The sequence below is a fragment of the Dipteris shenzhenensis genome, chromosome 23 (assembly GCF_047967505.1).
Source record: "Dipteris shenzhenensis isolate YYH24624 ecotype China chromosome 23, Dip_SZ_1.0, whole genome shotgun sequence".
NCBI classification, from domain to species: Eukaryota; Viridiplantae; Streptophyta; class Polypodiopsida; order Gleicheniales; family Dipteridaceae; genus Dipteris; species Dipteris shenzhenensis.
Genome location: NC_141618.1, coordinates 4,727,725 through 4,871,903, shown reverse-complemented (window position 1 = coordinate 4,871,903; position 144,179 = coordinate 4,727,725). Strand labels below are relative to the sequence as shown.

Sequence of the window (144,179 nt, the reverse complement as noted above, 5' to 3'; positions counted from 1 at the left end):
CATTCGCCTCCTTTCTTGTCTTCTTCTTTCCCACAAGTTTGGAACAGTTTAGGGATGTGGTTCTATCGGTTGTGTCAGATTTTGTGAAAAATAGTTGTCCTGACAATGGGTGGGTCTTGTATGTATGCAAGTCCACTTACACGATTTTCTCCTCATGCATAAATAGATGTTGTCGGTGTGCCAATCGTGTACTAATCTGGACATTTGCAAGACCTGAAGATGAGATGTCTCCCCTCTTCCTGCTTCTCTTTGCTGTTGAGAATCTTCTCCTCTAATACTCTTGTAACTCTACCTGCATGTACCACTTCATCTCACGTAGCCTTCGAACCCTCACCCTCCTTAAGCACCTCCATAGCAACTTCACCAATCCTCTCCCCTGCTTATGCCTAGCTCTCCTTCTAAGGCTTTTCCCCCATAACAAACTTTTCAAAGGCTGTAACCGCCTTACCTTTTTTACCCACCATCTTCCATACCTCTTCTTTCGCCCCTGCCATCGGGTTGAAAATTTTATCAGATTGACCAGTATCAATGTCCGGTCCAATCCCGGACTTTGATCATCTTTGGTTTCCTGCACCAAAGATTGCTTGAAGTCTCGACAACACCAGATTGCAACGACATAACCTCAACTAGATCTACTGGCTTATCACCGGTTTGCTCCATCTTATCACCTCGATTCTCATCCATTCATGGCTAAAGATTTTGATTCATCTATGGCTAAATAGCAAATCTCTCATTAGATAATAGTGAATCCTAGACTATTACATAGATTGCCTCCAAGTTAGTCGCAAAAGTTATTTAATGCTTATTATATTCCATTCTACGAATTGTATCACAAATCTTCATTTCAAAGATTAATCCATAAAGCCAAAGTTTTGGCCATATGGTCAAATCTTTTGCATAACATAGAGATTATGCAATCTAGTCAAAACTTTGGCTTACAATACAGTGGTAACACTTCCCAAATTCCCTCAAATTTTTTGGCTAGATGGAGAAAACTTTGGCCATATGGTCAAAGATTTGGACAGGTGTTGAAAAAATTGGCCATATGGTCAAAATTTCTAATTGCTCTTTCTCCCTTGGACACACAACTCAAAAAAATTTGGCCACAAGGACAAATCTTTGTGAGGGTGTCCTTGAGGAGATACCTGATGTGCATCTAGTCAAAAAGTTTGACCTTGTGGGCAAAACTTTTGAGGGGGAACTTTAAATTTCAAAAATTAAATTTAAATTTCAAGTCATTAAGGAGTGGGAATTTCGTATCATTCCACTTTGAATTTGAATTTCGGTTTCATTTCAGCTTGAATGTGTTACTGTGAGCAGGGAGGGAGGGAGGAACAGCGAGGGAGGTAGGGAGAGAGGGAGGGGGGGGGAGAGAGAGAGAGAGAGACCTTCAACAACGAGCTTAGGGGGAGAGAGAGAGAGAGAGAGAGAGATCGTTTCGACGAGCAAGGGGGAGAGAGACGGATTTGACGAAGGAGCGAGGGAGGGAGCTTGGAGTTCTTGCTTATGCAGTGGATCTGAGCTTTGAGGGTAGAGCTTTGACGTAGGAGGAGTCCAACTCGTTGATGTGAAACGAGATTTCACGAGGGGTGGCATTGATTTTCTATCTCCCCGTAGCGATGGCCCCGATGGGTCTATTCTGTTGGCTGACTCGAAAGGACGTTCGTCAAAATATCACTTGTCATCTTCACAAGAAAGCTTGAAGTTTGAACCACTACCGAAACACTTCCTGACAAGATCTTCAAAGCAGTTTTGGATTCTTTACAGTGAGAAGACAGCATGTGATGGATGAGCGCCTTGAGTGTCTCGGGAGCCTTTGAACGGTCCAGCCGCTGTTTGAGGTCGTTGGAGGGTTGACGACAGATAGGTATTCCGGATTCCGAAATCAGCACTCAGCAGAGGCCTCCGTGGATTCTCCTCGCAGGGATTTTTTCTCAGCAGGCTACTCGTAGGTGCGGCTCCAGCAACGGCTTGGGCAGGCAGACAGAAGAGCGGCACTGTGGCTTGGACGATTGAAAAGATCAGGGCAACTTTGATTGAGGGCACCCTCATTCGCTACTTTTTCCCAAAATAGAGAAAATTTCCCTATATCAAACAAAACCTTTTTGCCTTTATGTGTCAATGCAACAACTTAAATTATTTTTATATATGCCATCAACATGCAAAACGTTATCGGCTTCCTTCTTTATGCGTCCAAGATCTTCGATTGCTATAATTACCTTTGCCATATTGAGGGGAAATCTTCAAAATAATGTCAAAATAACTATCATCAAAATATCATGCTTAAAACGGATACTTATTGACACTATTTCTTATTTATAAATCACAAACAATTTGGAATAATAGTTCTTTTTGTATGTAAACAAATAGATATGAAAAGTGCCTAGAGAGGATTTGAAATACCTTATAGAATAGTTTGGGTGAATGGATGCTTCGAGGTGTCAAACTTGGACAGATATATATATATATATATATTTTTACAATTTCAAAAAAAGAAAATAAAAGGAAATTATATATATGAAAGACAAATACAAAAATCCCATAGACAAAGAGAACTTTCGGACTTCTAGTATATAAAGAAAGGAGCTATAGTCATATGATAGAGGGCAAGGAGAAGGAAGAAGAGAAGAAAAGAGCATGGTGCCCTCATGGTGCCAAAGAGTTTGCCACCTATTTGCACCTCAGACTCTTTTATTAAGGAGACATTAACCTTGAGAAGGGCCATTGCCATAGGTCAAAAGCACAACTACTACCTTTTTAGTCTATTGGATAGCTACATTGCTTGTCTCTATCAATGCCCTCCATTGCTTGTTATAACTATTGTGGCATAACACACTCACTTTTAGTTGAATATGTGTCCCATGTGCCATGCTATCATATCCTATAAACGTAAAACAAGAATTTGTACCTTTTGTTTGCACATTGCTCCTGTTTCACTAGTTTGCATTTTGCTACTCTAATGGAATCAGTATTTTCAACACTTCAAAATATAATGCTCTTTCATGCAATAAATTATTCAAGATCAATTTCATTGCATCATTGTCCAATTACAGGATAAATTTTTTCTATGAGTCACCTTTGGCTTCTTATATAAGTACCATGGTATCAGTCAAATAAAAATTTAGCCTTTAACTTTTCATAACAATCGACCATTTATCTTGATGCTTGGAGTGCGTGATTTGTTGAGATTTCATGACCAAGGACATCTTATCACATTATGGAATGTACGGATTATAGTGTTGTAGAAGTCTGCTTTTGTGGGGGAGTAGTATAGTATAGGTTGGTCAGTGAATGAATAGGACACACACACATGCACACACACATGTGACATGCACACCCACATGTGCATGTGCACGTGCACACACACTCTTTTTTAATTTTTAGTAATACTTTATAGTAATGTGTGGGAAACTGTAGAAGACGGGGAAACCCAATTGGAAGTACAAAAGATGAAAATCACAACAATGAGCTCCTAACAACAGGCCAACCTAAACATCAAACCTTAGGAAGAACAACATGAGGCACAAGGATTAATTCATCCAAGGTCAATCTTTAGTTTTTCAAAAAATTATGTAAATTTGTGTTTGGTTTTTGAGAGCTCATATTCATGGCATATGTTTTACCTTCAGACTTCAAGGAGTGGGAACCAATTGAATCATTCATAGGGAAGGTCACTGCGATTCATGAGGATTTAGGTAAGCAAATTCATGCAGGGGAGAAGTTGGCCTCCTTGTGAAAGAAGAATGTGTATTGGTATAATGCAACATACATCACTCCAACGACATCATCAGGCTATGGCCGTCTGCAAACCATTGCACCCACCACAACTTCAATACATGGATTATAGCATTGTGGACTTGAGGACATTGCAATCGTACAAGGAGAAGATTGAAAAGGATGTGGGCATGGCCATGAAGTTTAAATGTGGAGTAAAAAATAATTGTTTCTATTAGAAATATGCCTCATATCCTATCTCTCTTCTTTAATAACTCCAATACATTAAGAATATGGGGAATTTGAATCCCTGAGTAAGTTCCTAGATCTATCCTATATTTCTTCTTTAATAGCTCCAATACATCGAGAATAGGGGGCTTTGAATTCTTGCTATATGTTGCTAGGTCTAAGCTTAGTAGAAAAAGCACTAAAGCTATCCTCTTTTATAGCCAAGTTCATAATTGTTGCCATCAATTTTGCAATGAATATTGAAGGAAAATGAATTGATGGTGAGTGTTCATCTCTTGTTTGGCCATTGTGGACATTTAGACCTCATTAAGATCTTGACAATTCAAGAAGATTTGGCTTCATGAAGATTTGCATCCAAATGCTAAAGTGCTAAGCTAATATCATCAAAACATCAGGTACTCAAAGCTAGTGCTCTGCAAGCATATCTAGGCACCAAGGTGGCTCTCTGATTGGACATAAAGATGTCTCATTTCTATGTCTATCGAGTCATGTCTTGCTATGGGGCAGGGGCCGTGGCCTTTGTGATCTTGTATCTAGTGTGCCATATCAAGGGTGACACCTCAGTTCGGATAGTCTCCTCTGAGTAGACTAGGAATGAGTTGGGCCTATATCATGCCTACTCTAGTCAACCTCTACATTGTGTGTGGTCTCTCTGTCTATGCTCCATAACTCTGGACCATCTTTTCCCATTAACCCATGATGTCCTCATGTCAGCTATCTCCTCCTCCTCTATCTAACTATGTCCTAAGGCTGACTCGAAGGCATGTCGCTCTACATATAATTTCATTAGAGTTTTAGTATCACTATGAGAAATGGCTACTCGGGCTCCTATTTATATACATCTGGAACCTCGGGCCTCCCCTAGCCTTAGGGGATTTCAAGGCACCCCAAGGCACATAGTGCTACCTCCTCTTCTCTCCATCTTCCATCCATATAAAGACTCTAAAGAGCTTTTCAATTTCTAGCTAGTGAGTCTTATTAAACATCGAAGTATGTGGTAGAAGCCAACAAATTTATAACCAAAACTCTTGCTTTCCATTATAAATTCACCCCATTCCAATGTCTAATTTTTTGCTTAAATCTATCATGAAACCAATCAAGCCATTACCTTAATGTCACTCCAACCCCAAGGGGGCCACCTAGTTATCGCAAAATCACCCCTCTCCATGCAACTTTCAGAGAATTGCTTTAGCCATTCTTCCCTTACACCTACACTAGAATGCATAGCAAATGACTTATTCCAACTATTGCACTGAGCTAGAAACTGTACAAAATTTATCCAACACCTTAGTAAAATTCTGCTAAAATGGTAACCATGTTATCTGGAAAAGACTAAGAATAGAATATACTCCCCCAAAGGGCAACATCAATCCTTTGACATTCCCTACAACTACAATCTTCTTAATCACTAGATTAGTAGTACTATGCACACAACAAATAGAAGTGGGGCCAAGGGGAAACCCTGGTGTACTAATTTGTGGTTGTCGAATTGTACCCACGATTGAGGCATAGGACTACTGAAGCATTTTGAAACAAAGTATTGACTATCTTACAGATTTGTCTAAGACTATTAAGCTATAATCCCACCTTATCTAATCGTAAACCTTATCAAAATCAAACCCAAAAGGATATATTTTTCACAACATAATCCAAAGAAGCACAAACACATTTAAGATATTCTCATAAATGTCTCTTTCCCTAATGAGCCCCTTTTTCCTCCCTATCTACCACAGATTCCACACGCCATGGCTTTAGCAACAATCTTGTATGAATTGTTAGCATAGTAATAGCCCTCCAATCTCCAACCTTTGATCTATTTAGTCTCTTGGGAAAAAGTTTCATCATGCCTACATTCACATCCTGGAAAAATGAACCCTGTTGTAGTGAGGCATCAATCATAGACAAAAAGTCAAGCTTAATCACATCCCAGAAGGTAGCATACAATTCAACTATAAGGCCATCCGGCCTAGGAGTCTTCTCTTTATATAGTTTAGGGCCTCTTGAATATCCTCTTTGTAAAGCGCCTATCTAGGCTAGCCCTCTACACATTAGACACTCTAAAAACAATTCCCTACAAAAAGGTTTCCATTTGCATCTCCCAACAAGCATCCCTTAATCCCAGATTACCTACAATTGTAGACAATTCTATGTGGAAGATGTCTACAATATGCCAAAACTCCGTCTCCAATTTACACTTAGCATCCATCACTCTATCAATAGTTTCCATAGGTTGTTTCTTCTTGACTGACTAAAAGGAAAACATAGTAGGGCAGTCCATCAGAGATAGCCTACTTTGTACCCAAGCTTTTCTACCTTTCCAAGCTCCCTCATCTTTAATCAAAATAGTAGACAAACATGGGTAATTAGTATTGTCATCTATTGCGACCTTCAAGCATTGCCAACACATAGGAACCTATTGGTAACAAATTTTTCTATCGAAATTCCATTTGGCCTCCCAACTTCGGGAAAATACTAGGGCTGCCTTGATTAGCCCATCCCATTTGTCACATGGAACTTGAACGCCCTCAGTGGATTGCTTCCAAGTCCTTGTAATCTCATCACAAAACTAGACAGACTTTAGCAACTTGTGATCAAACATATAGGGAATCCAAAGATCTCCCAACTTCCCCTAATAAGAAGAAATACAATTCTACTAGGGTCTAATCTAAAACCACAGCCATTTCATCTCCCTCTCGTAGGGGCACAAAGCCACCAAGCATGCTTAGACATAAAATCAATCAAGATGACTGGCCCAAAAGTCCACTCCTCTTCTTTTATAGTTCCATGAGAACCCTCTTAGGCCCTGTGGGTCTATCTGAACACAATCTACAAGTCCTTTCTCAAGGCACAGAGAGTTCCACACTTCCACTTCCTCCCTAACCATTCCCTTACCACTCTACAATTCAGCCTCCACCCAAAATTTACTTCTCACCAACTACTTTTTCTAGCAAAAGTTTCCAACACTCATCCCTCTCTGAAGAGACATTCAAGGTATACACATTTGCTACCTTAAACTGAAAACCCCGTATGTTCACCTTTACTACAAGAACACTCCTCGAGGCATCCTTGAATAGCTCTAAGCAATGTGTATCATCTTACACAAACACACTTGCATAAGCACTCCCTATATCCTTTTGTACTCTGATAAGGCTTGATTCTAACAACCCCCCTCAAGTGTTATCCTAGTACACACTTCCATAGATTACTCTATGCCATTTTATAGGACTATCATGCCTATTTCCAAGTGTTAACCACCTAATCAATTACATGAGAAACAACCTCTGGGTTTTTGAGACTAGATCACCTCCTTACCCATCTCCACCCTACATACACTTTTGCACAATCTTCCCACTAGCTTGGGTTGTGTGCATCAAATCATGACTACTACTTTATTTCTTTCCCAGAGTGAATTAGAATGTACCTCGATTCCCTAGAAACCTCCTAGTCCAATTCTTATATGCAACCTCGGTGATTGAAGAATGCTCAAACAACTAAAGATGCACGATCACCCATAGCAAAGAGACCTTGTACAAAAACCATTTACTTCTCAACTAGCTCTTTGTCAAAATGAACTAAACAACCTCCTAGAAATACATGACCAAAGTCTAGAGCACTTATCTTTTTTATCTTCCTGTGTAAATAAAAGCTATTTGGATGAGGGGATAGCCATCCACTTGGTCCTCCACTTCTTTCTCTATGACTAGTTAGTCGCATTTCTTTAGACTCCATTTTTTCTCCTCCTTCCGTGTTTCTCTCACAAATCATTTTGGCTCCTTGTTAAATTTGAAAGAAGCATCCACAACAGCTGTGGATTCCATAGTTTTGCCTTCTCCATCAAGATTCTTAACAAACCCCACAATGGCATTATACTTGGGGTTTTTGCGTAGGTCGTGGCTAGGAAGATAGGGCCTTATGGCCATAGGTAGGACTAATGTGCTTGTTTATGTAGGGCCTCATCAATGTGATTTTACCAGCATGAAAGTTTAGTCCCCAGCCACAAGCCTCCCACTTCTAAGAAACATGGTGATAAAGTTGCGAGTGTCTGGACTAGAAGTGCACTAGGGACAACCCTTCATAGGCACTGACTAGTTGATAAGAAAAGCGATCCAAGCATGGTTAAAAAAGCATGCATGATGTACATGAAATGTGTCAACCCTTGGGTAAGGCTAACAAGATCAGGGGTCAAAGTGTAGTCACTGAGTGCTGACTTGCTCAAAAGCGGTGGAACATTTAGGATTGAGTACCATTTTGTAGTTAAGGTGTAGGACCTTGCAATAGATCCACTAATCATCACAAGTAGTAGTGTGATACACGGAGTGCTATTGCTCTTAGAAGGAGGTTTTGCTTAGTTAGAATAGATGCAGTTGTAACAGAGGGTAGAGAAGAGAATACTAGGAATCTATTGAGTGTTGATTGCAAGCCAAGACAGCTTGGTTGTAAGTAGTAGATCAATACAAGTTGATTCCTTTTGTTCATACTCTTGTCTCTTATGGTGAATTGCACTCAATATTATCTTTTAAGTGTATGTAACTTGGTATTCTCCTATCACATACAGTTCCCCTTATGAACAACTAGCTGCAAAATCTGAGTATTAATGTTGTCATCGTTTTTATCACACGAACATGTTGTACTTAAGATTGCTAGAGAGAGGATGTTTGCCAAGCATTGCACAGGATCAGGCTAATGCCACACACTTTTTGAGGTAGCCGTGGTTGAGTCAACCAAAGAGTCGACATTTTGGGTGATACTACTAGGGAAGGGTCAATTGAATTGTGAGTTGACAAGTTCTTAGCTTAGGAGATCCAGAGAACTGAGGTAGTAAGCTTAGTACTAAGGGCAATAAGGTTCATGTTGACCAGTGACAAAGTGAAATAGTTGTTGGGAAGTGTGGGCTATTATACAAAGTTTTCAGAGTGCAGGAAAATGGAGAGCTGTCACAGACTAGCCTTCCCAAAGTAAAGGTAATTCCTTATTTTATAAAAGTAATTGTTAAAAAATGGAATGAAAAGTAGGCTTTCTCATTAATAATATGGCTGCATCCCTCTTTTATTATTGTTACTTGGTACAAGTCAGGGTCTCTTTGATTGTCCTAGTTTATTTACCTGTCCTCTCATGACTGAAGATAGTATAAACTGATTGTGGGATAGTCAATAGCTACCTCATACACATGAAGGCAGGTATGAGAGGTGAAGAACCAGTGACCCAGTCCTTCAAATTGGAAGACCTTTTTGTTTTGGTTATGGGGAAAAAAAATAAAAGTCCCACATCAATATCTAGGTAAATTTTCAAAATTTCAAAGGCATTGATGATGAAGATCCATATAGTTACCTACACAATTTCTTGCGAGTTTGCCACATCAATGGTGCCATAATAGATGAGGAATACATGGAATATTTCTTGTGTACCTTAATAAAAATTCTAAGGGATTGTTCAACCAGTTCCCAATTGAATATTTTCCTAATTGGTATGCAATGTATGAAGCATTCTTGCGAAGGTTTAGGTAGGAAATCAACGAGGAAGGCGTTGAAGAAGCTAAGTGAGCTACATCAAAACAAAGGAGAGTATGCCCAAGACTTTATACTTAGGATGTGGGATCTTATCAATCAATTGATCACTATCCTAGATGAAAAGTCTATGCAAGCCTGGTTGATTACATGCTACACTGAGCTATCACTTTGGAGAAGAGTGAAGGCTTGAAGAACAAGGCAAAGAAGAAAGATGTTGATAGTAGCAACACCGAGGAGATGCCAGCAAAGAAAGATAAGCTAAAAATCAAGCTAAAGAACGCCTTAAAGAAATTGGGCATTCAAAGGAAACTAGGCAACAATGAGAAATGTTGTATTAAGTGTTGTAGGGGTGGACACTTAGAGGAAAATGCAAAACTAAGTATGGCAATACTTGTACCAAGTTTGGGCATGATGACTTGGAATGTTGGTTCAATGGTAAAAATCACCAAACCAAGTGACGATTGATGCTCAACCACCAAATGGTAAGCCACCAAATTCCAAGTAGAAGGACAAAGGTAAGAATGGTAAGGAGAAAATAGATCCATCTAAGACCAATTGCCTTTAGTGCGGAAAAATCATCTACGTTCTGATTCTCCAATATGGGCTGAACATTTGAAGTTTCTCAAAACTAAAATGAAAAGACAAGAATTGGATCCTAAATGGCAAGCAATTGTAGTTGAGCTGCCAAATGCAATTGATGCCCAAGTGGGTACTTAATCAAAAGGATAGTTACAACTACTAAAGACATAGATTCTTCAAGTAAGACATCAATTGCAAGGCTCAAAAGGAGTTAGCTACTAAAATTGCAAGACATTTAAAGGGTAAATCTCCAACAATGGAAATGCCTGAATGTCCAACAATGGAAATGCCTAAACAGATTCAACAATCCATTATTGAGTGTTAATAGCTACAGCCACAAAATGCACGGTAGAGTCACATAATGCATGGTAATGAGTGATTAGAGGTGATTAGGCTTCATGTTTTACTTTAATGGCTATAGCCATGGATGGAGCATAGTTACGGTCCTTATGGGTTTTGAGCTTCAAATGGCTCAAGATCAACCTCATCAATACAGGTTTTTAGCCTCACATTTGGGTTTTGAGTCGCAAATGGCTTAAGACCCAGAGGGGCGAGGTTAACATAAACGCTATTTGGGACCTAGGTAGGAGCACCTCCTAATTCCCAGATTGTCCCAAGTGCTATTATATGGTTAACACAAGGGCTATTTTCGACACACAAAGAAGTGTAACAATAGAGCTACAATAGAAAGAGGGAAGGAAAGAATAGAGAAGATGCCTTGGCACCCTATGGGCCCAAGAGCCTTGTGAATGTAAAGAGAGTGAGAGTGCAAAAATGAAAAGGATTAGCCCTCCATTCAAAAGGTGACTTGTATAAAAGGACAAATGTTTGACTTTGGTCTTCATTATTGTATGCACAAGTTTTGAATACAAGCTCCCTCTTCTCTTCCAAGGGTGTCTTTGGGTGTTCTCTTGTTTCTCTTGTAGTGCCTTTATGTTTGCCACTCCATCCCCCTTCACTCTCCTCTTCCCTCCTCCTTCTCCCTCCCTTCTCCCCTCTCTTCTCTCCCTTCTCCCCTTTCCCCCTTTCTCTCGTGGTGGGGAAACACATTGCAATAATCTAGGATCTACTTGAGTGACACATGCAAATGGCATGTGCTTTGTATTGTGGAGTAGCTTGGAGTGGAGGCTCCATCAGAATTCCTTCAAGATCCCCACGACACGTGAGTCACCATTGAGACTGCACATCTTTGGTGCCGCTGCTAGGGCTACACATCTTTGGCACCGTTGATGGGGAGTTCAAGGTAGGATTTTGCATTGCATTTGTCTTCTTTCATCATCTACCCATTGCTCATTGTTTCAAACTTAACTTGGAGCTTTGTTAGTGGAGTTGTAGGAGTGGAATGAGTGAAGAAGTGTGTGTTTGGATGGAAAAAATGTGACAAATTATCATTTTCTGTTGGAAAGCATTTTTTATCATGGGAAGATTTTTTATATGTTTAATGGTGTTTTGAAGTGATAAAGGTAGTTTAGAATATTGCTAAGGTGTGTGTGATATCAAACTCTAACAAAAACACCTAAAAATAGAGATGGAAGCTTAATTTCAAAATGTTTCTTGAGGGTGAAGAGTCCAACTTGTAGAAATTTCTCTTTCATGCACCAAAAGTTGATGTTTTTTGCTTCTTTTTATTTAGTATAGGTAGTTTATGTAGTGCATAGCATCCACAAACACTTAGAGCTGGAATAAAAACTCAAAAATCACCAAACAAAAGTCGGCAAAATTCATGTTCTTAGACATTTCCTATCCCCACGGATCATCACCATAGTGCTATCCCGCCGACCCATCGCCATAGTGTTATCCCCATGGTCATACCTTCCTTGACTCATTCGCTTAGCCCCTATCCTCCCAACCTAACTATTGACCGCCATCTAACCCGTCGCCCTAATTAATACGTATCAAAATATGCTATCTCGATGGTCTGATAGGCATTGACTCATGGTCTTGAGCCTATGCCCATGACCCATTGGCCTACAGTCAACCCCATGCCTGTCGCCATACTTACATTCTGTCGAGATAGATAGCCTTTCGACCATCGCTCACGGTCTATCCCTACGCCCATTGTCTTATTACTAACCCCACATCTGTCACCATAATAATATCCCACTGACCTGGCATCTCGCCATTCGTAGCCTTAGTGCTAATCCCACGATCGTGGGTATACCATCTACATACCATCCCGCCAACACATGTCAACTTCCTATCCCTATGCCCATTGCCTTAGTTCTATCCCTATGCTCGTCACTTTAGTTCTATCCCTACGCCTGTCGAGATATCTCTAGGACAGTCAAAAAATATAGAATTAAATCTGAGCGAGAGTGTACCACCTTGGAGATCTTATACATGAACTTGAGGTTTGGAAGAATTTTGTCCAAGGAACCTAAGCCTGAGGACAATTTTTCAAGATACGCTCAACCTGCTTTTTACCCTATCGGCCCGAATCAGAAGCTCTGTTCCTAGCTCTCACTCAATGTTAGGGCCTCAACGGGAGGACCCCTCCAGCTCCAATGAGACGGAGATCTCGAATGAGGAAATGCATGACCTTGCAGGTCTGAGGGCTTCTGAAGCTCCCTACACTAGCTTGGCTCCACCTAACTCTCTTGCTCCTCCTTCCATAGCCTTTAGGTTAAGAGGTACGATATCCAACATGTTTGGATGGTTGGGCCAAATAGATTCAATAGACATGAAGAACCCCTTTGCTAGTATGTCCGTGGAAATGAGAGGCTAGCAACACAACAACCAGCTCTTGAGCCGCAGATAGGGATTGAGACCACCTTTGTGGACTCATGGCCCACAACCTTCGCAAGCCATCCTGACTTAGAACACATGGAGGACAAAGACCCATGGATAAGCAACTTTGCAGGGAAAAACCCTAGCAGAGGATACACTCGAGACTCTCAAGGGGGGAACTCTTATGAACTTTCGACCTTCCAGGTGCCCCCAACATTCTCTAGCTACGTAGCTCCACAAGTTCCACCTTACCATCCAATGCAAGGAATCTCCATGCAGATGCGCTCCCTCCTGGAGTTCGACAGTTCACTCCCACAATAACTGCTACTCCAATGTATGGGGGAGTAGGATTTTTAGCCCCAACACCATCACATAGACAACTTAGTAGATCCCGCCATGAGGTCCAGGCTTTAAACCACCTCTACAACCCATTAGGCCCATGACGACGTCGCCTCCACCAGCTTCTCAAACAATGTTATCAGATGAGTCGATGCGTATCTTGGTGAATGCACTAGGAAGGGGGGCCGCACCACCCTCGGTTACACTCGTATTTCTTGCAGGGATCACCAATCCCTCTAGGAGTTGACCCATAGCCATCTCTAGGTTGATGAATAAATTCCTTGGGAAAGGAGATTCAGTCTCCCACGTGGAGCAATTCAAGCAAATATGCGAAGCCTTTGGAGCTCTTGAAGATCTAGAAATGGTTAATGCATTTGGCCTTATTCTGGATGGCAAGGTAGGCCAATGGTATAGGGCCCTCAACCCAAAAGAGAAAGTCAAGTGGGAGGCATTATGGAAAGCATTCATTGTAGGGTTTTCCCCCAGTGGACATAAGAGGTTCTTGATTAACCAACTATATGAGGTGAAACAAAATGACAAGGAATCCCTCCGGGATTACATTGCCAAGATCAAGCACCCCAATTCTCATTGTAAACCATATGAAAGTATAAGCGACGAATGATTGCTGCCATGCTTCCTCATCAGTTTGGCAGACCCGAAGCTACATGACCACTTAATGGTTATGAATCCCACTTCCTTCAAACTTTTCAGCAAGGTGGCTATTCGTATAAGCAATAATATGATGTGGATAAGGTTTTCCAAGACAAAACTACAACTCCATCAGAGGTATCGCAATCAGTAAGGTCTTCCAATGTGGAGCCTACCAAGGAGATGGGAGCACATGAGTTCAACATAGGGATAATGAATGCTACGATTTCTGTCCTCAAGTTGAAAAGAATTAGAATATTTTTCATGCCTATCACCGATCTATTATGTGATTTACTATGTAGTAGCCCCAAATTTGGCAGAGTAGGTGCATTTATGATGAGGAGGAGAGGGATTACAATTATCAAGAGGCTAAGGATAACCCACAAATGAAGAAAAGTATGATTAAATATTACAATAGCTTAATGAGACGATTCCAAACACCTTGATTGGGCTTTAATTCAAAAGCTCCTAGCAAGAATTAGGCTAGTTTTATCTTGTGCATGTGAACAAGACCTAAAGAGATAGAAAAATCAGGGAAATTAGCAAATTAGGAAAATTCATGTGTGTGTGTGTGTGTGTGTGTGCACACCGAGAGAGAGAGAGAGAGAGAGAGAGAGAGAGAGAGAGTTATGGGTTATTTACATTGTTTCCATTACATTCCGAGCAAATATAGCAGGTGCGCCTTTGTTTGAAAAACCAAGTATATGAGGCAATTTGCAAGATAGTGACAAGAGTGTTTCAAACGGTCAAGAAGTCACAGACGATCAAGACATCAATAAGAATCTAAGACATATGTGTGCATCTATGGGTTTGAATGAAAAATTTAGATTCATGTGCATTAGAGCTAAGAGTCAAACAAGGCCACACACAAGTGCCTTTTGGTGAAATTGCATTGCAAAAAGGCCATAGTGCATACAAAGCAACATATTCTAACAATATGGGTCCATAGCCATAGATGCTTTGTTGATTTGAGGGGATCACGATAGCAGAGCATTACCACACAATTGAATTTGTCTCCAAGACAATCAATCTTTTAAAATGTAGGTGGAGGAAGAAACCCACCCACTTGATCAAAGGGGGCAGTGCAAGCAACCATGAAGGGGAGCAATACCTTCTCATATCATAGAGTGCTAAGGAACATTGTCAAAAGGGTAGATGTCATGTGAGGAAAGAGGAGAGGTAACCAGCAAAAAGTTTGCTTGGCTTCATCTATGAGGGAGTGACAGGGGACAAGAATTGAGAGGACCAAGGGGGAGGAGGATAGATCAGACATATGGAGGAGGAAAGTAAGCTAGAGAAGAAGTAAGAGGGAGGCATAGGTTGCCTAAGGGGGGATGAGGAGGTTGCAAGCTTGCAAGGCAGAGGGGTGGGAAGATTTAAAGGTGGAGAGGATTTTTTAAGAGCCAATAAGAGAGAAGAGAGAGGTTTTATGGAAGCATCAGGTGATGGAATCCAATGCTTGTCTTCCATCATTTTCACCTTGGGATTGTTCCATTCCAAGATAGGGGTCACGAGAACCACGATTCTTCATGTCTAGGGAATCATCCAGAGTTTTTTTTGACATTTCTGAGGTCATATCAAAGTTCTTTGAAATCCTATGGGCATATCTAGGTTGAAAGAGATGGATTGGTAAAGGGATTGCCAAATATCATGTAAGGGGAAAAGTTTATGTGACCCATGTCAAATCACCAAGGAATCCCTTCAACAAGGAAAGACCTTATTCTCAAAAGCCTTTTGCACTTGTACAAACAAATTTGTGGGGATCTGTAGCATTAGAGGAGTAGGATATTACATTACCCTTATTGAAGAAAAGTATGGGCATACTTCTTGAAGACCAAGAAAGAATATTTTGATAATTTTTAACAATGCAAAGTAGAAGTGTCAAAAAGCAAAGTAGACATAGGATCAAGATCTTCATGATTGATAGTGAAGATAAATACATGTCTTGGTAGTTTGAAAAGTTCTTGGATCATCAAGTCATCACGAGGGAGTTGACTCAAGATACACCCAACAAAATAATGGAGTTCTAAAGAGGACAAACTGAGGTGTTGCAAAGATAGCAAGAACCATTCTTTATGAGAACAACAAGCTAGATTATTATTGGGTAAAAGTCCTTATGACATTGTGGTACTCTTGTGGGAAATGGAAAATTTTATGCCAAGGTGGTAGGTGGTCCCCTACCTTTTGTCCCCATTTTGTTCCACAAAATCAGTGTTCACTTGAGCTCAATGGTTTTGTTGGAAAAAGATTTAACAAAGCATTTAAGGACTAGTGGGATTTTGGGTAGGGGCTGTACTTGATGCATAGGCTGCTTGCTGGCCGTAGTGACCATAGTAGATGTTGCAATGAGTCTTGACATCGATCGAGACCATCAATGTGTGGCTACTGTTTGTTAGGGTAGCCGTTTATTCTTACCAATCAATTTGGTAGTTGACCATGCCACCCACAACCCAGTAATACTTGTTTGTCCATGGCACCTACGTGTTTGTCCATGGCACCTAGTAATACCTATTTGTCAATGGTACCATGTCCAACCCAGTAATACCTGTTTGTCCATGGCACCTGCTAGCATAACATAAAATTGACTTGCCATGCAATGGTTGTTAATAGACAATGGAATTTCAACATAACCACCAATAGCGGGGGAAATCTTGCCATTTATAGTACAAACCATAACAAGTGTGGGTTTCGAGGTTACCTTGAAGGTCAGGAGCTATGAGTACACATGTCGTAGGAGAGTAGATTTTGGCTGGCACGTGGAGCAAATGAATGCATTGGCTAAACAAATGGTTTCCTTGCACAATTCAAAATCAGCTCTTATACCCTTGCAGGAGCAACTATCAGGTCTTCCATGGGGTGTAACCCTTCCACGAATGCTTTGTAAATAGATATGAGTCCTAAATTCTTTGCCTTAGCTTGATGTGCTCTAGCTTCTTGTATGGCCTGCCACTTCATATGAGTGACCTCCAATTTCAACTCCTTTTCCCAATGGATGGCCATTAAGGTTTGCAAAGTTAAAGGAACGTAGTAGCATTTGAGCTTACTACCATTGATGTAGCCATCCATCTCCGTGCCATTAAGGTTGCAATTCTGTAGGACCCTTGTGGCGTGATCTCAACCACCTAATAGGGACCCAGTTCTTATTGTGCAAGTTACGATTAGACCATTATTTCTAGTATATCTTTTCCACTTTTATGCCGTAGGCAGCCATTAACCTCGTCTCATCAAGCTTTTCAAGCTCGATTAATCACTTGGGAATGGATTCATCAAATATGCATCCCAAACTACCACTCTAAGGCTGGGCACAATAAATCCATGGCATTACCACTTCCACCCCAAACACAAGGCTAAAGGGTGTATAGTTTGTCACTACCTTGTAGGCCGTTCATTAGGACCATAGTGCGATAGTGATTTTATGCTCTCAATCATTGCGGCTGGCCTCAACTGTGCATGTCATGATTCGACACAAAAACTTGTATGAGCTTTTGGCCTGACTGTTTGCTCAGGGGTAGTAAGGAGTTTGAATGCACTATAAGAAACTCACTCATTGATATGCTAATTGTATTGTTCATGAAGTGTGTCCCTCTATCGCTCACAGTCTCGAGTGGGAGGCCAAAGAGGGATATGTTTTCATACAGGAACTTTGCGGTATCCCTCGCATCCACTTTCCTTGGTGGCCTTGGCCTCTACCCATTTAGTGAAATAATCCTTGGCCATGATAATATAATGGGCATGGGTCCCTTTCGCAGAGTAGGTGGGACTAACAGGACCAACAAAATAAATTCCCCACTTTTCAAAGGGATGATCAACAGTGAGGACTCCAGTCATTGGCATATAGTCCTATCTATGAGGTATGGAGACGCGTTGGCAAGGATCACAATGCTTGACAAACTTGGGGGCATCTGCAAAGAGTGTTGGGCACCATAACCCGGCTTGTAATACTTTACAGGCTATAAGTTCTCCAGCGAAGTGGCCACCATTGATGCCAGAATGAACTTCCTCTAGGACTTCCACAAATTCATCTTCCTAGATGCATCAACACATAATACCATCTTGTCCCATCCGATAGAGTTGTTCGGCTATCAATTGAAATGGGGTTGCATCCTTGTTTAGTTTTCTAGCCCTACCCTTATTGAGTGTTTTGTCTTAAGTAAACCCATTTGTTAAGAAGTGTCTGATTTCTTATGCCCATTCAAGAACTAGGTCAACTAAGAATAGTGGGGCATCTAGGAGATTTTCTTCCACTCTTATAGCAAGTTCACCATTAGGGATTTAAATCATGTCATCCACCATGAAGTGCGTACATCCCTTTCTAACTGCTATCGTAAAATTGAATTCCAAAAGGATAAGCATCCATCAATTGATGTGACCTATCATGCATGGTTTATTGACTAAGTAAAGGAGGTCCTGGTGATCAATCAAGAAGACAAACTTGTTTGCTAACAAGTAATTCCTAAACTTTTTAATTGCATATACCATGGCCAATCCTTCATGTTCAGTGGTGGTATAGTTCATCTCGGCATCATTCAATTGGCGACTAGAGAAGTATATTGGATAATCCAAATTAAACTCACCTAACTGTGCCAGTAGGCACCCTATTGCAAATTTTGAGGCATCAATGTGGACAGGAGATTCTAAGTCCCAATCGAGTGCTTGTAAAATAGGGGTTGATGCCAAGACCCCAACTTAAGGGTCTCATAGGATAATTGACACTCTTTTGTCCAATGGAACATAATCAACAATTTGTAGAGGGAATGGGGGCAATCTCTACATAATTGTAAATAAATTGCTAGTAGTAGCCCATATGCCCAATGAGCTACTGTACACCCTTTGCATTTGTGGGTGGGGGCAATTCTAAAATTATTTTGATTTTGTTGTAATCAGTGGAGATCCCACTCTTGGACATCACATGTCCGAGTATTACACCATGTTTCACCCATAACTAACATTCAGGGGATTGAGGGAGATTCTATAGAGACAATATCTTTCAAATACCAATCTAAAATACTTAAGATGATCATCCCAATAAAAGTGAGCACAGAGATCATCTAGGAAGACTTCTAAAAAATCTCTCAATTAATCCTTGAATGCAGTGATTATTAGCCACCACTAGAATGTTGCAGGTGCATTGGTGAGCCCAAAGATCATCACTTTTAAAGCATAGACTCCCCATTCCATAGTGAAGGTAGTTTTATGTTGATCTTGGGGTGCTATGGACACCTGGTTATACCCTAAGAACCCATCCAAGAAGCTATAAGCTTCTTTGTATGGGACACTCAGAGGACATGCTCTGTAAATGAAAGTGGGTAATGATTCTTATAGGTCATGGAATTTACCTTCTTGAGATCAATGCATACTCTAACCTTGCCATTCCTTTTTAGCACTATAATGATGGACAAGACCTAGTCTGTATGCTTGATCTCATAGATGAACCCTGCATCGATCTGCTTTTGTATTTCCTCTTGGACGATCATCGCATATTTTGGGTTCATGGGATAGGGTCGCTACCATACCGGTCTAATGTCATCCATCATAGGGATGGTATGTTGCACTACTTCTAGAGGCACACCCTCCATGTCTGTGTACTTCTATACAAAACAATCTTGAAATTCATGCAACAAGGCAAGCAAGGCATGTTCTTGCTTGGAATTTAGGTTGTCAACTATATTGAAATTCAATTATTTCCTTGCAGTCATAAAGACACTGGCTACAATATTAGTGGCAATTGTTCTTTGTAGTAATTTCTATGTTGGAGTTGGTAGCATTAACCTTGCCAGCTTAGATTTTGCCTCTTGCACCTCTTGGCTATGTAGGGAATTATCAGAGGAACTTGTCCCACTAGGGATATAATTAGGGTCGTGAAAGATATCCTCTGGATCATTTGTTTGGAAAGTAGCCTCTACCCGAGCTCTATTTCTTGTAAAATATACAATATTAGTATGGTGAGATGATGTTTCCTCTCCAAAGCTATCTGACATGGGCTAGTCATGCCATGAAAGGGAAGGAGAGAGGTGTGATTATAGTAGCTTACTGGGTGGTCAGAATGCGTTACTATCAGCTAAGCTTTATATGCTGCTCTCACAATGAAATTGTGATGTCGATGCTGTGATCTTCTTCATTGACCTTGATGTACTGTGTTTGTTTTGGTGTCTTGTTGATGTTGCTGTCGTACGTCACTATTCTAATAGGATTCTGACTGTCAACTATCTTTGCTTGTTAATGCTTTTGTCGAGGTCTTTTATTGTGAGTTGCAGCTTGAAGCTTTGAGCCTTGTTGGATTGAAATGATTGCTTCTGCAGTTGATGCTTAATGAAAACTATATTGAGCCTCATCAAAGCTCACTTTGGTAGAGTATTGCTTTACAATATGGATGTGCACATATTGCTGAATTGTCTCATTGTGAGGTCTTCCTCTACTAGTGTATTCACTAGGCTAGAGTTTTGGGCGACGTGTGAGTTGCTTAAAGATTTCCTTCCTAGCGTTTGAGTGTTGCTCAAGTACTATTGCTTTTCAACACTGGCTATCGTATGCAGTTTACGATGTCGTTTGTAATTATTAGCATATTTGCCAGCTTTGTGCATGCAAGTGTGATCCAATGACACCATTGGAAGCTTTGATGTTTTCAAAGTTGCAGTTTGTATGTTTCTCTATTGTTGTATCATGTCATAATCGACAGTGTCGCTTGTTTTGTTGTGAGCAAAAATTAGCAATTCTAAGTAGGAACATTGATAGGATCGCCCCCAATAGTGTTCAGAGTGTCTTCAGATAAGTGAAAAACACAAACACGTCTCCACTCCTAACAACAAAGAGATGCCAGCAATCGGAGTATAATCCAAAAGTAATCGGACTACAAAGCTATCACGAGATGTATAAAAAGAATGGCGAGGAAACCTTGCAAAGGTAGTATGTTTCTTGTATATTATGTTTTAGCAGAGAATACATCAACTCAACAACTCTCTCTTCATCAACAGGAGTTGATACAAGGTTTATATAGCCATCTGAGATCAGTCCGACTATTGTAAGGCAATAGTAAGTTTCAAAATGTAATAGTCATATTCCAAAACATTATGTGGTAGATGAGGCCATTAAGGAGTGCTCGTAGGGACAGTTACAACTGTCCCTATAGTTATAAAATGATCCCACTACTTTGTTCTAGTAACTTCCTCTTACCAGAGGTGTATTTATCCTATCCCATGATAAGTGTCCACGTGGATGGAGGCTATGCCTTCAATACACACTTTTTTTTTTGTGAACTCTTACACACACGTGCACATGCACGAGATGGTGCACCATCAAAAACTTCAAACTCCAGACCTACAAAATGTGGCATTTGCTTCCTTGATTACTTCCTTCACCCACATATGAATTTGATTGACTCTTGACATGTGGGTTGTCTCAAGAGGAAGAATTCCACTCTCCCCCTTGTCTCCTGCACCCAACAAGATGTACTACTTCTTTGTTGGCTAATAGTTGTCCTAGAAGAAGGGACCATTGCCGTACCTAATCCACAATCTAATAGGAATAATCTTGCACCCTCTATTGCCAAGGACAAGATGGGTTGCCTTGTTTTGAATATTGGAAGGGACAAGAGGTATTGCTTCTTTGCTAGCTAATAGTTGTCCTGAAAGAAGGGATTGATGTCGCACCTAATCGTCAATTTAGTGGGAACAATCTTACTCTCTTTGTTGCCAGGACGGATCTCTCTACAAAATTTGGGCTGCAATATGGTGCAAAGAGTTAAGATTAGGGAGAAGTTATAGCGAAGGACACACCATATTAGGAATATTGGAAGGAACAAGAAGCTAGAACTGGCAAGCTGATTGCATCTACAAGTATGGGCCAACTCATTCCCTATAATGCATGTGAGCTTTCAAGTCTTAATAGATGCAAGTATAATTAATATACAACTGCCATTCTAAATTGTCATTCCAATTCATGGCATCAAATGCTTCTAAATCATCATTCCAATTTGTGGCTTCACCATTGGCTAGGATGGTTCTCGTGGGATTAAATACATGCATTGGAATGAAGGGGATTTTTTTGAGTTTTCCAACTCAAAGTACAAATTAAGGACAACTTTTCTATACACGAGATACATGAATCTTCTCATGAAAAAAAATCTTGAAAATCTTAAAAGAAGTATATCGTATAACAGAGAGGGAGATAGAGAGGTAGCTAAACATGCATTCGAGTTTTTGGACCACTAGGGCCTTATAAACTCAAGATCCTAAGTGGGGACAAAGTATAAGTCTTCAATCTAGCAACCCATTCCAATGGGCAATGAAACAACATTGGTTTTTTTTCAAGAAACAATTGTATCGCTTTGACTCACCTTCAACATCTTCCACATCGAAGCCTGCTATATCTACAAAGGCCGTAGCAACTGCAACTATCACAAAAACAATGATAGTGGAACTACAACATGTAGTTGAATACTTCTACAATTTTTGCTCAGCAACTACTCAAAGAGACACTTTCATTGCCAAAAGCAGGTTTGTGTTAGCTAGATGAGCAATGTGAATTATTTACTTTTATGCAAATAGCCAATTATGTTATTCTTCTTTGATGGGTTTTTTGGTCGGGGAGGGAAATATGCGGTAGGTTTTGAGGTAAGGCATCCATTCTACTTTTCCAATATAGTCTTGAGCATCTAGATATAGATATTACCTCTATAACCCCAATTAGTTCCATGAGGTAGGCCCTTGCATAACTCAATTCTTTTGCTTTTTGCTAATTGAGCATAGATGCTTACAATCTCAAACAGTCTTGAGTAAAAAATTGAATCCTAGGGATCCACACCACAAAGACAAAAATGAATGGAGTTGGTGTAGCAATGGGTGGAAATGTTGGTGGAACAAGAATGCTATGAAAACGTTTTGATTTGAGTTGGCAATATTTTTTTAGTTTCACTGAAAGGAACCTAGCATTTTCTTTTTTGTTGGTAAAGGAAATGCATGTAGCTCTTTAGCTCATCCTCTAACTCTATTAACTAGGGCATCCCCAAGAAGAAACCTTCAGTTGTAAGATCTAGTTTCCATACCTTTCAAAAAAATTGGTTGCTTAGTGATTCTTGGATATAGGTAGAGCCTTTTCTTTGCTAACTTGGGGTCTTATCATCTTGAATACTGCTGCTAATCCTATTGCTCATGTACTCTATACTTGGCATTCTATAATTTTTATAGGGTCAATTTTTCCTGCACCGCCCCAACCCTCATCCTACCCTCAACCCCTCCCACACATGCATCACTCCCGAACCCCAACGATGGCCCCCCGAGCTGTCGCATTGGTCCCAACTCCATCGCACACCTGTATTGCCCCCAATTGGTGCATTCTAGAGTGTGGGTAGCAATGTCACGGCCTCCTTCCATAGTAACTAAGCCAGAACCATATCCTCATGGGATGAAGGAAAAGTTATCATAACCAGGGATATCTCTCAAGAAGTAACTTTTAGGCAAGGGTTGAACTCCTCTCCCACCATAGGATTTAGAACAAAACAAAGTGAGGGACTAAAGAGAGGGGTTCCCAATAGAATATTTATACAAAACTGCCTTCAGTTCACACCACTTGCTTGGTCATGGAGAAAAAGTGAAGAGAAGGGTTGCCATCCTACTTGGCTCAATAGGAAGCATGGCCCAGCCACTCACACAAAAGAAAGGTGTCCACCATATGATGGCCACCCATGGAGTGTTGGTTAAAGAAAATTTATAACTAACTGCTCTCAATGGGAATTGAGCCCATGCCATGGGACCCAATCTATCTCTTCATTCACTACGCCAATTAGACTTTGGTGTAACTAATATGTAGCTTGCTTGTAAAAGTTAACCATCTAGTGGCATGAACCACAAAATCCGATGCATATCGTCCTTTGTTTCTCACACCATCCTATCCACATGGGTAGTGTGAACCAGGCCTTGATGTTGGAGGTGCTAGTTCTCACCTCTAGGCTACTTGTGACATAGTCTTCCTCGTTGGAGCCACTGCTTGATCCTAACCTCGTACTACCTTAGATAATCCTCTAGTCACCGATTCTAGCTCCATGGAGTCATTGAAGTGAGAATTATTCCTTGGGTGTTCATATTGGCAATTTGACAGGCATACTCAATCAAATCTATAACTTGGTGATGACTAACTAGGATTTCTTGGCCAATTCAAACTGTAGATTTACTATAATGCATCACGCTCATAGAGAACCAACTAAGGCACATTGGGGAAATTCATTGAATGCATTTAGCTCAGCTTCAAGCTAGTGGATTCTTTTAGAAACTACCATCTAACATCTCCTTTTGAGACATTAGATGGCCCCTGACACTAGCAAGGAGCCCTTTGTAGATTATCTAACTAGTTGGGGTCCTAGTCTCCAAGCCGATCAAAATTGCATGACTTACTTGTTGTGGCATTTCCAAATTAAGTCATGAACAACTAGAATTTTGTAGTTGACCATGTTTTCTCGGTGTCCATCTAGTGACGTCATAAACTCGTGACATTTGAATAGATGACCATTCAACTATTCCCCTTTAAAGATTTTGGAACATGATAGGTACCACACATAGAGGGTCTATTTCAACCCATCCACCATCTGGCACAATTCGCAAACTCCATCCGTAAAGAGATTCATATGCCTACTCCACAGATTTCCTCCATTAGGATCCTTTGGGAAACTCTGAACCTGCATCCAACTATCTCAAGAACCAAGATCTTGATGAACTTATCTCAAGAACTACCCATGCGTTATCCAAGGTCACAACAATACCATCATCTACTAGTGGCTCCCCAACCTTTGGCACTATCTCGAGCATGTGTCCCTCCAATGCACAATAATTGGGCCTCCATGAAATGGGCTTCCTAACACCTACTATTGTCAACAATTTAGTCTCTATCATCAGGAAGCATCACAAATCAACTATCACAATTATCATGCAAGAGGCACCAAGTGTCTCCTAATTGAAACCACCATGTTATCTATCTAAAATAGAGATCCCTATGGCTACTCCATAGACGTCCTCCATGAGGATCCTTTGGGAAACTTGAACGTGCATCCAACTATCTCAAGAACCAAGCTCCTGATGAGCTTATCTCAAGAACCATGAGTCATCCAAGGTCACCACCGCAATACTCTCATTTGCTAACCCCCTCCATGGTATGGATAAAGTATCTTGGATGCATCTTAGATATACTTGAAAACTCAATCATGGTTGCACATGCTTAGCCATGTTGGATATAGCAACCTATGATAGTACAAGGAGAGGAGAATCACGTGACAAAAGGTACCAAGTGTAAACCTTACTGAAAAGTTTCAAGCTTTGGTCACAATAGAGCCTTCATGAAGAGAGGTGTTAAGTTATCCTTCATTGGAATGTAGAACAACTTTTGTTGTTAACCCATAAATGGGGTTCACAGGAGAACAATGGGTCCTGCCTACATTTTGTGAAATTGTTTTGTACATATGCAAAAACACATTATTGTTTGTAAATATGCGGTATCCATTTCATTGAAAGAGTGAGGAAAATAGAGAGCCTTGTATTATCCTCTCGATGCTACTAGGAAGAGGCCAAGCCAATCAGATCTCAGTTTGGAAATATAATGGCCAAATGGGAGAATTAGGTCTAGTACTGGAATTAAGGTTGGACCTCCCTTTGGAAAAGCGTGAAACATCAGCTGATTAGTTGTTATAGATTTTTGGATTGTGTGCAAGATTTTGGTTTCTTGCAAACTTTTACTTTAATGGAGGTTTATCCTTCTCATCACTAAAACCACCATCTAGAATTTGGAAGTCATCCTCATCACTTGCAAATTATTTTGAAATGTCTAATATGAAGTAGGGATATTCGAGAACTCTTCTTGGGTCTTCTGACTCCCTTGGTTCTTCCATATATCCTCATATTTTAGCCTCTACATCCCAACATAGTGGCAAGAATGTTCGTGATCATCCCCATACTTATTTGAATATAGACTTAATCAACATAGGAACTTGAAATGGCAAATCAACTTGAATCTGCATTTAATATAAAATTCAAATCTACATGTATATCCACCGTATAGAAACGAATGTCCTCATTTGTATAAGAATGTATCAAAAAATCATCAACATCAAACTCATGAAAAATATCAAAGAACACATCTTAGATATCATTAATCAAGTCTAAAAAATATATTCCTAGAACCATCTATTTTTCAAAATACCATACATTTTTCAAGGAGTCTTCACAAATACTCTCCATGAACATGTTTAATCTCCTTTATTTTTCAACTTCTTTTAATAGATTCTTGGTCTCTCATCAATGTCTTGGGATCAATCAGGTATCTTACCCTCATGCACATCATCCTCAAGAGAAATATTACAATACATGATCAAATTCTCCTGATCTAATCATCAAGCATAATGGATTATCAACTTGAACATCAACATCATATCATGCACATCATCCTCAAGGGAAATAATAAAATCCATGATTACATTGTCCTCATCTACTCATTAGGCATAATGGATCACCAACTTGAACATCAACATCATAAACATCAACATGAGGAATACTACTATGCCCCAAATCAAACCTATCAAACCACACAAAGTAATAGGCATTGTTTCACTTCTAGCTTTTGTGGTTGATTTGTTAAATGTATGTAGCTGCTTAGCAACAATCGAATCTGAATGGAAATTGAGATTTCCTAAAAAATACTTATAGCTTGCTCAAACCTTTAATTCAATACACATTTATGGATTGATTAGCTTCAACATTTGGTTCAATAGCACTCCAATAAAGTTACATGATTTGTAGTCACATGATTAGTTTCTATCTTCAAAAAAATGTTTCCATGATTTCTTGGATAGTAGGTGGCTCTCTCTTTCTTAGGCCAATTGAGGTTCATTGTTTTGACAATTCCCACAAGTTGGTGGTAATATTGTCTTCTATAGAATGAAGAAACAAAGGCATTTTGATGGTGGCTAGACAAAGATCATAGGCTACTTTAGGCCCTCACACAAGTATAGGTTGGCACTTGCATAGAGACCTTCACAAGCCTCTTCACAATATTTCTCATTAACACATAATTTCTTATGGACCTTTTTGCTCTTCCACATCCTTCATAGAACACCCTCCGTGCTTTTTTTTTGTTTAAAAAATGAAAAAAAGTAATGGTAACCACTTGGGTTTAACAGTGGGTCTCGCTTACATTTTTGTACCATCTTTTATACATATACCAAAATTGTATAATTTATTTTTAAATATGTGGAATCCATTTAATTAAAAAGGAGAGTAAATAATAGAGCTTTATTAATTTTTTAAATGTTGCTAGGAAGAGATAGCTTCAATTAGAATTCGATTTGGACCTAGATTAGCCATTTTGGGTGTAGTAGTGGAAGTAGGGTTAGACCTCCCTTTGGAAAAGGTCCTATACAAAATCCAAGGATTTTGAATTTGGGAAACAAGTGAGCCTCTAGATAACATCCATCTCTAAATATCATTGTATACAATAGGTCCTGTACTGTTTTCATGCCAGTACATGTCACCCATACCCTGTGCCACATATCTATTCCCTATATGCGCATTGAATTCAACTAGAAGGAGGATCTCTCCTGCCCAGAGAACTTCATGATATCATTATATATCGTCTCACATGACTTGTAACCCTTTGTGGTAATTTCATGCACATAGGATGATGTAATGGGGGGGAAGGAGCACATTGCAATGAAAATCAACCATGCGTCAATGACTAAACTCATATCCACATGTGTTGGACATGCTGCTCTCTCCACATCACATATATGAGCGATCTCGAATGAGATCTAAAAAGAGCTACTATGGAGGTTATCCCATTGTGACTCTTCATCTCCTTCATGTAGATGACTCCTAGGTGTATCTTGTCAATGTGGGTAGCCCTCTCTCTGGATTCTCATGTTCTTAGTGTAAAAGACGTCATCTGTGCTAGTGTAAGGCATTGAGAAAACCCCCTGGGTCAGAACAAAGGGTACCATTGCAATTCGATATAGCTATGCTCAATCTATTTTGTACTCTCATCATATAGACCCAACACCATCATGTGCTGTCTGTACCCATCTCTCCCCTTTCTTTCTTTTGAATAATTACATTATCGCCCCTATAGGTAGCTCACTTCTCTTCATGTCTTGCTGCTATTACCCAAACCATCCCTCCCCTTCAATGCTCATACTGACATTACCCGATGCATTTCTTTCCTCCTATGCTCTTGTTACAGGAGCATGAGATCATCATCTAGATATGTCCTAGTTCCCTTTAGTGTGGCCCTCATACTCATGAAGGTGGAGCTGTCCGCTACTATGCGAAATCTCACTACCATTGGCATTGTCGGTGCACAACCCTACTGAGAGTACTCTCAATGGAAGCAAGAATGGAAGAAGGAGAGAGAGCGAGAGAGAGAGACAGAGAGCCACACAAGTTTTGGTGGGTGCAGAACCACCCTAATCTTCTTTTTCATTCATTTATATATGTGTTTGAGTATTGTACATAACTGGGGTTAAGGCACAGTGACCTTTAACCCCCACAACCTCCCACTTAAAGGACAATGTGCCTTTAAGGGAGAACAACCAGTGAGCATACTATCCAATGCCCATCAATACACGACAATACTCAAACCGCTGACTAGGTAGACTCTTCGTCAGCATATCTGCAGGGTTATCATCTGTATGAACCTTGACAAGCTCTATGCGCTTGTCCTCAAGTACCTCCCTGATGAAATGGTACCTGACCTCAATGTGTTTGGTCTTTGCATGAAAGACCGGATTTCGTGCTAGCTGAATAGCACTCATGGAATCACTATGCAATGTCGGTACACCTGTATGAATCCCCAAATCTCCCACTAGCTGATCAAGCCATATAGCCTCCTTGCAACCCTCTGTGGCTGCAACATACTCAGCTTCTGTGGTAGACAAAGCCACGCACTTCTGTGCGCGAGACATCCACGACACTGCACCACCTGCAAAGGTGAACACATAACCAAAAGTGGATCTCCTACTATCCACATGCCCTGCATAGTCTGAATCTGTGTACCCAAGTACACGCATGTCTCCTTTACCAAAGCAAATGCACATCTCCTTGGTACCCTTCATGTACCTCATGATGCACTTAACTGCCTCCCAATGCCTCTTTCCTGGATTAGCCATATACCGGCTAACAACTCCCACTGCAAATGCAATGTCTGGTCTAGTAGCTATCATAGCATACATAAGACTCCCAACCGCTGATGCATAAGGAACCTTGGCCATCATGGCCCTCTCCTCATCTGATTTGGGACTATCTGTATGACTCAGTTTCACATATGGAGGCAATGGAGTACTCACTGCCTTCCCCCCCTCCATATTGAAACGTTGAAATACTTTTGTAACATACTCTTTTTGTGAAAGCCAAAGGAGTTTCCTACTCCGATCACGCGTGATGCGCATACCAAGAATATGACCTGCAAGTCCCAAATCCTTCATATCAAAGGCCTCATGCAACTTGGCCTTTAATGCATCTAGCTCATAAGTATTCTTGCTAGCGAATAGCATATCATCCACATATAGTGCCAGGATTATCAGGCTATTATCCTTAGCCCTTTTAGTGTAGAGGCAGTGATCAATTTCACTCCTTCTAAAACCCTGGGACCGAATGAAAGCATCAAACTTCTGATACCATTCTCTAGGTGCTTGCTTAAGACCATAGAGACTCTTTTTCAGCTTGCAAACTAAATGCTCTTTGCCCTTTTCTTCAAAGCCTTCCGGCTGCACCATGTAAATTTCCTCATGCAAATCCCCATGCAAGAAAGCTGTCTTGACATCCATTTGCATAAGCTCCATATCCTCTATTGCCACTAGTCCAAGCATGCATCTAAGTGTGGTCATCTTCACAACCGGAGAGAATATCTCATCAAAGTCCATACCCTTCTCTTGCTTGAACCCTTTAGTAACCAAACGGGCCTTGTATCTAGGCACATCATCACCTGTGACCTTCATTTTGTAGACCCATTTACATGGCAATGCTTTCTTTCCATGTGGCAAAGAAACCAAGTCCCAAGTCTTATTCTTCATAAGTGAACTCATCTCTGATTGCATAGCATACTCCCACTTACGTTGATCCTCACGCATCATAGCCTCTCTGTAGCAAGAAGGCTCCCCGCAATCAGTAAGCATCACATAGTCTACCCCTGGAACAAACCTATCAGGAGGTCTAGACACTCTAGATGATCTTCTCAAGGGCATTTCAGCTTGCTGTCCCACGTGCATATCAGCCACATTTGGCTCATCATTTCCACCAATAGATGATCCATCATCTACCCTTGATTGTATACCTGTGGGAGTACTTGGTTGTACCATTTCTTGCACATTTGGTGCATGGACAGCTTGCTGTCTATCAACATATGCAGGTGGATTCACATCCTGGAAAGTGATTCTCCTCATTTCCACATCCCTCATGGGTGCCTTATGCATCTTCTTCTCATTGAAGACCACATCATGGCTGCGTATGATCTTCTTTGCTTCTGGATCCCAGAGACGATAGCCCATCTCTCCACTTTCACCATAACCTAGAAAGATGCATTTCCTAGACTTAGGATCTAGCTTCTTTCGAAGCTCTTTTGGCACATGTGCATATGCCTCACACCCAAATATACGCAAATGAGAGTAAGAGGGCTTCTTGCCACTCCATGCCTCTTCAGGAATACCACCATCCAAACTCTTACTAGGTGATCTATTGATCACATGCACTGCAGTCTTCATTGCCTCAGCCCAAAAACCACCAGAAAGACTTGCATTGGAAAGCATGCATTGTAACCTTTCTTGAATGGTACGGTTCATCTTTTCTGCAACTGGATTTTGCTCTGGAGTACGAGGGGATGTGAGATCCCTCTTAATCCCACGTGTATCACAGAAATGCTGAAAGTCATGAGAGAGATACTCTCCACCATTGTCAGTCCATAGGCATTTAAGCGTTCTACCTAACTAATTCTCAACCAAGGCCAGCCATTTCTGAAATACCTGGAACACATCACTCTTCCGAGCTATAGCATAAGCCCACACTTTCCTAGTTGCATCATCAATGAATGTCACATAGTATTCAGCCCCGCCTAATGACCGTGTAGGCATGGGACCACATACGTCTGAATGCACCAAATCAAGCATTTCAAACTCTTTCTTTCCCCTTCTTTTATGGGCTGATTTAGTCTGCTTCCCATAGAGACAATGCTCACAAAATTCAAAATCAGAGAAACTCAAATGCGGTACATAACCCAAACGGCATAAGAGTTTCATTCCATTCTGGCTCATGTGCCCCAACCTGCAATGCCACAAAGAAGTGCTTGGCTGCTCGGTTATTGCAACAACATGATCAAATACCCCTGATACATGTAAGGGATACAAAGTCCCACACTTGGCACCCCTGGCCAAAAGCATAGAGCCCTTTTGAATTTTCCAACTTTGAAAGCCAAAAGTGGTGTGAAAACCAGCATCATCTAGCTGACCCACTGAAATAAGACTCTTGGTCAGCTTAGGCACATGTCTCACATGTTTCAAAACAAATGCAGACCCATTTGCAAAAGAAAACTTTATGTCACCTGCTCCCACTATGTCACATCCATAGTCATTTCCAAGATGCACACAACCTGTCTTTCCACTATCATAAGTGGAGAACCATTCCCTATGGGGAGTAACATGGAATGAAGCACCAGAATCCAAAATCCAATCCTGGGAATATGCATCATCTGAAGTGGTAAGCAACTCTGCAGATAAACTAGACATGAAGAGAACATCATTGTCACTATCACGTGTGACTGCATTGATCTCCTCGATCTCCACTTTTCCTTTGTCCTCCCTTGGACTCTCTTCCTTTTGATTTGCACCCCAATTTGCATTCTTTTTCTTATCCTTTTGCTCTCTTTTCAGCTTGTAGCAATCCTTTTTCATATGGCCCTTCTTGCCACAATGGTAACACTCAATGTTCTGTGCCCTGGATTTGCTACGAGACTTCCCTCTTTCTTGGGACTTCCCCCTGAACTGTGATCTGCCCCTTTGCACATTTAAGGCTGCATCCTGCTTGTTGCCATCCATAGACTTCTGTCTAATCTCCTCGGCCAACAAGCTACCCACAACATCATCAAATTTCAGTACTCCACCAGGTGCAGAGTTACTGACAGCTGTACGGAAGGTATCCCATGAGGATGGCAATGAACATAAGAGAAATATTGCCTTAGTCTCCGCATCAAAATTCATTTTCTGAGCCTGAAGCTGGCTGAAAATAATATTGAATTCATTCAAGTGAGAAGCAATGGAGACCCCTTCCTTCATCTGCAGCTCAAACAACCTCTTCATGAGGTAAACTTTATTAGAGGCAGTTTCCTTTTCATAAGTGGCACACAGTTTCTTCCACAAATCTTCCGTAGTTTGCTCATTTACTACTGTGAAATAAACTGACTCTGCAAGATGAAGTCTAATAGTAGACTTTGCTAATGCATCCAACTCATTCCAATCATCCTCAGACATATTTGCAGGCTTAGCTTCAATCCCTGCCAAGGGTTTAATCTGCTTCTTTTGAATAAGCACATCCCTTATTTGTTCTTTCCACAAAGACAAGTTTGTCCCATCAAACTTTTTAATGCTGAAAAACTCCTTTTCAGACGTGGAAGAGGATGCCATGATGCAAATGAAACAAAATCCCAAATGCTAGTGCCTCAAGAGAAAATCACACCAAATACCAGGTGCACCCAAATGTGTATGCCACAATAGAGTGAAATATCACCAAAAACTTAAAACTCAAAGCATCTGACTCATGTGCATATACTATGCATCCATATGAGCAAATCTGTCCCAAAAGAAAATGCCAATAAGTACCAAATGACTCAAGCATAAACACTGTCCACTGGCATATGCATCAATAATGTCTCATCCAAGAGAGCATAGCACTATCAGTGCATCACCTGCAATGTTTCAAAGCTGTCCCTCAGCTTAAAATAGCATCCATGTGCAAAGCGTCCATAAAAATAGCATCCCACAAGGCAATTTGGGCCTATCAGCGCATCCAACAAGGACCGCAATGCATCCAAATGGCCTATAAATCATCCACTGCAACCCAATGCATACCACGAATGAGCGCACACTGCTCAAACTGCAACCAGAGTGATCTGCATAAGGTATGCTCAAGAAATCATAGTCCCACGGTAATGAGCGCTACTGAAAATAGAACCTGAGATGCTTCAAAACATGGGCGCCATTGCATAATCGGACTCAGCAAGAAAATCTGCAAATATCTCTCTTCTGCCAGAACTCCAAAATCCCAACCGATGAATGAGAAATGGGAGTCAACACTTATCCACTGCCATGTGGCATAATCTAAGGTTTCAAAACCTTAGTATGAAAAATGCATAACAGAGAGACGAAATCGAATACACAGAGATTTATAACTCTGAAAATCCTTCACCGAATCGCGCAAGAGCTGATAGGTAGGGGTTTTTGGGCGTCCGGAATGCAATGGGACAGACGGTTTTGGAAACCGTGGCCTCAATCACTGGGTCCAACACACGGACTGAAAAACGTTTTTGGAAACAGAGCTATCTGTAAACTCCACCGGAGTGCGAATGATGAGCAACATAGAAGTTTTAGGACCTCCTGAGTCCACCGGAACTGACAGATCTGCAAATGGTTGCTCCAAACTTGAGTTCCAACACCCGGGCAAAAAACGCAGGAATTGACACAGTGAGTCAGAAATCCACTGAAATGATATCCCAGATTCAAGAATGAAGGTGTTTCCAAGCTCCTGAAGTAATGTGGACACCAAAAGCAAGCAATAGTTGCCTCTACAAGTCAATACGGAGTCTCTATCATCGAACGGAACAGGGAAAAGCTCAAAAAACGACTTTTTCTTTGAAAGCTCTTAACAGGCTCTCAAAACCACTTCGCAAAGCCAAAGTGACTTTTCCAAATGTTCCTCCAAGGTCTCTGCACACTCGGATACAAGTAAAGTCACCCACAAAGCTTTCCACAGAGCTTCTCCTTCCTCCCACAGAGCTGCTGAGCTTCAAGCATTCACGCACGCTCAGCTAGATCACCCGGGCTCTGATACCAGTTGAGAGTGCTCTCAACACGGAAGCAAGAATGGAAGAAGGAGAGAGAGCGAGAGAGAGAGACAGAGAGCCACACAAGTTTTGGTGGGTGCAGAACCACCCTAATCTTCTTTTTCATTCATTTATATATGTGTTTGAGTATTGTACATAACTGGGGTTAAGGCACAGTGACCTTTAACCCCCACACCTACCCACCCTCCAAGCTGCCTCAACAGTGAGATTGACACTCATCTTGGTTATCAAAGCCTCATTGTCAATGATCGGGGTATCACCCACTGCTAGACCTCTCATAGAGACATTTTAGAGCCTAAGGGTTGTTGTTCTATCCCTTATCCTCCTCTAGGGCATCAGAGATGGACTCTTTCTTTGGGGCTGATGTGCCCTTTTTTACTACCTCTTTCTACTCCAACATCTTTATTCTTCCTTTAGTGATATTTTGTGAGAATTATGAAATCAGCCTTCGGAAACTCGAATGGGCAGTGAACAATTAATAACCAACAAAATACTTAATTTCCAGCCATTTAAAACTTTCCACAGCAAACAATTTGGAACATACCACACAAGAGCTAGATTGCGCTCGTCCTGCACCAGACACCAAATTAGCCCTAAACTTAGTGCCCCTTTTGGTATTTCTTTATCATTTATTTGGAATGCATCCAAATATAAGAAAGCACTATCGTACATCAGCCTAAAATCAGCCAACTGAATAATCTATTCACAAGCACTCCCATCTTGCTATGCACCAATTTCAATCATAGAAAGGCATCCCAGTCCAGTGCAATATGCCATGGCAACTTTTCTTTCGATTCTGACTTATAGTTTTAACTTGCCAGCTCTAATACCCTTCAAGGGAATCTTGGAAGAAGAGAATGAACTAAGTCTATCCTAGCAGCTCTAATACCCTTCACAAGAGTCCTGGCAGAACAAAGATCAGCAAAACAACCAACCCTGCCTGTTCCTGGCACACAAAAAGGCTAGCTGCAATAAGGCAATAGAATCTAAAGATTCTGAGGCAATAGGAGAGCTTCTGGGAAGTAATCGACTGATTTGAAGGCTCTAGGAACCCTCAAACAAAACAAGCAAAAAGGCAAATCTGTCTCTGAAGTACTCAAGCACTCTTGCAGGCAAAATCAACAGAAGCAACCTTGGAAGAGGTGAAAAACAACAAAAATGATTTCCTTCTAGCACCCTTCGGCCCCTAGTAGTCCAATCCTCGTAGGTGAAATGGATCTGGTGCCAATCTCACACCTTTGAAGCCTGTCTGTTGACCCTAGAGTGGATCTGAATGAACAAAATCAGGTGTGACGGCTCTGGAAAGCCTCTCAAAGGTGCAACTCAACAATTCCTCTTGCCTAGAAGCAAATTGAGTTGCAAACTTTCCTTAAAAAGTGAGATTTTGATAGACACCCAGCTCGGAAGGCTCTTGGAAGAAGTGAGAATCAGATTTGGACCTTTGGAAAGGCATGAATAGCAGGCATTCAAAAAAAACAAACTGATCTGGAGGCTCCTGGCACAAAAACAAAATTCATTTTTGAGCTTGTAGCAGCATGGAATTAATTGCACTGGAGTGTCCTTTGAAGTGTTTTAATCAATGGGAGGCTAGGTTAGTCATCATAAATTCCTAAAGCTTAGAAATTCACATCTCCGTGATGACAGACCCCCCTCTTGAAAAATTGCAAATGTCCCCATTCGCACTGAACTTTTTGCTTTGTTCCATGAGAAATTGTAGCAAAAGTCCTAAAGCAATCAAAAGCTCAAAGCCTCAGTTAGATCAAAAACACAACTAGGCATCCTTCCACAAATAGCACACATACATGCTATTCTTGTGAATATGTGTGGTTTGGATTGTGAACTTGTGTGATATGCTCCTAATATACTACGGATTATGGACGGTTTCTTTCATGCCATGACTCTTTTAGAGCTGCCAGGATAGATTTGACAGTCCCGTATAGCCATAAGATGAAGTGGGTAAATATTTGAAATGAACATGCCTAGAAGCTCCAAACTTCCTTAAAAAGTGTGATTTTGATAAGCGCCCAGCCCAAAAAGCTCCTGGAAGAAGTGTGAATCAGATTTGGGCCTCTGGGAAGGCATGAAGAGCAGGCATCTAGCAAAAACAAACTGATCTGAAGGCTCCTGGCACCAAAAAAAAAATCATTTTGAGCCCACAAACAACTCACAGACGATCCTGGTAGTCGAATATCAACAAGGCAATGTGATAGAATAGCCCTAGAGCACTTTCCCAGTCTAAGACTTAGCTCTCCCTATTATTCTATGGCCCAAAAACAAGCCTTAAAGCAAACTTCTACTTTTGCCTTGTCCCACAATCCAACTTGCTCTTTGGAGCTATTTTTTAGCTAAAGGAATTTCAACCCCTCTCTAGCCTTCATCTGGAAGCTCCAAACTTGCCATAAAAAGGTTGATTTTGATAGGCGCTTGGCTCGAAAGGCTTCTGAAAGAAGTGTAAATCAAATTTGGGCCTCTGGGAAGGCACGCATAAAAAATGGACTGAGCTGGAGGCTCCTAACACAAAAACGAAATTCGCCTTTGAGCTTCTAGCAACCCACTGACAACTCACACATGGCCCTCGTAGTCGAAAATCAACAAGGCGATAACAATAGCCTCATAGCACTTTCCCAGCCCCTAACTTGCCTCTCCTTGTTCTTCTATGGCCCAGAAACAAGCCTCAAAGCAAATTTCAACTTTTTGCCTTGTCCAACAAGCTAGCTTGCCAAACGTGGCTTCAAGCTATTTTTAGCCAAAGGGATTTTTACCCCTCTCTAACCTCCAATCCCTTGCCTTGGCCCATGGAATTAATTGCACCGAAGTGTCCTTTGATCAATTTTAATGAGTTGGAGACTCGTGCCTAAAGCTTAGAAATTCATGTCCCCATGACAAAAGTTATTATGCTTCCCCCTACATGTTGGCTTCCCCCTACATGGTGGCTTGCATGGCAACTATCTCCTTTTTTGCCTTCTTTTCCTCATGCCTTGTGGACCTTCATCTGCTCTTTGAGTATGTTAGGATCCTTCATATTTTCATTAGGAGAGTTTCACACTAACAAGGTCTAACCTAAAATATCATGATAAAGTATGCAATAGATGAAACATACCCTCTTGTCTTTTGTTTTCCATGATAGAATATCTCATCTAAAATATCATGATAAAGTATGCAATAGATGAAACATACCCTCTTATCTTTTGTTTTCCATGATAGAATATGTCTTCTTTTGGTATAAAATTTGACCACAAGGCCAAAACTTTTTGCATCGTTTGATCTCTTGTTTTGAACAAGTTGAGGTGATGATGAGCTATACTTAAACTAGCTATGCAAACATCATACTAAAATTATGTGCCCCCTTAGTCATCAATTAGAACCTCTATCTTCTAATGGACTAATGGTCACATGGGCATGGACTTAATTGTCAAGACATAAAGCCTAAAAAGACACTAATTTTTTTTGGCAATTAACTCACTAAGTCTTTGGTTTGTACCTATACATTGTGAACAAGTAATATGTTGTCGTGTGCTTTTGTTTAAACATGCATGTTACTCTTTCCAATGCAATAAGTAAACAATGTTTGCATACTCTTAACACGCTATACTCAGATGTTATGTGGTCTATGTTGCCCCTCCAAAGGAACATTTGCTATGACATAGGTTGAGGACAAGATGCTACATGTAAGAACTTTGCACACTTGGTATTTTTTTCTTAGAAGTATATGACATCTTAAAAGGTTTTGCTAGTATGAGTAGAATCAATGCAAAGTAAGGCCATAACATCAATTGCCAAATAAAGCAAGAAATAAGAAGTCATTTGGATTAGCTAAGCCTTTCCTGACCTGAGACCTAGAGTGGGGCGTCATATGCAAGAGAGATGAAAATAATCGATTGAATTTTAGCCATTAAGATTTCCCAATCTTGTAGGTAAATATCTATATGGCTTTTGGTAGAAGTGTCCTCAATACCACTCTAAACTTGAATTTCAAGTAACTTGGCTTAAGAATCTATTGTATCCTTGGAGAAATGGAATGAAGTGAAAGCCTATGTTCTAGAATCAATTGACAATCTTCTGAGCAAGGCTTCTTGTGCTTAAAGTGTCCAGAATCCAAAACACAATTGCCAAATCCTAGAAAAGCAAGCTACAAAGAGAGAAACTGTGCAATCAAGCTACAAAGCAACTCACATGTTACCTTATTGAAGATGGCCACTAATTGGCTAACCTTTCTATTGGAAATGCAAATGCAAGACTACATAAGAATGAAGAGAAGTGCTTATCATATAATAAGCGTGAATAAAAGACTAACGACTAAGGACATATGGTAACCACCAGGGATTGCCATAAGAAACTTCGTTCTGCACTTTAAAGACAAGCCTGAGTGTTTGCTTTCTCATATGCTTAAGCCTCTTACATGTGCTCCCTTCAATACCTTTATTACCTTAAATATCCACTCTTGTAGCAAGGCCTATGGTGAAGCCATCCCCATGCAGACTTTGTGACCTCCCATTGTTCACACTCCTGTTTGTATAGTAAAAAGGACAAGGGTTGTGTTCTCAGCAGCCCTTGCCTCCTTTTCCTTTTCAGTTGTTGCTTGGTAGCCCCCTTCCACTTTGATAGAAATTATAGGAGTATTGATAGTTTGGATGACTTTGACGGAACTCAAAGCATTCACTCTACTCCTGATCACTATCTTAAGATAATAAGGGGGAAGGCAAGATTTTGCTGGTCCATGCTCTTCGAGTGGCTTCTTAGGCTGTGTAAAGCAGGTTCTCTCACCCAGTTTTTGTTGATTGAAGTGAAGGAAGAAGCATGGAGGATTGGCACGCTGCCAGAGGTTTTAATTGGAAAGATGTGGACCAACATGGTCTAGTAATAAATGTTTCCAACAACGTTCATTGGACTAAGTAACTGGTAGAGGGTTTGCAAATTCCCTCTCTACAAGGAGTTTCTCAACTAAGGTTTTATGGTCCCTAAAAAAATGTTACCAAGAAACCTCTAGGCTGACTCACGTTTGGTGCACACACAACTTGAGGGGCTTGCTTTGTATGTGGACTCCTTGAACGAATTTGTGTAGATGTTTGCTTCAGAAATCTATGAACATAGTATCATCAGCATAAAAAAGTTGATGAAAAGGTGAGAATCAACATCATCATGCTAGAGAATGCAGCAATCATAAAGCTTCTTATGATCTTTCACAGAAGCCAAAAAAATGGCATACAGTGTATCTTAGAAACCCTTCATCTGATTGATACATTAAGCGCCACATCTCTACAACGGATCGCTGTGTTGCTTCCAAACACCTAAAACCTCCGCATCTCTTTGGGAGGCTTAAAATGTATTGGATGGGTTTCTGGCGTGGCATTTTCATCCTCCTTCCACATCTTTATTGTCTTATCAGCTTCACAAGAAACCAGCCTAGTTCCTGTTACATCAAAGGACAATGCATATATTCCTGCTTCACTGTCTAGAGACCCTGCACATGTATGAATTCAAAAATGAGCTTTGAGTACTCGCATAAAATTTGAAAGACATCCCTGTAAAACTGGCTTTTAAACGTGACACAGAAGCAAGAGGGATTAAATTTAATTTACCAGGCTGAACAATTGTTTGTGTTTGCTGGAAATTATGACCGCTTTTCCAATCCCAAAACCAGAGGCTTCCATTATCACCTGAGATAAGATAAAAGTGCATGCCAAACCATGTTAATCAATATCTTCATATGGAGGAAGTCAATGTTCTCCAGTTAGATTAGAAAATAGCTTGGTATTTCCTAGTGCGAGTTACCATACCTCCTGAGACCAGAACATTCTCTTCATTTATCGCCATGCAATTGACGATGGTTCTTTGTTGAGACCTGAATACAAGAATCGGTAGTAAATTATATTTACTTTCAAAAAGAAAGAAAAGTGAACTCTGTACCCTTTCTCTTTCCTAGCTATAGCCTCATGTGTAGCCAACTAGATAACCACTTAATCATTCATTGTCAATGGCCTAATTTGTACTCATTGTGGTTAAATTCCCTCACTAGATTAAAGGCATCCATAATCAATCAGTTGTCACAAGCAAGGAATCTTGGGTATGACGTGGTTTCTTCAGATGTTACCATTGCAACAATATAACTCACATCACCCATTGCATATTGAAACTTTCAAAGAGGAAGCTTCATTAGTGCTGGTGGCCATCCCATAAATAAAAATTATGCAGCATTCAAAGGGGAGCTAAAGACGTTTTTTATAGTATCCTTTAGATCCCTCCCCTCCATGGAAGAACAAGAACGGAGAGAGGGAGAGGGAGAAACTGGCTTCAAGGTTGAGCAGAATATTGACAAACTGGTTTACTAGTGTTCAAGTCACATTTAAAGCAGACATTGTACTAATATCAGAGCCTCACTACATGCCACTCTTCTAGGGCTGAACTGATGTGAATTTTACAATTGATCTCTAATACTTTGACATGTCTTCAAATGTGTATCTGCCGTCCACCGCCTCAACAATTCCACAACACCTCCAGTAGCATATATTAGACCAATATTCTCTTGAATGGTCTTCATTCCTAAACTACTCATTTCTATTTTGATCCTTCGACGACGACTCTTAAGCCCTATGTAAATATCAATTGCTTATCCTTGATTTCTTCTGGTTGGTGCATTCCGAATCATGCTTACTAATGCAACTGAAATCGTGATTCTCTATCATAGTTACCAAGGAATGTGATCATTCTGGGAACTAGGGATGCCAGGATAGGAGTGTTCTGGTAAAGGGGAATGTCGCCTGGAATGGGAATGCCACATCATCATACCATGCATAGAACTATACAAGGACGTGCAGAGAACTCTCACTTTTACAGCTCTGACTTTCAGTTTCAGCTTTCCACTTGCATAAAGGACATAAAACATTTGCAACATACAGAAAAATCGTGACTTCACACGCAGGGAATGCCGGAATGCAGGGAGCGGTGTTCTGGATTACTCGGAACATTCTAGGATACTGTTCCCTGGTGTTCCGGCATTGTAGCTCCTCCACACGTGTTCCAGCATATTCTGGCGCCCTTCCTTATTCCAAGAGGTGGGTAACTATGATCTCTGTCCTTTGACACTATTCTTCACAAGGTTTCTCAACACGATATATGTGTGAGTGTGTGTAGAGAGAGAGAGAGAGAGAGAGAGAGAGAGGGGAGGGGGGGGGGGGGGGGAGGGGTGGGGGGACTAAGCCTTATAGACCTTGGCAATGTCAAGATCTAGGTCCTCACCTTTATCTTGAATGCAAAATCACGGATCTGAAAAATAATCATTAAGGATCTGTGTATCCGTGCTTGCCCCACCCATGAGAAAGAGAGAGAGAGAGAGAGAGAGAGAGAGAGAGAGAGAGAGAAAGAAAGATGTATTAACATCCACGTAAGGCCTTGCGGGCCCATGGGACAAGGTACAAAGTACACAATAGAGGATGATCTCATACAAGCCCCAGTGGGCTGGGAAGAAAGGCACGCTAAGGCCCTTGCTGAGTGCTAAGACTGCTAAACTGAAAAACTGAAAAACTGATAACTCTGCAGAGCTCAATAGAGAAAAATCAAAATAAGTTATAACCCAGAGACTAGCAACTATCTGAGAACTGTAGCATGCTGAGAGCTGAGACTCAGGCTCAGAAGCCCAAGCCCGGTACCGTGGTGGCTCGTCTGTTAGCAAGAAAAATGTCTCGGATCTACGTCTGTCGGGCTGTATCATTCTCTGGTGGCAGAGGGGGACGTGGTCTCCTCGATCTCTGAACTCGCTGGGCTATCCACCTCCATCCCACTATGTCCTGGAGCTGACTCAAATGAACAGATTTCTGTGACGTGTCGCTGTGCTCTATCAACCTCTCTGTCTTGCGGTCTGATCACCTCCTGCTGCTCTCTAATCTGTCGTAATAGGGTCTCCTTGTGTCAGCGTATCTCAAGTAGATATAGGCCAATGCAGTCCTGAATCAATCGTGAAAGTGGACCGAAGCCACTCCCCTCCTGGTAGAGGCAATGGCATCATCCCCTGATCTCATAATAGGCTGGGCAGCCACATAGGAAATGCTCCTCTATCTCAGTCACTCCTAGTGTGCAAAGCATACATATCCGCTGCTCCTTGGGTATGTCTGCTGCTCTCCCCGTCTCGATCCTCAAGTGATGAGATGAAACGTGTATCTGGCCAATGGCAATCCTCAGTGCATGCGAGACTCCTCTGTCCTCGAGATAATGGGGTTTGATGATGAATCCCTCCTCCGATACTCTTAGGAAAAGGCCGCGGTAGAACTGGGACTTGGTGGGGGGCTCCTGGTGCCCCCCAAAGTCCGAGACGTATGGAGCTGAAGGAGATCTAACCGTATGACACGGTTGATCTCATCTCGCTAGATAGAATCGAGAAGTGCATCCATGCTGTACTGAGAAAAGGGGGGGGCTTGTCCATCTGGATACCATGCCTGGTACCATGTGGATATCCGTGCATAGCATGTGTCTGCTCCACTCTCTGCCAGTCGTCTGAATGACTCCAAGACGAGTCTCGATAATCTCCATCTAGGTGAGTCCCAGACTCTGTGGATGAAAGTCACTGTCTAAAAGATGGCATCAATCTGTAGGGGAGTCATGGCGAACTCGTTCTGTACTATCTCATGTGGAACTGAAGCTTACTCCGAATCATCCTGGACCCCATAGTCACTTGTAGCCGCTCAAATTTCCTCCACTCGGTCTTCGGAAAGTCACACCCCCAGAAGGGTGCTGCATACATCGCAGTCGATTGCACTAGTCTGTTGAAGAGCCAGTTCTTCGTTGGTGGGTCCTGAAAGTGTGCCTAAAAGCACCGTCTCTCTGGTCAAGCCAAAGCACCACCTCCTCATGTGAGTCGTGCCTAGGCTGCATGGGTCTTCGTGAAAAGGGGTCCTATGAAGACTGCTCCCAGATATGTTTAGGACTGCACTATCTGCATTGGCTCATCACAATAGGTGAAGCTGAGTCGACGAGTCACTACATGTGAGGTGTTGAAGACCATAACCTTGGGCTTCCCAAGGTTGCCTGTCAAGTCTCTCTCTCTGCAAAACACCTCTAAGGCCTCCAGATGTCTCTAAAGCCCTTCACCTGAGGATGATATAAGGACTATATCTTCAACGTATAGCAATATCTGTATCATGAGGTCACCCAATAGTGAGCCCTCGCCTCCTAGGCGATCTATGAAAGATGTGATTTCATCAATGTAGAGTCCGAAGAGGGTTGATGAGAGTGGACAGTCCTGCTTCACTCCAATCGTGCTCTCGACCCAGTCTGATAGACCGCCTAGGATGCGTACTCTGCCTCTGACTGTCTCATATAAGCTCACCACACCCCAAATCAACGTCTCTGGGATCTGCATCTCCTGTAGCTCCTGATCATGCGGGAACGCGGGACCATGTCAAAGGCCTTCCGAAAGTCTACAAAGCATGTGTGGACTTTTTGGTATCCAGATCTCGCCTCCTCAATGACAACTCTTAGAGTAAATATGTGATCTAAGGTAGAATGTTGCCTCCGAAATCCTACCTGTCCTAGTGCTCGCTGCCTCGAGCCTATGTATGAATACTGATCTCCCTATCTAGAACCGATCCATAGATCTTCGCTAGAGTATGACCAATCATGACGGTGCGGTAATTCCCAGTCTCCATAGGATCACCAGCTTTGTGCATCGGTACAATAGAGGTGGTGCTCCAAGCAATGGGAAGCCATGAGAGACAACCTGGTTGAACATGTGCGCTAAGACCTCCTTCCTGCCCATGCGCAAAGTGCTCACTCCGTAGACCCTCATGTTCCTGTGCTTTTCGGTTGTATAGTGGACGGAGTGCAGCCCGCACATTCTGTGTGGTAAACAAGTGACAAGTGGTGGGCCTGGGCATAGAGGACATGTCCCGTGGTGTCTCCATCTGGACATCATAGAGGGAACATGAATACATGTGCCAGACATCTAGGTCAATGATGGAGATAGATGACTTCCCCTCCGCTAGGAACCCCCACCCAGTGGTCGGGTCCCCTCCTCGAAAAGGATTTGACAATCTCACCCATCCTGTGTGTGAGAAAGGCCCGCCCCTTGCGGCGTGCCAGTCGTTGAAAAATCCTATGTGCCTCAAATGACGTCAGATGCCCTAAGGTCTACTCCCATATGAGGTAGGCTCTCGCCTCTCTGCACTCGGTATCAAACCAAAGGTTTTGAGGCATCTCTCCATCTTCGACTCGCATGAATCGGTCGTGGGAAAGGATCCGGTGGCAGCGTCCTATACCATTGAGAAAAGGGCGTCCGAGGCACGTGCAAGGTTTATGTCATCGCCAAGTAGGGTTGGGAGTGCTCTGGCTAAGAGACTCATGTACATTGGGTCAAGGGCACGGTCAAAGTGGATCTGGACACATGCAAGCATGATAAGGGCTCTCCCTGTGGGTGGCATAGTAGCAGAGAAATGGAAGGCCAGGTATGAGTGATCGCTCCAAGTGGGGGCGGGGATACAACGACATCCTGTATGCTGCCCATTTCCTTGTTTCTCTTGCTGCCATTACTTGTACCATGCCTCCCTTCGATGCTCTTGTTGTAGGAGGGTGAGGTCGTCATCTAGATAGATTCTGATCCTTACAGAGTCGCTCTTGTGCTCATGAGAGTCTTCCTGTCCATGGCTGTCATGAACTTCAGCACTAGTGGCCTTGTAGGTGCTTCAGGTTTGCCTACTGTCATGTGCATGGATTGGTATCTGGGGTACACAAGACTAGCTCAGGTAGCCTAGGGAGGCTTAGGGCTAGACAGGCTTGATTCTCGGGTTGAGTGGCAAGGGTACGAACTAGTTAGAGGTATTCGCTATTTTTGGCGCATTCGGCCCGAGTCTGTATAAGGGACCTAGAGGTTCAGTTTTCGAAGAGCCGATGGGAGCAAGTCTTGTCCCCTAGTACTAGGTCTAATCCTGGATTGAGACGCGGACGCGCGCCTGCATCTAGCGTAGCCCAAGGCCCAGCAGCAGATCCAAGGCCTCCAAGTGCCACCTGGTGGTATGGGACACCAGGCTGGTCAAGATCTAGTTGGGAGTTCATGCCAGTAGCTCAGCTCGTGGCTCGGAGGGGACATCTCCTGATTCAGGATTGTATCCCGTAGGTGTCATGGTTGGGTGGTGAGCAGCCTGCTCAGATTCCTCACGTTTGGTGTGTTCATGTGTTTGCTTGCAGATCAGAGGTTTCAGGAGTGCTGGGGTCGTGTCACCTACCCTCCAGGCTGTCTCGCATGTGAGATTGATCCCCATTTTTGTAAACAATAACTAGGCATCTGCCATTGGTGTGTCGCCCATTGGTAAACCCCTCACATGTTTTCATCTCTTCCATTGCTTTGCAGGTGCCTTCCGAGGTCACTTTCATATCCCTGATTTGCTGTACTTCAAACTCCAATGCATTTACTCTGTCGTGGAGCTTCTTTTTTTCAGATATCCATTCAGCCTTTCCCTTTTCCCATTCTTCTTTTTTGGTCTTTTCTTTTCTCCACTCCTGCATTTTCCCTCCATGTTTTTTTACCTCAGCTAGTGTCTTGTCTACATGTGTCTTCTACACAACGAGGGCTACATTTGTAGACTCTAAGTTGTCAATTTTGTCAATCAGTGCAAGACATATCTTTTGGAGGCTGGTGACAGCACGACAGCACTAGATGTAGTATTTGGAGTTGTCCCTGCTGTGTAAGCTGTTATGGCATTTTCAAGCGCTTGCTTCCCCCCCCCCCCCCCCAAATATCCTCTACACATGCTCGTGTAGGCATAGTGCAAAATCACTACTTGGTCCCTATTTGTTTGTAGAACTGTAAAATGCAGAGATAAAGAGATTTATCACATGTTTACTGTCCCTCCTCAAACAGGCTGTTGATTCTTCTCTGTCCTTCTGTGTGATTTCAGAGTTGCATCGTGGGGATTTTTGCTGAAGTCTCTTCTTATGCCTTTCTTGATTGTTTGCAGGTCTCTGGAGCGCCCTTTGATTCGGTGGCGAATTGGGAAGGTGATGCGCAGGCCCTTTGTGGACTATGTGGGTCCTTCATGGTGTGCAGCAATGGGTTGCACCAGGTGGCCTTGGTTGGCACGGGCACTATTGCCTGGTCGGTAGGTACAGCCGTGGGCCTAGGGAGTGGCCCACAGGGTTTCCCAAGATTGGGTGTAGGCCTATTTTGACGCCATCCAACTGAAAGCAGAAGCTTGTTCTGTGTGAACTAAGCCTTGTAGACCTTGGCAATGTCTCGGTCCTGACCTTTATCTTGGATGCAAAATAACAGATCCGAACAATAATCATTACAGGGTCTGTGTATCTGTGCTTGTCCACCAATTGGCTCAATGTTTGGCACAGCAGTCATAACAGATTCTATGAAGGAGCAATCAATATGAAAAGCAGAAAGAATTTGATGAAAATGATCGCCTTTTAACAGTCCTGGTGTCCTCAGTGAGTTATATCGGCCCTTCCAGCCTCTGCACTAGGACAACCAGCCTATAAAGTATACCTCGCCTTTCCTTGCCACCTCTTTGAAAAGTGCATTGGTGGTTATTCTGTCCTCCCATACTCTCCAGCCACCTTCTTGACCTTCCACAATATTTCATCAATAATTTTGCTCAGGCCCCATAGTCATAAAGAAATTGGTGAAGGCACTTCTCACAGTTCAACGTCATGCCAAACCTCACATCTTAAATGAGTTGAGCCCTATGCTGTTTCAAAGAGGGCCCGGGGGGGGGGGGGGGCGCCGGGGGGTACCCATAAACACAGCAGGATCTGAAGACACAAGTGAGAATGCATTCACCATATTTTCTAAGGGCCATGATAATAGTAACACAAGCAAGGCCAAGGCGAAGAAGAAAGACCAATCAAACTCTTCAAGTCTCTTGATGCATGTAAAGAAGAAGAAAAAGGAGGGCCAATGCCTCTACTGGACAAAAGGCGTTATGCCAATAATTGCAACAACAAGAAGGATGAAGCAACCGTTCTTGCACCATGGCATAATTAATCCATGCATCAAGCTCCATCGAGGCTCCAAGTGTTGCACCTGCAAATACGCAATAAAAATGACACAAGACGAGTAGAAAGGAAAAAGGAAAAAGGAAAATTTATTAAAGTCTTCGGAAGACCGATGGGTCTATGAGACTGAAAATCCTGATACAACAAGCTGTGGCAGTGGAGCTACTAAACGAGCATCCATACCAATGCACAATGCAAAAATGCAGAATGGCAGTACTAAGTCCTAAGTACAACATAGTCATGTCGATGGTCGACTATATATCAATCTCAGCATCATCATCAATATCATCACATCATCGGCAGAAGCAACATATCAGGATGGATGAGGCAGTGGAGGCATGAAGTCGGCAATAGAGTGTTGTCGGCCACTCAGAGGTGCGGTCCTGGCACATCTCCTGGTCGTAGCTCTGCGTCTGACCAGAGCTACTGTGACCCCCGTCGGTCGGGCTCCAACTCTAAACAAGGAGGGGATGTCTCCAAGTGTGATCTGTGTGTCGACCCTCTGTTTGAGCTGCCGGGTCACAGACTTTGGGTCACCGTCATGTCGAGGCCTCGTCTCGTGGGGGTCCATGTGATCTAGTTGAAAGAACTCCGTGATAGAGCTTTCAGAGGGATCAACCGAGGAAGAAGTCTGCTCCTGTCTCCATGCTCAAAGTATCCTCTCGCGGTGTCTAAGTGCCTCATGAATGAAACCTGCCAAACACCGCTGGTCTGGGTAGGAGAGGAAACGGGCCAAAATTCCATAACTATCCCTGAAGAGGCAGTGGAAGCGCCCTCAGATCTCATAGTACACAGGACACCTGAAGATGAAATGCTCCTCTGTCTCAACCTCCTGCATGTCTCACACAGTGTGCATATGTGCCTCTCCCTAGGTAGTCGCTCTGCTCTTCTGCTCTCGATGCGAAGTCTGTGTGAAGAGACCCGGAACAGCCCAAGAGAGATCCTCAGCGAGTGGGGTAGGTGAATCTGCGTGTATCCTGGTGGGTCAATGAAACCCTCTGCTGTGATATGTAAGAAGTGATCTCTGTAGAAGCTAAGCTTCACTGGGAGTTCACTCGGTCCCAACTAGGTCCGAAATGTGTGTAGCTGTAGTAGATCCTCACGGATAACCTGGTTGACCTCGTGTGATAGGAGGGGAGAAAACGGAGCATCCATGCTATACTGGAAGAGAGGTAATCTATCCATGTGGAGCCCCAGTCGCTCAAACCATCTCTCTGTACGTGCATACCAGCACCTCTGGTCTCCTCCTACTGCAAGTGCCATAGAAGAGGATAGAGCTATCCATGGTAGCCTGCTACGCCCTGAGGTATGATCCCATATTCCCTAACTCGGTACAGATACGTGATGACCTGAAATGCAGCATCTAGCTGTAAAGGAGGTGACCCAAACTCAACCTGAATGATCTAGTGAGGAACGGATGGCTTACCACGAATCATCCGTGATAACATGAGAACTTGTAGCTGCTCCACACGGGCCTACTCTGTATCCGACAAATCTGGCCCCCAACAAGGGTTGCCATACATCCTTGCTGGGCGAACCAAGGAGTCAAAAAGCAACCCCTTGGTGCGTGGATCCTAAAAGTGCGAGCGGAAGCACTGCCTCTCTGGTCTGACCAATGAAGCATGCCCTCTACTCAAGCGTGCATGCATCGCGGGTCTTATAGTGAAGCTGGGTCCGGAGAAGATAACCCCAAGATAAGTGTATGATGAAACTATCTCAATAGGTGAACCCTCAAATGTGAACTACTCCTAACGCATGATGACTTGTCGATGACATCTGTCTATACGGGCGTCTATGCCTCATCTGTTTTGGCACTGCCCAAAGTCCCATGATTTCTTGCTTTTATTACAGCAGTGGCTACAGGCTCGTTTCCCCAGTGCATCTTTTGGTAGGAATTTCTAGCGGTTTGGCTTTCATCCTATGCGGCAAGGATTTGATCTTTTGTTTTATTGGGTTCATTATTGGGCACAATGGACTCTATAAAATGAACGCAATCATCGAGTCTTTAGTGATCATTGTCTTGCCTAATATCAGTTCTTTTGAGCATCTTTAAGACAATCGTTTTATGATTCCTTACATGCTCAGGATAGATGACGACCTTGGCTTTACCCAGGTTGACCTTCAAATCATGAGACTCACAAAAGGACTGTAGTGCGTCTAGGTGTCTCTAGAGCCTCTCTGATGAGGAAGACAAGAGAGCCACATCATCTGTGTAGAGCAATATTTGGATCAGCGTGCCCGCAAGAGAGCAACCTACACCCCCTTGTGTCTGCATCACTGTCTCAAGCTCGTCAATGTAGAGGCCAAACAAGGTAGGCGACAAAGGACACCCTTGTTTGACCCTGATGGTGCTCATGATCTCATCTGTCCACCCGGATCCTGCCCGAACTTTGCCTGAAACTCTCTCGTAAAGTGCCATGGCAGCCCAAATGATCTCCTGGTCATAACCCAAGTCTTATATGCGCCGTATGAGGCGGGCTCTTGGAACCGTCTCAAATGCCTTGCGAAAATCCACGAAGCAACAATAAACCCTCTGCTTCCATGACGTCGCCTCCTTGATGATACATCTAAGCGTGAGAATGTGGTCCATGGTTCCATGATCACGCCGAAATCCGGCCTATCCTGTTGCTGTAAGTCCTCGACACTTTGCAAGTCTACTAACCTCCGAGTCAAGTACTGATGCATAAATCTTGGACATGACATGTCCAATCATAATGGTCATGTAGTTCTTCGGGCCCATGGGATCCCCTGCCTTGTGGATGGGTGAGATAGTGTTAGAGGGATCAACATGCTGCACACCCACCATCTCGAGCTAGGATATTTTGCATCCCATCTATAGGCGTCATAGGAGTCCTCCCCACAAGGCCACTTTTCTCCAAAGCAACAATATCCAAGACATATTTTTTGAGAGAAGTGTATCTCCTCAAGATGAAATTCGCCAAGGCCATACAATATCCAAGACAGATCTCTTGAGAGAAGTATATCTCCCCAAGATGACATTCACCAAGACAGATCTCTTTAGAGAAGAATATCTCCTTAAGATGACATTCGCCAAGGCCATAGATGGTATTCATAGGCTAGGTACCCTTATCCAATGAGAGACGCGAGTTTGCACTACCATTTGTCGTGAGGATAAGAGTACATCAGGACCATCTCTTGACACACAGTTATGAGTTGATCCATAAACATCTAGTTCAAGCGAAGCCTTGAAAATAGTGGCATTGAGGTCATTGCTAAGAAGGTCCCAACTTATGGCAGTCTCAGCTGTCCTAGTTGATATGATATGTCACGTATGCCTAGACCTTATCCTAGCTAGCATAGGTCTCTACCTTGGATATTTGATAGGTAGATATCGCCCTATATCTACGTCTTGGAGAAGCATCAATGCCCAATGACTCTTTTTCCACAATTCATGATAGGTTATTTCACGAGAACATAATCGTTGCCTTGGTTAGAAAGAGCACGGAGAGGTTTGAGCTACTAAGCTGACTCCATTTTTGTTTATGTATGGGTTTCAGTTTGTTGGCTACCCCCCTCTTTGCCTTTTGTATGCGTGTGTTCCTAGTTTGCCTTTCCCTCTTCATTGTTCTTTCATATTTCGGGTGTATTCTAGTCTTACAGAGGCATGCACGCGGAAATTTATGACGAATACAATGATGAGGAGGTTGAGTTGACCAAGAATGAGATTGCTTGCAGTGCTTATAGATTGACTTTTATATTCTTTTAAAGGGAGAAAATGCATTTTGCCCCCTAGAAACTTTGAGAAGTATGTCTCAGTAAAATATCTAGCCCAAGGGCAAAAATCCTTGACAGCGTAGCATATATGTGACCTTCGATGTTGGCATAAACCCAACTTCATGACTCATATCATAATTTTCCATTTGAACCTTATTTTTTAATTCGGCGTATTCAATGTAAGAAATTCCAATCATCTTATATCATTATCGAGCTACAAAAAGGACACTATAATGAAAGCCCATACAATGAAGAAGTGTAATGTTCTGTGATCCATAGAATGAGGCATCTCTTATATTGAGATTGAAGAGCGTGCGACTCTGCTCACACATAGAAACCTTTGTAAGCACATGGACGTTGCCATGCATACATGACTGTTTCATTGCACCTTGTGTGGTTCTATTTCACCGTTGTTGCTCTACCAGAACCTAGCCTTAGGTCTGCACTCCATAGATCGTGAAAGTGAATTGTGACCTGTATTTTTGAGGAGGCAAAGAAGCTACCTTCAATTTTCTGATTGTCATTTCCACAACTGGATTCCCAGTGCATTTTCACGTAAAACAGAGAGGAGGAGGACGACGAGAATGTATTATCATAAAAACAGATAGGCTCCTCCTATAGTGGGAGGGGAACAGACTTTTATGTGGCATCATGTGTTTCAAGGTGGTCTCTGTGTTTGAAAAGCTGAGTGATGCATGTCCCTAAAGCTACGTTACATTTTTTAGAGATGTTAAAAAGACAAAGATGGAAAAGGAAAGGGAAAAAGCCTGAAGACAAGACGAAATCCGAGCCTGATGTGGTATGGGCTGAACTCTTCTTGCTGATGTGTGAGACTTGGATAGGGAGAAGGTTTGGCCTGTGTAGTGAAAGAAAGAACATTCATGACGGAGATGACAGGATCACATTCATGCACAGGGATACACATCAAGAACGTATCAGAGTTGATGGAGGCTGGGTGAAATGGATGACTTCAGAAACCTAGTCAGAACCAAGGTATCCATGCTACAAGATACAAGATGGGAGCATTGGAGGTGCTTAGGACCATGGCATGGTCACATACTAGGGCACACAAGGACTCGATCCTGATCTCACTATTGAGCCATCAACTAAGGCTTGGATTACAAAGCCACTTAGATGCGCGAGGCATGAGTTCTTCTAGTATATATACATCAATTGGACATTGAGCAAGGGACTGTGCCAATGTTATTGAGTTGAGAGTGCATTAAAATGTAGATGCCTGGTTTTGTTATGGATGGTTATCAACCTCCCGCTCATCTAATTGTGGTGATGAGTGTGGGATGTCAGAGATCAATGCTCCACCTGCATTTGAGGAGTACAATGATGATCTAAAACCAAGCGCAGCAGGCACAGTTAGACATCTAAATCCATAGACTGGTCACAGTGTTTCCAGTCCTATGCAACGTGTTCGAAATTAGCCTCTGTTCAATCATATGCTTGCAAAAGTAAATGCAAATCTACCATACAGATTAAAAACACCACATCTTTAGGATCATCTAAAACCCCTAATTATAATAATGTGTATACTTACAACATGTTATGCAAAAATTCGCCTTTCGGAAGACGGAATTTTTTGATGTTGTCCGCAGAAGCAGATGCAAAACTGTGCCTGCAAAATACAAGTGTGATATATTCTGCTTTGTACTAAGGGTATGATGTAACACTCAACAGAATTGGGGATTACAGGGTCTTCCGACGCACAAGTTAGTGTGCCTCTTTATGCAAGAGCAGTCATATTTCCAAGGGGAGAAGCAAAGAAAAACAGAAAATTTTCGATGTTATCCTCTTTCAAATGAATGAATAACCTACCAGGACAGCTTAGTGTAAAAGCTTGCAGTAGGAAGATGACTTACTCAAAAGGATGCATTGCAAGTGCTCGCACAGACTTCTTGTGGAATGTCAGAGTTGACATGGACTTGCCTGCAAACATACATAATACAATAAAAAAGTTTGTAAACCAAGACAACGAATATTAGAAGGAAAAAATTCAAGTGAGTATGACTTTTAAAAAAGTCAACCTGCTGCGAGATCCCAAAGCTTGATGGTTGTATCATGGGATCCAGTCACAACTTGAGGATCCTGAAGAGTTGAAAAGCTGATTATGGCCTATGTATTAAGCAACTGTAGAGCAAGGAAATTGGAAGGCCTAGAAATCAATGTCCTTTGTACTTGACCATAAAACAAAAATAATGGAAGTATATGGTACCGTGGCCTGGGTGATAATTGAGCAAACAGTATTTTCATGTCCAGACAGAGCAAAAATTTGGGCCTTTGTCCGCATGTCCCAAACCTGTTACCAATTTCAAGATCAAAATGTTAACCCCCGTACTACTGTTCGCATAAGCCTATTGATGTAAACCTAGAAAAGTCAACAGCTAAGCCAAAGTATGCAGACCATTCTTCTCTAAAAGCTAATAACTTAATATTCATTCCTGTTTGTGACCTCAGCGTGCTAAGCCTCTACACCTGAAAACTATATGCTTCACGGATTCTTGCTCAATGCATAAACTCAGCACACTTGAAGACCATGAATAAAACAAAGCCATCCCACCTAACAACAACTAATTAGAAAGAAAAGGAAGGAAGATATATTAATGTCTTCGGGAGTCCTCACAGGCCTATGAGACAAGGAACAATCAAAAAGTAGCTCATACAAGCCACTATGGGCTGAGGAAAGGGCTCGCTAGGTCCCTTGCTGAGTGCTATACTAAGATAAGAAACTCAAGAACTAGAACTAGAACTAAAACTCAAAATTCAAAACTCAGAAATCCCAAGAGAGCAGGGGATGTGAGCGACTATCAACTATGATCCACATGCCATGGCAGCCCTCTGGTGGGATATGAGTGAAGGAATAGAAAGAATGAGAGCCAAAGAGTGTGAGAGCTAGAGAGAGTGAGAGAGTCAAGAGCTTGGAAGCTGTAGATGCTCAATAGAGTGTGTAAAAAGAGTACAACTCAAAGTAGTGTAGATAAGGTTTTGTCATAGTGACAAAACCTTAGTAGTCACTAACCATAGTTAGTGAACTAACTGCAGTTAGGGGGAAAAACCTCTAAATGAGGGAAAAGTGCCCCTAACTAACTTATTATATTACATTGGTCACTGCTGAATTATAGATATAATTCCAACACCCCCCTGCAGTGCCAATGTCATGTACAAGGCTGATCAATCACCAAATGGATATAAGTTCAGGGCACTGCGAAATGCCTCAAACTTCTCACGTGGTAGTGCTTTGGTGAAGATATCTGCAACATTGTCATGTGTGGACACAAAGATCATACTGATCTCTCCTGCATGTAACTTCTCTCTGACGTAATGATAGTGAACCTCAATGTGCTTCGTGCGAGCATGAAACACTGGATTCTTTGCCACTGCAATGGCACTCTGACTATCAGTGAGAATTGGAGAAGGACCCTCCAAAGACAGATAAAGATCAGCAAATAAACGTCTCAGCCAGACACATTCCACTGTTGCTGTGAAAGCTGCCCTGTACTCAGCTTCACATGATGAGGTAGCCACTGTAGATTGTTTCTTGCTTAGCCATGAAATGCAAGATTTTCCCAAAAAGAAACAATTGCCACTAGTGGACTGCCTAGTGTCATAATCACCAGCCCAATCTGAATCACTGTAGGCATGCATCTGTAAGTCACCCCCCCTGGGAAATAGTAAGCCAAAAGACTTGGTGCCTTGCAAATAACGGAAGATGCGCTTAACTGCCTGCCAATGCATAGTTTTAGGGCTGTGCATATACCTGCTCACCTGAGATACTGCAAACTGAATATCAGGCCTAGTATTGCAGAGATATATGAGGCATCCAACAGCTTGACTGTAAAGTGTGGCATCAACTGATTCTCCTGCATCATGCATTGTAAGTTTCAGCCCTGGTTCCATAGGAGTAGATATGGGCTTACACTCTTGCATGTTAAATCTGTCCAAAAGTTTCTGAACATACTTGGACTGAGACATAACAGTGCCACGTCTCTCATGAGAGAACTGGATCCCCAAATAAAAATGAAGCAGCCCCAAATCTGACATATCAAAGTGGGTCTGCAAATCAGTTTTGAAATCTGCAATTTTGTCGTCATTGGACCCTGTGAGCAGTAAGTCATCAACATAAAGAAGGATGACTAATATTTCCCCCCCATCCATCTTGATGTAGAGGGTGCTCTCAGTAGGACTATTGTGCAGCCCCTTGCTGGTCAAAAAGGCATGTATTTTGGCATACCATGCACGAGGGGCCTGTTTCAGCCCATATAAAGCTTTATTAAGCTTGCAGACTTGAAGTGCATTTGCTGTAATTTCAAAACCCGGAGGTGGTTTGACATACACCTCTTCCAGCAAGTCCCCATTTAAGAAGGCTGTTTTGATGTCCAACTGATGAACATTCCACTCAAAATGTGCAGCCATTGCAATTATTGATCGGATGGTGGTCATCCGGGATGTAGGAGCAAAAGTCTCCTCATAATCTATGCCCTTTTTTTGAGCATAGCCTTTAGCAACCAGCCTGGCTTTATATCTGTCAATGGAGCCATCTGGCTTCCGTTTGACTTTAAATACCCATCGGGTTCCAATAGCATGTTTACCCGGTGGCAAGTCCACAACATCCCAAGTCTGATTTTTGGCAATGGACTGCAACTCATCGTGCATGGCATTCATCCAATGCACATTACCTTGTGCCTCTTCAAATGTGGCAGGCTCCTCTTCATCAAGGAGAGTACCTGCATATGCTGATTCCACTGAATTAGCACCTTCCATGTGCCTTGCTGCACTGCGAGTCCTGCCAGGTAACGGGGCATCAAGTTTACTCTCCCGGAGAGTCTGCAACAGCCAGTTTGGGACTGTTTTGGCTGCATGTATGTCTGCAATTTCTTGCTGTACAACTTGTTCCACTTCCTGTGGAGGAGGCATGACATCCCGTGGCGGAACTGAAGCATTTGAAGGTTGCTGTAAATTCTGATGTGGATCAGAAAAATCAGCAGGGGAACCCAATGCAATGGGTAGCAACCCTTGAAATACATCTTCTGAAGGTGAAGGCATTTGAAAATCAGCCTGAGTGTAAGCTGAATTTTCAGAAAATATCACATCTCTACTTACAATGATTTTGCGTGTAGCAGGATTGTAGAGACGATACCCCTTGCTTTCTGCACTGTATCCAACAAATATGCATTTGATGGCTTTATCTGACAATTTGTGCCTAAATTCAACTGGCACATGTGCATAGGCAAGGCATCCAAATACTCGGAAGTGATCCACTGAAGGCTTCCTGTCATTCCAGACCTCAAAAGGTGTTTTTGTTTTTAAAGCCTTAGTGGGAGCCCTGTTCAAAATGTAATTGGCACACATCAAACCCTCTAACCAGAATTTATGAGGCATGTGTTTGCTTTTCAGCATACATCTGTCCATCTCCATGAGGGTTCTATTTTTCCTCTCAGCTTTGCCATTTTGCTGAGGGGTCAGCTTGACTGTGAGCTGATGCACAATACCCTTTTGTTTGAGGAAAGCATCAAATTCTGCAGATAGGTATTCCCCACCTCTATCTGTGCGTAATATCTGTATCTTGAGCCCGGTTTCATTTTCAACCATGGCTGAAAAGTGTTTAAACACTGTGAACACTTCAGATTTCTTTTTCAGCCCATAAACCCAAGTAAAATTGGAGTAGTCATCAATAAATGTGACAAAGTAGAGATGACCACCCAATGAAGGAGTCCTCATGGGACCACAGACATCACTGTGTATAAGCTGCAATTTTCGAACAGCTTTAACTGAACCATCCTTTTTGAAGGGAAATCTATGCATTTTACCTAAAATGCACCCTTCACAGGGATGTGGAGGAGGTATCTCCAGAGGGGGCAATGCATCAACCATTGAAAATTTCTGAAGTGTCATCAAGCTGTTGTAATTCATGTGGCCATATCTGGCATGCCATAATTCTGCATTTTGCATGGCAACTGTAGGGGAAGAAATTGCCAAAGCATGAGCTGCTCTTTTCTGAAAAATATCAAGCTGAAAAAGCCCACGCAGCAGAGTACCAGATAACATTAAGGCATTGTTAGCTTCCCTGTCCCGGACAGCACATTTGTCATCCTCAAAGATGACCTGAAATCCATCTCTGTTAAGAGTGGACACTGAAAGGAGATTTTTGGTTATGCCAGGCACATATAAAACATCAGAAAGTCTGAAAATTGAGCCATCAATGGCAGTGAGCTCAACTTCTCCTGTGCCACGTACTGAATATGAGGAGTTATTGGCACAAGTGACTTTCTTACCAACAGGAGGTGGATGCAAGGAAGTAAAAAGAGACTTTCTCGAAGTGATGTGCTTGGATGCACCGCTGTCAAAATACCAGATGTTCAGTGTTTCATCAACACTGAAAGCAGATGCATCTGAAGAAGAGTCAAAACTGCAAGTCAAAAATGCATAAGTGTCATCACTGCATGAAGCTGTACTATCCCGAGCATCTGGAACAGCCAACCTAGAATCAGAAATGCAAGATAAAAAGGCATAATCTTGACCAACAAAGTTGGCTGCAGCATCCCCACTGTCAGATGCACAAGGGGCTGAATCTGAAACAGCCATTCCTGAGCTGTTTTTCTTTTCCTTTGCAATCCTTTTCCTGCATTCTGCTATGTGATGACCTGGCTTTTTGCAGTAGTGACAGAAACCCTTCTTTTTGGGCTTGCTAGCATCACTTTTAGCCTTTTGTGAAGGCTGTCCTGACCCACTGGAAGGCTGATTTGCTGCTGTTTTTGCCTGTCCCTTTGTTTTTGATTTGAATTTTGAGAGCATGGCTTGTTCACCTGCACGTGAAGCCAAATTTTTCCTGGTCTGCTCTTCCTAAAGCAGAAGTCCTATCAGCTCATGAAAAGAAAGAGGATTTGCACCCCCCCTCAATGATAAATTCAGCGAAGTATGAAAGCTGAGATAAGACTCAGGAAGAGAATTCAGAGTGGTTGTAATCATCTCTGAATCAGGAATAATTTCATCTATATTTAACAACTGCTCTCTGAGATCCTGTAGCTTAGTGAGGTGGGCTGACATGGAGTCACCCTCCTCCATATGTGTATTGGTCAACTCTCTTTTTAAAAAAGATACCCTGGCATCATTCCGTGCTGCATACATGCTTTCCAAAATATCCCACGCTGCCCTGGAGGTCTTACACGACCGGATATGCGGAATGATTGATCTTTTCACTGAAAGAGAGATGCAAGACAAAGCTAAGGCATCTCGTGAATCCCATCTCTTTTGTTCAGGAGTATTAACTGTAGCTGCACCAACAACTTGTCCTGCAGCTGCACCTTGTGCACGACCTCTTCCACCTCCTTGATGAGGAGGGGTAGCAGGTGCAATATCTGCTGGTCGGATTTCATCCCCATTGACATAATCCCATAAATTGCGAGAAATCAGAATATTACGTACCATAAAACTCCAGAGGGAGTAGTTGGTACCATCCAATTTGTCTTCCTGAGAAAGACCACCGAACTGAAAATCATTCTGATTTTGATGGGCCATATCTGAAAAAGGAATTGAAGCAGATACAAAGCTGAATTCCCTTACTGGGAATAAAATGCACAACTCCCAAACCACACCAAAGCACGGGCTGTATAAGCAACTTAGATTTCTGCACTTGAGCTGTCAGAAATCTGTCCAAGCATAGAACACTCTCCAAAATCTGCCAAAAGTGTTCCAAACACTCCAATAAAGGCAGTATATACTGAATACTCCAAAAAATGCTCTCCAAACACAAAAGCCCCAATTTGTAGCTAGAAATTGCAGCCAGAAAGGGGTAAAAATGTCAAAAGTCCCAAATCTGCAATTTTAAAACAAAAGCCCCAAATTTCAGATGAATCTGCAATTTTGCTCTTGTGATAGCTTCAAAATTGCCCAATGATTGCAATGGCTTCAATCTGCAAAATGCCCCAAATGTTCTTGCAGAATACTTAGCCAAACAATGGCTGTCTGCAAACTCAGCCTGCCAAAAATCAAAGATGACCAGCCAAGAGACACCTGCAAATCTTTTGTCCAGAACCAAGAAGAATTGCTGCTGTACTGTACTGAGATTCAGTACAAATTGTACTGAATAGTGTACGGAAGTGCCGTACAGATTGTACGGCACTGTACGGGAAGTGCCGTACAGGTACGGTGACCACGACAGATACCGTACGGTATCTGTCCACGGTGTACGGCGCTGCAGATGACAGGTACAGCAAAAAGCAAATGCAGTACAGGTACCAACAGTACAGGTCGACGGCGGAATCGTACGGCGATGTCTGAGCGGCAGGCGACAGGATCGTACGGCGATGTACGGGAGCTCCGAGCTGTACGGCGTACGGCGAGGTACGGTTGCAGGTACGGAAACTCAGAGCTGTACGGCGAACGGCAGTCTTAGAAATCCGTACAGTCGTACGGACTGTACGGTCAGATTTGCTGAGGCTGAAAGTCGAGGCAATGGTTGAAGCTGGAGGGAGCAAGGAGCACCAGGCTCTGATACCAAATGAAGGAATAGAAAGAATGAGAGCCAAAGAGTGTGAGAGCTAGAGAGAGTGAGAGAGTCAAGAGCTTGGAAGCTGTAGATGCTCAATAGAGTGTGTAAAAAGAGTACAACTCAAAGTAGTGTAGATAAGGTTTTGTCATAGTGACAAAACCTTAGTAGTCACTAACCATAGTTAGTGAACTAACTGCAGTTAGGGGGAAAAACCTCTAAATGAGGGAAAAGTGCCCCTAACTAACTTATTATATTACATTGGTCACTGCTGAATTATAGATATAATTCCAACAATGAGGATGCCTCATATCTATCTCTGCCAACTCGTCTCTCGCTGAGGTGGGGGGCGTGGTCTCCATGATCTCTGTATCCACTCGCCATATCAAGAGTGACCCCTCGACTTTGAGGATCCCCTCTGGGATAGGCTAGACCTCCATCATGTGTACTCTGGTCAGCCTCTGCCCTATGCGTGGTCTCTATATCTTTGGCTCCACAACTCCACATCCCCTCTTCCCGCTACTCCACTCCTGGGACTGACTCAAATTTGTAGAAGTCTGTGACATGTCCTTGTGTACGGTCTAGCATCTGTCCATAACCTCGTCTGATTTGGCTCCGCAGGGTCTCTTGTGTCACTGCACTTCAATCAGGTAGAGACCAATTAACTGAGGTGCTGGGCTATTACTCAACAGCACCTTGTAATTCTTACGATTTTGATTTGATTAGAACTTGAGCTTTTGTACTTTTGCCTTTCTGTGGAGGGGTTAGCCTCTAGTCCAGATGAGTGATTGGACGGTATTGCGGTCAAGAGGATGGATCAAATGGCATAAGTCTGGCAGCTTCCTCTTGTCCTCGGAGAATACCTTGGCATGGAGTGAGACCTTCAAATTTTCATTGGATAGACCATGAGGTACCTTGGAAGTAAGGTGGGAATTCATATCTCGGCAGAGCAGCATGTTACCCTGGTATTGGAGAGATCTGACATAAGATACTATATCGGAGCTCTTGTTTGGTGCTGAAACTATAGCTACAGCATGACACCTAGCTTCTTATTGGAGCTTTCATAGCGGGTCCCCTTCATGTCCTAGTTAGCTGTATCGCTGGAACACTTGTAAGATAAATTAAATATACTCACCTCTCTGGAAATTGTAAATGCAGTCCTCAGAGTATTGTTTTCATGCTGTTTCTTTCCTTGTATTTTTTGGGGGGGGTGTTTGTTGATTTTTACTTTACCAACATTCGGTGAAGTGTAGAGTTTTGAGTTCAGTTATGCTAACCTTTAATAGTGATGTGATCTACGCTAGCCACCTGTCTCGTAGGTTACCGACCTCCCTTAGAAATGTTGCAAACTATCACGATCTGTGACGTATTCCTTACTCTATACCTTAGACTTATGGATGGTTTGATGAATGGACACTTGTGGAAGGGTATGCCCTTTCAACGGGACACTACCTATGAGGCACAACCCTTCACAAGAGACACATTCTATTGAAGAGACACTACCATTGTAATGTACCCTCTCATCAAGGGTCACACCCTTCACAAGGGGTACATACCTCTTCATGCACATACACTTTTGAGTACACGCCTTTTCATGTGTCTCTCTTCACTCTCTATATAAGAGAGGCCCAACTGTATGGATGACACACTACAAACACTCAAGCAATACAAATATTCCTTGTTCTCTACTATTTCATTCTCTTTCCTGTTCCTTAGCACATTTCTAAATATAGTAAATCTAGGAATTCTTACAGTGGTATTGGAGCCAATTTCGCTCTTGCCTGTAGAAAATGCTCCCCACCTTGTAGAGCCTATCTGATACCTTTTTCTGCATGAGGCACCTCAACTACACTACTTCCTCACCATAGTCCAAGTTGTGTTTCACGAGACACGTAGATACCCAGAACCTGATATCCCACACAAGTTCACTGTCCATCTTTGGAGAGACTTTTACCCCTCAGCTTCAACATCTCCAAGGTACTCTCCACCTCCTTCAGCTCCCAAATATCCTCTTGAGCAAGGTTTCACCTTCCCCAAGACAGTATTTACACTCTGAAGGCACTCCTTCTCATGGATATCCTCCTCTTCCGACAGCAGCTCCTTACCCTTTCTCTACTTCTCCTTGACTATTTAGCCACAGCCCATGATGCCTCTTCAACTAATGTGTTGAAAAGTGGTAGCAGCTATGCCTTCACCGTCTAGGTTGCTCTACAGCACATTTTCACAGATAGAGGTATCCATTGATTGTTGAATCATCCATATTGGCTGTTGGCACTGGTTTACAGTGTACCATAGGTAGGGAGTTGGGAGCCGAAGGAGGAGGTTGCAGGACAGCCAGCCCTCCTTTTCAGTGCCTCACGGAAAGCTGAGCTCTTGTATTTTTTCAAAGCTTCTAATAGAAGGTACATTCTTGAAAGAAAAAACTAATGTGCTCCTCTGACATACCTACACAAGGATCCAGCTCTATTTATAGTCTATACCCACTGGGCCTCCCTCCTCCCACAGTCAAACACTATCCCACCTTAGTTAGCTATCCAAAATATAATACATATATCTAGATGAACTGAAAACACTATCCCACCTTAGTTAGCTATCCAAAATATAATACATATATCTAGATGAACTGAAAACTCAAAAAATAGTCCAATTTTACTCATGATAGTCACTCCAAAGGTTGAAAACCATAAACTTCACCACACATAGCAGGGACTGGCTACTATGACATACCCACTGATGTATAAGCACCCAACGGTGGGTGTAACCATAGTATACAGAAATGCTCTCACAAATAATATCCACACCCCCACACAAACTTGAGCATCCAAAAAATAAAGTGTGTTAAGAGCAGCTCAAGAACATTCACATGCAACTCCAAACTTGTTAGCAAATTGCATATAAACGCCTCTGTGAGGAGATAACACCATGCACACAATGTTTAAAGCTTGGCAATTATTAGATTGAATGCTACAGATGAGTTTAATTTGGAACTGTAAAACCATAAAAATATTGTAGCATTAACATTGGCAATACTTTGAAAAAAAAAAGAAATATGAGCATCGATACTAACAGCAAAGGCTGTGCCACCTTCAATTCCCAATCTAGTTGACAACTACCTTAGCAGAATATAAAGACATGACAAAAAAGATCATAATATTTGGCTCAAAATATTTGAAGGAATAAGAAGATGATCGTGACCACTTACTCTACAAACTGAATCTCGCCCTCCAGTCAAAAGAATATCTAGTGTTGGGTGTAGATTAAGGCAATAAACTCCACTTAAATGTCCATGGTATGAGCGTATAACCTGAGCATATCATAACAGCTTCAAGTCATGAATTGTAAACTAAAATTCAGCACAGAAAATTGCCAACAATAAAACTGTGTGGGTGTGGGTGTGGGTGTGGGTGTGGGCGTGGGCGGGTGTGGGTGTGGGTGTGGGTGTGGGTGTGCGTGTAGGTGTAGGTGCAGGTGCAGGTGCAGGTGTGGGTGTGGGTGTGGGTGTGGGTGTAAATTGGCAACAATAAAACTGTGTGTGTGTGTGGCTGGCTGTGGCCAAGTAGTGGACTTAAAGGACAAGGAGTGGAATGGATTCGAGAGGCTATGCAACTTCACATTTTCATGTCTCATCTGGAGCAAGCCTTGCATGTATGTGTGTATGTATGTGTATGGACTTATAGGACAGAGAGTGGAATGGATTCAAGGGCTACACATCTTCAGATATTTGTGTGTCATCCAGAGCAAGCTGTGCACTCTACAAAGTATCATACTTTCAAACTTTGCAAGCCAGTAAACTACACATAGACAGATCTTTTAGTTCTTCATCTACCTGAACGAGCTTGACATTATTGCTATTAAACGCGGTCAAGTGAAACGTGTGCATAAGTGAAAGCGTGATTCCAAAGATTTTAACTAAAGGCACACTTCGAAATAAAATTACCATCTGACCAATAATCAAAATCAAAGAGAGAGGGAGATGATGATGATAATTATATATTACTATCCCCAAGAGGCAAGGTATGGCCCATGGGACTGTAAAGTTCGTACATGAATTATGGATTGAGTGTCCATCCAAAACATCGGTTAAGGACAGAAAGTTCATAATACCATATCTAATGAGAACTCACACATGTGGAATTCCCATGCAAAGGGTGTGCTGTGAGTGTGGCAAGCTGGTCTCATCTGTCTAGAACCACGGTGATGAAGACGACTGACAATGCCATCCATCCTGACTATGACAAGAAAGCTGCAATCAAGGAGCTATGGGAATCTAGCCTCATGATTCTCCTTTAGGTGCTTCAACAGCGGTATGGGTAGAAGAAGCTGGTACAAAAGACCCCTATGTATAAGGTTTGGAATGGTGAATTGAAGTAGGGTGGACACGATGATGAAGTCTGGGAACACTCTCCGCAACTGGTATACGGATTCCCAGGTATCTTCTAATAGAGGCTGACCATGCCATGCAACCGACACCATGGGTATCTTCCGATTTCGCACTTGCATTGTTCCTCGGTCCAAGATTCTTGTTGGTTTGCCCCTTGCATTATCCTCTATCTCCTGAAACAAAACCACACCTTCGATTAGTGAGTCACCTGTATGTAAAAATTTCTTTAAGCGTGAAACATGAAAAACCGGGTGCACCTTGCAACCCTGTGGCAATTCTAATTTATAAGCCACCTTGCCTATTCTCTTTAGAATTAACCACGGCCCACAATATCGAGGTGATAACTTAGCACACTCTCCTGAAGTTAACGACTTCGAGTGCGAAGGAACTCTGAGAAAAACTTTTTCTCCTTCCTTAAATTCTCTTATAGACCGGTTTTCATCCGCATACGCCTTGGCTCTATCCATAACCACACCTTCGATTAGTGAGCCACCTGTATGTAAAAATTTCTTTAAGCGTGAAACATGAAAAACCGGGTGCACCTTGCAACCCTGTGGCAATTCTAATTTATAGGCCACCTTGCCTATTCTCTTTAGAATTAACCACGGCCCACAATATCGAGGTGATAACTTAGCACACTCTCCTGAAGTTAACAACTTCGAGTGCGAAGGAACTCTGAGAAAAACTTTTTCTCCTTCCTTAAATTCTCTTATAGACCGGTTTTCATCCGCATACGCCTTGGCTCTATCCATAGCCTCGCGGATATTAGCTCTCGCAAGTGCTAGCATCTCCCGCATCATAACCACAAAGTTCGCGGCACTAGGCACTCTCTAAGGTATTCCAACTGTAGTTGGATTTGCTGGTCTATAACCATAATTCAATTCAAACGGACTAAACTCCGTAGAGGAATGTTTTCTATCATTGTAGGCAAACTCTAACAATGGCAACCACTTGTCCCACGTATGTTGCCTCAATGACACATATGCTCTAAGCATATCCTCTAAAATTTGATTGACTCTCTCCGTCTGACCATCCGTTTCAGGATGATCCCCACTACTCATTCCCAACTCAGTCCTTAGTGTCTTAAATACCGTTGTCCAAAAATGACCAGTAAATCTGACATCTCTGTCTGACACTATGGATCTAGGCAATCCATGCAGACGAAATATATGTCTAATAAACAAATCCGCCACTTGCGGGGCACTAACAGACTCTCTAGTCGAAATGAAGCGAGCCATCTTGGTTAGACGATCAACCACCACAAGGATAGAATCATATCCGCCTTTTGTCGTAGGCAGACCCACAATAAAGTCCATGGAAATGCTCTCCCACTTACCTAGTGGTACTTCCAAGGGCTCCAAAAGTACGGGTGGCTTCACCGTTCTGCCTTACTTACCTGACACGAGAAACGCCATGTCACATATTCATGAATATGCTTTTTCATATTTGGCCAAAAGAAATCTCGCTTCACGAGATCATATGTCTTCTAGACTCCTGGATGTCACGCACATGGGCTATCATGGCACTGTCGAATGACTCTCTGCCTGAGATCATTCTGACTAGGTACTACAACCTTGCCATTTCTTTTCAGCATACCATCCCTTATGGTATATCTTGCATATGTTTGGCCTTTTCTGCATACCAAGTCATCCTTTTCTTTCCCTGGTCTAAACACATGAGCTTTAGGCCATAAGCTCTAGACAAACTTGTCCACCTTTTGAGTTTCTCTAATCTCGGTCATTAGAGCACTCTCTAATACCGTAAAACTCATATTATGCATAATGCGAGACAACGCATCAGCAACCTTATTATCCTTCCCTCTTCGGTACCGAATCGTCAAATTAAACTCCTGCATGAGCTCTACCCACCTAGCTTGGCGGCCCCTCAAGTCAAGCTGTTTATAAAAATGTTTCAGAGTATCATGATCCACATCCACATAAAACTCTGAACCATACAAATAATGCCTCCATGTTTTCAAAGCATGGATAACAGCATACAACTCCAATTCATGAGTTGGCCAATTTCACTGAGAGGGCGAAAGCTTCTTGCTTTCAAAGGCTACTGGCCTTCTCTCTTGAAGAAGAACTGCTCCTACCGCAATGCCACTTGCATCGGTTTCCAGGAACAACGGTTTCTGGGGATCAACTATTTTTAACACCGGTCCTGTGACCACAGCTTGTTTTATGGTGTTAAAACTTTCTTGTTGATTCCGTCCCCATATAAAAGGTACTTTATCTGAGGTCAGATCAATCAATGGCGATACTATTTCGGAATATCCTTTGATATGCCTTCTATAAAATTGGACAAATCCGAAAAATGATCGCAAAGCGGTCACACTCTGAGGGATTGGCTAAGTCAGTATCGCAGCCACTTTCTTTAGATCCATTTCTACCCCCTCTGGAGTAATTATGAATCCTAAATATTCAAGACTGGCTTTTCTCAAAGTACTGAACACTATTCTTAAGTGTTCACGATGCTCAGTAATACTTTTACTGAACACTAGAATATCGTCAATAAAATGTACTACAAACTTTCCGATATACGGACGTAGTAAATCATTCATAAGCATGACGAATGTAGCTAGAGCATTGGTAAGTCCGAAGGGCATTACCAAACACTCATAATGACCAAACCTGCTTCTGAAAGCGGTTTTATGCACATCCTCAGCTCTAATCCGGATTTGATGGTAGCCAGACTTAAGATCTATCTTGCTGAAAATCACGGCTCCATGTAATGCATCTAGCAAATCATCAATCCGAGCCATCGGATACCTGTGCTTAACAGTGATATTATTCAATGCTCTGTAATCTATACAGAGGCGAAACGTATCATCCTTTTTCTTCTTTAATATCACTGGCGAAGCAAAAGGTGAGAAACTTGGTTGAATTTGCCCCAACTTGAGGTATTCTTTCAGTTGCCTTCGCACCTCCGCTTCTTTCGTAAAACTCATTCGATAGGAAGGTCTATTTACACGTTCTGCCCTCGAGATTAGTTCGATCTTATGCTGAACATTCCGCTCTGCACCTCCGCTTCTTCCGTAAAACTCATTCGATAGGGAGGTCTATTTACAGGTTCTGCCCTCGAGATTAGTTCGATCTTATGCTGAGCATTTCGCTCTGGAGGTAGCCCATAAGGTAGCTCATCCCTAAAACAGTCAGAGATGGCCACTTGCCCTTTCATCTTAATTAACTCCATATCATTAAAGGCTGTATACCCCGTTGATGCAGGCTTAGATAGGATGTTATCAGGTGCACTCGTTACTAGCTTAGCAACAAACACACATAACAAACAAGGTACTGACCTATGAGAAGATCCCGCTAGCTCAATCTGCATCTGTTCTGCTCTGGGACTTCCCTCCATTTCCACGTCGCATTTTGAGACTACCATCTCAGCCATTCGACGATCCTTATTTCGTGGACAATCTTTCCACTGATGAGGCTGAAGGCAACCAAAACATAAGCCTTCTCTCCTCGCTTTTTCTCTTTGCTCTAAGTTTAAGGGAGACTTTGACCAAACCCGGGCTACCATTGGTGTTACTTTCCTCTTTCTTCACTCCAATGGTGGTACTTGATTTAGGAGTTTCAGCTGGTTTCGCCTGCTTGGCTTGAACACTCGGCTGAGAACCACTCCCTTTACCAATCCACTTCTTCTTAAACCTAGATTTCTTCTAGTACCCATACTGGGTCCCGACCTCCGCAAACCCACTTGGCCTGCTGCCCTTGGCATCTTCATAATTCAGGTTTATGGCTACTGCATCATCCAACGTGTTCGCATACTTAGCCCGAACTTCCCGATCATTCAATCCAAATATGAAATCTTTCACTTGGATTGATTGAGGTAGGGGTTCATCAACCTTCATTACGCTCTCTCAAAACTTATCGGTGTAGTCTGCCACTGACAAATTTCTCTGACGAAGGTTTCTATACTGATCCCAAGCTCGCGATGCTTCATCAGGAGGTAAGAAGTGTTTCCTAAATTCCCTTTTAAACCCCTCCCAGGTAGTGGATGCAATACCATCTTTCTGTTGTTTAATCCACTACCAAACCGCTGCCTCACTAAACATGTGGGTGGCCTCGCGGATTTTCTTGATTTCATTTCTAATTTCACAAATGGCGAACGCCTCGTCCCATTTGTGTAACCAGGTCTCAATGACATCAAAACTACGGTCATTCATCCGACCAGAATACTTTTCTGGCCTATAATTGGCAATATTAGGTACTTTAGCCTTCCTAGGCTCGACCGTATGGACACTAGACTCCGGTTCCATTTGAGCCTTTCCTTTCTCATCCCGAGAAGATCTGACAAATATACTGTATATCACTCTTCTAAGTTCAGACTGCCCTGCATTTACCTGTAACTGTTGCGCTAATAACTGCTGCAAGGCATCCTCAAGTAATAAAATCCTACCAGATAAGGTGTGAACTACTGGACGCGACACCTGCTGGGTCGGCCAGACTCCTGACTCTACAGGGTCCATCCTGGAAGCTCCTTCTACTTCTTCCATTCAGGTCAATGGGTGTTTTATTTTGTTTTGTTTTTTTTTTAAACACCACTAGAACATTGTATTTACAAACTGACAAAATTCAGTATACTGGCACTCTAACACAATTCCCTATTCTAGGGAATACTTGCAATCCCAGATTCACACTAACTAGGCATTTGACACAAGCATATATCACAATATACCCCAAACCACTTTCCCTCTACTAGGGAAATTCTTGCATCATACCCTGCCTTGGTATCCACCACCTGCTATGGCATCTAACCTTTTTATAAGCTCACGATCAATGAAAACCTCACGAAACTCTTTTTATAACCTCATGAAAACTCAGGAAAACTCAGGAAAGGAGTTAAAATAAAAAGGGAAAGAGATTTTGAGAAGCCCCCTGGTCATCAACAATTTCGTCACAGCCTTCAAAACCGCTTCCCTCTTCGATCCATGCAAATCCAACCAACAGTCTCCTGTACTGTATACGCAATCCCACTGTGTGCACGATCCAAGGAAGTGCGTTCAGTTGCACCCTCGCTGTCCAAGTCCTGAATTTGTGGCTAGCTACTCGTCGAGTAGCGCTCCACCATGCGTCACGCCATGCTGCACCTTGGAATCCCAGTATCACAGGGCTCCCTCGATACGTATCTCTGTCACGCTTTCGCTCACAAGTGCGTTCCGCCTCCCTGGTCCACTCGCTCCTGTCGTGCCTATGGTTAGTCATTGAGTCCCTCTCTGTATTCGTCAACCCTCGAGTCGCCGTTACTCCCCCGCTGTCAACAAACTCTAACTCACGGTCGAAGTTAGTGAGCGTTGAGTCTGGATAGCAAGCTATTCCTATGATTCTGTGAATCAACGTTGGAGAAGTTACTAGATCGTGTGAATGGCAAGGCTCGCGCTCTGCACTCGAAGAACCCCAGGCAACGTGACCCTTGAACCTGCGTCGAATCACGCAATTGCAACGATACGCGAATCTTCGATCAACCACGATGACCACCGGAATCTACCTACACTTCCTTGCACTGCTTCCGATCGATCGTGATGTCAAAACCAGAAATCCCACCTTGTCGCTTCTTGACACACAACGCAGAATCATTCCATCCTTTGCTATGATACCAAATGAAACGAACTTCCTACTTACTACAGCAGATAACGGGAGTAGCACCACAGAATATCCTCCCAGCCAAATCCTTGCTAGAGCGTGAGAGCTCACAAAGAAATAGAAAAAATCCAAAATCACATGAAGGTCCATTCTCTCTCTCTCACTAACTCCAACAAGCCCCGTCTCCCTAAATGGATCTAGATGCCACATGTCATCATCATAGGGCCTTTCCTAATGCATCTTTTCACCCCTCTCTTGCGATACTTTAATTTCCTTTGCCCCTAGGCACATTGCTTGCATTAGGCCCTTAGCCTTAGATCCACCTAGTCTGGTGCTATCAGCCCTCACCTAGGACCTCGACATTAATTCCCTCCCGATCATTTACATGAAGCGCAAACAAATATATTACAAACGTAGATCCTTAAGGGAAATGTCGACTGATTCTTCCGAGGTCATGCCACCTCAACTAGAGCGTAACACTTAGCCTTCTTCTTCTTGGAAGGCGAACTCCCTGATTGACTACCTGCTTTCCTCTTCTTCTTGTCTTCTTTCAAGGTTTCTTGCTCTTCCTGGAAACATCATCCACAGAAGAACAAGAATTGCGTCTAGGGATCTCTTTTTGGCTATCACCCTCTAGGTTGCCCCAAAAGAAACTCTCTGCTACTCTTTCTCTACATGAGGATTTACGAGCCAACGAAGCAATGGATCCCTTCTCGCTTCCATGATCTATGCCAATAAATGTCACTAACTTGCCTCAATCTTTTGACTCTGCTCTTGCATAGCTTAATCATTTCTGGCATTCCCCTCAGGGAAGGGTATGGCATCCTACTGCGAAGTCATCACTGCAACTTATCTGAGACTTGCACACTCTCACACACAATGTATGCAACTAATACACTTGGCCTTTAATTTCCAGAAAACAAGAGGTGTATTGCATTCACACTTGCACCAGTAATAGGCTGTCACCTCAAGGCATATACCTTTGTAAGACTAGAATAAGTCCAATCATACAAATTTAGATTTTTCGTTGTTCTAAAGACCAAAAATCTACACAAAAAAAAAAAGAGAAAATGAAAGAGAAGAAAAAAGAGGCAAACAAAAACTTTTATGGAAAACAAAAGGAAGACATACTTAGCAAGCGAAGCAACACTTATGTCGTCATCAAAGCCCAAGCATAAGTAGCTATACTGGGTTTTTGTATACCCGCGGTGTCTCTTGGGCAGTGCTTACTAAAATACGTCAAATAAACAAAAGAGAAAGAAAACAAATAAACAAAAGAGAAAGAAAACAAGAAATAAAGAAGAAAGGAAGAAGGTGACTAAGCAAAAATAAAGCAAGTCAAGAAACAAAATCTCCAAAAAAACTGGAATTAACGCGCTCTCTCTCTCTCTCTCTCTCTCTCTCTCTCTCTCTCTTATTTAAAACATAAAAAGCTAAAAGGACCCTTTACACTTATGTACCGCTTCCTACAAAGAGGCAAAATTACATTCCTAACTTAGAAAGCACAAGCATACTTAAAACCAAATGTCGCATCATATATATACATGGCTGATCACTTTGCATCAGCTGGAGCATCATCATTCTCCCCTTGTGAGCGATAATATGCATGCACACAGGACCCCTTCACGAGAGAGACACTAGAGTGCGCAACAGGTGCCCGAGGAGGTTAGATCCAAATTTTGGGCCCGCCTATGGTCTAGCCTGCATCCACGGAAGATATCCTATTTCTTTTGGATGGTTGCACACGGTGGTCTCCCAGTGGGCCCGTGGCTTGAGCAGATGCGGGTGGAAGGCAGCTGCCACAGATGTACAGTTGGAGCTATGGAGACTATTCCTCACTACTTATGGAGCTGCCCAGCAGCTCAGAGGATCTGGCTCGAAGCGCTTCGGATTGTGGCACGGCTTCGGAGCACGCAAAGAGATTTCAAGTAGGGTATGGCAGCTTGGCTTACAGAGGGGGGCCACGCCTTCTCCATAGACACAATGTCTGGAACCGGTCTCTAATCACTCAGAGGGCAGTGGAACTAAACCTTTAATCACTTCAGCACTTATTTACAGCTCACAAAGCATATATCACAACCATTAACCATTGCATGATCACCATTTGGCCTTTACCCATTTGTTCACAAACAAAACCACTGAAAAAAGGATGGAGGCTAGAATGCCCCTGCTCAACAAACATAGACAAGTGCACCCGATTGGCCCCAAACACCGTGGCGCTCCTTTTGGTATTTCTTTATATTTCACAGTGAAATAATTACAAGTTGCATCTGGGAGACCTTCCCTGCAACTGAGCACGCAGCCCCAATTCACTGAGCCTTCGCAAGGCTTTCAAGCATAGAACACCATTACATAAGTGCACTTAACCCATAGGCTCAATCCAAAAGCATTCTCTTTTCCGAGTGCAATTCCATTGGCTATCAAGATGCAATCACACTGCACCCCAGATGCACTCTCTTTGAGTGGTTTCTAGATGGCATTCAAAAAGCTTTTCAAAGCTCCAAAATAAGTACCCAACCAAAGAATGACTCATGTAGCACTGCCTGGGCACCTGTGAACCAAGAAAGAGGCGGCACACAAGGCCAACCAATAGCTTATGGAAAAAAGAAATTGCAGCAGCAAAATCACAACTCACCAAGCCCTGAAAACTCGAACCAAGTCCTCAATCGCCAAGAGGACATAGTAGCCAATGCCCAATTGCATTCTCAGCCAAAGAGGAGTGCAAAGGCATGAAGAAAGAGCATTTACAAGAGCCGACCAGCAAGAATTCCACTAAAAAATGCAAAAAGAAGCACTTCTGTCGCGAAGAAGTGGGAGTTCTTGGGCTCAAAAGAAGCGTGCTTCAGAGAGGAATGCATTGAGAAGGTTTTGGAGAAGTTTCATTGCCGGAAAGTCCTCCTCCAAAACTAAGAAAAACCAGTCAACCAGCGCGTGGGACCACTCGAAATTCAACAGAAAGCTGTAGCTTTGCAAGAGGAGAGGCCCAGGAGGCTAAAGAAGCAAAAAGGTCCAAAAAAATCCACTTTTGCAAATTCGACCAGCAAAAGAAGTGCTCAGCTCTGCCCGTTCTATCAACGCACAAAGGGAAAAGCATATCACTGCGAAGGGGAGGCAGAGGGGAAGCCATCGGGCCAAATGGAAGTCGAGGAATCCAAACGGGTGAGGAGTTATGAAGAAAAACAAAATTCAGCTAGAGGCTGAAAAACCAATCCAAAATCTCAACAAAGAGAGAAGATGAGAGAGAAAACCACACATGTGAAGTTTAGAAGGCCCAGGAAGGTCCAGGAATGGCAAAGGAGCATGTAGAAGACACTAGAGCCACCTCGAACTCTAGGGGGGCCACTGAAGGTACATGGCCCTCTAGGGGACCCATTAAAAATGCCACGTCATCATTACCAACCACTCTTTTAATTCCTTGGAATGCCTTTGGGCCTAGGGATTAATTACGCTTATGTGCTAGGCACCATGCTGCGTTTAATTACACATTATTAAGCCCACACTTGGACTTCTAAAACCAAAGTTGTCACAGTCTTGTAGTACATTAAAGTACTTAGAATTTCACGCCCCCATGACAGTCTCACCAGCTTACCGGATACAGGGTCGGAGCATTCACAGCATTGAGCTTCATTTGGCTACTCCCCCCTCCCTTTTCACCATCCCCCTCAGTCGAGAGAGGATAGTGTCTGGGAGACGGTGGCCAGCATCACAACTTGGAACATCTGGGTGGCCCGTTGCAACTGGGTCATGGGCCAGCACCATGTTCCTCCGATGGCTACCCTGGTTGTCATTTGGCAGGATATCATTTATACGTTGCGATCCATTGGGGGGCGCGGCGTTCCAAGTTCTCGAGCTACCGATGATAGATGGGCACATTTCTACAAGGCTTGGCCTGCAGGTGTATTTTATGATCTCACACCATGAGAGATTCGCTGGTTGTATAGTCCACCACCGTGGTTGTTAGCCCTTGTTATAGAGAATCCCTAGTCCACCACCGTGGTTGTTAGCCCCTGTTACAGAGAATCCCTGTGAGCTGGGATCTCTCGCAACAGGCGAGTTTTCTTTCAGCCCGTTTTGTTTTTGGCCACGATTGGCACCTTTCCGGTTTTTCTAATCTATATGGTTGGATTTTAAGCATTAATAGAAGTTCCTTTTCTCTAAAAATATATATGTATATGTATATGTATATATATATATACACATGCATGCATGCATGCATGCAGGCAGGCACGCGCACGCGCGCACACACACAGTGTGTGTGTGTGTGTGTGTTTTGGAGGGGGGGGGGGGGGGGGGGGGGGCCCATCTCACAATGGATTTTTATCCATAGTAATGGGATGCCCTTTCCCAGTGTTGCTATATATGGTTAATCATGCGTGGGACACTCAAAAGATGATATTCCCCAAAAGGGATTTATGTGAATCTCTTACACATTGAAGACCCATTACTCTTATGCATGTCCTCTATAAGCTAGTTGCTAAGATGATTGTGGCTCGGCTCAAACACTATTTGCATGATGGGTTGCATCCTACTCAGTATGGTTTTATTTCCCATAGAAATATTACTGACAATCTTGCAATGCCTATGTGGGGATAGAATATGATAAGTATTCCGAGCAAATGTTCTTTTGTATAGGTGGATATCACTAAAGCCTTTGATATAGTACAATGGGATTTTATTCCACAAACCATGCAAATTCTAGGATTTGGGAGGGAAATGCAGCATCTTATTTATTGATTACATAAGCATCAAGTGCTATGTTGTCCCTTTGCTGGCTACTGCAAAAAGCACTCAGAATGCATCTAACTTCTCCTTTCTCTGCTCAAAGGCACGCATCTCTTCATTTCTGCAATCTCTGATTTTTACTGATTTTCTGCTGCTTTTCTGAGAGGAAATGTTGTATCTGACAGACAAAAACTGACAGGTGATACCCCTTTTTTTCCCCCCAGGGGTAACTGGATAGGTAACTGGCTGGTTACACTAACCAAACCAACTGGCTGTGGTCTGGTTAGATAAACAGACTGGTTAGTCTGTGACTGAGCCTCTAATCAGAGTAGCTAGTCTGGTCACAGTCTAGTTACACTAACCAAACTGATCTGGTTAAACCATATTAACTGGACTAGGGTTGAACTAACTGAGTATTGACTTCACTAACCAGAATCAACTAACCAGGGTTAAACTAACCATTGGTCTGCCACCTCAGCTGACTCCCACGTACGTGCTATGCCACCTCATCTCTGCATGTGGGTCTGCCACATCATTTCTGCGTGTGGGTCTAACACGTTATCTGACACGTGTCAGCACTGTTCTGTGCAGTGCAACGTCAGCACACATCCTCCATGTTGCCACGTGTCAAACTGTCGGATCGCCCTAGCATTTCCTCTCAACCCGCGCTTGCGTGAAGGCTTCAGCACACACAAAAGCATCTATACGTGGAGAGATCACCGTCCCAGATCTTCATAGTGTTGTTTCGACTGCTCACGACAATCATACGTGGAGATGAGTATCGCCACGCGAGATTCTGTAAGGATTACCGAAGATCTCCGTCGGCCCTGCATCACTTCTCAACGTGCACCAACATGAAAAGTCGCTGCACGTGAAGGCGTCGTTGATCATCACCCGTGGAGAAAGCACGCCAGTAACACAAAACCTCAAGATCTACACTCGATTCCGCACCTACACAACCCCTGTCCTATCGATAACCATCGCTTGGCAACCCATGACACCTTGCTAGTTCTTCTGGAATACACGCGACGCCATCTTGTCAGATCGTCAAAGCTTGGAAAGACTTTGAGCCTTGGCTTTGATACCAATGAAACACTCATTTACTGCATACAGTCTCTCAATCTCCCTTTGCAAACACACTAGGGCCCAGTGCAAGCTGAGTTACAAGAAATTCAAACGTGAATTCATTTACAAGGGAGCTCAAAGCTCATTTCCTTTTGGCAACTTACCAAGTGTCGAAATCCTGGACTAGCCTTAATTACATGCCTCAAAGAGCAATTTCTAGGGTCTGCCTAACACTTGGTCGCACGAACCATTCCTGGTCGCTTGCTAAGCTCCATACCGCTTAGGCTTTCAATCCCTCTTGGTACCTACAATCATTAACTAAAGCGCACAACCATGGCATCCCTTAATGGTTAGCGATTTGCATGTAAATAATAATCTATGGACTAATCTTAGTTGCTGTGGGCGTCCCCACCAAGCAAACATGTGCACATAACATTAAAAAATTCTATGGTTGACTGAGGTCAACCCTCTTGGTCGTAATTAAGGGGGCTTGATCATCAATTGAAGCGCCTTAATTATGGCTAAGTCTCTCTAATCAAGGTTGGCGCATATTGGTTAACTCAAGTTAATCCTCTTGGCTCTTGTTGACCAAAGTCAACACTCTCTGACCGAAGTCAATGCTTTGGTTCTATGGTTAACCGTGGTTAACCATCTTGGCTGGAGCCAAGCCTCTCCTAACTTTGCAGAAAGTAGGCATCAATTCGTTGGTACCACGCTCGTGGTGCTTGTTTCATCCCGTAAAGTGCCTATAGTAGCATTCAACATTGCTGTTTGCATTTTGGCCTCTCTGCCATCCACCACGATCTCTTTGGCTCCCCCCTAGAGTTATCATGTCCTCCTCCATAGGACTGGTTTTCTTGAGTTTACTACATATTCTGATTTCTACCACGGCCTCCAGATCGGCCTCCTCTACCTCTGCCTCTATCTCTTCCAGCATTTGAGTAGAAGACAGTTTCTTTTGAAGTTCCTCTTGAAGAAGATGCACCACCGTTTCTCTGCTCTTCAGAAATTAGAAGAGCAAACAACTCCTCAAAATCGGGAAATTTTTCACGAATGGCAATGGATGTCTGGAACTGTGCATAATCCTTTCCTAGACCATTCAAGGTCACAGAAACTAGATCATCATCTTCCACTGGCGACCCAATGGAAGCAAGTGCATCTGCAAATTTCTTCACCTTCATGTGGTAGTCATTAATGCTCATATTTTCTCTCTGCACATTGTGCAACTCCTGCTTGAGCTGCATTTTCCTGGCTTGCGTATTTGTGCTGTACATTTTTGCCAAAGTATCCCATGCCTCCTTTGGCGTACTTGCATCCTGAATATGCACAATCATAGAATCTAAAATACTGATAGACAGCCAGTACATAACTTTTCTGGTTCTCTCATGCCATCCTTTAAATGCCTGCATTTCCTGCTGATTGGGAACATTAGAAAGAACTGGTTCTTCTTCATTTCCTGTAATGAACTCCCAATAGCCTTTTTCCATAAGGAAATTCGTCATTCTAAACTTCCATGCTTGGAAGTTGTTCTTGTCAAGCTTTTCAATGACAATCTGTGAAAGAGAATTAGACGCCATTACAGAACACTGCAAAATATTCTGTCACTACAAAAAAACACAGCTTCTGCCTCAAAAGGGCAAATCTGTAAAATTGACGAAAGTGGTATTTAACCACACAGTCACTTCCTAGTGGCGATTTTGCATCAACAGGCAGTAAGGATGATTCTGTAACTCCCAATACCTTTGCGCACAGGCATACGATGCAATTTCTGCGGCAACTTTTCACCGACCTGCTGAGCAGTGGTCGCACAGTAAAAACAGGGCCTTTTTCTCAGTGCTTGTGGAGAGCTTCTGCCTCCCAAACGGGCCCCGAAATGGCCTCGAATTAGAAAAATAAAGTCGCCAAGGACTTTGCCTTTTTCCCGCAGTATATATTGCCCTCTCGCCACACCGCGAAGGGCGTCTCAATCTGAGACAATGCACTCTTGCACTTTCCGGCTATGCTACCTACAGAGATTTGCTCCCGAACTCAAAAAAGGAAAGCAACACTCGTCCTCTTACCAAGACACCGCGAACTTGGTTTCCTTTCTTGAGCTCCTTACCATGAACCAGGCTCTGATACCATGTGAAGATATTGGGAGAGAAGGAAGGAGTCTCACTTGCAGCTTTCTCACATACACAATGGGGGAATACATACAAAGGTGGAGGCTGAAAACACACGATCTCTTCTGACTCAGAACTTAAATCCCGTCTTCAAGTTCTAGTTCCTCTTGATGCTGAATATTCAAAATGAAGATACCACTGCAATGCCTCTTCAATATCTCTTCATGATCAGAATCCTTTGGTCAGCATTAAAATGATTCTCTCACCCAAATGTTTCATTGAACTAGGTAGATCTTGGCTATAGATGATTTTGAGTTGAAGAGCTTCTTAATCTATAGAAACTATAGATCATCAATCTCTTTTTCCAACTCCTCTATTTCAGCCCTATTCATTCTATTAGGCGCTCTACATGGAGGAGAAAATTATTTATTCTATGTCCATACTCTACAATGAATACGCCTACTCTCTATTCAGTTCACACATGTCTATATTCACCGTAGAGTCCTAGAATGAGGAGGTAGAAGCCTCACCCTCCTACTCGGATGCTTTGCCTTTCCCTTTTACAAAAATTGGTTTTAGCAATTTTGGCTGATAGAGTAGGACATTTATGCCATGGATGCCCTAGCTTATGTTTCTTATATCCGAAACATTTACCCTCCTTAATTAGCTTTTTCTTCAATCATCAGTCATGGAAGGAAATGGTATCCATCCAGGACGTGATTGGATGTTAACATTTTGTACAATAGCTTTCTCCTTTCCTTTGTTGAAGGGTTTACGAGGATTCAATTTTCTCTCAGCTATCTCAGCTAACTTAGTGAGGTCTCTAAGGGTGGTTGGGTTGAACATTTCAACCTCATGCCTCACTTTCGGGGTTAGGGCTGCTAAAGACTTCTTCCTTCTATCATCCTCAGGTAACTCTAAAGAGAGTTTCCAGAACCTAGCTGTAAATTTGTACAATAGCTTTCTCCTTTCCTTTGTTGAACGGTTTACGAGGATTCAATTTTCTCTCAGCTATCTCAGGTAACTTAGTTAGTGAGGTCTCTAAGGGTGGTTCGGTTGAACATTTCAACCTCATGCCTCACTTTCGGGGTTAGGGCTGCTAAAGACGTCTTCCTTCTATCATCCGCACTCTTCTCAGGTAACTCTAAAGAGAGTTTCCAAGACCCTAGCTGGTCATGCCTCGGAGGCATGAAAGTGGCCTTAAGCTGCTCTACAAACTTGGACCATTAAAGAATAGGCTCTTCCGTTTGTGATAAGGACCACCACATCACAGCACCCTTCTGTAGATGCACTGTGGCAAGAACAAGTTTCTCGTGATCGATCTTATCTTCAAGGGCAAAATATAGCTCAAAATGGTGAATCCAATTGAGGATTTTATCGAGTGAATCCAATTGAGGATTTTATCGCCTCCATCATACTTTGGGAGTTCTATTCTCTCTCGGGGTTGGAATTTAGCTCTCTTAGAGGGGGTACTTAAATCTTCAATCCCAAAATTCAAAAATTTTGTCATAATGGACTCCTCAATCATATGGCTAAGCTGAGATTAACAAGATACTCTTCTCTCACTCTTGCGATTGGATTATAATCCATGTGTATGGGATTTTGAGTTAAAAGGCATAAACTCAACGCCTTGCTCTTGGATGGACTCCTTTCTCCCTTCATTTCTAAAGGAAAACTCCCTATCAAAAGGTTCATGAAAGAGAGATGAAGGTAATTCTATACGTTGGTTATCATACTCAACATGTGTGTAACTCTCATCTAAATTATCCTCTTTAGGAGGAGGTGATGTAATTTCAGAAAAAGGGTTTATTTTACAGCAAAAGTAAGTGTTGTAGAGTTGGTGGTACTAATTTAACTCCCGCTTCGCTTGTGTCGAAAAACCACTTCAAATGACCTCTTCTTCCTTCTCTTTTAGCCTTTTTCCCTTGTTTTTATGCTGTAAACTGATACACATAGTTTGGGCTACTTGTTTTGAGTGGATTGGAGCTCTAGACACTGTTATAGGGGGTACTTGGTGGGTGGATCACCCCCTTAAAATCTTGCTCCGATCCCACTATCCATTGGGGAGAACGAGGGGGGTCTCTTTTCCTCATGGTTTAAGGGTTTTAAGGGTCTATTCGCACGGGGGAAGTCACTCGTTAGGACACCCCGTTCCCCGTCCAAAGACCAAAAAATTCAGAGAAAGCCCTTACCTCACGGACTCCAGAATTCAGAGTTTGCAGAGTTTAGAAAAACTCTTACTCCTAAACCTCAAGGTTTTCAGGCGACCCCTTTACAACTCAGGATTTGCACAGTATCCACGCAAAAGCCTTGGTCGACCTACTAGCGTGCTACCTTCTGCATCACCTGCCGCCTCTCCCGTCTGAATCTCTCACGCGCATGGTCCTCTTCTTGTCACGCCTCCAACTCTTCTGTGCCGACTCTTTGCGCACGTTCCTACTTGCTCGGCTCCCTCCCGCACAATCTTCTCTTATGTTGCCGCTTGCTGCCCGTAACTCTGCTCCGCACGCTCTCGTCCTCTATCCCGTACGCTCTCCTGTGTCCCGGTCGTGGATTGTCGCTGCTCTGATACCAAATGTGAAGAACCAGACTTCTCGAGAATGCGAATGTGTGCAATGAATGAAGAATTTAAATGCCAATCGGCCCTCAAATGGGGGAAGAGCACCCTCGTGAGAATACTTGTTTCTCTTTTGGACCTACATGCAAGGTGGGAGACAGATGGTGACTGAATGCAAGGTGAATAGAGAGAATGCTACATGAGATTCATAATGAAGAGTGATACCATTTCATTAATATCCCTTGAGATCACTCAAGTTCCATCTTCCCATTTACACCTACCCTTATCCTATGACCCATGCATCTACCATTCAATGCACCTTAATGCACCCTTCCCTTCCTATTGCCCCTAGGACCTAGACACATGTGTGCATTGTTTGTTGGAATTATATCTATAAGACCAATGTAATATAATAAGTTAGTTAGGGGCACTTTTCCCTCTTTTAGAGGTTTTTCCCCCTAACTACAGTTAGTTCACTAACTATGGTTAGTGACTACTAAGGTTTTGTCACTATGACAAAACCTTATCTACACTACTTTGTGTTGTACTCTTTTATATACTCTATTGAGCAAGTACAGCTTCTAAGCTTTTGACTCTCTCACTCTCTCTTGCTCTCACTCTCTCTATTCCTTCATTTGGTATCAGAGCAGGTCCAAGAGTCTGGTGCTCCTTGCTCCCTCAAGCTTCAACCATTGCCTCGACTTTCAGCCTCAGCAAATCTGCCCGTACAGTCCGTACGACTGTACGGATTTCTAACGCCTGCCGTACGAGTAAGCCTGCCGTACGATCTCGCCCGCCGTACCAGCGCCGAATCTGTTCGTCATCTGCTGCAGTACTGTTCCGTACCAGTTCCGTACAAATCCGTACCTGCAGTCGTACTTCGCCGTACCAACGCCGAAAAGTTGCGTCATCTACGCCGTACTTCGCCGTACCTACGCGCCGTACACCGTACAGCGCCGTACATCGTGACTGTACCTGTCGTCGACGTATCTGCCGTACAGTGCCGTACAAACTGTACGGCATTTCCGTACAGTATTCAGTACAGTAAATCTGTACTGAATCTCAGTACAGCAGCAAGTATCTTCTTGGTTTTGGACAAGAGATTTGCAGGTGTTTCTTGGCAGGTCATCTTTGATTTGGCAGGTGATTTTTGGCAGGCTGAGTTTGCAGACAGCCATTGTTTGGCTAAGTATTCTGCAAGAACATTTGGGGCATTTTGCAGATTGCAGCCATTGCAATCATTGGGCAATTTTGAAGCTATCACAAGAGCAAAATTGCAGATTTGTCTGAAATTTGGGGCTTTTGTATTAAAATTGCAGATTTGGGGCTTTTGACATTTTTACCCCTTTCTGGCTGCAATTTCTAGCCACAAATTGGGGCTTTTGTGTTTGGAGAGCATTTTTTGGAGTATTCAGTATATACTGCCTTTATTGGAGTGTTTGGAACACTTTTGGCAGATTTTGGAGAGTGTTTTATGCTTGGACAGATTTCTGACAGCTCAAGTGCAGAAATCTAAGTTACATATACAGCCCGTGCTTGGGTGTGGTTTTTGGGAGTTGTGCATTTTATTCCCAGTAAGGGAATTCAGCCTTGTATCTGCTTCAATTCCTTTTTCAGATATGGCCCATCAAAATCAGAATGATTTTCAGTTTGGTGGTCTTTCTCAAGAAGACAAATTAGATGGTACCAACTACTCCCTCTGGAGTTTCATGGTACGTAATATTCTGATTTCTCGCAATTTATGGGATTATGTCAATGGGGATGAAATCCGACCAGCAGATATTGCACCTGCTACCCTTCCTCACCAAGGAGGTGGAAGAGGTCGTGCACAAGGTGCAGCTGCAGGACAAGTTGTTGGTGCAGCTACAGTTAATACTCCTGAGCAAAAGAGATGGGATTCACGAGATGCCTTAGCCTTGTCTTGCATCTCTCTTTCAGTGAAAAGATCAATCATTCCGCATATCCGGTTGTGTAAGACCTCCAGGGCAGCGTGGGATATTTTGGAAAGCATGTATGCAGCACGGAATGATGCCAGGGTATCTTTTTTAAAAAGAGAGTTGAGCAATACACATATGGAGGAGGGTGACTCCATGTCAGCCCACCTCACTAAGCTACAGGATCTCAGAGAGCAGTTGTTAAATATAGATGAAATTATTCCTGATTCAGAGATGATTACAACCACTCTGAATTCTCTTCCTGAGTCTTATCTCAGCTTTCATACTTCGCTGAATTTATCATTGAGGGGGGGTGCAAATCCTCTTTCTTTTCATGAGCTGATAGGACTTTTGCTTCAGGAAGAGCAGACCAGGAAAAATTTGGCTTCACGTGCAGGTGAACAAGCCATGCTCTCAAAATTCAAATCAAAAACAAAGGGACAGGCAAAAACAGCAGCAAATCAGCCTTCCAGTGGGTCAGGACAGCCTTCACAAAAGGCTAAAAGTGATGCAAGCAAGCCCAAAAAGAAGGGTTTCTGTCACTACTGCAAAAAGCCAGGTCATCACATAGCAGAATGCAGGAAAAGGATTGCAAAGGAAAAGAAAAACAGCTCAGGAATGGCTGTTTCAGATTCAGCCCCTTGTGCATCTGACAGTGGGGATGCTGCAGCCAACTTTGTTGGTCAAGATTATGCCTTTTTATCTTGCATTTCTGATTCTAAGTTGGCTGTTCCAGATGCTCGGGATAGTACAGCTTCATGCAGTGATGATACATATGCATTTTTGACTTGCAGTTTTGACTCTCCTTCAGATGCATCTGCTTTCAGTGTTGATGAAACACTGAACACATGGTATTTTGACAGCGGTGCATCCAAGCACATCACTTCGAGGAAGTGTCTCTTTACTTCCTTGCATCCACCCCCTGTTGGTAAGAAAGTCACTTGTGCCAACAACTCCTCATATTCAGTACGTGGCACAGGAGAAGTTGAGCTCACTGCAATTGATGGCTCAATTTTCAGACTTTCTGATGTTTTATATGTGCCTGGCATAACCAAAAATCTCCTTTCAGTGTCCACTCTTAACAGAGATGGATTTCAGGTCATCTTTGAGGATGACAAATGTGCTGTCCGGGACAGGGAAGCTAACTATGCCTTAATGTTATCTGGTACTCTGCTGCGTGGGCTTTTTCAGCTTGATATTTTTCAGAAAAGAGCAGCTCATGCTTTGGCAATTTCTTCCCCTACAGTTGCCATGCAAAATGCAGAATTATGGCATGCCAGATATGGCCACATGAATTACAACAGCTTGATGACACTTCAGAAATTTTCAATGGTTGATGCATTGCCCCCTCTTGAGATACCTCATCCCCATGCCTGTGAAGGGTGCATTTTAGGTAAAATGCATAGATTTCCCTTCAAGAAGGATGGTTCAGTTAAAGCTGTTCGCAAATTGCAGCTTATACACAGTGATGTCTGTGGTCCCATGAGGACTCCTTCATTGGGTGGTCATCTCTACTTTGTCACATTTATTGATGACTACTCCAATTTTACTTGGGTTTATGGGCTGAAAAAGAAATCTGAAGTGTTCACAGTGTTTAAACACTTTTCAGCCATGGTTGAAAATGAAACCGGGCTCAAGATACAGATATTACGCACGGATAGAGGTGGGGAATACCTATCTGCAGAATTTGATGCTTTCCTCAAACAAAGGGGTATTGTGCATCAGCTCACAGTCAAGCTGACCCCTCAGCAAAATGGCAAAGCTGAGAGGAAAAATAGAACCCTCATGGAGATGGACAGATGTATGCTGAAAAGCAAACACATGCCTCATAAATTCTGGTTAGAGGGTTTGATGTGTGCCAATTACATTTTGAACAGGGCTCCCACTAAGGCTTTAAAAACAAAAACTCCTTTTGAGGTCTGGAATGACAGGAAGCCTTCAGTGGATCACTTCCGAGTCTTTGGATGCCTTGCCTATGCACATGTGCCAGTTGAATTTAGGCACAAATTGTCAGATAAAGCCATCAAATGCATATTTGTTGGATACAGTGCAGAAAGCAAGGGGTATCGTCTCTACAATCCTGCTACACGCAAAATCATTGTAAGTAGAGATGTGATATTTTCTGAAAATTCAGCTTACACTCAGGCTGATTTTCAAATGCCTTCACCTTCAGAAGATGTATTTCAAGGGTTGCTACCCATTGCATTGGGTTCCCCTGCTGATTTTTCTGATCCAAATCAGAATTTACAGCAACCTTCAAATGCTTCAGTTCCGCCACGGGATGTCATGCCTCCTCCACAGGAAGTGGAACAAGTGGTACAGCAAGAAATTGCAGACATACATGCAGCAAAAACAGTCCCAAACTGGCTGTTACAGACTCTCCGGGAGAGTAAACTTGATGCCCCGTTACCTGGCAGGACTCGCAGTGCAGCAAGGCACATGGAAGGTGCTAATTCAGTGGAATCAGCATATGCAGGTACTCTCCTTGATGAAGAGGAGCCTGCCACATTTGAAGAGGCACAAGGTAATGTGCATTGGATGAATGCCATGCACGATGAGTTGCAGTCCATTGCCAAAAATCAGACTTGGGATGTTGTGGGCTTGCCACAGGGTAAACATGCTATTGGCACACGATGGGTATTTAAAGTCAAACGGAAGCCAGATGGCTCCATTGACAGATATAAAGCCAGGCTGGTTGCTAAAGGCTATGCTCAGAAAAAGGGCATAGATTATGAGGAGACTTTTGCTCCTACATCCCGGATGACCACCATCCGATCGGTAATTGCAATGGCTGCACATTTTGAGTGGAATGTTCATCAGTTGGACATCAAAACAGCCTTCTTAAATGGGGACTTGCTGGAAGAGGTGTATGTCAAACCACCTCCGGGTTTTGACATTACAGCAAATGCACTTCAAGTCTGCAAGCTTAATAAAGCTTTATATGGGCTGAAACAGGCCCCTCGTGCATGGTATGCCAAGATACATGCCTTTTTGACCAGCAAGGGGCTGCACAATAGTCCTACTGAGAGCACCCTCTACATCAAGATGGATGGGGGGGAAATATTAGTCATCCTTCTTTATGTTGATGACTTACTGCTCACAGGGTCCAATGACGACAAAATTGCAGATTTCAAAACTGATTTGCAGACCCACTTTGATATGTCAGATTTGGGGCTGCTTCATTTTTATTTGGGGATCCAGTTCTCTCATGAGAGAAGTGGCACTGTTATGTCTCAGTCAAAGTATGTTCAGAAACTTTTGGACAGATTTAACATGCAAGAGTGTAAGCCCATATCTACTCCTATGGAACCGGGGCTGAAACTCACAATGCATGATGCAGGAGAATCAGTTGATGCCACACTTTACAGTCAAGCTGTTGGATGCCTCATATATCTCTGCAATACTAGGCCTGATATTCAGTTTGCAGTATCTCAGGTGAGCAGGTATATGCACAGCCCTAAAACTATGCATTGGCAGGCAGTTAAGCGCATCTTCCGTTATTTGCAAGGCACCAAGTCTTTTGGCTTACTATTTCCCAGGGGGGATGACTTGCAGATGCATGCCTACAGTGATTCAGATTGGGCTGGTGATTATGACACTAGGCAGTCCACTAGTGGCAATTGTTTCTTTTTGGGAAAATCTTGCATTTCATGGCTAAGCAAGAAACAATCTACAGTGGCTACCTCATCATGTGAAGCTGAGTACAGGGCAGCTTTCACAGCAACAGTGGAATGTGTCTGGCTGAGACGTTTATTTGCTGATCTTCATCTGTCTTTGGAGGGTCCTTCTCCAATTCTCACTGATAGTCAGAGTGCCATTGCAGTGGCAAAGAATCCAATGTTTCATGCTCGCACGAAGCACATTGAGGTTCACTATCACTACGTCAGAGAGAAGTTACATGCAGGAGAGATCAGTATGATCTTTGTGTCCACACATGACAACGTTGCAGATATCTTCACCAAAGCACTACCACGTGAGAAGTTCGAGGCATTTCGCAGTGCCCTGAACTTATATCCGTTTGGTGATTTATCAGCCTTGTACATGACATTGGCACTGCAGGGGGGTGTTGGAATTATATCTATAATTCAGCAGTGACCAATGTAATATAATAAGTTAGTTAGGGGCACTTTTCCCTCTTTTAGAGGTTTTTCCCCTTAACTACAATTAGTTCACTAACTATGGTTAGTGACTACTAAGGTTTTGTCACTATGACAAAACCTTATCTACACTACTTTGTGTTGTACTCTTTTATATACTCTATTGAGCAACTACAGCTTCTAAGCTTTTGACTCTCTCACTCTCTCTTGCTCTCACTCTCTCTATTCCTTCATTGTTGGGTGAAGGAAGCAATGGAACGGGAGTGGAGTGCGGAAAGCAAACAACAAGCTGGAGCAAAAACGTAATACTGCTCAAATCGATAAGAGAAAAATTCAAAGGGTGGCCTATATGGCCCCCAAGTCAACCGACCAAAGAAGTCAACTCATAGAGTTATCCTAACCTACAAGGCTCATACTGTTAGAATTATAGATATAATTCAGCAGTGACCAATGTAATTTAATAAGCTAGTTAGGGGCACTTTTTCCTCTTTAAGAAGTTTTTTCCCCTAACCGCAGTTAGTCCACTAACTATGGTTAGTGACTACTAAGGTTTTGTCACTAGGACAAAACCTTATCTCACTCCTTCAATTGTATCTCTCTTACTCTCATCTATTTGCATCTAAGCTTTCAGCTCTCACTCTCTCCTGCTTCTTGCTCTCATTTGCTCTCTCTCTCTCCCATTCTCACATTTGGTATCAGAGCAAATCGTGCTCTTGGACCTACTCCCTGCCTCGAACTAGCTCTCGACGTCTCGCAAAGCTTCGAGCTCCATCGCCGTACAGCTTGCAGCCGTACAGCTCCGTACACAGGTGCTGTACGTACCTGCGTCGTACTGCAGTTCCTACGTAGTAATCGTCTGTACGATCGCTGTACAACTCAAAACAGTCAATGCAGCACTATACGGCTGTACAGCTCGTCGCCGTACAGCCTACAGCCCCGTACGTACCTGCGCCGTACTATTTGTTCCGTTGGTGGTATCTTCGCCGGACAGACCGTACGGCTCCTGCACCAGATTCTGTACATCGTCGCCAGTCTTCGTCCGTACAACCCGCACGTGTGGTGCCGTACAACCTGCGTCGACCGTACAGTACGGTCATCCGTACTCTGTCATACAATCACCGTACCAGCAGGGCCGCCTTGCTTTGTGCATCAGTCATTTTCAATGCAGGACTTTTGAGCAGGGTTCTACTAGCAAGGTTCATTTGCAAGCACATTCTTTGCATATAGCCATTGTTTGGCTTAACTTTGTGGGAGCACAGTTGGATTTTTTGGGCAAACATTGCAATAAATCTGCAAGTGTTGAAGAAATTTGGGGCTTTTGCATTCACACTGCAATTTTGCAGTAAAATTTGGGGCTTTTGTAGTCAGAGCAAAATTTGTGCAACATTTGGGGCTTTTGTTCAATTTGCCCCTTTCTGGTTGCAATTTCAAGTCTATTTTGGGGCTTTTGTGTTGGAGAAGCAATTTTGGAGATTTCACACTGCCTTTCTTGAAGTGTTTTGCAGCACTTTTGGCAGATTCTGGAGAGTTTTTTATGCTTGGACAGATTTCTGACAGTGCAAGTGCAGAAATCTGAGTTGCATTTACAACCAATGCTTGGCTGTGTTTTTTTGGGAGTTGTGCATTTCATTCCCAGTAAGGGAATTCAGTTTTGTATCTGCTAAAATCTCTTTCTGAGAAATGGCCCAGCAAAATCAGAATGATTTCCCGTTCGGTGGTCTTTCACTACTCCCTATGGAGTTTTATGGTACGCAATATTCTGATTTCTTGCAATTTATGGGATTATGTGAATGGGGATGAGATCCGACCAGCAGGTATGGCACCTAATACCCCTCCCCAGCAAGGAGGTGGAAGAGGTCGTGCACAGGGTGCAGTTGCAGGACAGGTTGTTGGTGCAGTTGTAGCCACCACTCCAGAACAAAAGAGATGGGATTCACAGGATGCCTTAGCTTTGTCATGCATCTCTCTTTCAGTGAAAAGATTTATCATTCCGCATATCCGGTCGTGTAAGACCTCGAAGGCAGCGTGGGATATCTTAGAAAGCATGTATGCAGCCCGGAATGATGCAAGGGTATCTTTCTTGAAAAGAGAGTTAAGTAATACACATATGGAAGAGGGTGACTCCATGTCAGTCCACCTCTCAAAGCTACAGGATCTCAGAGAGCAATTATTGAACATTGATGAGATTATTCCTGCTTTAGAGATGATTACCACCACTCTGAATTCTCTTCCTGAGACTCATCTCAGCTTTCATACCTCGCTGAACTTATCATTGAGGGGGGGTGCAAATCCTCTCACTTTTCATGAGTTGATAGGACTTCTGCTTCAGGAAGAGCAGACCAAGAAAAACTTGGCTTCACGTGCAGGTGAACAAGCTATGCTCTCAAAGTTCAAGTCAAAAGAAAAGGGACAGGCAAAGACATCAGTAAATCAGCCTTCCAATGGGTGAGGACAGCCTTCACAAAAGGCTAAGAATGATGCAAGTAAGCCCAAGAAGAAGGGTTTTTGTCATTACTGCAAAAAGCCAGGTCATCACATTGCAGAATGCAGGAAAAGGCTTGCAAAAGAGAAGAAAAACAGCTCCGGTATGGCTGTTTCAGATTCAGCTCCTCATGCATCTGACAATGGGGATGCTGCAGCCAACTTTGTTGGACAGGATTATGCCTTTTTCTCTTGCATTTCAGATTCTAGGCTGGCTGCTCCAGATGCTCGGGATAGTACAGCCACTTGTAATGATGATACATATGCCTTTTTGACTTGCAGTTATGATCCTTCCACGGATGCATCAGCTTTCAGTGTCAATGAAACACTGAATACTTGGTATTTTGACAGCGGTGCCTCCAAGCATATCACTTCTAGGAAGCGTCTCTTCACTTCCTTGCATCCACCTCCCGTTGGTAAGAAAGTCATTTGTGCCAACAACTCGTCATATTCAGTACGTGGTACAGGAGAAGTTGAGCTTACCGCCATTGATGGCTCAGTTTTCAGACTTCAGATGTCTTGTATGTGCCTGGTATCACCAAGAATCTCCTTTCAGTGTCCACTCTTAACAAGGCTGGATTTCACGTCGTCTTTGAGAATGATAAATGTGCTGTCCGAGACATAGAAAATGATTATGCCTTGAGATTATCTGGTACTCTGCTGCGTGGGCCTTTTCAGCTTGATCTTTTTGAGAAAAGAGCAGCCCATGCTCTTGCAGTTTCTACTCCTACTGCAGCCATGCAGAATGCAGAGTTATGGCATGCCAGATATGGCCACATGCATTACAACAGCTTGATGACACTTCAGAAGCACTCTATGGTTGATGCATTGCCACCTCTTGAGATACCTCCTCCACATGCCTGTGAAGGGTGCATTTTAGGCAAGATGCACAGATTCCCCTTCAAAAAGGATGGTTCAGTTAAATCTGTCCGAAAATTACAGCTTATACACAGTGATGTATGTGGTCCCATGAGGACTCCATCATTGGGTGGTCATCTCTACTTTGTTACTTTTATTGATGATTCCTCCAATTTCACTTGGGTCTTTGGGCTGAAGCGCAAATCAAAAGTGTTCATGGTGTTTAAACACTTTTCAGCCATGGTTGAAAATGAATCTGGACTCAAGATACAGACATTGCGCACAGATAGAGGTGGGGAATACTTGTCTGCAGATTTTGATGCTGTTTTGTCTGCAGATTTTGATGCTTTTCTGAAAGGCAAGGGTATTGTGCATCAGCTTACAGTGAGGCTGACCCCTCAGCAAAATGGCAAAGCTGAGAGGAAAAATAGAACTCTTATGGAGATGGACAGATGTATGCTGAAAAGCAAACACATGCCTCGCAAATTCTGGCTTGAAGGTCTAATGTGTGCCAACTACATCTTAAATCGGTCTCCCACTAAGGCTTTGAAAACAAAGACTCAATATGAAGTCTGGAATGGGAGAAAGCCTTCAGTGGATCGTTTCCATGTCTTTGGATGCCAATGCAGAAAGCAAGGGGTACCGTCTCTACAATCTTGCTACACGCAAGATCATTGTCAGTAGAGATGTGATATTTGCAGAAAATTCAGCTCACACTCAGACTGAATTTCATATGCCTTCTTCTTCAGAGGATGTTTTTGAGGGGTTGCTACCCATTGCCTTGGGTTCCCCTGCTGATATTTCTGATGCAAATCAGAATTTACAGCCACCTCCCGATGCTCCAGTTCAGCCACAGGATGTCTTGCCACCTCCACAGGCAGTGGAACAGGTGGTTCAGCAAGAAATTCCAGACATACATGCAGCAAAAACAGTCCCAAACTGGCTGTTACAGACTCTCAGGGAGAGTAAGATTGATGCTCCATTACCTGGCAGGACTCGCACTGCAGTAAGGCACATGGAAGGTGCTAATTCAGTGGAATCAGCATATGCAGGTACTCTTCTCTATGAGGAGGAGCCTGCAACATTCGAAGAAACAAAGGACAATGTGCATTGGATGAATGCCATACACGATGAAGTGCAGTCCATTCAGAAAAATCAGACTTGGGATGTCGTAGACTTGCCACCAGGTAAACATGCCATTGGTACACGATGGGTTTTCAAGGTGAAACGGAAGCCAGATGGCTCCATTGACAGATACAAGGCAAGGCTGGTTGCCAAAGGCTATGCTCAGAAAAAGGGCATAGATTATGAGGAGACTTTTGCTCCTACATCCCGGATGACCACCATCCGATCTGTTATTGCAATGGCTGCACATTTTGAGTGGAATGTTCATCAGTTGGACATTAAAACAGCCTTCCTAAATGAAGACTTGTTGGATTTATGTCAAACAACCTCCAGGTTTTGAAATTTCAGGAAATGCACTTCAGGTATGCAAGCTGAATAAAGCTTTGTATGGGCTGAAACAAGCCCCTCGTGCATGGTATGCCAAGATTCATGCCTTTTTGACCAGCAAGGGGCTGCACAATAGTCCTACTGAGAGCACCCTCTACATCAAGAAGGATGGGGGGGAAATTTTAGTCATCATTCTTTATGTCGATGACTTACTGCTCACAGGGTCCAATGAAGATAATATTGCAGATTTCAAAGCTGGTTTGCAGACCAACTTTGACATGTCAGATTTGGGGCTGCTTCACTTTTATTTGGGGATCCAATTCTCTCAAGAGAGACGTGGCACTGTTATGTCTCAATCCAAGTATGTGCAAAAACTCTTGGACAGATTTAACATGCATGATTGTAAGCCCATAGCCACTCCCATGGAGCCGGGGCTGAAACTCACAATGCATGATGCATGAGAATCAGTTGATGCCACATTTTACAGTCAGGCTGTTGGGTGCCTCATTTATCTCTGCAACACTAGACCTGATATTCAGTTTGCAATATCTCAGGTGAGCAGGCATATGCACAGCCCAAAAACTATGCATTGGCAGGTAGTTAAGTGCATCTTCCGTTATTTGCTGGGCACGAAGTCTTTTGGCTTGTTATTTCCCAGGGAGGGCGACTTGCAGATGCATGCCTACAGTGATTCAGATTGGGCTGGTGATTATGACACTAGGCAGTCCACTAGCTGAATTGTTTGGGTAAAGCTTGCATTTCCTAGCTGAGCAAGAAACAATCTACAGTGGCTACCTCATCATGTGAAGCTGAGTACAAGGTAGCTTTCACAGCAACAGTTGAATGTGTCTGGCTGTGTCGTCTATTTGCTGATCTTCATTTGTCATTGGAGGGTCCTTCTCCAATTCTCACTGATAGTCAGAGTGCCATTGCAGTGGCAAAGAATCCAGTGTTTCATGCTCGCACGAAGCACATTGAGGTTCACTATCACTACGTCAGAGAGAAGTTGCATGCAAGAGAGATCAGTATGATCTTTGTGTCCACACATGACAATGTTGCAGATATTTTCACCAAAGCACTTCCACGTGAAAAGTTTGAGGCATTTCGCAGTGCCCTGAACTCATATCCGTTTGGTGATTAACCATCCTTGTACATGACATTGGCACTGCAGGGGGGTGTTAGAATTATAGACATAATTCAGCAGTGACCAATGTAATTTAATAAGCTAGTTAGGGGCACTTTTCCCTCTTTAAGAGGTTTTTCCCCCTAACCGCAGTTAGTCCACTAACTATGGTTAGTGACTACTAAGGTTTTGTCACTAGGACAAAACCTTATCTCACTCCTTCAGTTGTATCTCTCTTACTCTCATCTATTTGCATCTAAGCTTTCAGCTCTCACTCTCTCCTGCTTCTTGCTCTCAATTGCTCTCTCTCTCCCATTCTCACATTATACCACGGCTAAGTGCTAACAAACCCCCCTCCATGGTATGCCTGAAGTATCTTGGAAATATCTCAAGAGTATCTAGTTGCACATATTCGTCTCAAAGGGATATAGCAACCTATGATATGTACAGAGTGATCCCTCACACAATAAAAGAAGCCAAGTGTAAAGCATGTTAAAATGCCTCAAACTTGGGCCACGGTAAAGCTTTCGTGAAAAGATCTGCCAAGTTGTCCTCGGTGGGAACATAGGATAACTAGATGTCTCCACCAAACAATCGCTCTCGAACATAGTGATAGTGGACTTCAATATGCTTTGTGCACGTATGAAACACTGGGTTTCTAGCAACCGCCAAAGCACTATGGCTGTCGGTGTAGATCGTAGTAGAGTCGGACTGAACGATATCAAGATCTACAAGTAACTTGCGAAGCCAAACGCTCTCTACTGTAGCTCTGAAAGAAGCTACTCTGAAAGAAGATGCATGAAGCTCCAAGCACAAAACAGATGCCGCTGTGTGACACCCTAGTGTCGTAACATCCTCCCCATATAGAGAAACGATAGGGTTTGCAGTGGAGCGATAAAAAAGTAGACAATACTCAAACACAACTGAAGAACGGAACTCAGAAAACATAGTGCCTGTCGGTAATATGAAAAACTGAATACAAGAACCTCAAGCTGTCGTGTCTCAAGGACCGTGGCTGAGGTGAATCAGAAAGATGATTCCATGTAGAGAAATTGTAGAAAAGATAGCAACAGAGGGAGCGTAACGCAGTCCTCCGTGTAGCTCGATGATTATGAAGATAAAGAGTAGATCTGGAGCAGGAGGGGACAGATCTGGAGCAGAGGAGCAGAAGAGACAGATCTGGAGTAGGATGGGACAGATCTGGAGCAGAAAGGACAGAGCTGAAGCAGAGGAGCAGATCTGAAGAGGAGAGGTAGAAGTGGAGCAGGCGGGGCTGCAGCAAAGCATGGAGGAGAAGCGGAGCAGCTGCAGGTCCTGTCCTATCTCAAGGAGTGTGGGGGCAGATGCCTTTATAGGCCAGACCTAGCTGGTCAGCCAGCTGGTCGGCCAAACCAGCTGGTCTTTCTAGCCACTTGTTTGGCTGAGGTGGCTGGCCTGTGAGCTGTTAGATTGCCCCAGAAATTGGGGATTTTTAGTTGCTGAATACCCCCTCTCAATTGCCAATTTGGAGGGGCAGACATTGTGTGCTTGGAGCTTCGTGTAGGGAGATCACAAGAGGAGTGCCCTTGCAAGGGAATTGTTCACTTCCTCAAGTGTCGGAGTTACACGTATGATACCATATAGAAATAAGAACACTGTGAAGCTTGAGAGAATAAGCCACCCCCTCTCACCGCCGAAAGGTGGAGGAAAGAGCAAAGGTAAAGAACAAATTTGTCGTAGCAGCACTGATAATCCAGAGAGGTCGGAGCTGAACAGTGAGCCAGTGTGTGTCCGATCTTGGACCTCGGGAGAGAGGAGTCTATCCCCGCCTCCATGCAGGTAGAAGATTCGAAACAACAGTCGTCTAGACACATCTGATGAGAAAGGATCCCGCCTAGGGAGAACTTGTAGATCCTGGAAGTCGATGCCGATGGAGATCTGGTAGGGGTGAAGGATCATGACCTCCTTGTTCGAAGAAATGGGGAGTGTCAAGCCTGAAACCGAAAAGGGAGGGAGGGATGGGTGTAGAAGATGGAGGTAAGAAAGGGAGGGAGGGATGGGAGTAGAAGATGGAGTTCTGAAAGGGAGGGAGGGATGGAGTTCTCTCCCTTAGTGCGCAGCAGAATGAAGAGGAAACTGATATGTTCATAGGAGTGATGCTCCCCGTACCTATGGCCTCCTTGAAGAAGCGGGATCTTTAGATCACCAAAGATCTGGGGTCTTTAGATCACCATGGCTCTGATACCATATAGAGAAACGATAGGGTTTGCAGTGGAGCGATCAAAAAGTAGACAATACTCAGACACAACTGAAGAACGGAACTCAGAAAACATAGTGTCTGTCGGTAATATGAAAAACTGAATACAAGAACCTCAAGCTGTCGTGTCTCAAGGACCGTGGCTGAGGTGAATCAGAAAGATGATTCCATGTAGAGAAATTGTAGAAAAGATAGCAACAGAGGGAGCGTAACGCAGTCCTCAGTGTAGCTCGATGATGATGAAGATAAGGAGTAGATCTGGAGCAGGAGGGGACAGATCTGGAGCAGAGGAGCAGAAGAGACAGATCTGGAGTAGGATGGGACAGATCTGGAGCAGAAAGGACAGAACTGAAGCAGAAGAGCAGATCTGAAGAGGAGAGGTAGAAGTGGAGCAGGCGGGGCTGCAGCAAAGCATAGAGGAGGAGCAGCTGCAGGTCCTGTCCTATCTCAAGGAGTGTGGGGGCAGATGCCTTTATAGGCCAGACCTAGCTGGTCGGTGGGCCTGCCAGCTGGTCGGCCAGACCAGCTGGTCTTTCTGGCCACTTGTTTGGCTGAGGTGGCTGGCCTTTTGGCTGGCCTGTGAGCTGTTAGATTGCCCCAGAAATTGGGGATTGTTTAGTTGCTAAATACCCCAGTCGCTGTCCGTGAATGCATGCAAAACAAGTGGGACTCCTGAACCATAGAGTAAACCCAAATGATGCGTGGCCTTCAAGTATCGAAAGACCCGCTTCACTACTTGCCAATACTTTGTACTAGGCTTGTGCATGTACCTGTGCTGAGCTAGGAAATGGCATACTGAAGATCAGACCGGGTATGACAAAGGTATATGAGGCAACCAACAGCCTGCTAATAAAGTGATGCATCAAATGGCGGACTTCCATCCTCGGAGGAGAAAGGAAAGCCAGGCTTCAATGGAGTAGAAACTGGCTTGCAATCCTCGAACTAGAAGCGATCAAGGAGCTGTCCAATATACTTGGATCGACTCATGCTGTCCGCATCGGCCCGCACACATCACTATACACAAGGTGAAGCTTCCTAAATGCACCAACTGTCCCATCCTTTGGAAATGAGAAACGGTGCATTTTGCCCAACAAGCATCCCTCACAAACATGTTTAACCGGTGCATGCATAGATGGGAGAGCAACCACCATGTTTTGTGAATGCATTTTAACCAAGCTTCTATAGTTGAGGTGACCCAACCTCGCATGCCATAAGTGAGATTCTGAAATTACAGATTCAGCCACCAAATTTGCCTCTGTAGCAGGCTATTTGTCATAAACATCAAGATGATATAGCCCAGAAGAAAGTGACCCAATAAGTACTATGATGTCATCGTACCGGTTGTCATACACGGCACATCGATAACCATCAAAGAGAACCCGAAAGCCATTAAAGGGTATGCAATGGAGATGAGATTCTCCTTGATACCTAGGACAAACAAAACGTCCATGAGTGTGATCGTATCACTTGAAACTGAAGTGACCTCAACCTGGCCAATCCCTTTCATGGGATATGATGCATTGTTGGCACATGTCACTGTGCCACCATGTGGAGCAGCCCCCAATGTCTGAAAGAGTGATCTGCAAGAAGTGATGTGCTTGGAAGAATCAGTGTCAAAGCACCAATCTGACTTAGAATCTAAGACAGACAAGGCTGTAGCATGCCTCTCTGGATGGTACTGGCATGTCACCATGAAATCCCACACATGGTGAGTAATGTTTGCTGCCTCATGACCATGATCTGGGGGGGCAACACTAGTAGTGACAGCAAGTCCCTTTTGCTGCTTTTTCTTTTCAGAAGTGATGCACTTGCGACATTCAGAAATGTCATGTCCTCGCTTCCGGCAATGATTACAACGTTTGTTGTTTTCTTCTTTGCATCAGACGGGGCAGAACTGGATGAGTGTCCAGCAGTAGATGAGCCTCCAGAAGGCTTGGGTTTGCTGTAATTTTGACCGTTCTTTCCCTTATTTTCGTGATTAGCGTCAAAATCCTGATTTGCAATTTCAGCTCTTCCTGTAGGAGAAGGGAAACAAGCTGGTCGAAAGTATAAGTGTTCGGATTGCTCATGGCAACCAACCTCAACGTAGTAGCAAACCCCTGGTAGGACTCAGGGAGTCAACCTCAATGTAGTACCAAACCCCTAGTAGGACTCAGGAAGTCCATTGAGTGTCGTGGACCCTACCTGAGCATCTGAAATAATTTCATCCACATTAATGAGCTGCTCTTGAAAATCCTTGATTTTTGTGATGCATGCATCCATGCTGTCCCCCTCTTCCATTTTGACATTCTCCAATTGCCTGTGTAAGAAAGCAACACGTGCCTCATTGTGAACCTGGTAAAGGGGAGCCAAGATGTCCCACACAGCCTTTGATGTTTTGCAAGACCGAATGTGAGGAATGATATGTCTCTTGTCTGAAAAAGCAATGATAGAATGTGCTTGGGCATCTCTACCATCCCATCTGGCATCTTCGGGTGTAGGAGGTGTGGCTGGAGTAATAGTAGATCCAGAGGTGGCTGTAACAGCTCCACCAACGGCGGCAGTAGATCCAAAAGTGGTTGTAGCAGCTGCACCAGCTGTAGCAGTAGCAGTAGCAGTAGCAGAAGTGGATGCCACAGAGGAAGGACGAAGATCCGATCCAGAGACAATACCCCAAAAAATTTTGGCAACCAGCAAATGTTTCACCGTGTATGATCACATGGGATAATTGGGTCCATCGAGCTTGTCCTCAGCTGAGAACATACCCATCCAATCGTTGCTTCCCATGGCAAAAATAAATCCCTGAAGGAAAAATGTGCGCTCAAGAGTAGCCTCAAGGCTTTCACTACAAAATGAGCTGGCTGTCCAAAAATGACAGCAAATGCTGAGCTGTGACCACCAAAAATTGACTGCTCAAACAATGAGCTAAATGAACGTGCTGTCCCCAAAAATATGACCTGCAAAACAATATATGTCCGGTCAAAGGAAAAATATCAGCCCAAAACAAGGGGCAAATGTCTGCAAATGTATCCAATGATCAATCGAGTTGTAAATGTCCGAGGCTGCTATACCCAAATTGAGGTGAATAAGGCAAATGTCACTGCAATGGACAGCAAATCTGGATGTTAGGCGCTGGTCCAAAAGCTTGTGCATTGTGCAATTGTTTCATCATATTCTAGCTTTGGTCTTCGGGATCGTTGTGTGGGCTATGGCAAATACGCATCCAATGGACTTTTATGTGCAGCAGCCTCAGGAGCTGACGCCAATTTGGGTGTCACACAGCTCAACGCTCGGAAAGTCTTCCTCCAACCAGCACAAAATGGAGGCGTCATCGATGTTCCTGCTCCTAGCGCTAGAGATTCGTCTACCTGTTCTTTGTTTAGTTGTCCTTGAGTTTGCACTAGTGTTGATGTTGCCAAGCGATAAAGATTGCTCTAGGAGCTTGCGTTGTGCTCTCTCAGTGACTAGCTTGCGACAATAGCTCTGCCTATCGACGTAGGCGTGCATTGGAATGGTGCTCTACGTAGGAGAATGAAGGTGAAAGGGAAGCATGTTGGAAAGGTCACCTCCCCATCTGTAAGCCCCCAAATGAGGAGAGCCTGGGGGAGGGAGACCTAGAGCAGAAGATGCCCAGAGAAGAGAAAGAAAGAGGGGGCTGCCACATGGGCAGCACCTCGCAGCAAACCAGAGCTTCCGAGGGTGCATCAAAGGAGCTGATGTGCAGGAGAGATGGCGGGGCATCAAGCCTTGGATCTGGCCTGGCACGAGGCGACGGAAGAGCAACAGCAAAGAAGCGAGGGTGGAGGGCCTGGCAACAACAGAAGGCAAGGAAAGGGAGGGGCTGCAGTGCACAGCACCCTGCCCTTTATAGGGCGAAGGAGCTGGCTGGTCGGCCAGCCTGGTCAGCCATAAGGCCCGGCCCAGCACACAGCCCCAAAATAGGGGGCGTGGAAGGGGCCAGCAAACCAGCTGGCACACAAAGCAAGGGGGCTGGGCCCCCACTTAAAGGCAGGGGGCACGGGCACACAGCCCAACAAATAGGGGCTTGGTGGGGTGAAATTTATGCAGACTGAGTCAGCTAGGAGGCCTGCTCCAGTCAGCTATTTTGGCCAGGCCTTGGAGCCTAATAAAAGGGAGGCCTAGTGCCTCATTCATATTATCCGGCAGGTCAGCCATCAGAGGAGCAGCAGGAGCAGCTGTACACACACCTTCAGGCCTACATCCAGGAGACAGAGGAGTCCAGGAGTTGCTGCAGACTGAACTCATCAAGGGCTGGACCTTGGCTGTCTTCTAGGGCAGCATGGAGCTGAGATCTGGACAGAGAGTCTACACACGCTCGAGGTGGAGCACTCGGGCTCAAGTTCTAGAGATATCCGGCAGATAGTAGAAGTACATGGTGGTAAGACCAAAGGACCACGCTTTGGTGGAACTTTGGATCTATCTCTCTTTGTATTGTGTCCATAGTTTTGGACGGAAATATATATTCTTTTGGTAGCTTCTATATCTGGCTGGATCATTGTCTATTGATGAGTCTACACATCTATTTGAAGCACATAAGTTTAAGTCTGTGATTCCACTCCCCACACACACTGTGTGAGCTCCTAGGATATTCTATCAGTCTTCCGCTGTGCATACCCTTTCGTGGTTGATTTCTACCATGGTATCAGAGCCCAAGTAGAAGGCCCACAAGTGTGGGAGCCTCAAGGCAAGGACCTTGCTGAAGGACGACCCTAATTCAAAAGCTCTTGGCAATCGACTTCCACAACTGGGCGACAGTGCCCTTGCGAGGAGGATGACTCAGGTTCAATCAAGTGCGTATGGAGTTTTGGTCTACAGAAGGTTGAGTTTGCTTTTCAATTTTGTTGTGTGGTTTAGCTGCAGAGATGTCGATTTTAGAAGCCTCTTCAGCCCCTTCTCTCCCTTCCTCCTCCCCCAGTCGATTCCTTTCTTTCACCATCCCTAACTTTGGAGAGCCTCGGAAAACAGAGGGGAAAAATTATCCTATCTAGAAGGTGAAGATCCGGAGTCATTTAGTGACTCAGGAACCATGGAAACAGACAACGAGAGCCGAGGTGAAGCCAGAGGATGTGATGGACAACAATGAAAGGATACTCATGCCAATAGATGTAGAGGAGCTCAAAGCATGGAAAGATAGAGATGCCCACACCCTGGCATGATCATAGGGACTACAACGGACTCTGTGCTTCCTCACTTTCAGATGATTAACATGTCAGTAGAGGCGTGGGCCATTATAATGGATCTGTATGAGACAAATAAGACATCCCGGATCTTGCTTCTTCAGCATCAGCTCTACAACTTGGATATGGATGAAGGAGATTCAGTACATGACCACTTGACAAAGGTCAAGGTGGTGAGGGATCAACTAGCATCGATTGGTCAAAAGGTAAACTCGTGCCAAGACACATGGCATTTAGGGAATTTGGTTTCTTAGTGGCCTTGAATATAATGGCTCGTTTGAGACCCTCCTCTCGTCCCTCTCGGGATCTTTTGGGAGAAGAGAGAGGCTGCAGCCTAGCTATGGGGCGGGTTGGGATCGTGCGCCCAAGGCTATCCACATGGCTTCTTTTGGGAGCCAACATGGCATTAGAGTAGGTCTGTCCTACGGACTGTGCATGGAAGTTGTCGTGTCTGCAACACGTGGCGGCAGCTAGTGGTGGATTGTTGCAATCCATGCGGCAATAATAAAAGTGAAAGGCAATCCCCAACCAAATCCAAGGCCACATGAGACACACCGTATGGGGCGAAGACGCCCCAAAGTCCACGCAACTAAACAAAGACCAACTTGCCACAGGTAGCTGAAAAGCTCACTAAGCCACGGCATAAGTGGCCTCAACACATGAAAAAGAGTTGCATGCTATTATTATTCATGCATTGAGAAAGTCGAAGCATTATCTGTATGAATCTACTTTTGTGGTCTACATGGATAACCTGTCTCTAAAGTATTCTTACAACACTTCTAATCTAAGGGGTAGGAAAGCTCAGCGGTTGCAACTTAGAGCAAAAGGGAGCTGCTGGAGAGGCAAGATGGTCTCGAAGCAAGGAGAAGAAGTCAAAACGTGAGCAAAAATGCGAGAGGAAAGAGAAGGCTCGTGGAGCTTTTTGTAAGAAGAGAAGGGTGGTTGAGATGAACCACTTGGCCCCCATGTAGATGATAGTCTAGCATGCATTCCGGTTCTCCTTCAATGCTTCCAAATCCCACCAAACCTTGTGGGTGACCCCCAATGAAGCCTTTATTGCATTCTAGGGGGCCCAAGATGCCCCAACCTTAAATACATAAAAACATCTTCTCGAAATTTCTACCTTTGGACACTCCTTTGGCATGAAACGTTCCTTTACAATACGGCTCCCTCAAATTCCAAAAGCCCCAGCTTGATTTCATTACTCCTGTTCAATAAAAATAGGAATTGAGGAAATTCTAGGTGCCATTGAGCTCTTATATTAGCTAAGTGTAGCTCCAAAGCTTCTTCCTCTACTCTAATATAAGCTATGGGTAGCTCCAATGCTTCTTCCTCTACTCCAAGAAAGCATGTTAGTGACTGCCCACCTCATTGACTGACCCAAGCTAAAAATAGCAGGTCGGAAGATTAATCCCTGTCAATCATTTGGAACTTGATACTCTTGAAGAGCTTCCTTGTTCTTCCCATTGAAAATGACATTTGGTGAAGTATTATTACATTGGCTAAAGTAAGAGATCATCCATGGCCAATTTGATTCCGTCTTTCAAAAGTGGATCCGACCACCTTCCTTGGGCACCTTGGATCTTTACCCTAGACCGAGTTTTTATCACTCTCCTAGAGTAAACTGCATATTGCATCAATTTGATCAATTTAAAATCCTTAAGTGCCAAGATCCACGTTTGAAGTTAGTTAATGGAGGTCCACCAAGTAGTCTCACGAATCGGGTAACGGAGCCCGAACCAAGAACTACAATCTCTGGATTTGGTCACTAGAGGCCTAGTACACACCTTGGCCTACATGTCTCTCTGAGCGCCAAAACATGAAGGCGCTAGATAGCCTAACTTAGTGCACAAGGGTTTTCAGGTGTATGCCAGTACCTTGGAATTGACAAATCAACACAAAACAATCCATAAGGTGGCTTCACCCCATAGTTATAATTAGAGTGGACATTGAATCCCCGACCCACAAACATATATGTCTAATTCAAGAAGAACAAAATAAAGTTAGTTTTTTTTTAATCACTTAAAATAGGATTTTGTTTTAATCTAGACAAAGCACAGCCATTGTTCAAGAGATGCGATCTCCAAAAGCAACAGATCTTACCATTCTGTATGAAATCCTGACTCATTACCAAAAATCAAGCCATACTAAGGCAGCCATCACTTAGCTACAAGAAAATTCTTGTAAATCCATGATGTCCACTCTTGAGGTTAATTTTGTTAGACTATCTTCCGGGCTCATTTAGGGTACCAAACAATTGGACAAATGAATATAGGAAATGAGTGTAGTTGTGACCATGCATGCACAATTCAAGGACACAAGCATAAGTGCATTTGCATGCACAGTGTGTGCGTACATGCGTGTGCACGCGCGCATGGGTATCTTCTGCAGCCTTTATTGCCTATTCCCCAGTTCTCACATGATAACAAGTTAGCTGACTGGAAGTTATGTCCCAAAGGGCTGAATATGCGCCTTGTGCCTATAAGCAAACTCACCTCTATGACAACATACAGACTTCTGCAGCCCTTGCCGTGGATACACACTCATGCAAATTATTTATGGCATATGCAAAAACCCCTCTCTTGGTGGTCAAGGAACTTGAGTATTTTATGGAAGGCCAAGCTACCTCTCAAACAAAGACTATTTCTTTGGCGATGCATTACTGGAACATTGCCAGTTGGAACTACTTTGGTTAAGAGGAAGATAGCTACTGCCACAGCTACCTGTTTACGATGCTAGGCACATGCAGAGCATAGTTAGGGGAAACGGAAACGGGGAAACGGGGAACGAAAACGGAAACGGAAACGTTTCGGGATTTCTGGGAGGGCTGAAACGAGGAAATGCCACGTCAGCAAGGGAGGTTTAGAAAAGGGAGTTTGGAGATGAGAACACACACATTTAGAATGCTACAGCCTACAGCCTACCTGTAACTTAAAAGTTAAAATATAGTGCATAATACTTACCACATGGCACAATGTCACTTAGAAGTTAGAAGTTAGAACAAGTTACAAATTATAACTTAGAACTTGGAGCTTATAAGTTAACTTAGCAATGAGCAATACATATTACAAATATAAATGACAAATCTGAAATCAATGAGAAAAGCTGAAGATTGACAAGTTACAAAATGCCAAAGGCAATATAATATATGATTCACATATTATTATGTCTCATTGTCAAGAGTCAAGACTCAAGACTCAAGAGTCAAAAGTACAAAATTCAGATTCCCAAAAGCCTAGGCTCTAAGCCTTAAGGCCAACCGCTACATCACTGATGATATGATCAAAATCCATAATGTAGATTCTCGAATCTAGATAGCTCAGCTGCTCAAGAGTCCTCCTCCTCCTCCTCCTCCTCCACTGCCATCTCCTCATCGTCGTCGTTGTCGTCATCATCCTCCCCCTCCTCATCATCATCAGTGAGAGTGTCATCAGGCTTATGAAAACCAATGAACTTGTCATGAGTGTACTCTTGTCTCATCCTGTTAAGCAAACGCAAGTTTGCATTAACAAAGACAAGATCGTTCGCCTTGTGTGCTTTGAGACGGTTCCTCTTCTTTGTATGGATGTGGGCAAAGCTGCTCCACATGCGCTCACAAGAGGAGGAGCTACAACCCTGGCTGAGAATCCGAATGGCAAGCGCTTGCAGCTGTGGGGAATCAGCTCCATAATCCTCCCACCATGTAACAGACCCAACTCGAAATCTGAAATTTGAAAGATCATAAAATTCAGATATATGGCAAAGCTTATGAAATCTGAAAATTATGAATCATTAAATAGTAAAATTTAAGAATTTAAATGAGTTAGGATTACCTGTCATGCTGGGCATCTGGCCATCCAAATATGCCCTCCTTATTGCGGTAATTGGCGAGCTGGTCCTTCACTGTCCGGCGAGCCTCTGGCATTTGCACCATCTTCTGAAGAGTGAGGCTCCAACCACGGACCACCTCTGCATCACTTTGTTGTGCAGTTGCCTTGTGTTGAAACTCTGGGTCCAACATAAATGCAGCCGCATGAATGGGAGAGTAGTACTGATTCCACCTAGTCACAGCCAACTCCTCTAGCTCTTTCAACCTGTGGGGATCTTTCTCTAACACTCTGATATTTTCTATCATACGATCCATCCCCTCATATACCTTGCCAATAAAAGGCATGTCTCCATCAACCTTTTTTAGCAACAAGACAATCGGCTTACACAAGTCATACAAGTGTGATGCATCAGCCCAAAAGTCATCGCTGCCTATGCACAAATCGTACACCAATATCCCAAGAGCCTGCTTTGAAGTGGGCCATGCATCCCACTGTGGGCTTGCCACAACCTGCTTAAGAGCAGGTCTCATTTCAATGAGTCTGCGAAGCATCACATAATTGTATGCAAACCTTGTCTCTGCATACTTCAAAAGCTCCTTCCTTGCATAGGTGCGATACAAAGAGAAAGAAAAATGATGGCGTGTAATGAACCCAACTATCTCTCTTGCATTATCAATTACAATTTTTACCCAAGGTAATTTGCCAATGTCTTTCAACAAATTATTCAAACAATGGGCAACACAAGAACTCCATTGAATATGGGGGCACCTTTGTTCCAATAATGCACCTGCAGCCCTATTGGTATTTTCACCATCTGAAACCAACTGCACAACATTAGACGGGCCCACATACTCCACTGCATCTGCCCACATCTGCATCAAAACATTTGCTGTTTTTTGTTGTACTCCGCACTCTATGGAGTGTATGTACAAAGAAGATCCTCTGCAATATGCCAAAATACCCTCTAGTGATCGACTACGTACATCACTCCAGCCATCTGCTACCAAAGTGACCCCATACTTATGCCATTTCTCCTTAACAGGCTGAATGGCCTCATTAACTGCCTTCACCTCATCCTCTAGAAGCTTTCCCCTCAATGCATCAAAAGTGGGAGGGGTGTATGTGGGCCCAAAGGCTGTAATTTCAGTCACCATCTCCTTGAAATAAGCAGACCGTGCCACATTGAAACTAATCCCATTCGAGTAAAAGAAACGGGCCACGGCTGCATCTATTTGTGCCTTCCTTTGTGGATGCCATGCAGTATAAAGGGTGCTTTGCTTTCGTGTAGGTGGGAGAGGTGAAGGAGATGCAATAGGAGTAGAACCTGTAGCTCCAAGAACATGTGCACTCCCAGAAGATGAAATTGTAGTAGCAGCAGCAGAGGGAAGAGGACTCCTTTTTGCAGTAGCCATATGAGCACCTGAAGTAGCTCCTCCACCAGTGGATGCAATAGTCCTAGCTTTCTTCGCGGAAGGAAATGCCTCGACCTCTCGTGCCAATCTTGCTTTCTCTTCCTCGGATATTTCAGTGCATATTGTAATCCCCTCTCCCTTGATGCCAAGAAGATGGGCCTTCACCCTATCAGGAATCCCACCTCTTTTCAATCCACAACGCCTGCATATGAACTTGCGAGTGCCTCCTTTCTTGGAGTCGTAGCCACCCAGGAGATCGACTTGACTCCACCAAAAATCTGATTGGGTGAATTCTACCTCCAAATGAGACTCAGGGGTAGGGTGTCTTGAAGCCATGGAACTTTGGAAGCTTGTTGCTTGAAAGGGGGGCTGAAACTGCAAAGAGAGCCAAGGGTTGAAACTTGAAAGAGAGGGCTGAAGCCTGAAACTTGTAAGTGGGGCCTGAAAGAGGAGGGAACAGAAGGCTGAAAGAGAGGGCTGAAAGAGGGGGCTGAAGGAGGGCTGAAGGAGGGCTGGAGGGGAGAAGATGATGATGGAGGGCTGAAGCAGGCTGCAAGAGAGAAAGGAGAGGAAAGGAGTGAATGGGGCTGAAGGAGGGCCCCTAAACCTTGAGGATGGATGGACTCTGGAGAGAGTATGAACTATGAGGCTGAAGGAGTGGAAGGAGGCAAAAATCGGAGGCAGAAAGGCAAAAAACGGGGCTGGCGGCGCATCTCGCAGGATATTGGAGACCTGGCAGCATCTGTTGTCTGAAACGAGACGTTTCAGGTCTCTGAATCCCGTTTCAGGCTGGCTGAAACGTTTCAGCCAGCCGTTTCAGGGTCCCGAAACGTTTCGGGCCCTGAAACGCGTTTCAGGAAACGCCTCATCTCTGAAACGGTGTTTCAGGCCTAACTGGGCTCTGAAACGCGTTTCAGCGTAACTGTGATGCAGAGACAATACCACACTTATTATGGTTTCGTCAATGCTCCAAGCTTTTGACTGCAAAGATTTCAAGGTTCTTATGTCTCAAATTCTCGAATACCACATTTGGGAAATTTTTTTGGCTTTTTGGCAAATGTCCTACTCCATTGCGACCTTATTCTCTACTCCTTCACTGGATTAGATTTTGGGCTCTATGGACCTTTTGGACTGAACATAATATGGCATACTTGCACAAACACTTCCATCAGCCCTATGAATTCTTCAGAGCTTCCTTAAGGCAATCTGTTTATGATGCCTGTAAGAAAGGAGATCTAGACACGTCCTGCATGGAGATAGTTTATTTGTGTTTTTAATTTGGGCTCTCCACTTTTAGGAGAGTGTCTTTGTATGATATTAATCTTATAATACAAGCCCATGGAATTACTAAAAAAAAAAGTGAGAGAGAGAGAGAGAGAGAGGAAAAGATTACAGCAACTTTGGACCTATAAAGTACCGCTTCGGCAACACGTTTTCTTTTGGCGAGTTCTTTTGGGAGTGTTTCCATCTGGACAGCTATTAGCTCATCGACGCATTGCTTCTGCACTTTGCCACACATGTTCTGCTTCTTCGGAGACTGTGCCTCACTTGTTTTGGCATTGTCCGTGCTCTCGTGAATTTTTTGATCTGCTTTGACAGCGCCTACAAGCGAGATTCCCATCTATTCCGTTTGGGAAGTTCTTATGGCTATTTGGGTTCCTCCATCCAGACTGAAGTTTCATCTTTTCTTCATTTGGCTTCGCTACTGGCATAGTTACCAGCCGAAACGGAAACGGAAGAAACGGAAACGGAAGAAACGGGAGAAACGGAGTTTCCGGGCCCCGCCGAAACGGAAACGGAAGAAACGGCAATATGATACAATTTATGTATAAAAATTTATTTTTTATACATAATATAATTATCAATAGAGTGCAAATCATACATAATACAAATTACAATTATCTATACTTGAAGGCTGAAGCTTCAGGCTTCAGCCTTCAAGCATCAATGCATCATTCATGATTCATGCCTCTATGATTCTAAATTCTTGAATGATGCTTCAATAATCTGAAATCAACATGTATCATGAGTCATGACTAACAAGTTTGGCATTACAAGAATCTGAAATTTAGAAGTTTGAAGTACTTAAAAGTTTAAACTTAGCACACAAGTTGAAACTTGAAACTTGAAACTTGAAACTTGAAAGTATTCAATGTCCAGACTCCATAGATGATCATGATTCATGGTCCACAAATTTCATGATCATGATTCATGACTCATGACTCATGAGCCATGCAAGACTCAAAATAAAAGCACTCATGGATGATATAAAAAAACAGCAGGACTACTGATCATCTGCATCATCCATGGCCTCCTCGTCATCGTCATCCTCTGCGTCCTCAGATAAGTTCGAGGCATCTGTGTCACTGTCTGAAGAAGAATCATCAACATCAGGATCAGGACCATCGGGTGCAACTGAAGTACTAGCACCATCTCCAGATGGTTGAGTGTATGATCGTGTGTGGTGTGCTGGTGCTGACAGCTCCTCATACAACATGGTGTATATGTCCAGCTCCTCCCGTGGGATATCTAGGTATGACCTCCATCTTCTCCACGTCCACCTTGTCTACATTCACTTGGCGAGGTTCGGGGCAGCCGGCGGTGAACTCAAGGAGACGGAGGTTGCAATGACAAAACACCAACCGCTCCAATTGAGCCGTGCTCAATCTGTTCCTCTTCTTTGTGTGAAAGAGGGCCCAAGTGCTCCAGTTCCTCTCACAAGGACCGAAACTGCAGTCCTGTGAGAGAACACGTATAGCAAGGCGTTTCTGCCATAAGCCAATTAAGCCGAGATAAGCATCAGGAACTTGATAACTTTAAACATATTTGTAGTAGATAAAACTTCAAATTACTTAACGACTAAGCTCCAACTAGTGGCGTTGGAACTTGTCTCTTAGACTCTTACCAAAGTAGGAGTACAGTTGCCATATTTCTCCCACCAGGAGACAGGTTGCAACTGTGTCTCTAGGAGCCTAGCTATAGGTCGACCAAAGGAGAGGCTGTGATTGCGGAACAATAGAAGTTCATCCTCCAGTCTTCGTTGCATCTCCAAGTCACCACCCGTCCAATTTTGTAGATATTGTTGCATCCCCTCCTCCAACTCGTCATTCTCATATTGCTCTTGACTGCGCCAGAGCGGATGCAATACATGTGCCACCGCATGGATTGGGCGGTGGAACCAATTCCACCGTTATTCCATATAGCACGGATGGACTCAACCCTAAATCATGCCACAAGAAATTAGAATGCATTATGCATGCAAAATTCATAGACTATAGATAATAGTACATACATAATATATATCTGAAAATTCCAGGCTTCATGATAACAAATTGCCATTTAGTAACTGCAATAATTATACATATTACAAAAGTAAAAAGTCTTACTTATCAGGCGATAGGGAAGTGTTTCTGTTGAGGGCCTCTCCAATCTTGTCCATAAACTCGTACAAGAGCCCTAATGTGCTTCCCTCCATGTGTGTGATGCGAAGCACCGTGTAGATAGGATTAATCAATTTGATTAATGCCTCCGCCTGATTCCACCAAGACTCATCCATGATCATGCGAAAAAATTTGATAGACTTTGCTTGGCCTCTATCATCCCAATCTCCCCACTCCCGAGACACAACCGTGCGCAACAAGCCCTGGCGCACTCGCAGAAGCCTCTCCACCACTATGAACATGTAAGCAAACCTTGTGGTTGGAGGTTTCAATAGCTCAAGGTCACTGTAAGCCGATAGATGCTGAGGACTTTGGGTCTCTTCGTGACAAACTTCACGATACTGCGGGCTGTGGAGAAGATGGCATCAATCCAAGGTATCTTCCCTAGGTCCTCGATCAAAAGATCAAGGCAATGTGAGGCACAGGGTGCCCACACAATCTTAGGGAACTCATCTTCTAACATGGCACCCATTGACACACAATTGCTGCCATTATCTGTCACCACCTGCACCACATACTCAACACCTATCTCCATAATGGCTGCCCGTAAATGCTCCCAAATATACAGCCTTGTAATCACTGTACCTGCAGTGGAAGCGTCTATGGCTCTCAAGAACATGGTTCCCTTGCAAGAAGATACTAAAATATTGTACACATTCCTCTTGCGTGCATCTCACCATCCATCGCATAAGAGTGTGCATCCATAGTTTTTCCAAGTCTCTTTCAAGGGCTTCATTTGGTCTTCCACACATTCCCTCTCTCTTCTTAGCTCTCTTGTCCGCAAGGCCTCATATGTAGGCCCTTCCCATTCATAACCAATGCGGCTTACGGCTCTCATGGCCTTCCTCCATCGTGTAGTCTTCGCCACATGAAAGGGTATTGCACATTGTATGAAGAACTTTGTGAGCTCACTAGTGGCCTCCTTCACTGCTTGCTTTTGCAAGCGTGCTTGAATGCTAGACCTTTGCAGTGATCCTCTTTTCCCCGCACTAGCATCCACACTAATTGATCCATGTGGCAAGGGTGTTCTTGTGGCACTAGGACCTGCGCTCGATGTAGTTGATGCCCCTCTACTTCTCTTTGCAGAACCCAATGTGCTGGCATCATCCAATGGCTCAGTGTCAACAGCCTCTTCTTCATCTTGCAACCCTTGTCCTCCACTTTTTGCAGCCAAGGCTGCCATACGCGCACGCTTCCATTCTGCTAGGCCACCTTTCACTGCAGTAGGCACGAACTCACAAGGTCCTACATCCTTGCAGGGAACACCTGCTAGATGGTCTTTTACCCGTGTGACAGACCCCGTCTTGCTTATGCCGCAATAGTTGCATCTCCACTTCTTGGAGCCACCGCCTCCTTTATAACTATCCAGGAGGGAGACATGGACCCAATAAGCATCTCTCGGCATTGAGGAGGATGGAGAGCTCAGAGGTCACAAGTGACTCGTCAGAAAGGATGGGAGGTAGACTGCAGAAGGAGGATGGAGAGATAGAGGTAAAAGAGGATGGAGAGGATGGAGAGGTAGAAGTGAAGGAGAATGGAGAGGAGGAGGATGGAGAGGTAGAAGGTAAGATTAAAGAGAGGATGGAGAGAAGAAGGATGGAAGGATGGAGTCAGGAGAGCAGGCTGCCAAGGATGGAGAAGATGGAGCAAAGGATGAAGAGGATGGAGAGAGCTCAGAGAAGGATGGAGGTGAGGGCAGGTCCAAGAGCAAAGGATGGGATGGAGAGAGCTTGAAGGATGCTGAAAGGATGCTGGAAGGAGGCTGGAAGGAGGCTGAAAGAAAGCGGGAGGCGGCGAAAAACGGAGCGGCGAAATTCTGGAAGAAAACCCAGAAAACCCGTTTTTAGGGTTTCTGGGAAAACAGGAAAAACGAAACGCCGTTTCTTGACGAAACGGCGTTTCCGTTTCTTCCCACGAAATGTGCGTTTCGTGCAACTATGGCTACTGGGCACTATGGACTTTATGGACATATAGGAATTGTAAAGTCTTTGGTGATCCTACTTTCTCTCTGTTTGGCTTTTTTAGGCTTTCTCTGCAGCAATCTTTCTTTGATTGCTTGTAGACCCGCTGCATAGATCATGAGGTCTTTTTGGCATATACTGAAATTTTCAGTTGATGTAATTGTAGCAGCTTATTTTAAGGTTGCTACTCATATAATATAATCAATCAAATATTTCACCCAAAAAAAAAAAGTGTGTGTGTGTGTGTGTGTGTGTGTGTGTGTGTGTGTGTGAGAGAGAGAGAGAGAGAGACTGAAAATGATAAGATAGGCGCAAGGCATAATCCAAATCCTATGGAGACCGTCCTCAGGCCCAATTGGACATCTTTTATAACAGTTTCTAGTTTTGAGTAGTAGCTGTCCTGCTTTGGAGAGCTATGAATGTACTCTTTACAAAAAAGTGTGTGCGCATTAGGGCTTTTCTTTTCTCTTTTCCCCTTTTCTTTTTTAGACGGGAGGGGTCGGGCGCGGGGGGATGGAAAGAGAACCTTGTTGTACTCAAGGTCCCAGCATTTGACTTGTTTATCATCACCCGCAGAGAACAAGTAGGGAAATCTCGGACTGACTGCAAGGCCTGCACATTAAAAGTTCCTTTGAGTCTGAGAATTGAAAATGTATATACCTTCCTATTTGCAGTAACAAGTTTGACCTATTTGTAGTAACATTATCATGCATGGAGAGGATTGATAACATCACATACAAAGCTCAAACCATGAATAACTCATTTATTTGGGGGCAAAGGGCCGACCTCAGCCATGACAAAACTAGCATTAACAGGTAGCCTGATTGAATAAGGTTGTTACTCCCTAGGTCAGTTAAATCTGCTTGAAAAAAGATTTCCATCACTCCAGCAAGCTTCATTAACAAACCTCGAACTTGTTCAATATGCCCAGTCAAAGTGAGCTTCAATTGACCTGATCCAACATCCCAGATCTGCAGAAACCAACCCAATACATTTGAAAGAGCCCAGTGTCTGCTAGATCTGTCAGAAAATTAACTTGGCACAAAAATAAGCCAAAAATTTTGTCCAGAGGCCAGAACAAGGTACAAACTACAAGCTGCAGACCTTTATAGTTCGATCTGCCGAACCAGTGAAGAACAACTCATTCCCAGGATCAAATGCTATTGATCGGACCCATCCAAGATGACCACTAATCACCTGCACATTGCAAGTGCCACATAACCAAAGCAAAACATCACTTAAGTATGTGTGCTGAAAATTGAAAATGTACTAATATCAATTGCCTGCAAGTTTCAGTATTAACAAGCAAGAGGCCATTGGTCAATTTAGTATTTAAAACTTTCTCTGGCACAACTTGACCCAGTGCTTGTTCATTTTTCCTTTATTCAGTCAAACCTGCCTATTTTATAAACCGAAAAGCCTACCACGAACAGAATATTATACTGCATAGCTTTACTCATCACAATAAAGCCGGTAGCAAGTACCTTGAAAAAGAGAATTATATTGGAAAATAAACCTATGAAGCAATGACGAATCGGGGATGATGTGATCTCACATAAACATACCATCCCATTCATGTACAGTACATATTGCATGAATTTTTTACGTCTAATTTCTATACATTATACATACACACATACATATAGATGACATGCTTAGGGGATGATGAGTCCCCCAAGCCATAAATCCACCATTCGTCGGTGCTTTTTGACTTCTTTGTGACTGCTTTGTGACTGGTTGAGGGGGTGATGAGTCCCTCAAGAAATAAAGCCACCAATAGTAGGTGATTTTTGACTGCTTTGTGAGTGCTTGAGGAAATAATGAGTCCCCCAGCAATAAAGGCATGATTGCCTTGTGACTGCTTAGGGGGATGATGAGTCCCTGAAGCAACAAAACATATGCATATAGATGCATATACATATACATATACATATAGGGGGGGGGGGGGGGGGTTGCACGCGCACGCACACGCACACGCATACATGTATGTATATGCATGTATATATACATTCATACATATACATGTATATATCCAGGTTCAGCTCAACCGCTTTTCAGGAGTACCACGTGGCACCAATCAATTAAAGCCATTTCTAGTGACCAATTCTTGCATGCACCACCAGGGGTGTATAGAGACATTATGCTCCGAATTTCAGGTAGAAATGTGACATAAAATAGGTAATACTTCAAATTTTCGAAAGGAAATTGAACTGAAGCAAATCTGAACCACACTGGAGGCAAAACTGAGTAGAACTGAACTGGAACGATTTAAACAAATGGAAATGCATCCAAACCTTTGTCAAGGTGGTAGACTTGTAATTTTGACCAAGATTGAAAAGCGCCGATACCACTTGGGAAGAGCACCCAGCCAGCCAACAAGAAAGGAGAAGGGAGGGGGAGGGGGAGGGGGAGAGGGAAAAGGAGAAGTAGAAAGATCCCTGTTGGATTGTGATCTCAGAATAATGCAATGCCAGCATGCTATTTCTAAGATGATTTCTAAATGAGGGTCCCCATTTAGAGTCCCTGGTCTCTTATTACATGTGACATGTGACATCCAACCACAACATGTACGGGATAAGACCACATGGCAGTCTAAAAACACTTTAGCCTTGATGAGCCTATACCTAGATCTCTACTGCTTAAAATTACGCAAATGAGCACTCTAGAGCCAGCTAGAGAGAAAGATCTAACTCACATGTGATTAACTGCTAATGTTACAAGTGAGAATGCAATTAATGATAAATCTACTGAAAATAACAAACAAGAAGCTTGAGGTGAGGCCAAGGGAACTTAATGAGCTTGTAAAGAAACCCTTGTGAAAAGGTAATTTAAGTAGTTACACGTCCATCCACATAAAAGGATTGCATCATTGAAAATTCTTTGTACCTCATAACTCATCATATTACAAGGTACAATCAACATATCAAAAGATAGTCTAAGTATACAAATTACCATACCCGATAATTTTTCCAAGGAGGATGCCACACAGGACGTGGCCACTTGCTTGGGAGCCTTCTCATCACAGCAGCACTTGGTTGATACCTACATTACATAGCCATGTATAGTGAAACCTATATTGCAAAACTTTCAGCAAACGTATGAGGAACAAATGCTTATGAGATGTTAATGAAGCCACCATTTGCGATAACCCACGCAGCTTTTGTTGAGGTCGAGTTGGAGCTTTTATGAACCTTTAAATGCATACAGTACAGTGGCATGCCTAAACTATGCAATTTCATGAATGATGAGCCATGCATGAGCTGCGATGTTTAGGTCAACCAGCCATGAGGATCAAGAAAACATCCCAATTAAAATTCAAGTGTTTAAGCTGTCTATGCACAATAAATATGAATTTACAAATTGCTCCTCCCTTTTTTTAATTCAATTGCTCCTTACAAAACCTTTTCCACATAGAGCTTATCCAATTCTTGAAACACCAAATTCCCACCCGACCATCTAAATGTTGCATATGTGATCAATTAATGATAATGAGCATATATGTCATTGCATCCTCCATGAATGAACAAAGCAGTTAGCCTTGGGCTTAAAACCAATTAGAACGTTATCTTTTTCTCAAAAAGTGAGGCCACTTAGGCAGGAGACAAAGCACAGCTGGAAGTAGCATGGACTGCCTCGTGGGCAGGGGCAGCACTACAAGCAGTCACGTGGACAGCACAACAGGCTGCCACATGGACAGAATACATGGCCCACCTGCCTAGCACCTGAGCTAAGGGATTCAACAGAGGGGCAGGAATAGGCCAGCTTGTGCACTTTATATTGGACAGGAGCTGGTCGGCCAAGAAAAGGGCAAGTCAGTGGGTCCTATATGGCCCTATGCATACACAGGATATGGAGACCGCCCCCACCCACGTAAAGAGACCAATCGACATCCTCACATCCCCATAGAGGTCCCCCTGGACACTCAGTACTCGGCTCCAGGGCCTTACTACACTGCATTGCAACAGTTTATTATTTAACTTGCATCCTTGGACTATCTATAACCCCCCCACATGGGCCTATCCTACATGGAGGGAATAATCCAATATAATATCCATCTCTACCTATTTTATATTACTTCTCTCATGGACTTTAGGCCATATCTCACTAAATGCAGGCATGGGACCACCTAGGTGGAGGGGTGGCACATGGAGGAATCATGCCACCTTACATTTTAAAATATTACTACCATGAATTATGTACAACACACCTTATGGGTCCTCTTACGTGGAAGGGTGGCACATGGTCATGCCCTGCCACCTCAACCCTGGGCCCTATGCACACCATATTTTATTATACTATTGCCACACATACAAACACACACACATATTAATGCCATTTTCCTTAGACAAATTTATCCATAACGGTGCCTATCCGATGATGGGTGGATGTGTATTTTTCCTTGATATACATATGATCTGCATATGTGGATGTGGACAAACGACCTTCCTAGTAGCACATGCACCTAATCCTTGGCAAGGACATTAAAACCACTTGTTTTAAGACCCTTGAGAAGTTTGGTGCTTATCTGACGGTGTGATATTCAGATGCGGATTTCGAACTAGAACCACCAGAAGATGGCCTACAAACCCCCCTCCATGGGATGGGCTGAAGTACTCTGGAAACGTCTCAGAATACTGGTATTTTCAGGTCATGGTGGCACATGTTCATCCAAAAGGATATAGCCACCTATGGATGTACAAGGGATGTCAGATCATGTAACAAAGGGAACCAAGTGTAAAGCCTGTCGGAAGACTTCGAACTTGGGACAAGGAAGTGCCTTTAGAAACATATCTACTATGTTGTCCTCTATGGGAAGATAGGACAACTCTATGTCTCCTGCTGACAACCGCTCCCGAACATAATGATAGTGAACTTCAATATGCTTGGTACGCGCATGAAACACTGGGTTACGTGCAATGGCCAAAGCACTTTGGCTGTCAGTGTAGACAATAGTGGAGGATGTTTGGCAAATACCAAGATCTGTAAGTAACTGTCGAAGCCAAACACACTCTACTGTAGCGGTGAAAGCTGCCCTGTACTCAGCCTCACAGCTAGACGTGGCAACTATTGGTTGCTTCTTGTTGAGCCAAGAGATACATGAATTGCCAAGCAAAAAACAATTGCCAGTATGTGACACTCTGGTGTCGGAACATCCTGCCCAGTCACTATCCGTGTAAGCATGCATGGTAAGTGAACCCTCATCAATAGAAGAGGGCTAAATCCTATCTCAAGACTCTCTTCACTACCTGCCATGCTGTGAACTGGGCATGTGCATGATAATGCTGAGCTGAGATATTGCATACTGCAAGTCAGGTCTGGTGTGACATAAATAAATAAGGCATCCAACAGCCTACTGATAAAGAGTGATATCGCATGGTGGGCTCCCATCATGAGCTGAGAATTTGAAGCCAGGGTCCACTGGAGTAGAGATTGGCTTGCAATCCTCAAACTGAAAACGATCAAGGAGCTGTCCAATATACTTGGACTGAGACATCATGATACCCCCTCAACACGAGCAAACTGAATGCCCAAATAATAATGGAGCCGTCCCATGTCTGACATGTCAAAAATCTGCTGCAAATCAGCCTTGAAAGCTGCAATTTGCTGAGTATCTGGGCCTGTGATGAGCATATCATCCACATATAAAATCAGCACTAAAAAATCAGATCCACTCCCACGGACATAAAGAGTGGGTTCTGTGGGACTATTCTGAAAACCAAGGGATAGTAAGTGTGCATGAATTTTGGCATACCATGCCCTGGGTGCCTGCTTCAAACCATAAAGGGCTTTTCTAAGCCGGCATACCTTATTTTCAGAATTAACAACCTCAAAGCCGGGAGGTTGTGTAACATAGACTTCTTCCTACAGATCCCCATGAAGAAAAACGGTCTTGATGTCAAGTTGGTGCACTTGCCAATGATGATGGGCTGCAATGGCAATGACACATCTAATGGTAGTAATCCTGGATGTGGGAGCAAATGTCTCCTCAAAGTCAATGCCTTGTTGTTGAGCATACCCTTTTGCAACAAGACGGGCTTTGTATCGATCTATGCTGCCATCAGATTTCCTTTTTAATTTGTAGACCCACCGCGTTCCAATGGCATGCTTGCCGGGAGGGAGATCTACTAATTCCCATGTGTCATTTTTGGTAATAGATTGTAACTCAGCTTTCATTCCATCCATCCACTCTTTGCTGTCAAAAGCATCTTTATGGCACAGAGGCTCTTCATTGCAAGCTGTAGCAAGGAGTGCAAACTCAAGAAAGTGACCATGCTGTCTATTCCCTGATCTTGTCCGGGCAGCAAAAGGCTGATCTTGTTTGCTGTCCCTCACTGTATCAAGAAGCCATCTGGGAACTTGCCTTTGCTGTCTATTGACAGCTCTTTCTTCAATGACTGCATCATGAGTAGTGAGATCATTTTGTGCCGGAAGAGAAACCTGCAAATCAGCATGAGGTTGTGGCTGATTATTGCTTAGTGAAGGGCCTGTAGGAGGCTCATGTTGCTAGTCAAAATCCTCTTCTGATGATGGCAGAGGTAACCAAGATTCAAAGGCATTAAACATGTCAACATCTGGCTTTGCTTTGCATTCCACAAGAGGAGAAGCTGAGTGTTCAGCAAAGATCACATCTCTACTGACAATAATATTCCCAGTATTTGGTTGATATAACCGATACCCTCTACTCTCCTGGCTGTAACCAATAAATATGCATTTGATTGCCTTGTCATCAAGCTTATGTCTCAGCTGAGATGGTACATGTACATATGCAAGAGACCCAAAAACTCTCATGTGTGAAAGTGAAGGCTTCATGCCTTTCCATGCTTCATAAGGTGTAATAGTCTTCAATGCCCGTGTAGGTGATCTATTCAGCACATAGTTGGCATACATTACTGCATCAAGCCAAAATTTATTGGGCAAAGACTTGGCCTTAAGCATGCATCTGGCCATCTCCATTGTGGACCTGTTTTTCCTTTCAGAAACAGGATTCTGCTGAGGAGTGTAAGGAGTAGTGCATGAGTGAATAATGCCCCGTGAAGACAGAAATGCATCAAACTCCTTTGACATATACTCTCCCCCCCTATCTGTGTTGAGGGTGACAAGCTTGCATCCTGATTCATTCTCAACCATATTCAGCCTTCTCTGAAAGCATAAGAAAACTTCAGATTTGGCCTTTAAAGGATATACCCAGCAATATCTTGTGAAATCATCAATGAAAGTCATGAAACACTTATACCCCCCAATGGCATTTGTCTTCATTGGGCCACAGACATCACTGTGTACTAGCTGCAATTTCCTTTGTGAGAGTTTTGGACAATTTTTTTGAAAAGGAAATCGATGCATCTTACCCAAAAGACAACCCTCACACACATGTTTGGAAACTGTGTGAGTCTGAGGTACATCATTTGCCATCTGCTGTGAATGTAGCTTTTCAAGAGCTCTATAATTGAGATGGCCCATTCTCTCATGCCAAAGATGACTTTCAGCAAGCTATGAATCTGAAATAGCCAATGCTTCAGTAGAAAGTCCAGCTGAATGATGATCAAGGTGATAAAGCCCTTTTTGCAAAGTGCCAATGAGAACTATGGCATTGTCATCACGAAGGTCATAAACTAGACATCAATAGCCATCAAAAATTACTCTGAAAACCTGAAGTAGCAATTGCTGAAATTGAAATCAAGTTGACTTCAAAGCCAGGCACAAAAAGAACATTTGTCAGAGTGATAGGATGGCTTGAAATGGATGTGAGCTGCACATCTCCAACTCCTTTTACAGCATATGAAGCATTATTAGCACATGTAACAGTCCCCCCTCGAGGTGCATCAGCTAAAGAATGAAACAATTGTCTGCAAGAAGTGACATGCTTGGAAGCACCACAGGACTGAGCATCATTAGCAGTAAAGAATGCATCAGCTTTGGATGGATCAAATGAGCAATGGACAGCCCATGCCCAATCATCCTGAAGAGCATGTGCATGTGAAGCATCTTCTGACTCCTGGGATTCAATAGCATGAGAGGCATTAACTGTCAATCCTGCTTTCTTTTTCTCTGAAGCAATGCGCTTCCTGCATTCTGAAATGTCATGTCCAGGCTTGCGACAATAGTTGCATCTTTTCTTCTTTGCCTTATCTGCTGTATTTTTAGATGCATGGGAGGAATTGCAGCTGCTATGCGCAGATTTTGGCTTGCCCATAGGCTTGGAAGCCTTGCCTCTTCCTGTCTGCTGTGAAGCAAATGCATGATCAGGAATAATGGCTTATCTATTAGCTCTACTTTGCTCTTCCTGCAAAAGCAAAGTAGCTAGCTGATCAAAAGAATAGTGGTCTGGATTACCCATGGCCACTAATCGAAGGGTTGTAGCAAACCCTTGATATGTATCTAGCAGTCCATTCAATGTGGTACTGACAAGCTGTGAATTTGGTACCGCCTCATCAATGTTGGCAAGCTGTTCCATGAGGTTCTTGACCTTTGTTAGGTATGCATCCATAGAGTCACCTTCATTCATACTGACTTCCTGTAATTGCCTTCTCAAATATGCAACACGAGCTTCATTGTGAATCTGATAGAGAGAAGCCAATTCATCCCAAGCATCCTTTGCTGTCCTACAAGACCGGTTGTGTGGAATAATGATTCTCTTGCATGATAAAGCAATGCATGAATGTGCATTTGCATCTCTTGCATCCCATCTTGACTGTTCTTGAGTTGGAAGAGCAACAGCAGGAGTGCTAGAGGAGGAGGCATCAGGAAGAGTACTCCCTGCAGAAGGACCAGCAGTAGAAGCAACCATTGTAGCATTGGCTGGCCTCAGATCAACCCTAGAAACAATATTCCACAAATGCTTTGCAACAAGAATATGTTTCATGAGATAAGACCACATCGGATAGTTGGTGCCATCCAACTTATCATCTTCACAAAGAACTCCAAATAAATCTTGATTGTTCCCAGCCATAGCAAATGTGATACTCTGAAAAAGACCTGAAAAACCCAAAAGCCTCAAGGCTATCACTGCAAAAAGCTGGCTGTCCAAAAATGACAGCAAATATCTGCAAATTTCTGACCCAAATAAAAGGGCAAATGCAGATCTGACCCATATGTGACTGTGACAGGCAATGTTCACTGCAAGAAATAGCAAATCTGGCAAAAGCCCCAAGATTATTGAGGGCAAATAGGCCAAAAAGAGGGCAAATGCAGAAAAGCCCCAAATTTTACTGAAATTTTTGCAAATGTGACCCAATGTATGATAATCTGACTCAATAACCTGCAGAAGTGACTCAATGTCTGAAAATCTGACTCAATGTCCTGCAAATGTGACTCAATGTACTCCAATCTGACCCAATGTATTGCAATTAAACGAGAAATTGCAGACCAAATCCCAAAAAAAATAGCCTCAAGGCTTGCAACTGCAAAATTAGGACTTGCTGTCCACAATGTGACTGCAAAAATGCAACTGTCCCAAAAGTATAAACCTCAAGAAATAGGCTTCCCAAACTGTTGAAATAGTTTGATAAGAGTTCAAACAGTAAAAGGAAGATAAGGACAGCAAAAGTCCTCAAAAGCCCCAAATTTTGAGAATGTCCTGTATATAGCTTTCACACGTGCCAAACCTGTACGGGGATCCCAAAACAAGTACGATGTAGGTACAACGTACGGCGTAGGTACTGAGTGCAGTGTAAGGAAGCAAGTACGTGTCTGTACGGATGCAGTTACATTGTACGGAATCCAATGTACGGCGCAAGTACACTGTACGGAGGCTGTACAAAAGCAAGTACATGGCGAGTACAGAGCACAACGTACGGCTGTACGGAATGTGTACGATAGCAATAAGGAGCAGTTACGAGACACTGTACAGAACAGGTATCACAGTACGATGTACGGCGGCGCAGATACGCAGTGGGTACCGAACGTAGTACTGAGCAGGCTATACGACGACGCAAGTACTGGATGCAATACGGAACAAGTACTAGACCTTCCGTTCGCAATACGGAGCATAGTACAAAGCTGGTACGTGAACTTTCTGTAGGGAGGTACGTGTTGTGTGCAGGCTGAGTAGGGTCGTCCGTACAGTCGTACGGACTGTACGGATGGAGGAGCAGATAGGCTGAAGGGAGCTAGTGCGAGTACGAGGAGCAGGAGACGAGTCAACCTGGCTCTGATACCACTGTAGGATCGATAGGCAAAGAGAGAGTGTAGGTAGCAAAGAGTCGATAGAGTCTGTCACGTCAAAACTTAGATAATGAAAAAATCTAAGTACAAGGTACTTGTACCTAGACCTAGGACTAAGTGTCCTAGGTGTCACATAGGACTAAGCGTCCTATGTGGCCTAAAAGGCACTAACACTACAAGTGCCTACACTTATGCCTACAAGGCACATACCATGGCCTATAGGGCATCACTAGAACCACTAGAGGATGGCCTACAATTATTGCTACTTAGCATTTGCCATTAAGTCATGACTTATACAGCATGCATGATGCTTCAACATCTACGATTCTATGATCTATCATTCATGAATGATGATTCAAGAATCAACAACAAGGTACAACAATTTGAAATGGATTACAATTTGCAACTTCATAAGTAGAAAGCATCCATAGTATCTACTATTATCCAGATTCCAGATTCATGAACCATGTGACATGTCACATATTAATGTCAGGAAAATAAAAGCACACCCATAGTAGCATCCATGATCATATCATCATAGTAGGAGAGAGTAGGAGAGCAGGAGTGGAGAGGCTGGAGTAAACAATTCAGGAGGCAAAATGAAGCGTGGCGCGGCTAAAACCCTGCTCAGGGTTTTTTACAAAAACAAGATTTCCAAAATGGTGTTTCGCTGTTTTGGAAACTACGCCGTTTCAACTTCTGTTTCGGTGACACGAAACGGCGTTTCATGCAACTATGAGAGCTACATGCAAGTTTAAAATGTTGGTTCCAAACGCACTTTTTCCAAACATTCCAACCATGTGGAAATCAAGTTCACAAGCATGTTTGCAGTCTGTATCCATGTATCTCAATCGTGGGCACTGTGAGACAGCCTGCTGAGATGTAGATTGGCATGCTGGAATGGGTAGACTCAGGAGTCAGCCCAAAATCTTCTATGAGCAACAAGAGCTGTGTATGGGCTGTGTATAGAGAGAGAGAGAGAGATTGGAAGAGCTTGCAGGAGTACCTGCAATTAAAACAAGTGCTGCTTCTTTTTACAGAATGCCAAAAAATCCCATAAGCCATTAAGAACTATCCAACGTAACATGATAATACATTCCCCAACATTACATGTTACGTCACTACCTTATCAACCTTATGTTAGTGCTGCATATCTCATATGTTAGTGAGAGCCAAAAAGTCCCATAAGCCAATAAGTACTATCCAACGTAACATGATAATACATTCCCCAACATTACATGTTACGTTACGTCGCTACCTTATCAATCGTACGTTAGCACTGCATATCCCATATGTTAGTAACTTAGGTAATGACAGTATACAAAAGGATGCCTGTTGCACATCAAATTCAAAGTTGAGAAGCCATGCCTTAAAGTTTGCTATTGACCTTTCTCTCCTTTCTTTTTGCGTTGCCACCTATGAATTAACTAGCCGTGTCACTCAGGTATGACAATGTACAAAAAAAGATGCCTAGTGCAAAAGAGCTACTATGGCAAACCTTTCTGGAGGCTTGTATTCAGAAATTGTGGAAGACGGTGGTGCAGCAGCTGAATTTTCCAGATAACCATCAGTCCTGGCCCACAATCAAATTCACTACAATGAAAAGGGTGCTCAAGGGATTGATAGATATAGACGAGATAACATGCTGGAGGTTCAATGTGTTACATGAAGTTTCAAAACACAAGGAGCTGACCTTCCCCGTGGTAAATCCTGTGAAGGAACAACAGCTAGAGCAGAGTCTGGCACTTTCTTCGTCTGTACAGCTTCTGCTGCCTCTCCATATGAACCTAAGAAGAATTGAGACGAGTTTATCTGCCATCATAAATTCCATCTGAAAGCTAGAATCCATCTTACATTAGGAAAAAAATTAAAGCTAAAAGTTAAATATCCCATTAAACCATCCAATGCACATGCTCCTCAGAGTTTTTCCCCCAAAAAAAGAGTTAACTCCTCCGTAGTCAATAGGAGAAATTTTATTGTAGTTGTCATAAACAAGATTAATTCCAAACCATGGACTTTAAGGCTGTAGAAAGCCCCACAATTTGCTACACAGACCAGATCTTTGGAAGAAACGGGCACATATTCGCTACACAGACAATGTGTTTGGAAGAAACAGGGCATTGAAGGATGTTAAGAATGGAAAATTTTCAGCCTATCATACATTGTTGACAGAAGCAGTTACTATATCAGAAATCACACATTGTGATTAGCACTTTAAAACTTTGTAATACTACGGATATAGAAAAGAGCTGGTACCTCAAACTTATTGAGTAGATGATTCTAAAACACAGTATAAACAGACGGCTGACTGACATTCACATAGCAATTTAAAGGCATTATATGTCCCTCTACTCAACTTATATTCTAATTCCGTGTCAAGGCATCCCATGACACAAAAACTCTGTAGCTAATAGCTATTTTGAAGACAATATCTCCATCAACATCTATGTATGACCTCACCCTATTAGAAATGAACCAACAGGGGGTACGCACAGCAGAAGACTTATAGAATAGCCCAGGAGCTCACACGGTGTGTGAGGTGTGTGGAATCACAAACTTCTTAACTTAATGTGCTTCAAATAGATGTGCAGACTAGTAAATAGACAATGATCCAGCCAGATATAGAAACCACCAAAACAATATATATCCCTCCAAAGCTATGGACATGATACAAAAGGTAGATCCAGAGCCCCACCAAGATGTGGTCCTCTGATCTTACCACAAGGTACTTCTACTATCTGCAAGATATCTCTAGATCACTGAGCCCGCCTGGTCCACCTTGAGCGTATGTAGACTGTCCATCCAAAGACCTCAGCACCTTGCTGCCCTAGAAGACAGCCTAGGCTCCAGCCCTAGATGAGCTCAGCCTGCAGCAACTAGTGCCCTTGCTTTGCCTCCTGGATGTAGGCCCAAAGGTGTAGCTGGTTCTGCTCCTTCTGCTCCCTTGTGTGCTGGCCTGCTGGATGTAGAAATGGGGCCTATTGCCCCTCCTTTTAAAGGGCAAGGCAGCCCTCAAACCAACCAACCCAGCAGGGGGATGAGCCGACCCCCTGCTGGACGACTTGTACTCTGCATATAAGTGGGGACCCAGCCCCCTTGTTGTGTGTGCCAGCTCACCTGGCTGGCCCCCTCCACTTCCCCCCACTTTTGGGGCTGTGTGCTGGGCCATGTGGCCAACCAGCCTGCGCTCCTTCCCCCACCAGCCTGTGGGGCTATAAATAGTGGCCAGGTTGGGGGGTCTGCCAGCCTATTTGCTAGCATCTGCTCCCCCGCCCTGACACATGGCATTGTGCCACTCTTGTGGCTCATCTATAGGCCTATTGCAGGCCCTTTACCAGGCCCAAAGGCCCTGCCATGTAGGCACCTTTGTCCTCTGCCCTTGTTCAGGCCATATCCAGCCCTTGGATACACAATTTCAGCTCCGTACTTGCTGTCCTGGGCCTTCGTACAGTAGCTGATATTAGATTCTTTTGTCCTATGTCTCCCGCCCCCATGCTCTCCTCATTTGGGGGCTTACAAATGGGGAGGTGACCTTTCGAACACACCCCTCAGCGAGGGGTCCACACCATGCACTAGCCTAGTTTGACCAAACAAATATTGAAATATCAACTGATATTCTCGACTGAGTACCAGGAGCTACTGAAATTCAAGACCATGGTCTGTATACAGTCTCTTTTTTTTTTAAGAAAACTCCACACAGATGTGTACAAAGTAAAAAACAAAAGTAGCATCTATGCTATGGCAGAGTGAGTCAATATATATAAAGAATAACCAGAGGTTACCATGTTACTTAATCTGCAGCAGCAACCTCATCTGCGAAAAATAAGAAAAATTTTATTAAAGTCTTCAGAAGACAAAAGGGTCTACGAGACTGAGAAAACCCTCATCTCGTCTATGTGTCCTCAGCAGCTGGTCTCTATGTCATACACCCTCATGAATGAAGACCGCTAAAAATCGTATGAAGATGGGTGATTGATCACTCAAGTGAAATACGAGTAAGAGACAGAGATATAATTCAATTAGCCTCCCTTTCAATATAGCCTTGAGCCCCTCTATTGCCTTAATCCCCCCTCTATATTGAGATTTAGGTATGCATTCATTTCTGTCCATCATGGCATACCTAAATCTATTGCTTCAGACCGTAACAGTACGTTGTGAAATTTTTGGACAGGATTTTGTACAGATTTATTTGATAATTTGGGTATTAAGTTGGAATTTCCATCATCTTATCATCCAGAAATAGATGGACAAAGTGAGGTGGTTAACAAAGTGGCGTTTGAATTATTGAGGTGCTATGTCCATGATCATCCACAATTATGAGAAAAGTATCGACTCAAGGTAGAATTCGCTTACAATAATACAATTCATTCTTGTACAGGCAAAGCTGATGCTGAGGTAAATTATGCAAAACCCTTACCCTTAATATTCTTCAAGCACAAGAATGTCAGAGGAACTCCGCAAATCGCAACGAAGGGCCATTGACTTCAAGGAAGATGATTGGGTTCTTCTTGTGAAAAGTGGAGCGGATCAGTCATAAATGGAAAGAGAGAGAGAGAGAGAGAGAGAGAGAGAGAGAGAGAGAGAGACATACACACACACACAAGGCCTTGCTCAATGCTTTAGCTCTCATCAACGCATCAGCTTGGAACCCTGCGAATCAGCCTATGTCCTACAAATCGGCCTCTGCCAGCGAATCAGCCTTCCTATCGCCTATCTTGTCCATCATCTCACCTCCTTCAATAGCAAATCTGTCCTAGGAGGGTCACTTACCTGCTGCACTTCTGCTCTTTCTCTATCATCCCGTGAATCCTTCTCCAAATTAGCCCATATCAGCCGCCTGCCTACTTTACTGCACCTAATTCGACCAGAAAAGGATAAGCTTGTCTTGTCAAATTACTTCTCCTTTTACCAGATTTCGTTTTGCTTGTTGGGAAGCTTAGAAAGCTTTCAAATTTCAATCCTAAGTTCTCTCCTCTGATCTCAGATATCCAAAGTCCTATTTATAAATGATTGAAGACTATCCTTATAGTTTTTGTCTGTTTATAATAATCCAAACGGGTGTAAACTCTGTTGAGTCTTTGTTTCAAGATTTACGAGAAAGATTGGAGCTACAACCGCCGCATTCTTCACCTAGATTCAACCAAGCACTGCCAACAGTTACTTTCTTGGAAAGTCCGAAAGTATATTTGTATATAAGTCTAATCTCTTGAAGAAATCATTATTTTGGTCTAGGACTAGGAGTCAAGAGCCCTCAAGGTTTTGTCCAAAGATCTGTATCAAATTTTGATTGGACTAAGTATCATGAATATAAAATATAACTAGAGGATGGACCTTCTTCGCACCCAATCGGGTGTAGGTGTCTCTTCTTTCTTCCTTTTTTTTTCCGCTCTGTCATAAGATCAATGTAAATTTCATGGAATATACAGGAGTACCAATGGTGAGTCACATGGTGATGAGAGAACTCTGGCAGACTACTAAGGGTGTTGAGGTTAAGCCTAAGGACCTTAAAGATGCTATGGGCAAGATAGTGATGAAGGCAGATCCAGATGAGGTCAAAGGCTAAGTGCCTATAGCTTATAGATGCTGAGAGCCTAAGGCAATGTCCATGATTCTCGGAATGACTACCGATTCATGTCATAAGATCAATGTAAATTTCATGGAATATACAGAAGTACCAATGGTGAGTCACATGTGCAATGTCCATGTCATAAGATCGATGTAAATTTCATGGAATATACAGAAGTACCAATGGTGAGTCACATGGTGATGAGAGAACTCTGGCAAACTACTAAGGGTGTTGAGGTTAAGCCTGAGGACCTTAAAGACGCTATGGGCAAGATAGTGATGAAGGCAGATCTAGATGAGGTCAAAGGCTAAGTGCTTATAGCTTATAGATGCTGAGAGCCTAAGGCAATGTCCATGATTCTCAGAATGACTAACGATTTAGTCCTTCTACACATTCAGTAACTGCACGTGAAACTTGGAAGATCTTGAAGAATAGTTGTAGGGTCACGTAGAGTGTTTTACCAGACTGGATCTTCTACATCGTAAGCCAACACACCAAGTACGGGTGAGGCAAGCTTTGTTCATGGTCGTGGTGAGCTGAAGTCCATGTAATCAATGTTGCATTGAGTCCAATATAGAGGGTTTGGTTCATGTGTTAAGTCGCAATTATTTGTCTTCGGCTATCTGAGAATTGCATATGATTTCATGGTCATTTTATGCTGCTCAAATTATATATGAAGCTTTGTCCCTTTCTCATGCAAAGATGCGGACAATTTGAGCATAAAGCAATCTCCAAATTACCAACAATTGGTATCAGAGTAGTCGTCAAGGTTCTAAGGGTTTGTGGAATTTGAGAAGAGAGTTCATCGAGGTCTTGATTCATAGTTAAAGATAGATTCTGCAATCTCTGGTCCAGGAATAGCAGTTGGTGAACAACATGAGGCTTCTATTCAAAGGGAAGAGCTTGATCCAGTTCTTGCAGAGGCTAATCATCCAGATCATGTCCAACTTCGTCAAGAGCAATTAATTCAGAACTGTTTGGGACCCATGCTCCAAGGATGACTAATGAAATCAGGTTGAATAATCAGAGACTACTCCTTCAATTGCCATTCTCCCTGTCCTTATGGAATCCTCGATTTCCTCAACATCCAATCTGGGGTCTAGGTCATTTAGAGCCTGCCTTCTCATCTGATTTGCAACCTTTCTTGTAGGCATTGTAGAAGAAAGGAAACTGCTCCTGATCCATTGCAGTCACCCAGCACATAAAATGTATCAAGATAAAATTCATTTGCTGCATTTTACGCTTTGACATGTAGTCTAGCTATAGACTAGCATAGCCATAGAGAAGATTAAACTCCACCAAGCCAAGTAAGCCATTGCCATATTACCCGATTTGTTCCCAGCAGCGTAGTCCCTTTGGATCTATCATCGGTATACACATTCATAGATCTAACACCGGCTCAGTCTAGTTCGGCACCTCAATGTGACACTTGGCAGAGTGATCCTCCCCGGATTCAGGATGGTTGCATTCATGTACATGACTAATTTTTGGCATTGGTTCCTACACATATCCATCAGTTCTGAGCCAGGAACAGCAGATTTCGCTGTCCACGTGGCAATTGCAGAGTATAGCTTGTTGAATTAGGGATCAAACCTTAACGAATGCTGCAATTTTAGATATGCAAAGGGTAGAATAGAGCTGAAGAGCATCTAGAACTGAAAAGCCTCAAATTTTTAAGGTCTAAGTGCCAACAATGACAACTGTCAGCAAATGCGCCAGAAGGCAATTGGTAGAGCAAATGACCACCCATGAGCGTCAAACTTGAAACAGGGATTGCTGCTACTGGGGTGACATAGGCAGTAAAATCCAGATTTGGAGCTGTAATTGGCCAGATCAAATATGCAGTTCTGCCTTCACCAACAAATCTGGTCTTAGAATTTCACTTCAATAGTTTAGGACTTATGATCAGGAGGTCATTGCGTTCAGAATGATGTAAGAAACTTGCAATTCTGAAAATTTTGAAATTTGGGCTCTCTAACAGCCTAACACATGACAGAGAATGATTGGGATAACTTCTGGGGACCAAATTTGGTACAGAGGTGTAGCATAGGCCCATGAGCTCATGCGTCCAATTGTCACCATAAAATGACAATAACTTACCCACAAAATTCCCTAGATAGTGCTAGCTTAACTAGAAACATCTCCAGCTAGTAGCTTAAACGGAGAACCCTAGGATAGCCTAACACTTAAGAATAGGAAATGCATTGCTGAAGTGTGCAGGTAAGTTGGAAAGTATGAGAGAAAGAGTAAGTCAGGGGCTGGACTTACAACAGGGACTTGTGAGGGGCTGCACAAGGACAGGAAGAGTTAGATCAACTTTGGAATTCAGCTTGGAGCTAGAGGCCCTAGGTGTTGAGCCCCATTTTGGCATTATAACAGCGTATATTCAAGCTGAGTACAAATTTGGGAAGGAAGGAGGCGGGGGATTGGGGGGGGGGGGAAAGCCTTCCAGACATACAGAGGGGGACAAAGGCATTCAGAGCCATCTGCGTGTCTTCTGAATATATTAGTGCCTCAGACTCAGCATAGATTGAGATACCAGTCACAAGGAGGGTTCTCGAAGGTGGATCATTGGCATAGGGAACAGCAGGGATTACAGGTTACCTTGGCAGACTCAAGATTTAAGACCTGAGTGAAGCTCAATGAGAGCTTGGTTCCGGAGGCAGCAGCAGCTGTTCTAGAGCTTCTGGAAAGGGATCGAGAGTCAAGGTTGCAGATGCTGCTGGAGGATGGTAAGGTTGAAACAAACCCAAGATGCTTGGTACTTTGCAGGGTCTGGTCTGCTCCTAGATTCTGAGGGGGACAACTAGATGGACCTATTGGTGCCTACTAAGCGATGGAGCTCCAGCGTCTCGCTTACAGTTCAACTTCATTCACGAAGCAATTAGATTCTCCTTCCATTGAGAGTTGAAAGCATCTTTGAATCAACTCATCTACGATCGACTACTGTATCCTGGGGGAAGGAATGCTGATGACGATTTTAAGATTTTCTCACCTTGAGCCGTAGAATCGCCAGGTGCAGGAAGAGCAAGCGTCGCAACCTCTGCAGTTGAAGCAGCGCCGCTGGCTACGTCCCGAACTGCTACGGGTGCTATATCTTTTACAGCTTTGTACTCTCCATGAACCTGCTAATTGCATCAGCATAAATTAATCACTGACAAAAGAGGGTAACTGCCATCATGCCAGCCAGAATGCCTAAAGCGAGTTCTAACCTTGCAAGCTTTCCGAATCCTGACACTGCTTTTGCGAACGATCCCAAGAAGATGCAGCATGGACAACAGAAAATGCGTAATGCGTAAGTTAGAGCCCACTCATACAGCGAGATTCACCAATCAACTTACATGCCTTTCACATAGCAAAACAAAAAGGACATGTTTTACGAACCTCTCAGGATTGGGTGGAGGCCTCTCTGTGTGACAACTTGCGAAGAGGTCATGAGATCTCTTCAACGACTTGAGGCTCAGCTTCTTGAGCGACTGTGGCTCGACGGATTCGGAGGACCCAACAAAAGCTGGCATGTCGATAGCAGGTGGAAATATCATGACAAGGAAGAAGAGGGTCGAGGCGGTGCTAGCAAACCCTAATTTGGAGGCACGTTCTGGACTACGCCCAAGCTATAAACCTCATTACTTTATCATCTGGCTTTTATCGTCGAGCTGCGCCCGTCCTTCCAGTCTGTCGTCGCTTTTCCCTTCGATTGGAGTGTGCGTGAGCTTGGAATTCGGCAGCAAAATCGATCATTTGCTGCGCCCTGCATCGGAATTTATGCGACCTTCCATCTACTTCAGTCCTTGCTTCCACTCCCGGATGGATGCATGCAAGCATGCAGGCCGTGCACTCTTTGCTACTTACACTCTCTTTTTTTTTTTTTTGACCTCGTTGCTTCCTACACTCCATGCCTTATTATTGGTCCAAGAGATATCATCTTCTTTCCTCTTGCGCTGCAGCCAGCCACCTCCAAAATCCAAGATTACCTCACACAAGCTTTCATGGGGGGACCTAGGTGCCTTTTGCAATGTTAGTGCTCAAGTTCCAGCATGAGGAGCTAGCTGCTCTTAGAGCATGTTGCCTAGGATGAGATTGCCTCCTTACAGGCTGCCCCGGTGCAGGCACCCAAGGGGTGTAGGCCAAGATCGCTATGGCCACGACGTGTTGATGACAATTTTCTCACTTTTGTGTGTGTGTGTGTGTGTGAGAGAGAGAGAGAGAGAAGAGTTGACAAACCCAGTTTCATACAAAAGAGTAAACCACAAAATTCTCTCAACATGGGCAATTTTCAAAAGATTTGTAGAATGTACAAACAAGTTTTTCTTTAATAAGTCATAGCAAGCATCACTTTTATTGAAGAGGGGAGTCTCCATACCTGCCACCAAAACATGGTAAGAACCTTAGTTGGGAACACCTATGTGAAGGGAGAAGGATTGTCTTAAATCACTGTATCTATCCTGTTGCCATCTTTTATCTTTCTTGTTGGTGCCCTTCCAGCTTGGCCTAGAAAATTTCATCAAGAATTGCATGTCTTTTTTATGAATAGCAAAGGTCAGATTAACTTTTTGTACAAGACCCAAGGAAGAGGGTGGGCAGGGGGGTGTTGACATTCAATAGTCTACCTTTAAACTTGTTGCAGCCTATTCAATTAAGGCTGTACTAAAACCTCAGGAAGACTGGGCTCAATTGCGTTTAAGGAATTTTCACATGTGAGAGAACCCAAGTGGAAACACTACCCTAGATTAGTAGCTCTCTTTAACCCAAAACCTTATACTCCAAGGGAAGGAGATCTTTGTGGAGGGCCTTTAAGGTTGGAGGGAAAGGGCTGAGGGAGGGAGGAAGGCAACCGACGAGAGCTGAGAGCCTTCCTGCTGACCTCAGTCCTTTCTTAGACGTCAAGGGCTAGGCGAGGATGCTTGATAACGATGTTTGGGAAACGTGCCGATCAAGACGCTGTTTCCACCGATTGAAAATGATAGGTCGTCCATTCCCTCTAGTTTAGCCGATTTTTCGTTGAGCCCCAGCCCTTGGCGGCTATAAAAAGCCAAACTCTCTTCATAGGTAAGGGCTCATTATATCTAGACTCCATATAGGTTTTTATAATTTTCAAGAATGACTATCTTAATAGTAGTGATATCTCAAAGGGAGGCTTGTTGAATAAGAAAGGATTACAATGTTGAGGTCAATTGTAGGAATTCAAGACAAAGAATTGGTATGGGTTTGGACTGATAAATAATGCACAAAACTTGGTTATGAGTAGGCTAAACCTTTGGTTAGAAAATACTCAATGGAAAGATGGGTCCTCCTTAAACTACTAGAAAGAATTCAGTTGGATTGGTTCTACTCGCTTACTCCCTATCCCCACTCCTTTTAATGACATTGAAGAGATAGGAAGAATGCTTAATGTAAGAATGGAAACTTTTTTATAGAAAATTTGTTTGGAAAAGGAGGTTTAAGCAAATATGGACTCAGAGGTTTAGCTTTGCTTTGGCTAATTCTTCACAAGGCAATGTGGACAAATAGTAGGGGCAAAGGAGATGGCAAATGTAAGAGATGCCGAAACCAAAAAGAATACATTTTTCACTTGCTTGTGTCTGCCCTCATGCAAGAAAAGGGTGGATGTGTGTCATATGCATGTTGGAGAACTAGTGAATTGGAAAGCTATTTTGTTAGGAGACTACTCTCAAACAAAATAGGACACTTGGAGTATAGTTAAGGCTCATTCTATTTTGTATATATGGATCTCTAGAAATTATTGGCAATTTAATAGTGCTATCATATGTGCTCAACAAGCTTTACGGAAATGGTTCAACAGTTTTTCATAGCCTATATGATAATTATGTTTAACTCAGCAGTATTTTTGCTAATTTGGTATATGTGTGCAACCCAAATCCTCCAGAACTAACTACTCTTTGTCACTAAGAGTGGCACAACCAATTTTAGTGTGATTAGTCAAGAGAGAGAGGCATTGCAAAAAATTCCCAAGCAGTTCTAGCACGACTTTAAATTCCTCTTGTGTATTCTAAGGTGTTAAATCAGTCTCATCTACAAATTGTTAAGTAACCAATTGATTCTTGATGGAAGGTCAATCCCTCTCAAATTCCCTTTCTCACCCTAAAGAACCAACAACAATGGCAAAACTAAGAGGATCAAGAGGACAACATTGTATAATAGACCTCTTAAGGACAAAGGATTGTGGCACATCTCCATTCACACAAATTTTTGTTGAAGCATTAGTGAGGAGCAGTCTAACAAAAGAAACAAAATTCTGCCCCAAACACATGTCTCAAAGATTGAATAAGAAACTCCCATTGCAACCTATCATAAGCCTCCTTAAAGTCTACCTTAAGAAAGCAAATGTCTTGATTGGTTTCCTTTGCATACTCACACCCTTCCCAAATGTTAATAATGGCTTCTAACAAGTGTCTATCTTTTTATGCTCAGGAAGAATCCAAGTCCCCATTCTCCTCCAAATCCTCAAGGCTAGATCCTTGGCTGGAATTTTATAACTCCAATTTTTCAATTTGTCCTTGTTATCTGCTTTTGGAATCAACTTGATGATACCCCAATGAACATGAGCGAGTAGTTGCTCCTGAGCTAAGCTTTCCTACCACGAAAGAGAAGGTAGTTCCCAATGTCCTCCCAAAATACTTTATAGAACTCTATAGGCAAAACATCTTTCCTTGGGGTTTTCCCATCTGACATGCAAAAAATAGCCTCTTGAAGCTCTTTGAGGGTGAAAGGTCCCTCAAGGTCGAGTCTTTTAAAGCTTTGTACAACACCTTTCCTAGAATGATGACAAATGGATCTTCCTATTGCCATTTCCTTAGCTTTTTCTGTAGTGGTAGATAGCAATCCCTGATAAAAAAAGGAACATCCACATTGGCCATTTTCCTGCATATCAGTCTCTAAAGTTTTTCTATGTGGGTCGGTCCACCTTGCCAGCCCGCCAATCTCTAAAGTAGATCATTCAATCTTAATTGTTTTTGTACTCTGAGATCACTTTTTGCTTTATAAATTCTTCGTGAGCCACTAATGCTCCTTATCTAGCTAGATCTTCCAATGTCTTAATTTTTTGCTTAATTTTGTCCAGCCTTCTAGCCCTTATTACTGCTCTGTTCTTCCTAGTAGCAGTCCTAAGGATCCTTTGAGTATTTTCTATAGCCTCAACCTTTCCATAGGCGCAGAGGGATGACTACCAAAGGCAAAGTTCTGAACAAACCTAATCTGCTCTTGAATCGATTTAAGCTAAAACACTTAGGATTTGCTTTGAACCATGAGGGATAACTTTTTCCTTCACCAAAGTCAAAACATGAGAGAAATAGTTTGTGGTATGACCATGTTAATGTAGAGAGATTCTTAGATGTGTGAGTAATTGTCTTTTCCACAAGCTCCTAATAGCATTGCAGTTTGTTAATTAAGCCTCTCTTTTGTGTACCCCTACTTGTATGCTGCACCACCTAAAAATACTCTCCTGACTAACATCAACCCACTGTAAGGCATCCTTGAGGTTCTCCTAGCATTGCTTTTTTGTCCCTCTAATAACTGATCCCTTTCTCAACCATCTATCCATCTAGCTCTCAACCATATTAAAGTCACCAAGTAAAATAGTGTTACTCCCAAAAACATTGAGAGACTCCGGAGTTACTTTTCTAGAAATATAATCTGTAGGTGCTTACACAAAGATAATAGATAGATGAACACCCTTAATTTTACATTAAAGAGAAACCCATCTCCCTTCTACATCATTGCAGTGGCTAATGATACGATCTTTGAACTAAGATAAAATCCCCATAGTTGTTCCACCTTTACCTTCTTCATGACATGTAAAACCACACCCTCTTTTTGTCCAATGTATTCAATCTATCTTCCAAGGTTTGTCGAGTAGCCTTTACTTATTGAAGAGCTAAAAAAATAGGAGATAAGGCATTTTTCCTAAGCCAAGAGGACACCTCCCTTCCTCTTGTAGGGTCAGTCAAGCCACACACATTACATGTGAGGCATGCAAAGGGCTTACTTACCATTTTTGTTCTTCCCCTTCTTAGTGTTGGGGTTAAGGATTTTGGGTACCAATCCTTTTGTTTCGCACAATGTCAATTTATTTACCTTAAATTGAAATGTCTCCTCCCTCAATCATTGGGAGGGGGTAACTCTTCCTTTGAATCACCCTCCTCGGCCAAGTTTGTGACCATTTCATCTGATTGATCTATGTCTTTCTCAAAATCCGGAGACCAGATATCGATATCAAAAAGTTTATCATTGTTCTCCTTGATGCACTCTTCAATATCTCAATCCACTATTGCCTGAAAAGCATTCTTTGATAAGAAAGTAGGGGGTCGCTATTTTCTTTATTATGAGACTCATTTGACACTCCTTTCTTATAGGAGCCTACTCATTTGTTCCCTCCTCCAAAGGTTTATTTTCCTTGTGGGTCCATTTGGTTTTAGGAGTTGGGGGATCTGAGAGGAAGGGAGTCTCCTTGACCACCTTAGGCTTACCCTTCTCTAAGGACACCTTTTTACAACATGTGAAGTTCATTCATAGAGAAAACAAGAATGAGGGAGGTTTTATAAACAAGAGGTTGTTTGTTCTTTATATATCTCCCCATTTCTACTCATTATAACTAGGGTCTCAAGCAAATCATCAACATGATCAAGCTTTAAACACACTTGAGGAGGATTACCTCTTGGGTTGATGAACTGCTCTCTTTCTATTGCATCAACCTCACCTAAGCCTCCACACATATTTCTAACCGACAGTGGGAGGTTGGGCAACTGCACCCACACAAGAATGAATCTTTATTTGGGGTTATGAGGGGGGAAGGAGACCAAGTCTCTACATGGAGGGGTTGATTTCTCAAGGTCCAAAGCCCCTGATTCTTATAAAAAAGGAAGACATTATAGCTTTTTCTCAAGTATATGATATTTGTAATTATTAGTCCTTCCTCACCCAATTATTTCTCACCAAATTCACAATAAAAAGAGCAAGATGGTGTGATCCAAGATTCATCATGCAGATCTTCATCTATGAAACTTGTGATATTCTTACCTAGAGTATTAGCTTCCTCCTCCTCTATAAATTTTCTTCCCTCACCCATATGGTGCAATGTAGATGGTTGTGAATCCTCCATTGCAATGATAGAATTGCCTATGAGGTCCTGGGCCTTGAATATTGTCCCAGTGTTGCCACCATGTCTTTGTGAATGACTTTCCTTGGTCTTGCTCACAAAGTTTCTCCCTTCAAATTTATATGGGGGTTAACAACATTGTTTGGATTCATTCAGGTTGTGAAAGTTCTTTATTCTTATTCTTCCTTAACGTTCCCAAAAATGAAACAAAAATTTTGTCACCTATTTTCCCTCGTATGTATTTCATACCGTTAATTGCCTACAAGCAGTGTGTTGCTCATGGTAGCTTAGGTGTTCACAATGTAGCATATGGCCTTGAGTAGTGGTACCTTACTGGGAGATGTAGGCTAAACAATGGAAAGTGATTCTCACAGTAGCTTTTGTGAAAACGTGTTGATGTTTGATTGAAGTTGATTCTCACATAAGCTCTTGTGAAGGGCAGTTGATGTTTGATTGAAGTTAATAAGGTTTTCACTTCCATTGGGAGATTAAGATTTAGAAAATTTTACAGGGTATAAGGTCGAGAGAGTGGAGAGCTAGTCTTCCAAAACAACTCCGTGGGTGACCATGAACTGGCATTTTGTTGGATTTCGGGAGATGCCATACTTCCTGCATTTGATTAGTATTGCTTCAAGACATTGGAAGTGGTCTTTTTTGTTCGAGTGGATGCAAAAACATCCAAGAACACTTGTAAAAACTTATTTAAAAATGACTTGAAAGCTGTGAACATGACTTACTGGAATGTGGTTGGGGCATTACAAAGGCCGAATGGCATGACTCTATATGCAAAAATACCCCATTTTGTAGTAAACGCTGTTTTTCTTAGTGGTCTTGGCATTGCTATGGGGACTTCTCGAAGATTGGCCTCTATTCTCTAGGTTCTAGATTCCACATTGTGTCTTAGAAGTCCTACATTAGCCTAGAATAGATAGAATGTTTGATACATTAAAAGGAGCTCTAATTACCATGAACTAATCTATCACTACAACTACTCTTCTCCCTAATCTCAAAATACAATTGGTGTTGTAATCCAAGTTCTTGATGTAAATGGGTCCTCCAAGAGATAGGGTTCCAATTGGAGATTTTGGTCCTTTCCCTATCGGCTCACAATGATGAGTAACATTACCTCATTAGACCTAGACTTCTTCCTCTAAAAACATGATTTTGTGAATATGCGTAGAGCTTGTTTAAATAGTGTTTAGCTATGCCTATCCTATCAAATCTATCAATTATGCTCTTAGGTCCAAGTTATTACAAGCAAAGGTATGTTCCTATTCGAAACATGTAAATTTGATGACTGCATTTCTTACTACAGTTTGGAATGTGCACATACTAGTGAACTCAAGATCAAGAATGTTAAAGATAGTGTAAATTGCACTATCCACATAGGGCATAGGGGCAAACCCTAACCCTAACCCTAAGGGGTCACATGCATATCTTCATGTTCATTGTCAATACACTTAGCGTACAGGTAGCTATATCGTGTGCACTCCTCTCTCTCGCCCTCTCTCATTTCTGCTATCATGGTATCAGAGCCAATGGTGCTCCACTCCCTTCATGAGTGTCAAGCCCTCCTTGCGTGAGGCATCTTCCATTGAGAGAGATTTCCGTGAGCATCAGCATAAATCACATGCAGCTCCAGCTTATAGTGATAGTTTCGGACGTCCACAGCTTCCTCAACTTGAACAACAGGCTTCATCGGCCCTTCAATGCCCAGTACAGCAAGCTTCTCCAAGCAGGCTCCTAGCTCCATCAAAGCTCCATGATGAGCTCCATAGCCAGCAGTGCTCCTCCAACGCCTCTCAATGAGTCCTCACGAGCTAGCTTAGAGCCAACCAAGCAAGGCTACGGAGCAAGTGACACTCCTTCAACGAGATTTTACAGCCCGAAAGACCACGGAGGGACGACCCAGTGGCCAAGACTTCGCAACAAAGGCTCCTCCTTCAACGGACTGCCTAACAAACCTCTACGAGTAGTCACCTCCTCCAACGAGCATGGGTCTTCATGACCAATCGCAGCTTTCAACAACAAGCTCCTACGCAAATACCATCAACGAGAGTGGCTCTAGAGTCCAAATGACCCCAGTGCAGCGCCTCGAAATGATGGACTACTATATCAACACTCTACTACCAGCCGCCAACACAAACGACATGGGCTATGGGCAGCTCTCCTCACAGCGAGCCAACAAACATACACACATGGCCTAAGTGCCTTCTACAGCCACACACAACCTTGCTCCATCAGCGCCAACTCCTCTACAAAGCTCCGTGGGACCTCCACACTCAATGAACGCCAAAACGAAGGCTGCTCCATCATAGTCCCTCCTCCCACAACGGACTGCTCATGGCAACTCCAACACCATCGCCACAAGCTCCACCATCGCCATAGCCGCCACAGACGCGATTGGTAAACACCACAAACCTTAGACCTAAGGTTTGACAAAATTCCACGTGGCATGTAAGGTTTAACCTAGGTTAGGTCACCGTGACCCTGGGTTTGAGTAGTGGTCAAATTAGTCATAGCTTCCACATCATCTTGACACATGGCACATGCCACATCATCTATAGTTTAGTGTCTAGTCAGCAGTGACATGTCAGCCTGCCACATCAGCATGGGACACCTCAGCAGCACAGTCACCCATGTGCCACCTCAGCACACCGAGTGCCAGATAGGCACAATTGCCTCTTCATAGGCACAGTTGTATTTTGCATGTGATCACCAGTTTGCCACATCACCCTCTAGGCCACATCATCATTTTTGGCCTTCTTGGGATTAAACTTTGGCCTATCCTTCCGAGGGCTCTATCTTTTGACCTAGAGGGAATTTCGCAGAGTTGTAAAAAGCAAAAATGCTCGCAAGATCATGCTCTATGCGTTGAGCACATCAGATCTGCTATCTGACATTTCCACAGGTTAGCATCATTGATTCCTCATCATCGGAACCACCTCCTGATCCTTTGCAATATACCGAGCACTTAAAATGAATTAAGATAAAATTCATTTGCTGCATTTTACGATTCGACGTGTAGTCTACCTGTAGACAAGCACTGCCATAGAGGAGATCCAACTCCACCAAGCCAAGTTAGCCATTTCCGCATTACCCGATTAGTTCCCACTGGCGTCAGTCCCATCGGATCTATCATCAGTATTCACTTTCACACATCTGACACCAGTTCAGTTCTCTTGGCATTTGGTAGTTCACCACACCAGCGTGACACTTGGCATAATTCTCCTCCTTGGATTTAGGATTGTTACATTCTTCTTGCATGCACACATGCCATCCATGTACAGTCACATTTGTTGTCTATTTTTGGCATTGGTTTCCACACACATACATTAGGCTTGTACAGCCTCTTGGCTACTCCCGACACTCAGCTATCATCATTTGATTATAGGCTTGATTCTTGGTACATTGCAGTTCTTCCACCATGACTTGGTTCTGACAGTTTAGCGTAAGCCCCCTAGTGGCAGCTCCTTTATACTGTTCTCATGGGTAGACACTCTCACCGGGACACGGGTAAGCCTCTTGCACAGAGCACCAAACTACCTCCATCATGGAATTATCCACATCACACTATTGATGATACACCAGTCATGACTTTGGACGAGATCTGTGAGTGGAAAGAGAACCTACTTTGACCATTCATTGCCACAGGGTATGTACCAGTCTATGATGTAGACTCGAGCCTCATTGGCCTTAACAGATCAGATGCAGTTACAGATGCCTCAAATGTTAGCATGGATCAGCCCACAGTTTTTAATCATGCACATTCCTTGGTAAGCCCTCAGCATGAGGCACACTTCTTGGTAAGCCCTTAGCATGGGCACATTCGATAGTAAGCCCTCAGCACGAGGCATATTTGACGATAAGTCCATAGTACGAGGCAGTCCCATCTACATCAGCACAGGCTGATTCTAGTGATGTACAACCATCACATTCATGTATGGATATGACTCCATCTACTGTCACATCATATACAGATACTCAGCACGAGTTCACCTATGATCATGCAGTTATTCAGTAGGTAAGTCCTCAGCACGAGGCAATCACATCTTCTGCCGCATGCAGAGATAGCCCCAGCGCATTCAGCTCTTCAGGTGATTCCATTCCAGCATCCATCACTGATGCTTTCACCTCTGACATAGAGCATACCTTGGGCTCAGTTCCCTTCAACAGTTCAAACCAGTAGATCAGTCTTTAGGACATTTCAGCATCGGCTCAGTCATGCCACATTGCACCCTTTGATCCAGCGATCACCACCTCTTTCGATCATCAGATCATTCCTCAGCACAAGGGTATCTATGCATCAGTACGGTCCTGCTCCAGTGCAGTAGACATCATCAGGTTCAGCCATAGCGCAACCTGGGGAGACTCAATATTTCATCATGCACTTATGGCTCTCGTGTACAGTCCTTACTTGATGCAAATCAGTGGTTGGATCTAGGATTATAGATTAGTCCCTACATCAGCATTCGGCACCTCATTCACCTCAGAGACATCTTATGCACTTTCAGTTGTATTTCATCCTTCTAGGCCTTTATAGTGTCAGCTCCTTCTTGATGAGCCTATGACAGATGCTACATCCCATGCTGATGGATGTTTAGCCATGCACACATCAAACGACCTCCAGCTCATGACAGTTGAGCATACCAGTTGGATAGGTTCCTATACCTTGCCATTTGTGCGGGCCTCTTATTCAGCAGAGCAGCATATCATACCTGCACCTTTGGCCCCATATTTTCAACCCTTGGATCACTCTGTCCACACCGACTGTGCGGTCTTCTTCGACCCCGCATCATTCGACAGAGATTATACTTCTACTGTAGCATACCTCACACATTGCTGTCAGTTCTTTTGGGTTGGTGACAACCTCATATGTCACAACCTACCAGATTGTTTCTCCATAGCTACATCGACTAACCTCATATGTCACAACCTACCAGATTGTTTTATTCCCAAAGGCAAAGGATGACCCACAACTTAAGAGGGGGAAATCCATGATATGTATAGGATCGTAAGTTGTACTCATTGTACATGCTTCCGCTACGCAGTCACTGTGCTCACATACACACATACTTCTTTGATTTCTTTTTAGTTTTCTTTTCAGTTTTGGATGCTATCATATGCACCAAACAAAATCCACAAAAAGGTCTTGTACATGCACCCTCTACTTACCCAGTGCAATTTAAGAGGGGGTGTTAAAGATAGTGTAAATTGCACTATCCACATAGGGCATAGGGGCAAACCCTAACCCTAACCCTAAGGGGTTCACATGTATATCTTCATGTTCATTGTCAATACACTTAGTGTACAGGTAGCTATATTGTGTGCACTCCTCTCTCTCTCCCTCTCTCATTTCTGTCAACAAAGACATGCTAGACAATAGTGGTAAAAGAGAGAGGAGTGATTGCCAAAAGATAGCTACTTATACCTTTATATATAATCATACAAAAAGGAAGATAAGGGTATATATACCACTCATTTGGATAAAGGTTGCTCCCTAATGTTCATGATGAGATTGCACCTAATCTTGGGCAATTTACCACATCCTCTAACATACACTTTTCACAAAGTGCCCATACACTTATTTTACAATAGTCTCATACTAGTGCATTCAAGATCAGCACATGCTAAATGATAAGGGTAAAAGCGAGAGGAGTGATTTCCAAAAGATAGCTAGCTATACCCCTATATATACTCATACAAAAAGGAAGATAAGGGTATATATACAACTCATTGGGGTAAAGGTTTCTCCCTATGGTCCACGTGTCCATGATGGGATTGCACCTAATCTCATGCAATTTACCACATGCTCTAACATACACTTGTCACAAAGTGCCCACACAATTGTTTAACAATAGCCTCACATTTGGAGTACTTTTGGTACACATGTAGCTTATATTGACCACATAGTACAAGTGCATATATGATGCTCAATCACTTTCCTCTAGTGGGCATAATAATATACCCTTGATGCTGCTTGATCAATGAGTGACTTTAATTCCAAATATTATTTGACTGTGCTTGTTTTGGTCAATTCTTGGTTTGCGTATGCCATCCATTAACATGCAATAGCTGAAGGTATGATGTAATATTAAACTCTTAAAACATTTTATGTACATCCTTTGCATTTGTTAGGAAATTAAAAAAAGTTTGACATTTATAAACTCATATTTGCATGTTTGATTTTCTTAGCACGTATTTTGAGGGATGTATCTTGCATTGATTTTTTGTGAAATTGCATAACACATTATTTTGAATGCTCTATGAACTAAAGCTCTACTATGAATATAATGTAGATACATTAAGCATTAGTAGGCTTGTTGTATATCTATATTCTTCATTAGATAATCTTTTATCTTAATAGCCTTGCCGCTCATGTATTTTTGTTTGGCATTCACCTTGCATTAGGTATAAAATGAAATGATATTTAGAAATCTCTAATGTGTGTGTGTGTGTGTGTGTGTGTTTAGATTTAATAATCCCATCAATAAATGAACTATACAATCGATTCAGTCTTAGAATAGCATACATAGAAATATAGTTTTGGTATTTACATAATTGAAGAGTATCTTAAGAAAAGGTTTGATTAAAAATTATTGAAACTTGTCTTATGATTATTATGCGTGCTTGTTTAACTTAATGAGCTTTTTTGTTTTCTATCATAGAAATGAAATGATATTTAGAAATCTCTAATGCTCAATCTAGCATACATAGAAATATAGTTTTGGTATTTACATAATTGAAGAGTATCTTAAGAAAAGGTTTGATTAAAAATTGTTGAAACTTGTCCTATGGTTATAATCCATGCTTGTTTGACTTAATGAGCTTTTTTGTTTTCTATCCCTTAACTTGTCATATGCTTTGCATGTTTAATAATGTATAATACTTCCATGGTACATTTGATATACATTTATTACATAGTTGTTAAATATTTTATATGCATCCTACAGAATGCCATTTATACATTGGTCCAACATACTTAGGGTTCGAGATTGTGTGTGTGTAGAAGACATTATAACACCCCCTTCCATAGTGAAGAGAAAACAATTTAAAGTAGGAATGATAAATTTTTAATGATAAACTTTAAAATAAATAGAAAATCCACTGTGAATGAAGTAGCATCACTATAGGGTGAACATTTTTTTATGAAGAAAGGAAATGTGAGAAGTTGAGCTTTGATAAGTCGTTGGCAGCATCATTTTTATTAAAGAGAGGAATCTGCCTACCTACCACCATCCAACAAGAAAAACATGGTGAGAACCACTTAAGCCTTAGTTGGGAAGACAGGTGTCATAAACACCCCTCCCTTGTTATCTAAGTCACAATAAAAATACACACTTAACCACTGACTTACTAAGCAAGTTGTAAAAATTATGAGTGCAAAGTTGTATGGAGATATAAATTAGATATAAAATTTTAGAATAGAACAATAAACATAAGTGTTTAAAAAAATTTTGTAGGGTTATTCATTACAACAAGAAGGATAAACAAGTTTTCTAAGGGATATTGACAAAAATAGACCATGGCGATTGAAAATAGAGCATTATAGAGGGAAATCTAAGGTAAGAAAGGGGGAATTGAATATGGAAAGAGGTTAGTTTAAAAATAAAAATAAAGGGAAGGGATAGAGGAAAGAATTAAAGGTAAGAAGGGGGAATTAAATATTTACTTTTATATAAAGGTGGGGGGAGGGGGGCAAAGAAATAAACATAAGGGGGGATACGTGTAAAGAAAGACTAGAAGGGTGGTGACAAGGATAAACAAGAAAGGTTAGGGGGGGAACCTTTGAAAAAAAATTTAAAGAAGGGGACGGGGCACGTGTAATAAATGTAAAATATCTGTGAGTCAAAGGAAAGTAGCGTAGAGGTCAAAGAAATTGTGGGTAGCGGTACATATGGGGGGAATTCAGAGGATGCAAGCGTAGAATAGCCCTGAGCATTAGGAGAAAAGTTGACTAGGCGTGGATGGGAGTTCAGTATGATGGCGATCAGTGTAAGCTGCACAACTATCAACAGTCGACAATGCTACACTTAGAGACAGTAAGGAACGACAGTCGAAGCCATGAAGGAATTAAAGAAAAGGTAGTATGGAAGCTACAGTAGCACAGGACAGTAGATAAAGGCATTCGATGGGATAGTGTAGTGAGTAGAGTAGGTAGTTTTTGCAAGGGATAAGCATGGAAATAAATAGATGTAGATAGGGTGATTCGAAAGTTGAGAAGTAGGTAGATGGTGAAGTTACAAAGATGTTAGTCGGGTGGTGGAGAATAATCAGTTGAGTTTGGCAAAGGGTTAGTTTGTAAGTAGTTAGGGGTTAGTTTAGGGTTGAAGTCAGGGATTAGTTTAGGGGAAGCAATTAGATAGTAGTTAGGGGGTTATAGAGAGAGAGAGAAAGAGAGAGAGAGAGAGAGAGAGAGAGAGAGAGAGAGAGAGAGAGAGAGAGAGAGAGAATAGAACATAGTTTTTGAGAAAGCAAGTAAAGAGGGGAGTTAGGGAAAGTTTAGTTAGTTGGGGACTCTAGTATGGGGAAAGGATGGTACTTATAATTTCAAGGGAGTGAAGTTAGGGTAGTGGAGTGTGAATGTAGAGAGCAAATTGGTTGGATTAGATGGTTGGGAGATAGAGTAGATAGAGTTAAAGAGTGAAATACCATAGAAAGAGATAGAGAGGGGTTAGAGAGAGGAATAGTGAGGGTAGAGAGAGAGAGAGAGAAAGGGGGGGGGCACTAGATAGAAAGAGGGGGGGTTAGAGAAAGGAAAAAGTAAAGATTAATAAGAAAAAATAACTGAGAAAAATAAAAAAATAGAGAATAAGAGAAAAATTAAAAGAAAATTAGAAACTGGGAGAAAATTTAAGAACTAAGGATAAAATTTTTAGAGGAAACTAGATACTTAGAACAAATTAGAGAAAAAGAGGAAATTTTAATAAGAAATTAGGGAAAATAGGGGATAATTAGGAAAATTTAAGGAAAATAACACGAGGAAAAAAGGGAGGGGGAATTAGGCAAAATATAAAAATTTAGTAGAAAATTTTAAGAAGAAAATTAGAAAAAGTAGGAGAAATAAAGGAGAGAATAGAGGGGAAAATAGGAAAAAATGGGGGAATTAGGAAAGAGTAGGGAAAATTAGGAGGGAGAAAATAAGGGAACTTATGGGAAGGGATAATAGAAACCAGTGAAAACTAAAGAGGTGGTAGAGTGGGACAAATTGGGAGGTTTTAGGGGAGAGAATTTAGGAGAAAGAGAGGGGAGAGAAGGGTAAAGAGAGAGAAAAAAATTCTAGAGAGAGAGAAAGGGGGAAAGGCAGTTTTAAAGGAATTTCAAAGGAATATAAAGGACAAAGAGAATAATTAGTGTGGTCAAGAGGAAAAAAGGAAAAGTGTGTGTGTGTGTGTGTGTGTGTGTGTGTGTGAGAGAGAGAGAGAGAGAGAGAGAGAGAGAGAGAGAGAGCATGGCAGACCTAGATGAAGTGCTAGTTTAGCTACCTGTGATAGCATGAGGATGACATAAAGAGTGAGCTATCCAAGTACATTGGCATAATTTTAAACATGCAAGATCAAGATAATTTCATCTATGTATATACCCTTTATGCATTCAGGAAGATAAAACTTATTCATTTTTGTTGAGATTATAAATTGCATGTGGTATAAGATTCATCATAAGTCATCCGCATTTTTGTGTAATCCCTTTTTCAATTCCTTGGCATTCATGGGAGTATAGTGTTTACATAATGTATAGTACATGTAACACGAGGTATGAGCTCCCCCCCTTCTCTCTCTCTCTCTCTACATTCTTCAACATGGCATTCGAGTCAATGATTAGTGTATTTGTTTTCCAACCATAGTGTCAAGATCCTAGCCATAACTACTATGATTTTTTTGTCTTTTCCA

The 144,179-nt window shown here is 42.9% G+C and overlaps 2 protein-coding genes across 2 annotated transcripts; both read right to left on the bottom strand.

Moving 5' to 3' along the window:
- Positions 1–38,875: 38,875 nt before the first annotated feature.
- LOC147886896 (protein pleiotropic regulatory locus 1-like) lies at positions 38,876–128,734 on the bottom strand. Its single transcript, XM_087394159.1, has 17 exons — positions 128,559–128,734; positions 128,387–128,411; positions 128,170–128,299; positions 121,302–121,395; positions 121,107–121,181; positions 112,405–112,489; positions 110,552–110,644; positions 110,355–110,418; positions 109,974–110,059; positions 62,252–62,353; positions 52,780–52,863; positions 52,592–52,652; positions 52,427–52,493; positions 52,105–52,182; positions 39,614–39,678; positions 39,416–39,493; positions 38,876–39,297 (listed from the first exon to the last, which is right to left on the bottom strand). Exons 1-17 carry the CDS (start codon positions 128,714–128,716, stop codon positions 39,125–39,127), a joined length of 1,518 nt encoding a protein of 505 aa, XP_087250285.1. The 5' UTR covers positions 128,717–128,734; the 3' UTR covers positions 38,876–39,124.
- On the bottom strand, positions 102,153–109,897 carry LOC147886897 (uncharacterized). Its single transcript, XM_087394046.1, has 4 exons — positions 109,873–109,897; positions 108,730–108,839; positions 102,638–104,343; positions 102,153–102,528 (listed from the first exon to the last, which is right to left on the bottom strand). The coding sequence occupies exons 1-4, from the start codon at positions 109,895–109,897 to the stop codon at positions 102,153–102,155; spliced, it is 2,217 nt and encodes a 738-aa protein (XP_087250172.1).
- Positions 128,735–144,179: the final 15,445 nt, after the last annotated feature.

What these genes read in the sequence shown, in the direction of transcription:
- LOC147886896 (XM_087394159.1), bottom strand. Translation starts at nt 128,716, where the DNA reads ATGATATTTCCACCTGCTATCGACATGCCAGCTTTTGTTGGGTCCTCC. An exon ending in CAGGATTTACCACGGGGAAG is followed by an intron (nt 121,182 to 121,301) that starts GTCAGCTCCTTG and finishes ATTGTGGGCCAG; the next exon opens with GACTGATGGTTATCTGGAAA. An exon ending in GCATATTGAACAAGTTCGAG is followed by an intron (nt 110,060 to 110,354) that starts GTTTGTTAATGA and finishes TTTAATGTGCAG; the next exon opens with GCCTTGCAGTCAGTCCGAGA.
- LOC147886897 (XM_087394046.1), bottom strand. Translation starts at nt 109,897, where the DNA reads ATGCGCACACACTTTTTTGTAAAGA. An exon ending in CACACACTTTTTTGTAAAGA is followed by an intron (nt 108,840 to 109,872) that starts GTACATTCATAG and finishes ATAGTTATAAAG; the next exon opens with GAGGCGGTGGCTCCAAGAAG. An exon ending in TTCCCTGCAAGGATGTAGGA is followed by an intron (nt 104,344 to 108,729) that starts CCTTGTGAGTTC and finishes TCTCATTTGGAG; the next exon opens with GTAGAATTCACCCAATCAGA.